At 35.8% G+C, this 121,153-nt stretch overlaps 6 protein-coding genes across 16 annotated transcripts; 4 read left to right on the top strand and 2 right to left on the bottom strand.

Moving 5' to 3' along the window:
* Positions 1-18,845: 18,845 nt before the first annotated feature.
* Positions 18,846-23,193, bottom strand: LOC129751862 (secernin-2). The gene is made up of 4 exons (XM_055747611.1): positions 23,037-23,193; positions 22,731-22,974; positions 20,576-20,748; positions 18,846-20,510 (listed from the first exon to the last, which is right to left on the bottom strand). The coding sequence occupies exons 2-4, from the start codon at positions 22,890-22,892 to the stop codon at positions 19,736-19,738; spliced, it is 1,110 nt and encodes a 369-aa protein (XP_055603586.1). The 5' UTR covers positions 22,893-22,974; positions 23,037-23,193; the 3' UTR covers positions 18,846-19,735.
* A 1,743-nt stretch (positions 23,194-24,936) lies between these two features.
* LOC129758646 (protein AF-10) lies at positions 24,937-80,063 on the top strand. 10 transcript variants are annotated; one of them, XM_055756198.1, is made up of 14 exons: positions 24,937-25,751; positions 26,834-27,335; positions 27,405-27,601; positions 27,697-28,943; positions 29,009-29,114; positions 47,024-47,152; positions 48,377-48,709; positions 48,775-49,172; positions 49,575-50,976; positions 51,460-51,637; positions 51,705-51,980; positions 52,028-52,295; positions 77,312-77,570; positions 77,821-80,063. In XM_055756198.1, the coding sequence occupies exons 2-14, from the start codon at positions 26,981-26,983 to the stop codon at positions 78,217-78,219; spliced, it is 5,547 nt and encodes a 1,848-aa protein (XP_055612173.1). In that variant the 5' UTR covers positions 24,937-25,751; positions 26,834-26,980; the 3' UTR covers positions 78,220-80,063. The 10 variants fall into 10 exon arrangements, with proteins under 10 accessions (XP_055612173.1, XP_055612178.1, XP_055612181.1 ...); XM_055756203.1 differs by having other exon boundaries at positions 52,049-52,295; XM_055756206.1 differs by having other exon boundaries at positions 50,508-50,976.
* Positions 80,064-80,237: 174 nt separating this feature from the next.
* Positions 80,238-81,980, bottom strand: LOC129755195 (ELMO domain-containing protein 2). The gene is made up of 3 exons (XM_055751566.1): positions 81,826-81,980; positions 80,898-81,763; positions 80,238-80,826 (listed from the first exon to the last, which is right to left on the bottom strand). The coding sequence occupies exons 2-3, from the start codon at positions 81,432-81,434 to the stop codon at positions 80,410-80,412; spliced, it is 954 nt and encodes a 317-aa protein (XP_055607541.1). The 5' UTR covers positions 81,435-81,763; positions 81,826-81,980; the 3' UTR covers positions 80,238-80,409.
* A 6,981-nt stretch (positions 81,981-88,961) lies between these two features.
* Positions 88,962-90,032, top strand: LOC129758436 (uncharacterized). The gene is made up of 2 exons (XM_055755938.1): positions 88,962-89,267; positions 89,328-90,032. The coding sequence occupies exons 1-2, from the start codon at positions 88,992-88,994 to the stop codon at positions 89,796-89,798; spliced, it is 747 nt and encodes a 248-aa protein (XP_055611913.1). The 5' UTR covers positions 88,962-88,991; the 3' UTR covers positions 89,799-90,032.
* Positions 90,033-102,671: 12,639 nt separating this feature from the next.
* LOC129758774 (uncharacterized) lies at positions 102,672-103,924 on the top strand. 2 transcript variants are annotated; one of them, XM_055756390.1, is made up of 3 exons: positions 102,672-102,740; positions 102,842-103,134; positions 103,192-103,924. In XM_055756390.1, exons 2-3 carry the CDS (start codon positions 102,859-102,861, stop codon positions 103,660-103,662), a joined length of 747 nt encoding a protein of 248 aa, XP_055612365.1. In that variant the 5' UTR covers positions 102,672-102,740; positions 102,842-102,858; the 3' UTR covers positions 103,663-103,924. The 2 variants fall into 2 exon arrangements, with proteins under 2 accessions (XP_055612365.1, XP_055612366.1); XM_055756391.1 differs by lacking the exon at positions 102,672-102,740 and having other exon boundaries at positions 102,741-103,134.
* Positions 103,925-110,413: 6,489 nt separating this feature from the next.
* Positions 110,414-111,919, top strand: LOC129755669 (uncharacterized). The gene is made up of 2 exons (XM_055752286.1): positions 110,414-110,846; positions 110,911-111,919. Exons 1-2 carry the CDS (start codon positions 110,571-110,573, stop codon positions 111,379-111,381), a joined length of 747 nt encoding a protein of 248 aa, XP_055608261.1. The 5' UTR covers positions 110,414-110,570; the 3' UTR covers positions 111,382-111,919.
* The last annotated feature ends 9,234 nt before the right edge of the window (positions 111,920-121,153 follow it).

The following is a 121,153-nucleotide window of genomic DNA, read 5'->3' on the forward strand; positions in this document are numbered from 1 at the left end:
ACTGTGCCCTCATTCACAATTTCGAACCTGAAAATCATCAAAGCGCAAAAACCAAACGATCATCATCATCTTTCGATATTGGTTTCACGCTATCATCGCTATTGTTTATCTGATGACATCGGTGACTGAGACGCCCCTGAGCTGAGGTAACAAAGACGTCTTTCCCCATCTATTGTTTGCCGCACTATCATCGACGCTTATCTAATGACATCACTGAGACGGCTGAGGCGCTCCCGAGAGAACGAAGACTGCTTTGGAAGACGCTTCTTACTAGGTACCCGACGCTGCCCCAAAGACGAACGAAATGCCGAACCAAAGCAACGACCCGATGGTTCCCGATGTATTGGTTTTTTCCTATCTACCCGACGCTGCCATGATGACGAATTAAATGCTGCACGCTAGAAACTATTAAACCATTTACGATTCAAAAATAACCATTTTTGACCTTTTCCCGGGAAATGTCATTTTATGAGTTCTTCATGAGAAGTCATAAAATGACTTCTTAGGGAGAAGTTCGAATATGGTTATTTTTCAACCGTATGGGATTCTGGAGGAGAAGTTGAAAAATGGTTATTTTTCAACCGAAATTCAAATGAGTTGCTTTTTTAGATTCATGAGGATTTGTCATAAAATTTTCGATAAATATCGTCATTTTTCGATAAATCGCAAAATCACAGAAACCGAAGAAATAGTAGTGATAATATTGAGTATATTTTTGTTCTAAATAGTTTTTTTTGGCGACAGAAATCAAAGTCCTTCTGGGACGGTACATTGTTTTCGTGCCAGCTGTTGTAGAATAAGCTGACTACAAACTATTCCCTGAAGCTTGCTGTTGGGCCTAGACAAGTGGAAGCCTTCAAACGGATTGGCTGACTGAAGGACGTTCTTTTTAGGTGCTTTCAAATTAATTGGGGCCGGATGATTGTTGGTAATGTTGGCACCGGTAGCTGGTACAGGAGGTGAAGCCATCATCGGTGAACGTGGCGCAGGAGGAAGTAGCTGATGATTCGGCTCCTGGAAGTAGCGTATGGGGTACCAAAAAAAGATGAGGACTGTGTCGCTGATCGGCAGCGAAGCCAAAACAGGAAACGCTAACAACTGCGCGCTGGAAGTGGTGGTCTGTTATGCTTTTGATGACAATTGTGCTAACACTAGAATTTCGACGTCCTAAAATTAAATAAAACATTTTAAAAGAAAATTATAAATACATATGTCAGAAAATATTTTACCAATTTTTGTTCTAAACGGGAGTACTTGTTTGATTGCCCTCGGAGTCTTCTTGGCAGGGACACATGATTTTGTTGCGGTCTTTAAAGCATGCAGTAAAAGGTGGTTAAAGCCCCAGGAGATATTTTACTTCCGATTCGATGGAATTGTCGGAATGAGAATTCATCTTTTTCCGCAAGGCATCGAAACCTTGAAAGTATCCGGAGTGGTAGACATTCAGTTGAATTTTAGAAGGGTGACGGCAAACAAACCTATCACGTCGAATTTTCGCATTTCGGTATCCAGCTGCTCGTCCGGAAGTTATCCTGATTTGTCATCCTGAAATGACATAAGCAATACCGGAACTGCTGACGATCCACATATTGAGAAGAATACAAACCTCATGGCTTCTCTGGCCTGCCAGCGGTAGCCCGCTGTAGGATGTAGGGCATTTTTATGATCCTAAACAGGATGGCCATAGTACCTGATAGCTGACTATGAGAGGAAGAATGGTATTGAAGATTGGCCATAAGTTTCCTACAAATAAATTTGGTTACCTGTCGAACTCAAGGATAATATTAGCAATGAATTACCTTCCAGCAGCGGGTGTGCTATGTTATTTGATCCTAAAATTGAAATACTTCCGTTGAAATCCATCCTATATCGGATAAAAAACTTCCGAACAACGCGTACAACTTTGCCATTATACAATGTTTTTTTCGATTGAGGTTAAATTTTCATTCTTTTTTTGGTTAATAACCGAAAAGTTGGAATATGGTTAAAATTGTAACATGAAATATTTATGAAAAATAACCATATTGGCAGTTCTGCAGAAAAAACTAAAAAATGGTTACTTTTCATTCGAAAATGGTTAAATAAAAATGAGCGTGTGAGCCGAAGCATCGACCCGGTGGTTTCTCGATGACCCTCCTGCCTGAAGAAGAAACTGGATTTGCCCAAGCTAGAGAACGACGCCACATTTCTCACGCGACGCTTTGATGATGGAGTTGGAACGGTCAGCCAGCGGGTCGGACTGTTGCAGCACGCCCCAGCACTATTCCCAAAAGATTCACGCAGCGATGCCACATTTTAATCTGTATTTTCGTGGCAAAAAATCTTTTTTATCTGTATCAAATCTAAAAAATCTGTATTGAAATCTGTATCTGAAATATCGTTTCCCGATACTAATGCTGCAATATGATGACGTATGTATAACGCATAGGGTAAATGTACCCGACCTTGGCACCTAAGGCATGGTTTACCCTTTTTTTCAACATTCCAACCTTCCTGTTGAGCGCACCATATAACATCCTTTGAAGAATTTACTTGCTAACTTGCTTAGAGTTCAACAAAAATATGTTTTCTCCATGGAACTTTCATAAATGTGAGTAAAATGCATGCAAAGTACTCACTGCGGTGCTCCAATTACTTGGCCGCCGTACCAATTGTTTGCCGTTTCGATGATCCGATTCTTGGCCTCCAGCAAAGTGCAATAGATCTTTACCAACAATGCTCAATTGACAGTTAACAGAATCGTTGGCTATTCTGAATATAAGGCCACTGACAGAATGACGTCAGCTGAGCGTAAAGTTCTATGCGACGTTGGAACACCAGGCGCCACTCATACAACAAAAAGGCTTTTGAAAACTTTGATGAAATTTGGTTGAAAGGGAAGCACAAAATAAGCTTTCATTTCAAAAAGTCGGAAGTCCAGAAATTCCGCAACTTGATTGCGAAACATAGGGTTATTTTTACTACCAAACAACTGTCTTCATATTGTGGAGTTTGGCTTCATAAAGTAAGAAATTGAAAAATTCCTTGAATGGTATTTTAAAAATTTGCCCTTTTGAATTTGTTAGCTGAGATTATGAGCTTCTAGCAAGAGCCATCTCGAATGCCGGGGCGTTGCGCAGTGGTTTGACACGCCAAATAGATGTTAGAATGTAAACCTTGCTAAAACATTTTTTTTAATTCGACTCACATCAAATATTTTAAGGAATAATTGGAAACCAAACGAAATTTTCCTGAACTTCCAACTTCTGTTTCCATGAACAAAATTAGAACAAAAATCCAAAAAATTAAATCTGAGTAGGTATATGGTTCCCAAGCAATAGAAAACGATTCCAAAACTCAATTAATTATGAATTTTATATACTAAAGTCATAAATTGCCATCGATCTAACAATTTTTAGATAAGAAAAACATCTTAAGTCTTGTGAGATGCTTAATTTAATTCAGTTTTTTTTTTTAATATTTCGAACCACTGTGTTCTGTAGGAGACCACGTGGCTTTTGCTCGGCAAACTGCAATGCAAATGCTGTTCGCACGCATACCAATGTACCTTCGATTCATGGTTCCCAAATAGCGATTTTTGCATTTTCAATGCTTGGATATGACTTTAAGTTAGTCGAATCACTTATGTTCTCCAACTTATTTCGAAACTAAAGTTGATAGAAACGATCTTATCATACAACCCAATTAGTATGAAAACATTTGTGCGAAGTTTTAAATGAAGTTTTAGGGAAAACATCAGCCCAAAAATACCTCTTTAATGAACATGTATTTTTTCCAACTTCCAACACTGGTGGTGTATTTCGATTGAAGTTGCATGCCAAGAAAAGGAACAAAATTAGTTTTAAATTTTTATTCAAAACCTAAATTAATATTCTTTCTTTAGTCTTTCTAGTATTTTTTTTATTTTTGCCGAGTTTAACTGTAAGCATGAGTATTTATTGCAAATTTTTCAAATGAATGTCCGCGTTTGAAATCGCATGTGAATTTAACAGTTGCACTAGAAAGGTTAGTTCATTTGATTTTCATACGGTGATTTCCAACATAATTTCCTCGGATGCAGATCGAAAAAAATTAAATTCTTTATTAAAGTACAAACAATCAAAAAATTCGGTATGCAGAGATTTGAAACAAATTAGTCTCTTCGCAATGAAAATATATTCAAAATTTTTTAAGCTCAATTTGGACCTGAAAAACATGAAAAGACATATTGGCATGCCAAGAAAAGGACCATGCCAAAATAGGGCTCACTTACCCTAATGCACAAAATTGGATTGCGCTTAGGGGTGTCCCAACGGTAGATGCAAAACACGGTTTTCGACCACGCTAAAACATTTCGGCTGGCACCGGTGGCGTAAATTGCTGTTTTAGCACAGTTTTCGATTTCAAAATTCCCAACAGTTATACGCCTTTGTTTCAAATTCATGCAAATTTGGAACAGGATTTCAAAATATACGACAGACCGATGTAGACGTTTGGGGTTCACGGTGAGAAAATTTTAGCCAATGGTGATTATTTTCACACATGTTTGGGTAGCATTGGGTGTAATAATTGTTTCTTTTTGAGAAATTATTTGAATGTTTTTTCCCTCCAAAACCGGTCAATACGTAACAAAAATTGAGAAAACATGTTAACAAAAAACCGTTTTAAGTATAAAAAATTTATTTCACACTATTCTTGACTTTATATTTTAATAAATAGCTTTTGGCCTCAACGAATTAGTGAGCCCAGTCAGCGTTTCTCGAGTTCAAACGTTATATGAATAAGAAAAGGAAAATAACAGAAGCATCCTAATGAAATTAACGCAAAACGACAATAAACATTAAAAAAAATTAAAAAATTTGAATATCAGTGTAATGACCGATTTTTGTCAAAAGTTGTTAACAATATTTATAATCTACACGAAAAATATCATATTTCACGGTTTTAATATAAAAACCGTGAAATATGATATATTGTTCGATAACATTGACTAAACTGACATGATTCTTAGAAAAAATTCCTTTCAATTTCTGGCCAAAAAAGCCGTCTGCTTGCTACATTACAACCCCAAAATGAGTCAATTTTTATAAGAAAAATGTTTTTTTTTGTTTCAGTTAAGCTTTTTTTCTCGCTGCGTATCGTATTTTTGGCTTTTTAAGCTTCGTTCAATCATAGATAAAAATTGGTTTCAACTGGTTTCTGCCAACTGGTAGTTGTTCAATGAGCCAATGTTTTGGTCGAAACTAGTCAGGTCGTTGTCAATGAAGCAAATTGAAACTAATAAAAATAGTCAAAACCGATCCAGCTCGACAGGGGGTTTCGTTACGGCCTGGAAGAAATCGGTCGAAGTCAATTGGAAAAAGAAATGGTATTCAATCGTCAATCCATTTCTACTTGTTTCGAACGAACTTCATTAAAAAGACTTTAAGTTAATGAAATCCTGGTAGAAAAATGACGGTGTAAAACTCAAAACTTAGCAATTTTTCAATTAAAATGAGTTTTTTCTTCTCAATTATTGAGTGTCTGCAATAAAAGTGTACTCGTTTTAAATTTGATATCACACCGATGGGGAGCGCGTGTTTTAGCCGATTCCAAAATTTAAAATTTTGCTAAAACTGGTATACCTAAAACCAATATTTAGACCTGAACCGTTGCAGGTGCTCTTATGATTTTTACGGACTGCGGACTGTTAAATCATTGTTAATTCTGTCATTTTTCTACACGAAAATTGCTATTTGTACGAATAACTGCGAAATGTGTCCTTGGGTTTAACAATCAGTTGGGATAAAAAAAAATAATGTCAGTCTCTGTAATAAGCCAATTTCTTTACATAGTTTTGTATGTATATTCACAATATACTGCTACAAAAATGTCCAGGGCTGTAAGCCAAAAACATTTAACATAGCATTGTAAGTTACTATTCGTGTAATGTAATGTCTAATTTTAGTGAAAGATTCTCAAACATAGGATTTAATCTGTTTTCAAACTCTAGTTTGTCGTTATACACTCTGTATTTTTATAGTCCCGATCCCTGATCTGGAAGATTTTTGAAATTTGTGGCTGTGACAATTTAAGATGGCTTGAACGCTGGATCATTAAGGAGATTATTGTCGATTTCTATAAATTTGAATCAAAATATCGTTAAATAAAATTATTTCTGAAAATCTGTATAAAATCTGTATAAATTTCCAATTATCTGTAATCTGTATATACAGATTCTTGGTTTGAAAATTTCGAAAAAATCTGTATGTTTACAGAAAAATCTGTATATGTGGTAACGCTGGATTCACGACGCCCGTATGTTTTTTTTTAATGATCATTTCCTGAACGATGGATTGATCTTCCCATTCTACACTTTTGAACGCATTAATTACCTACATATAGATCTTGCGTTGTTATCCAGAGAATACTTTATAGCGGAGGCCCACATTAGGGGAGATGAGGGCATAACGAGCACCCGAGGCATAATGAGAACTACGCTTTTCTACGAAAGTGCGTATTTTCTTAAATAAATTTTCATGAGGATTTGTTTCGTACTTCCTATAGTATTAATTTTTCACAAAAAAAGGAATCTCCTTATCATCTTTACAGAGATATTTAAAAAAAACCCGATTTAATACACTTAACAGTGGATTTGAGCCTTTCTTTCAGATTCAAAACATATTTGTTTTACGTGTTTTAATCCATAACGGTAGAATGTTTACAAAAATCACTTTTGTAAATGATTTTCGTTAAATGAAGCTATCAAACGGAATAAACTATAGGGGATAAAAAAGTATTTTTGAAAAATTACACGATTTTTTGTTACAATCGATAAAAACGATTTTTTGTTTTTTGTTGACACAAAAAAAATCCTAAAATAAACCGGAAATAATATCAAAGAATACATTTTAAAAAAAGATGGCCAGCCATGTGTTCATCGTTTATTTCTGGGAAACCTCTGAAGTGCAGGAAACGGGGATATGGAAAAATAGTTGAGTGGAATCATATGTGCTTCTCATATACTCTCAATCATTATATACCTTTTAGTCATTTTTGTGTCAGTTTTTTTAATAGAAGCATATTGTCAAGTTGGTCAATTTTGTAAATTGTGGCAGTTATCATTCTTTGAGAGTTTGTATAGTTTTTGTCATATTTTTTATTGTTATCCAATTTGTCAGATTTATCAATATCGCCAATTTATGTAATATTGAAAATTTGGTCAGTTTCGTAAGTTCTGTTATTTTTGTCAATTATTTTCATTTTTTCATTCTTGCGATTTTGTTCAGTTTTGTCAAATTAAGAAAATTTAACAGATTTTGTCATTTTTATGAGCTTTGCCAGTTTCATCATGTTTATCATTATTTTCACTTTCGTCATTTGTTATTCTGATATTTTTTAACATTTTGACATTGCTGTCATGTAAATAGCCCTATTTACCGCTGGTAGTGTTCATGATATTATGCAGGTTGTTTCACCAACACTTTTCAGTTTTGGGTCAATTAACCTCAAAAACGACCATGTTCGTTGACTGGTTGCCCGTTTTTTGTACCGAGAGTTTTTGAGGTTAATTGTCCCGTCTCATCTGTACACGCTCAGTCAGTGTGCGTACGAAATGTCAAAAACAACTATATATTCGTTTTTGTTATTATAAGACTTTTTCTCATTATAATCATTCTTGTGAATTTGGTTATTTCAGTCATCTCAGCACATTTTCGTGATGTTTTTTAAATTTTTTTTGACCGATTTGTTATTTGTGCCGTTTTAGTTATTACATTTTGGTTTGCTTTTTTATGGTTTTCGATGAAAAATTGTTATGTGCTTATCATATATGTATCTCGAAGAACTGCATTTTATCTGGGGGAGGAAGACTGAATAAAATAAGAAAAAAATCTTTCAAACGTCAAATTTCTCTTATCAATCTACCGTCCAGTGCGAAGGTTCAAAATCTTACTTTCATATTTAGTGAATTTCAGTAAAACTGTTTTGATGCTGAAAAGCACTTGTTTTGCATGAAACAATGATTTAATTAGGTTTTGTTTTGCTCTGGCGAATTCTGCAGATCAGACGTATTGAGTTTCTCAAATTTCGTTGAAGTTTTTGAAGCTGATAAATAAAAATTGTTTGATAACTGGTTTTTCTAAAAATAGCTTAAATAACAGATTTAGATTTAGGGTAGTTCCCATTGATCGAACAAAATTTTTATATAGTTTAAAGTTTACGATAACAAATCTTTTCAACAATTCTTGGCTTTTTGCCGAACAGTAAAAAAAAAAAAAAAAAAAAAAACGATACAGAAAACGATACAGCGAATTTCAGTCTTCCTTCCCCAGCATTTTATAAGCATTTTTATAAGAAGGCCAACCAAAAATTGTTTTACCTTGTCATTTACCTATATTTGCTCAAGTCTGCTGCTGGCGTTGAGCAGGATAAGTGAATGAGAAGGTACTACATTGCTTTAAACCTCAATTGACACAGCCGTGTAAAGCAGCGTCAAAAGTATTCATGAATTTTCGAACGATATGTATGGGATTTCGAAAATAAAAAATGATTTATGGAACATTGAATGCTTTTACTGCCCAAAAAACTAATCAGGCAATTTCATTTAAGTTAATTGCTAGGCAATTAGTCAAATTTATGTTCAAAAGCTTAAAGCATTCGGATTACAGGACAGTTTTTTTCGGAAATCGATAGTATTGCAGCATAATAATGGAATTTCGGAAAACTGTTCTTCAAATAATTGTTCAGAATACTTTTAATCAAAGTTGTTACAATTGGTTATGAATGTTGTTTTATTCAAGATATCACACAAATTGAAAATGGAATTTTTATAACGTTTTTTTGGTTGGCCTACCAATGCATATGCAAAGAACGGAATAGTATACCTAGCATCCAATTATCCTGTATGTTGAGGGAAGCGCAAGAGGAACAACAACAACAACTGAACAATTGTAATGCACGTACACTGAAAAAACTTTTCACATGAACGCTACGTGAAAATGTACAAAGATTTTTGCCATCATTAGAAATCTACGTGAATTTCATGTAGCAAACAGAAAAGGCGCAGTAAGTTGACTTCACGTAATTTTCATATGAATTGCAAGAGAATTCCACTTGAAGCGAACTAGGGATGGATTTGCTCTGCTACATGCGATTCACCTAGATTTTAATAAAAATTAACGTGTTGTGTTTTCTTTTGCATACTTAAAGAAAAGGATTTTTTTTAAACGGAATTTTATTTAGCAGTATAAATAAAAACACATAACTTTTCATTTACACTTGCACTATTTATAAAAATTTCACTTAACTTTGACTCTTTAACTTTAACTTTAATTTAACCTTACGACGCCGTCAAGTGTATTCTGTGCGCCTCCGTTGCAGTTGCTTGATCGACCAACAGCTCAAATTCCACATCCTGTTGAAATGGAAAAAGATATAAATAGCATTCCAACAAAAACATATTTACTACTTACGAAACAAAACAGCTGGTAGATCACCAAAAAAGATTCTATTTGTCAGCTGATAATACTTAAATCCACGCCATATTGAGAACTGTGTTCCTTCACATAGATTTTACGTGAATTAGCCATTCAGAGTTATGTGAACATCACATAGAATCCATCAGATTCGATTTGCGGACCGTTTGATTTCCACGTAAATCGAATGTATCTTTGTTTTGACAGCACTCAACCATGTGAATTTCACGTAAGAATCAAGTGATTTTTTATTAGCTCCTAGGTTCGTTACGTAAATCAAGCAAAAATTCACGTAATTAGTGGCTACGTGAAAATCCAGGTGAATTTAACGTTCCTTTCTCGGCTGAGTGTACAAGTATAACTATGCCAACGAATGGCGCGCAACGTAAGGTAGATTTTTGAAAAGGGTACAATGAAAATTAAGTTTTTTGAGACTAATGTCGTTGAATTCGCCCTTATCAAAAATGTTAATGTTTTGATTAATGATGATGCCCAAATGCTCTGGTTTTTGGAAAATCATCAATATTTGCTAAAGGCAATCAATGTTAATGATTTTTTTCAGACAATCTGTTTCGTTAATATTCAGTTTTTGAAATTTACGATAAATTTCGATTCAAGTGTGAAAGAGTGTTGTTAAGCATTCACAAAACTGTAGATCTTGAGTCGGGTATCATATAATAACCGTACAATTTATCATGGACAATTTTGTCATTATTGTCGTAATTGTATACTTTGGTCAATTTTGGTGAATTTTTCTCAATTTTTGCCATATTTGCGAAATTTGTCAGGTTTGTCATTTTTAGTCAAATTTATCAAGTTTGTAATTTTTAAGAATATCATCAATTGTAATTTTTGACAATTTTACCAATTTTGCCATTTTTCTAATTATGGCTTGTTATGACATTTTTGTCAATTAGGTCAGTTTCGTTAATTTGTTTAATTTTTATATTTTTCACTGTTTTTAATCCAGTCAATTTAGCTTATTTTGATAATTTCTACAATTGTATGAATAATATTGTTTTTATCTATTCAGTTTTGTCAATTTTGTAATGTTATCATTTTGTCAATCCATTTATTTAGTCATTTTTGTCTTTTCTATCATTTTTTGTGGAAATTGTCAATTTTTACAAAAATATCATTTAATTTTCTAAACTTAGAAAATTGAACATTTTGCAATTGGAGAGTCATGCTTGGGTCATGCTTGAACATTATCAAAAAAATCATTTTATTAGTTTTGTCGGTTTCATCAATTCTGTAAATTTTGTTATTGTTGTCATTTTTTTTCAATTTTGTCGTTTATGTTATTTTTCAGCGATATTGAACATTTCCTGTCATATTACACCATGACCAAATTCAATTTTCAGAGTTTTTTAGAACAATTTATGTCCAAACCCAGAAGTCTGGAATTGTCTGGAAGAAATGTCAAAAGTCTGGAAACCTGAAAAAATGTCTGGCAAAAGTCCAAAAATCTGGAAGATTCAGACAAAATCTTTAAGGTTGACATCACTGCCCTCCACCCCGACTGGGACTGAGTGCATGGCCTGAGTTTTGCACAAGCAGCACCGTACACCATGCCACAGATGGTTGCTTGTGCAAAAAATTTCGATCCTGATCGATTTCACTCAAACCATTTGCGTGCTCATTCAAGCAGTGTATTGTATTCACAGCGCCAGAATTTCATCTCATTTTCCAGAAAGTGGTGAAGTCTATGGCCCATCGCGATGGGCGCTTACAATCCCGGTATACGATTTCTCATGTGTTAAAACAGAGAAAGCAGTAGCCTTCACATCAATTTCACTCCGATTAGCTGTCATTCTAATGGAAATTTGTTTAAGAGTTAAGAGCAAGCTTGATGTATGTCAGCAGGCCCAAGCCCAATGACCCGCTTCACGATGCGTGGCATTAAATTGCATGATAAGGTTCATGTTCCAGCTCAGCGTTTTGCCGAACCGAATCAAAAATTTTGGGTATAAGATTTCATTATTGATTAACACGGTTGGCACCGCTGAATCAATCATAGGGATCATTAGATGGAAATATTAATTCCCTTTCAAAAGACCAAATGAAAGTTTGACATCATCGGGTCTATCTTAGCTACTAGGCTCTAATATCGTAGACTACGATAGCGATTGTAAGTCTTATCCGCTATCAACGCTATATTCTTATGCACAGAATGATCTGAGAAAGAGCAAACGACATAGCGTCGCGGCGTCGCAGATGATGCACACCATCTCATCTTCTCTCAAGCCGTTCGGACTCAGGAAGCTTTTGCCTGAGCACGAATCTCGTTCGTGGAAACAAATTTAAACGAACCAAACAAATGCTACTCGTCTACTCGTTCTTCTTGAGCTTTGAGCTTACGGGCTAGTTTTTTCTTTCCTTTTCTCTTCCCCTCTACACACCTCATCATGCTTGAGATTTCGTTCGTGTCGAAAATCCTATGCAGTGCAATGGGCGATGGAAGCGCTGCCGAATTTGGGTGATGGTTTTGCATTAGTGCAAGCGGGATGCAGCTAAAATTTCACCCAACTTTTGACAGATACGGGTTTTTCTTAAGGAGGGAAAGAATAACTTTTCGATTCCATCGCCCAATGGCTGTTGTAACCAAAACAAAAATTGGTAATTTATTTTGAAATGGGCGAATGCGCCAAATATAAACTAATGGAGTTATCAGCTGGCTTAAAAATTTCGTTCGGAAATTTACATTTTGATTATACAAAGTTATCTGGTGGATAAAAAGTTTCCGAGAATTAAAAAAAAACAGATTCATATTTATGATAGAAACAGTAATGTTGGTACATTTGCATTATTCAAAATTCGATACCGAGTTGATTAAATGACAAAATGATTTGACAGAAATGAATACGGTAAAAATTACCAAAAGAACAAAGGCTAAGAAATAACGCAAATCACAAAAATGACAGAATTGACAAAAATTATACAACTGACAAAATTGTCTGAATTGACCAAATTGACACGATTAACCGAAATGACAAAATTGCGTGATTGTCAAAATTAAAAAAAAAAATAAATCAATGACATAATCTGATAAAAACACATTAACAATAACAGATAACAAACATAACAAAACTTGGCAGAAATTATAAAATTGTCAAAAATTACAAAATTGACCAAATTTACGATATTGCAAAAGTTGACAATAATGAAAATTTTTTTTAAAAAATCTAAAAAAATTACATAATAGACAAAAAATATCATAAATGATAAAATCAAACAAATAGACATTAGTATCCAAATTGGCAAAATTGACAGATTTGATAAAACTGATAAAACTAATAAAATTGACGAATTTTCAAATGCCAATTATGACATTTTTGTTTAATTTTTGAATTTTTTCAATTTTAAAAATTTCGTCTTTTTGGTCAATTTTGTTAATTTTATAACTTTGTTGCATTTCGTTAATTTGATCAATTTAGTCAGTTGTCATTTGTGACAATCTTTTCATTTTGTTATTTTTGGCATTTCGTAAATGTTTTTCAGTTTTTTTCTATGGGCCCAATTTTGTCGATTAAGTCATTTTTGCCAATAATGTCATTGTTGTGATTTTTGTCTTTTTCATCAATTTTATCAATTTTGTCGTTTTTGTCATTTGTGTAATTTTTGTCAATATTGTCAATTTTATAAAATTTGTCATACCATTTTATTTTCTAAACTGAGAACGAAAATGGCAATGAATGAAAAAAACTATCTCAATGTCAACTTTTATAACCATTTTATAATTTTTGCATGAGAACTACCATCATGATTGCAGTTTTTTCAAAAAATCATTCAAAAGCAACAATATTAAATTATTAATTAAGTAACCATATAAAATGGTTAATGAAAATGAGCGTGTGAAGAAATTTATATGGTGTGCTTCGTTCTCCCACACGCGCCCCTTCGTCGTTTTGTCCTTCACAGAGCAACCTGAATATTATGTTGGCCGAATCTCGAAGTAACAATCACTTTCGTACCATGCAGTGTGGGCATGACGTACTCATCAACGACTTCATTTATTTCGGGGTCGTACCCCTTGGTGAAGACCATTTTTATGTTAAATAATATTTCGGAACTTCGGTTCCGAAATTTTTGAGATGGTTCGGTTACAAACTGAACCATTAAATTGAAAAAGAATAAACCATTGACCGGGAATATTTGAAATGTCGTCTTCCTCCCACACGGTTTGTGTCACGATGACATCAAACCTGAGTGGGAGTGAAGCCTGACTGTTCTCCCTTCCACATATCGACAGATCCATACTTTTAGATAGCATGCGCGTATCTATGACGTCACGTATAATTTGACGTCATAGATACGATAATCTTGATTTTAGTGATTGCTGGTTGCGGGTTAGTGGCTAGCAAGCCAAATTGACACGTTTTTTGGAGTGATGATTTGATGATAATTACTATGAAAATTTATTTTTCAAACTATTTTGTTTTTTTTTCTTTCTTTTATAGGATGAAGAAGAAAAAAAATCAAATTTTTTAAGCTAAAAATCATTTTTATTATACTGCCCAGTTTCGCAAAAACGTGCAAAAAAAGTTTACGAAAAATCACACCAATACACACAAATACACAGACATCGTCTGAACTCGACGAGCTGATTCGATAGGTACCTATAAAGGTATATCTAAGACCCATAATTAATGATCTCCCAAATCGACCGATAACTATACCTTTCTGAAAGAAAGGCAAAAACTAGCTTGGTTCTCAAGTTACGAAAATATTATAATTTTTGAGCACCACGAAATAAGCTCTTATGATCTTAAAATAACCTTGATCTATAATGTACCCACTGCAACATGATGTACACATTGTTTCTCAATTTTTACCATCAAAAAATTTTTGATTTTTCACTTTTATCAATTTTAAAACACGTTTTTACTTAAATTTGTTGACTAGGGGCATATAGAGCACCATATTATCGAGGCATAATGAGCATTTTCTGCCGTAGAATCTAGCAGCGAATTAAAATTGATTTATAGCGCCACACCTTGACTAGTTTTCATCCGACGATTCAGTCTATTGGTAAGGTGTCGGAGAGGTAATCAAAAGACTAGAGTTAGATTTCTGTTCGAGGTGAATTTTTTCCATTCACAATTCATGATCGATTTTTTTATTGTTACATTATACGGCTAGTAGCATCATCCTCCGAACAAAGCACTTAATGTATGAGCGTGCGTGAATTGTTTGTATACTACAAACAGATCTAGATTATTTTGTTATTGCTTTGTTTGATGAATCTACGACTCACCTGACTTCATCGAATTGAATTCGCTGGTAGATTCCCCGGCAAAAACGCACATCTTGCTCTGATTAATGGTGCTCATACTGCCTCAGGGGGGGTTCTCATTATGCCTCCACAGTGGCTGGTTTTCAGCTTTTGGCAAAATTTTTTAAAATGCATTTTTTAACGTTTTCATCTAGTTTTTCACGTTTCAGCCCGTTAGGGAATAGGCTTTTCAAGTGTCTGCACACGAAACAATAATGTAACCTCCATATTATAGCTATTTTCTATGGTTAAATAACCGTTTTCCTTAAGGTGGCCATTATGCCCCCATCTCCCCTATATTAAAAGTTTATTTGTTTCTGTAAGAAATTCTAGAAATATTAATTTTGTTATCCCATCGCATTCTACAGTTTATTACAACAATTCGTTTCTGGTTAGATGCATCTCGAACTGGAATAATCTTCCTACCCAATTAAAATCCTTAAAAACGAGATCAGAATTCAAAAAAGCTGCACTAGTAAGATTTGCATAAATTAAGTAACAATCGGATAAGAATAGTAGTAGATATGAAAGTCATCAGAAACTTAATGAAGTAAGTTAGTTAGTTGCAATGAAAATCTAAACAAACCCTAATTGTAACACATAAAAAAGATTTTATCTTATGTTACAAGAGTAAATAAATACAAATACAAATACAAATGTGTGTTGCATCAAAAATCTAAAGACAGCAAAAAGTAAGAATTTTAATGAATTTTGTAGTCAAATTTTTCAAAAACTCTACCATCGCTCAAACAGTTTAAACTGGCAATCGAATGAAAAGTAGAGTTTTCAGACCACTTTTTCGAACAATTTGTGACCCTTTCATGAAAAAAAATTTAAAAAATAATTTCTTGGCTTCATGATGTAGACATTAACTTCAGCTTTCGTATGCATCAGGCAAATATTGTTTTGGACGTGTAATATATGAACTACAGCAGTTTTCCTGAGGCATGTTTTTTCGGATTTTTTTCCTTTCATGCTGAATAACGAGAAAACTAGAAGCTTTAGCTATAAATAATGTTCTAAACATATTTTACTGACATTACAAGGTTTCTATTCATATAAATTTTGGCTAGATCGGTTGAACACGCCAAAAGTTATAACGATTTGAGCTTGTAGTGTTAAATTGACACTCCTAGTGCTGATTAGGGTAACGAAATCTAATGCGGATGAGGGTTAATGTAGAATAATAAATTGATTCAAAATCAGCACCAAAAATTCTGTTCCTCTGTGTAGCATTCAGTATGAAAATACTAAATGATAATAGTGTTTAGAGTGAGTAACACAATGAAGTCTCAGTGGACTGTCTTTTTATTAGAAAATATCATGTTTTAAATCGCGATATCAGCGAAGAAGCAATTTTTTTTTAAATATTATTTCAATAAAAATCGTTTTCAAAGTTCGAAAAAAAATCGGTATTAATAGATACTGATTTTAATGTGGCATCGCTGCTCAAATCTAAGAAAAAAAAGCTTAAATCTGTCAAAAAAAGCTTAATTCTGAGAGATGTGCTCCACACGGTTTGTATAACATTTCCGGGTTCTGCCAACAGATCCCGGCAAAGATGCATGATTTGTCTATGTACCGTGTGACCAACATCATTTAACTAAGTCTTGGTGAATGTTGGTGGTTTTTAAGCTTTTTTCCTCAGATTTAAGCTTTTTTGCCTTGAGAGCATAGGAGATGAAACCTCAAATCAGAGAAAAGAAGCTTAAATCTGGGGAAAAAAGCTTAAATCTGAGAGATGCGCTCCACACAGATCCCGGCAATGTTATTCAAACCGTGTGGAGCACATCTTTCAGATTTAAGCTTTTTTGACAGATTTAAGCTTTTTTCCTCAGATTTAAGCTTTCATCTCCTATGCACTCAAGGCAAAAAAAGCTTTGATCTGAGGGAAAAAAGCTTAACAACGAGATTCCTAGCACATATGGAAAAATTGGATATATTTTTAACGAAAATTTATTGTGGGACGATCTGATCATGCAACTATGTGGAAAAGTTTACGGCTGTTTGCGCAATCTTTACAGAAGTACATACTCCGCACCAACCAATACAAAAATCTGTTTGTTTAAAGCCTTGATCCTCCCACATTTTCTGTTTGGTGATGTACTCCATGTTTGCCCTAGTTCTGGTGCACTGAATAGACTGAATGTTGCATTAAATTGTTGCGTGCGATATGTCTATGGCCTAAACCGATACGATCGAGTAAGTCATCTACAAAGCAATCTCATTGGATGTTCTATGAAAAATGTATATGCATTGCAGGTTTATACCTAAGCTTGGTTCGAATCGTTATCCCCCCGCACTATTTGAAAAGCTCATTTGTGCACAAGGAAGCCGTTTGCGCAATTATGTTGTGCCTACTAATAAGACCACTTTGTTTGCAAATTCTCTGTCAACTACAACTCATTACCCCCAAATGTTAAGCGTATACAATCAGAAGCCATTTTTAAAAGAGAATGTCTGAACTACTGGAAACAGCACCAGAATTAGCAGCCGCGTTGGATTCTTACTGTGAAAATAATTAGTTATAGGAAATAAAATAGAAAAGGATTAAAATTAAAATTTAAATAAGTGAACGTGAATGAAAAATTGTGTACATCGGAAGTAGTAATTGAAAAGAATATTATATTCTTACTCTACTGGAACAATAAACAAACAAACAAACAAACATATGGAAAAAAGGAAAAAAAAGCTTAAAACTGTCAAAAAGAGGAGAAATCTGAGAGATGTGCTCCACACGGTTTGAATAACATTGCCGGGATGTGGGCTCCACACGAATTGTATACAGATCCCGGCAGTGATACAGGATTTGTCTATATATCTTGTGACCAACATCTTTTGAATAAGTGCTAGTGAATCTCGTTTTAAAGCTTTTTTCCTCAGATTTAAGCTTTTTTTTTCTTGAGGGCATAGGAGATGAAAGCTTAAATCTGAGAAAAAAGCTTAAATCGGACAAAAAAAACTTAAATCTGAGATATGTGCACCACACGGATTGTATATCGTTGCCGGGATCTGATTGTATATCGTTGCCGGGATCTGCCTGCCAACGAGGCTGCAACGACACAGGATTTGCCTATGTATCGTGTGACCAACATCTATATGAAAAGTGTTAGTGAATCTCGTTTTTCCTCAGATTTAAGTTTTTTTTTTTTGCCTTGAGAGCATAGGAGATAAAAGCTTAAATCTGAAGAAAAAAGCTTAAATCTGAGAGATGTGCTCTACGCGGATTCTAAAGCATTGCAGGGGCCCAGTTCACTACCGGTGCAAAACTGAGCGCATAAACGAACAGAAAACAGCAAAAAGTGCACTACCGGTAGTGCTGGGGTTGGGGAAAGGGGTTGTCTAGAAGAGGCTTGCTCCTGCATGAGGAGTGAGTCCCACCTGTGGTCGTTTTGCCAAGCGCCGCATCTAGAGTCCACTTATGGATGTTCATGGTCCAACATGAGTTATTTGTAGCTTTATAATGAATCATTTGTGAAGAAAAGTGAACAGTTTGAAGGTTCTGTTGCGGAACAAAAGACAATTTTGTTGTGCGCGGCCATTATTGGTACGCTTGAATTTTGAATGTGTCTATAGCCGCGCACGGAAAATCTTCTAGTATTTATCAGCAGTTAAACGTAGAAAAGTTCTTCGAAAAGAAGGTTACATAAGATTAACAGGCAATTTTCCAATCAATATTTTATACATCCGACTGAAAAAAACACCATTATTAGAAAAAAAAATATATAAGAAGAAACGAAAATGTTTAGATCAAAGCACTGTGCTCTGACAATCTTCTGAATATCTACCGACCACATGTGGAATCTTATTCATTTTATGACCAATAATTACGGTTTACATGCTGAGAAACAAATCGGTCAGGTGATAAAAAAATATCTTTTTCGCAAATAGTTCCAATATTGCCAAAAATTTTGCACGCCATGTTAGCAACCGATAAAAATGACAAAGACTGTATTTACAAAAACGATTTGATTGCCTCATTAGTTTGCATTATAGTTGGGCTAAACCGTCTCTGGAAGAACATTAAATTAAGCCAAATTGGTCAATTAAAAAGAAATTCGCTGCATTGTATGTGGGTGATTTAAAATTGAACCAAGTTGTGCCGTGATACAGTGTGTCAAGAAATAAGTCGTAAGTTTTATGCGTTTCCATTTTATTATTCAATTTTTATTGTTTTTCTTCTCGCAGGAAATGTCGGTTTAATATCAACCAAGTGTTCTATACTGGATCATTGGTAGCGTTAATGTTGATACAATTGATATACTAATACTTGTTTCATCGAGATGCGCGTAATGTTTATTGTATTATACTGAAAGTTGGTGTAATGATAGTAAATATCATACTGGCTCACAAAAACTGTAAAACAGATAGGAACGACTTAAAAATCTATCATAGTTAATCATAAACACAGAGAAGCTTTATCGTAACCACTTAATAAACAAAAAATATATAAACCTATGAAATGAGATCTCTCACATGCTAGAAATCTGTCAAATTTTTCAAACATAATATACTAGGTACCTAATTCGTTAGTTTTTCGATTTTCGATAACTTTGTTTGGAATGAAAAACTCACAATGTGGAAAATGTTTAATACACACACATCGAAAAATGCAATACAACACAGCATCGCTATATCAGAAAATAGAAAAATTGATAATTTTTTTGTATTCTATGCCATTGTTGGTGTATCAAAGCGCTAACCGCAGCTGAATGCGTTGTATAATCTGAAGCAGTATTGTTAGTATTAATTTAATTCTAGAGATTACACTGTTTTCTTTCACTTTTTTCCTAAAAATTCAGCGTTGCCAAACAAACAACTCGCTAACCTACTCTTGTCCTCGTGTAAATTTGGTATGATTTATTTCAAGAGAAAAAGAAACTTTAAGCAAGTCTTGTAAGGAATGTCATTTTGTAAAGTACGGTTGACTATTAGATAGCGCCGATTTCGGTGCCGACTGTTGTCAGATCTGTTTGCTTCCCATTGAATGTGGTAACTGGATTTTTGTCCAAAGATGCTCGAAGATTTAACGATAGAATTTTACTTCGGCTTCGACACAATCTTTCATCAGTTCGTCTAACTCTTGGCTAGGATCCCCTGATTGCTTACTAATGAAGCCATCGACTTCGTCAACGCAAGTGCTTTCAAGGGATTTCAACAAATCGCCAACATTTTCCCATTTCCGATTGCTATGTAGTTTGTGCAGAAGCGAACAACTTTCGCCGTCTGGTACTTTGGTCAATGGAGAGATTTTGGCCCCGGTTGTAAAGATAAAGGGTTTAAACACCGATTCCAAAGGATTTGGTGTAGCAGTGAACCAGTGGCAGGATAGACCTTCTTTAGACAATACCGTAACTTGACTGGAGAGAGCACTGCCTTCAGCACCTGCAGCACGAAGTGTTTCGAACATCTGGGTGACTCCGAACAAACCCTCCCCAGATGGTTCACTACCGGGCCAAGAGCGATTCGATTCCGATCCGAAGACTGCAGCAAATTTCAAATCACCTGAACCATCCCACAAACCTGCGGCCTGCAGTTTCGCAGACAAATCCTCCGAACTGAGGTCAGCCGAACCGAAAACGGATAGACCGGGCTTAAGAGCCAAACTACCGCTGTCGGAAACTTTTTGGGCGGCCCACAAGCTTCCAACGATGTTCAACAGCCACAGCTCGTTAGGATCACAAATCACAAATGCAGCTTTGGCGGAATCTTTGCTCTCTCCCTCGGGACCATACTTAGCGCTAAGCGATGTCATGGTGTCTACTGCAGCCGAGGCACTTGTTGAACGCTCTAGACCCAATCTGGAATTTAAAGTGAGGGTGAACATGAAATTAACATGAAAGAGTATTGTTTTTTTTCATCTTACCTTACTAAATCGGTAGGGTTCAGCTTGCCCCCGACGGGGAACCCTTCGCTGAAGGTCAGCCCGATGCAGACGCCCTTTTCGTTGGAACCGCTTTCGGCACCCCACATGCCGGCCGGCTTGTTCAGGATCACAGATAGTGTAGCCACACCATCATCAATTTCCACCGAATCACACTGTAGAGAAAATTGATGCGTTAATAATATTAATGTAAGGAGTACTGGTTTCAATACGTTATTAAGAAGATTTTACATGCATTTATTTTTACACAAAATTTAAGCCCTCTACTACTACAATACAATGAAAATGAAAAAAAAAATGATTTTTTTTAATAATTAATCAGGCCTAAAAATGTTTTAAAAAACATCGGAACGGAATACATATGGGCTGCCAATTGAGGGTTAAAATCAAATTGAAGCGCTGCTGATTGCATAAACTTAGGCGTATTCAGATGCTATACTGCCGTTGGACGCATAATTGTCACATGTGACATTTCGACGTTTTTGACTTTTTGATGCCAATCGTGATAATTTGATACGTTTTATTGAAATTCTTTGTCGAAACATAAAGTTTGTTCTAGAAATTTCGAGAAAAATTCAAAGTCAATTTGTCACACTGGGACAAATGGACGCATAACTGTCACACTGAGACGATTGGACGCATATTTGTCACACTCTATAAATGAATGTATTATAACTTCGGAACGTCTAAATAGATTTTCACCAAATTTGGCATACGTGTCCTTGATAGTTGCGAGAGGATCATGGAAATATAAAGAGGGGGAAGGGTCACTGTTTTCGCGACATCCCAGTATGTGCAAGAAAAACTCTGCAAACTGCTTCGGGTTCGTTGCTGGCGCTTGGAAGAGTGCATGCAAACGAAACCCACTTCACAACATTAGTCACATATTACTGTTCCGGCGCCGTAGAACTGTAATCCAAAATTGTCCAGGATGGCCATAAGTGATTGTCGGTGGTTTTAGCAGACCATTTCTTCTTTGGTTTTGCTGTATGTTTTTTAATGTTTACGAAGTATGCCGCCAGAGTTACTTCATCCGGAACTTGTTCCAGGACCGTATTCACTTCAAACGGATTGATTGTCCTCTTCTGGTATCGCTACTCTCGCGGTTGCGACATTTTCAGCACGGCAGCTGACAGTTTGTTGAAGAAATGTTGCTTCCTGTACAGTGAGTGAGCTGCCGCAAATGGCTCCCCGTGCCGTTTTATTGATCGAACCCGTTAAACACTTCATGTTTGTCACAAAAAATGTACGCTTTCGAATAATCCGATTCAGACCTGATTTTTTCAATTTAAGCTTCCATTTACGAATAAAACACAAGAGCCACGCACGAAATTCCAAACCAAACAACTACTGAGAAAATGCTCGTGGTGTGACAAATATGCGTCCATTTTTCGACTATTCATAGAATTTCGCGGCATAAATGTCACACAAGGAATTTCATTGAAAAAACAGTTCATTTTCGAAAAATTTGATCGAGGCTCATATGGTAGGAGTATACTTTAGAGATCTACGGCATTGAAGTCAACAAAAGTTGCGAAACTATGCGATAACAGCAAAATGTTTTAGTGAAACTTTAATTGCGTTTTTCTCGCTTTGCCTTTTTGTAACATGTGACAATTATGCTTCCAACGGCAGTATATACGTCTATTAGTTTATACAAACGCTTGTTCCAAAATCCTGGGAGGTTTGGATTCTATGTCGAAATATGTTCATCATTCATATTCTCTGTACCGAAAATGTCCATTGGTTGAACTATTTCGATTCTGAAGTTCATATATTTTGATCTGGAATATAATTTGTATTTGGATATCAATTTGTCTGGATTTTTCAATTCTCTTGAATAAAACCTTTCGAATTTCTGGAATTTCAATTTTTTATCAGGAACAGCGTTGAACTTAAAGATAAAAAAACAAGTTAATTTACTTATATTTAACACAATTCCTAAATGGGTCAGTGATTATTGGTAAATTTCAAAATATGATTTAGATTTTTTTTTTCTGAAAAAACTCATGAAATCGATCCAAAAACATAGATATTAATTATAACTAATACCTGCTAAGCCAGAACTTGAATTCATATTTAAATTATTCAATTATTTGATGAAGATTTTAGAGGAACAAAAAAAACTGGGTCTTACTTTCACCGGTCCAGTAGCTTCGGAGGCAGGATGGAAGTGCACCTCGGTCACGGCTGATCCGTCCACCGGTTCTCGAAGCCCGTTCCGTCCAAAGATAACCGACTTGTCAGAACCGACAAATGGTGCGAGGACCACGAAAACTTCTCCGCAGATTCCAGACATTGTTGTTTGGTGTGAAACTTTTACCGAATCGATTTTCAGCCAAGTGAAAGTTGGCCCACAGGGAGACTTTTCTTTCTTTCTTCTGCAAGGGGATTTTTTAATTCATGTTATCTATGGTCAAAACTTCCATTTCCGGGTACTTACCTAATATTAAGGTGTATAAATAAGATTAACAAGGACTTCACCACTTTACAAATGATCAAAAAGCGCTATAAAACTGACTTTCTCCAATTTTCTCGACTCGGAGCTGAACTTTGAATGCGTGTAAAGATGAGCGAATAGGGGATGATTCTGTCTTTTTCTGAACTGACAGATTTGTGGAAAATCATCCCCCCATGACATTTCCTATTTGAAAAAAAAAAATGAGTGCCAAATGCATTGATGAGTTACTTGATTTTGGTTTGGATCGAGAATGACATAAGAAAAAGATTTAAAAGCGTTTGTTTAATAAAAATATAAAGTTTTACAACTGTTATCTTTTTTCAAATAATTTCTTTAGTTCTTATTGGTCGTAATCGATGACCTGGAAGACATTTTCATTTATTTTAACGATGCTATTCACACACAAGGCCAGTGTATTTGTAAAAATAAACTGACCAAATGATTCGTATGAGAAATAAACGATGAAATTGTATAACCCGAAAGCATGCCTATTTTATTTGAGGCCGTGTTTCAAATATTAGAGCTCAGGCCACCTTAGGCTTAATAGGTTTTCATATTTTAAGTTCGTGTTTTCAAATGCGTTTGATAAGATTTCTGTAACAAATGCTCATTTTAAATAAAATCTTAACGTGCTCAACTAATGGTTTCAAATAAACAAAATGAAATTTTGAAATATCAAGTAATACCAATATTCGTATTCTAATAAAAAAATTGCAGAAATTTTTCTGATTTGATGGAAATTATCTATTTTTTGAAGGTTTTATTATAATGACACTTTACCATCCTCATGGCATTGGTCAATCTAACTAAATATGAATTTATGATATAATATTGAAAATCAAAATTTTCCATTTTTTTAAGGCTTATTTACACACCTCGTGAACTCAACTACGTGGCTAATAGGGAATAGTTGATAACACAACTATGACGACATACATATGGGGAATAGTTGAAAAATGAAAAACCAACTGGTCTTGTTGTTTAAACACTCCTAAAACTGTTTTTATTCCGATTCGCCCGCCATAATGAAAATTTCGCGGTGAAAACCGGGAGAACCGGAGCAAAAACAGTTCTAGGATATTGAACAGGAACAGGATAGTTATTGACAGAATAAGATTTTTTTTTCGCGTTCACGGGGAATGTAAACCAGACTTTGCACCCAAAAAAGTGATTCAAAAAATTGAATAGATTTTTTTTATTCACGTTTACGAGAAAACTGGATCAATGAGAAGATAATTATTTCCAAGCCGAGGCGCGCCTGTTAATTAAAATTTTGGAAAATTTATCATTAAAGCTTTGATTTGACAAGTTTTAAACAAGCGGTTTCAAACAAAACTTTCAACTCGTCATATTATTTGATGAACGCAAAATAAACTTGCCGAGACGTCGAGTTTGTAACAAATAAATAAACTTTCTTTAACGATTTTTGAGGCAGAAATAGCAGAGAAAAACAATAATTTGTAACAAACCATTTCCAAAATAAACGAACCGGATAAAATTGACAATTTTTGTCTCTCTGGTAACTTTATTTTCGATTGGAAACGATCCCAAGAAAGAAAAACAACCAGTCTATCAAACATTGATCGCGAGTTCTCATTGAAAATAATAAAAACAAGTGCTGCCGAATTTAGGTTTGTGAACCAAAATTGTTATTATTAAGTCGTTTTTAGAGTAAGATTTTTTACCAAAATGCTGTAAATATGAACATTTTTTTATACTTCTATATTTTATTTGGTTTTGAAATTAAATTTCAATTACGTAAACAGGAAAAAACTAATTTTCCGCTTATAAACAAAATTAAATTAAATTTAATTAATTTTTTTCTTTACAATCCTTTCTTCACAAGCGAAAACCAACTGGCATCATTGGTGTCGTGTCAAGCGGAGAAATAAAATGGAGAATTTTGTGTGATTGTTGTTTTGCACAACATTATTCTCGCGTTCGGGTTGTCAAAAGTTTGTAAACTTGGACCGCCGGAAAAGGGCCAAAAAGTGTCGTAAAGCGAAGTGGAAGACCGAATCGATCGGAAGCAGCAGGAATTTTCGGTACGCGAGTGTTATCCGGTGCGTGTGGCCGCAGCAAAAAAAAAGAACCCCACGAAAAATCATACGGATTTTTCAGGATTCTTCCCATCGCACTTCCCTCTAATCGACGAGCTTTTTTTCTTTCCTATTTGGAGCCATGGAGTAAAGAAGAGCAGGCAGGTAGGCCTCCGAAAAGTAAAATTGTCGGACGACTGGAAGCGGAGAGGCTCTTGCTTGAAGCTAGAGAGAAAGAGAAAAGAAGTAGCCCGTGGCCTCGCCTGTTCCTGCTGACTGGAAGTGTTTTTGGGGATGGAAGGGAGCATCTCAGTTTTTTTCGGACTGACTTCTCAAGAACGGGCTCTTCCCGCTTTTTGGAGCTCTTGAAGATAGCTCGATATAATCGATAGAGGGAAATCTATTACATCACGGCTGGACGAAGTCTGAACGCGGTCGCGGTTAATCGAGAAAACAGTACGGCTGAAGGGGTGTGCCGGATTTTGGACACCGGAATAAGAAAGTGTAGATTGTTTTAATCCCTAGAGAAGTAAACCGGATGGGACACCCATGAAGAAAACTGAAGCCAAGAAGCGCAAGAGGAGAAAATAGTGTGGTGAGACGCATTTTGTGTGTGTTATTTCTTCGCGTTTAGATGGGCACGGGAGTAAATGAGAAGGTAACGGGATAGTTTCGTCGGCCGAGATCGAGAATAGTGTGCACTGACTGGGGGAGGCGGAATCAATCTTTCGATTTCTTCACTTCTTGGGAGGTTGCTCGTGATAGTTGCTAAGCTTGTGGGTGAGGTTCGGGTGTGGAATTCGAGTTGAAGCTACAAATTGATCAACGCAGACTCGCATGTGCTCTCCTCATGTTGTTTCGTGTGTCCGTCAGGCGAGATATTAATACTGGGAGGCTATTTGTAAACATTGCGGATGGGTAAACAAAATTCCTAATATATTATCGGCCGAATCATTACTTCGTGTTTGAATATAAAACAATTTCATTAATCAATAGTGCCCTTTTATTACTTAACATATAATTTCGGCTTTGAATTTATTGCATTCAATGGCCAACATCGATTTTCAACATTGTTGTTACTACTGTATTTCAACTTAACTCCTAATCATTATTTAATATGATATCTTTATTTTAATGCCAACTATGCAATACTTTTTCAAATACGTTTTCAAAATCAAATTCAGATTTTAAATATGGGTTTGAAATTAATATTTTAATTCTATCAGCTGACAAAAGCTTTTAGTTTATGTACTTGCTGTAAATAGTTTTTTTCCCTGTTTTTCTACATCTTTAAATTTTGTTGTTGGCCACAATGATAGAACGATTTTGTTAAAATTTAAGATTATGCGCAGGGTATTCAACCTTTCTACTGTTGATATTTTTGAATTTATTCAAACGTTTACCTATTACCGTGACCCTTGTAGCCAAAAAAGTATAAATACAAAAATCAACTTTGACTAAAGGATTTGTATAAGTACTTGACTATCGCCTGGACGTTTTTGGTGGCATACCACTGCATAAGCTTTTCTACAATTATTTGGATTCAATCCCGCCGACGAAGATAACATAAAGAACAGTTGACGAGAACTTTTCACGGATATTCCAACGTCTTCATCATGTTGCTACTATTTTCACATTGCAAAACGGAATGGTTCGGCCCATAAAATATAAGAATTGATGATTTTACTACTTTTCTTCATGTGGACGACCTTTTGAAAATCCCAACAAAATGGTATAAAGTCATAAAACGATTTAGCATAAGTGAAAAGTGAAAGAGAGTTCTTAGACTATAAGCGTACAATAAAGTGTTATAGAAAAATCAATTCATCATACTAGGTTCGGAAATCTAGTGGATGGGTAGGAGTTTTTGATTGACCACGGGCCAGAATGAAGGAGATGGTCGGTGGTTGTTGCGTTTGCTCCGATGATCGGGGTTGGTCGGAGAACCCGTTGGTCTATTGTGATGGCCAGAGTTGTGCAGTGGCCGTGCACCAGGCGTGCTACGGTATAGTGACGGTGCCAAGTGGGCCTTGGTACTGCCGCAAGTGTGAAAGTCAGGAACGGTCAGCTCGGGTGAGGTGCGAACTTTGCCCCTCGCGAGATGGAGCCCTCAAGCGAACCGACAACCAAGGATGGGCGCACGTTGTTTGTGCGCTTTACATTCCGGAGGTGCGATTCGGCAATGTCACCACCATGGAACCAATTATCTTGCAGCTGATACCCCAGGAACGTTACAGCAAGAGTGAGTTACAACCGAGATATCGAATGTATTCCAGTATTAGTACAATTTCCCTTATTCTCTTCTCAACAGCTTGCTACATTTGTCAAGAAATGGGCAAAGCCTCGCGATCTACCGTCGGTGCGTGTATGCAGTGTAACAAATCTGGCTGCAAACAACAGTTTCACGTTACCTGTGCACAGCAACTTGGGCTGCTTTGCGAAGAAGCTGGAAATTATCTAGACAATGTTAAATATTGTGGATACTGCCAGCATCATTATAGTAAATTGGTAAGTTAAATTTCCTTATTCCTATCGTTCTTATACATGTAACCTTCAATCATCTTAGCAAAAAATTAATATAAATTATCTCTTTCTCCTTCTAGAAAAAAGGTGGCAACGTCAAAACCATTCCACCCTACAAACCAATAAGTCACGAAACAAACTCAAGCGATGGCCCATCTTCGCCGGAGAAAGAACTGGAACCACCGCCTACTCAGCAACATTCCAGTGGGAGCGGTTTGGGAAGCACCAGCGGGATAAAATCGACAAACCGATTACCGAATGAACAGACCGCTGGGCCACCATTGGCATCGTCGTCTTCTTCGTCGAAGCAGAGAAAATCTTCAGGTGCCTCAAAGGGTTCCACCAATACATCTATGGCACCTGGCTCCACAATTATGTCGGGGCCAGGAAACACTAACTCTACTGGCATACCTAGTCAACCGTCCTCTATTGCGCCAGGACTGCCTGGTATGAATTCAATGGCTGCCATGAGTAACGTTACCGGAAGTAGTCTTGGCAAAACTAGCTCTTCTTCAACAAGTAGCAGCAGTAAAGATAAGGACAAATATAACAAAAATATTAGTAAGGTATCCAGTACAAACAAAGGTCATGAAAAGGATCCATCAAATGCTTCGGCATCTTCCTCATCTTCGTCGTCACAACGAGACAAAGGTTCGAAATCCTCAAAATCCAGCACTTCTGGAGGAAACAGCAATATTGGCGTAATAGGAACAACCAGTAGCATAGTTTCCCATACTGGATCAAATGTTTCTAACCCAATGCTGAAGGAATCGGATCCAGCTTTGATGTCATCTTCAACATCTAGCAATGCCCCACCACACTCAACTACGATGAAGCACCAACCGGACAGTGGAACCATTAAGCAAGAGAAAACGTTAGCACAAATTTCATCCGCTGCCGTTTCTTCTGCCCGTGCAGCTTCTTTATCCCCGGCAGCTATCCCGACAACGCTTATCATAAAACCACCTCAGGATCATTCCGGAAACAGCAAAGATATATTATCTAAGGAAACAATCGCCAAGTTCACCACATCAAATTTCACCGAAACAATAGTTGTGAATTCGGATTCAGTGTTCGGTGCCAATGCCCCCGGTAATCCTGGACTAGAACCAATTGGCAGCAATACTGGAAGCCTGGGTGGAAATACAGGAGGACCTCCACTAGGCCCAATCTCTGTTATCGAATCAGGTTCCGCGAGTGCAAATGTTAAGATGAATCTCTCCGGCGAGAATCCGTACTCCGGTGGCAGCGCTGGCGGTGCCAAAAAACGAAAAGCGGATGCGAGATCAACTCCGACATTCACTTCAGGAGATATCGACATTAATCGGTATGTGTTATTTTTATGCATAACTTTGAAAAAGATTTTAATAAAATCAATAATATTTGTTACAGCGATCTTATCAAGGACGTTGCTGTTTCTCTAGTGCCATTACCCCTAAATAAAAATGATAGCATTGATCCGGCGTCTATAAGCGGGATAGAAAAAAGCATCAAAAAGGTAAGTCACCATTCTTGACAATACAAAAAACGAATCAACTCCTCGGAATCAAGGATAGAATTGAGGCGCTTAGGATCAGAAGAATGCAAGTGCCTATATGATAGTTTCGAGACAAGCGCGCTTCAAAGTTGTAAAGGTGCTCGATTTTTCATATATTTCTAGCAGTTTTAATTTAAAAAAAATTGTTTTTTTTTAATTTCTTTATTTGAAACGGCTCATACCTTGAGGCTTTAAGGAGCCAAACTCGTTTTGTATGTTTACAATTGTTTTCCTGTTGCATAGACAAATCAAACTGGACAGAAGAATTATCGTAGTCAGGGCTGCAAACACGAGTTGGAGAGTACGAAGAAGCGTTTACCTGCATTGACATGAGGATGTGGTAAATAGACATAAATCTGATTTGATGATTTCGCTCAAAAGGCCTTTCGAAATTTACAATCACCAATGGGTTCATGACCTCACACCTGATGAGGAACTCAAGTGATAGTGGATTGAATCGATCTTTCAAAGGGAGTATTCCTGCCAAAACTTCAAGAGTCATGTTGTGCCCAGGCTTCATTTTGCTCATCTTGACCAAAAGGAGACAGTGAACTTTTTCGCTCCGAATAATTGTGAGTCTATTTTTAATGAGCATTTCATCCTCTGCTGCTGAGAGAGCGGGGAGAATTTTTTTTCTCTAATGAATTATCACTCTTCTACTGACAGAGCACTGTTGGTGTGTCTCTCTAAAAACACTTAACCAATGCTACGTTCGATCAGTGAAATGAATTGCGATCGTTGATCTCTCAGCCAGTTACTGAGAAGCTGATGAAAATTTCTCCTAGCGAGAATGAGATTGGGTGACTGCCTGATTGAAATGCTCTACAACAAAATGTGGGCTGCTTGATCGTTTTGAGTGTGAGAAAGCATATTTCTCCTAGGCAAAAGGTCTTCTGGATGGGCTCCCCACCAGGTGCCAGTGATTGATCGGAGAAAATTGATTCTTAGTTGACATTTTCCTTTCAGATACTCAATGTGAGCTCTCTTGAAACACCTTGATTGGGTGATCGTTCTGCCTAGAAGTTGAAGCTTACACAGCAAATTTTTTTTTGCTGGAAACCAAAATTTTGCTGGTTTTTGTCCCGCTGACTTTCCAGCAAAATTTCCAGCAATTTTAATTGCTGGAAAAAACAGCAAACGTTAATGCTGGTTTCCAGCAATTCAAATTGCTGGAAAATCAGCAATCCAGATTGCTGGAAATTAGCTTTTTCTTTCAAAACAACCGGCTGTATTTAGTATTAAATTTATATTTCAATTCAAAATTAAATATAGAATATTGGCTTCGCATATAATAAGCAATGAAAATCAATTATTCTCTCCCATTTTTCACTAAGGGATGTATTTATTTTCGGAAACATTTTTTTTTCTACATTCCACCACCGGCTTTGGGCGGCAGCGTTGTGCCAAAGTGTTGATCATCCGCCACCTAAAAAAGAGTTTTGATTAGTATCTTTCATGGAATATCTACCTGTCCAATAAAAACTTACCCTTGACTTGATGTCTGGTTGCTAAAATATAGAAGAGAATAAAAATAGTTGGATAAATCTTACAAAAAATCGTAAAAAAGAGTCTCACCTTGCTTCAGCATGCGAAATGTCCAATTTGACAGCTCGATTACTGATTTTTCAGAAAACTAGACCAATTGCTGGAAAGTCCAGCAATTTGAAACCCGATTGCTGATTTTTCAGCAAAAATGACAAGAACTCGACCGAATGCTGAAAAATCCAGCAATTAGAAAACCGATTGCTGGTTTCCAGCAAAATTTTAGATTGCTGAACGTTTACAGCAATTTTTTTTTTTTCTGGAAATCGCTGCAAAAATTTAAGGTTGAGCAGGTCTATGTTTCTTAGAGAAAACAACCATCTCCGTTTTCTGAGAAGAAAACTCAATCCCAAGCCCCCAAGCCCAGGATGACAATCTGTTTAAAGTATCTTGTAAAGGTCTGTGCATATGAGATTCAGTAGATCCTGTGACAGACACCACGCCGTTATCTGGGAGTTGTCTTTGAGTGCAGCCTTCAGAGAGACAACTGTCGATGTCACTTACGTAGAAGTTGTACAAAATTGGACTCAAACAAGAACCTTGCGGGAGACCCATGTAAGAGGTTCTTCTAACTGCAATATCTCTGTGAGCAAAGTTCAAATGTTTCTCACAAAGCAAGCTATATAAGATGTTGTTCAATAGAGGAGGCAAACCGGAGTGCAAATTGTCTGACAAAACCTCTATTGAGACTGCATCAAAAGCTCCCTTTATGTCTAGAAACACTGAAGCTATTTGCAAGATAATCGTTTGTCCCCTTGCACCTTCGAAACCCAAATTGAGTATCTGAGAGGAGGCCATTTGTTTCTACCCATTTATCCAAACGAAACAAAATCATTTTCTCCATCAATTTGCGTATACAAGACAACATCGCTATTGGACGGTACGAATTGGGATCAGACGCTGGTTTTCCGGGCTTTTGGATAGCAATGACTCTCACTTGTCTCCACTCTTGGGGAACAATGTTGTGCTCCAAGAATTGATTAAACAAATTTAATAAGCGAAATTTTGCGGCATCCGAAAGGTTTTTCAACTAGTTAAATTTTATTTTATCAATTCCCTGAGCTGAATTGTTGCAAGAGAGGAGGGCAAGTGAGAATTAGACCATCGAAAAGCTGGAACCCATAGCACACCTATCTTGAGGCACATTTCGGAATATTTTTTGTACAGGTCCAGAATCTGGACAGAGTTTCCGTGCGAAGTTACATATCCATCTATGTGAATATTCCTCACTTTCATTCATAGATGATCGATTACGCATGCTTCGTGCCACTCTCCACAAGGTACTCGAGGATGTTTTCCGCGATAAACCACCCACAGAATTCCTCCAATACGCCTTTTTCTTCTTGGAACACTGCTTGTCCCACCAAGGATTAGGGGGCCTTCTAGGAACAGATGAATCTGGGATGGGTTTTGTTTGAGCACAAAGTGCACTTTCATGTATCAAACGAGGAAAAAAGTGGTATTTTTCTAAAGGAGGTAAAACATGCATAGAATCGATGTCTGTTGTTATTTCGTCCGAGTACTTTTTCCAGTCGATGTGTCTTGTAAGGTCATATGCCATATTTGTAGAATTTGAATTGCTGACCCCATTGGTGATTGTAATTTGATTGGCAAGTGATCACTACCATTCGGATCATGGACTACCTTCCACTGGCAATCGAATGATAGTGAATTTGAGCAGAGTGATAGGTCAATTGCACTTTGTCTTGCAGGTGGCTTAGGTACTCGTGTTTTTTTCACCGGTGTTCAAAACTGATAGATTGAAACTGTCACAAATATCATAGATAAGAGTAGAACGACTATCGTCAGTTTTTCCCCCAGACAGTTCCATGTGAGTTGAAGTCACCCAGGATCAACCTTGGCTCAGGCAAAACTGAACACAGGTCCTCTAGGTGACTTCGATTCACTGCAACTCTCTGAGGCCAGTACAAACTGACAACGCATAAGTCCCTACCTCTTATAGTTGTATGACACGCAACAGCTTCAATTCCTCCTGATAAAGGGAGGTTGATTCTAAAGAAGGAATAGCGCTTGCTGGCCCCCATAAGCACCCCTCCATAAGAATCGTCGCAGTCTAGACGTATGACATTAAAATCGTGGACTGAGATGTTAGATTGAGAATGAGGCCAAGTTTCGGAAGGAATTTGAACGGATCCAGTTTAGGTATAATACTACGACAATTCCACTGTAAAACAGTGATATCTCCGACCTCTCGGTTTAAATTAGCCATCGAGAAAGATAAACACTGAAATGAGGGGCCAAGTTTTTTTTTTTTTTATTTTTTTTTTTATTACCACAAAACTGTTTATTTCTTATGTTATTTCATTACAAGCAAAAGGATTTTTTTTTTACATTTTCAAAGATAAGTGCCAACTTCACATGTTTGTTGAAAAATTTAAAACTAAAACACTCAGATCAATGTCAGTTCTATCCGTGTATAGTATAAAATGTAAGTATTGTGTCAGTAAATATATTGTTTGATTTTTTTCTAGTCTGGTGAGTGTACGCAATTCAGGAAATTTCAAATCTAAATATCCAAAATTTCTAAACTTTAATCTATTTAACAACTTGATCCTACCAACCGTATACCACCAGCAATTTCTTACTTTAGAACAATCTACTATTCTGTGCTTTATGTCCTCAACCTGTTGAGGGCAAAAATCACAAATAAGTGATGTTCCATTTCCAAAACGAAATCGAGTTTCCGCGCATGAAATTTTCTCATTCACAAGAAGATACCACGAGGACTGGTAGTCTGAATGAATTGATTTTGTGAATATATTTTTCCATATGATATTCCATCTAAACGTAGGATACTTTTTAGATATATGTGCTGCTGGAAGTTTTTGTAAAAGATGTTCATAAATTTTACTAGTTGATGGATGATCAATACAATTAATAGGAAGATAAGGTATTTCTAAGCAAATTGTTTTGAGAAAGTTGGCATTTGATGGAATTTGTTTTATATTCGGTGGATTTTGCATGTTTTCAACTATAGATCTTAAAAACGTATGATTTAATTTGAGAAATTTTGCTATAAGCAATGCTTTGCATTTATATTCAGGAGATATTAAACCAAGTCCTCCTTGTTTCTTATTTAAACATAACTGATCAAATGAAATTCTAAGATTTTGTCTCATCCAAAGAAAATTCCCATATAATGATTTAATTTTCGCGATGTATTTTTTGTTTATTGAAATCGTTGATGCTAAATACCAAATTTTTGATGAAGCGTATGTATTCAGAAAAATAACCTTCTGGATCAAATTTAAATTTCTAAATTTATTATGATACAAAATAAAGTTTAATTTCTTTATCATTTCGTTCCAATTTTTGTCAATCATTATTTTGCTACTGTTACAGTACCATATTCCTAGAATCCTTACATCTTCGTTTAAATTAATCCAATGTGGAAAATTAAACGTAGTTCTCCTTCCTATGAGCATTGAAGATGTTTTAGAGTAATTTACCTTAGATCCTGATTCATTTTCAAACTGATTGAAAATTTGCCTAATTCCGTTTAACTTATTTAAATCAATAATAATCAAACTAATATCATCAGCGTAGCAATTTATTAAATCATCGTTCACATTCAGTACATCTTTTAGTTTAAATAAAAGAGGTTCTAAGAACACACAAAACAGAAACATTGACAAAGGATCCCCTTGCCTTACTGATCTTTCAATTTTTATTTCATTTGATAGCGTACCGTTGATCAAAATTCGCGAATAAGCAAGATTTTGACAATTTTTGATAAAAGTTATAAATGTTCTATTAAAACCTAGTTTGTCTAAAATTTTCAGTAAATAACAATGATTAACGCGATCAAAAGCTTTTTCCATGTCGAAAGATATTAAAATTCCTGTATTTTGTCTGATATTGAGTTCACATACTTTATCTCTCAAAGCACATGTTGCTTCGAAAATATTTTTATCTCTATTTGAACATTTTTGCTCTTCTGATAAAACTAAATGACTAAACTTCGATATTCTGTTTTTAATAATTTTAGCGACTAACTTATAGTCAAAATTCAACAACGTAATAGGTCGGTAATTTGCAAGAGAATTATCATTTCCTTTTTTCTTTATCAAAATAATAATACCTTCCATAAATTTTTTTGAATTGTTTCCATTCATCACTTCATTTATCACAAATATCAGTTCAGTCTTTATAACGTTCCAAAGTTTTACATAAAAACATTTGGGTAATCCATCACATCCGGGTGATTTTCTTGATTGGCTTTGCTTTAATGCTAATTGAACTTCATCCACCGAAACTTCATTCATCAAATTTCTATTTTGATCAAAATTTGTTGGAATTTTATTTCCTGGATCGAATGAAAAACTTCCAGACACGTTTTCTTTTCTAAATGCATTAGTATAATTTTCAAATATAGTATTTGTCACAATATCCTGATCAAATTCTTCATGTCCATTTATTTCTAATGATTTTACCAAAGTTTTACTCCTAGCTTTAATTTGTTCTCCTACTTGAAATATCGATATATCTTCTCCTGAAATGTATGTTTTTGTATTGTTGTAAAAAAGTTTTGTCATAGATTTTTGCAAAGCTAGCATTTTACCTTTTACTTTATTTATTTCACTAATAAGCGCGGGATTATCAACATAATCGTTGTACAAATGTTTTAAAGCTGAATAAAAAAATTCTAAGGAATCTTTGAACTGTTTCCTAATCAAATTTTGCTTCCATTTAAAAAAGGATGAAATTTTTACTTTTGCAAAATCATTCCACCACGTAAGCCAAGAATTAAAATAACGTTTTTGTGATTTCCAATAATTCCATTTTTGAGTGAATTCTGCAATATTTTCATCAGTGAATACACAATCGTTTAATTTCCAATACGTTCTACCAAATGGTTTTCCTAAATTTGGAAATTTCATTTTTAAAATCACAGCCTTGTGATCTGAAAAAGAACACACATTTGATTTTACGTCAACTACATCATTAATCATATTTTTCGATACATATATCCGATCTAATCTCGCTGCGGAACCATTTCGAATGAAAGTATAATCAGTTTTGTTTTTATATTTCTGTTCCCATGAATCAACAAGGCTTATGTTTTCAACTACATATTTAAGAGCAGGGCTGTAGTTTGAATCATGATTTGCATCTTTTTTATTAACTACGGAATTAAAATCTCCTCCAATCACTAATTTTTCCAATCCACCGTTTATGTAATAAGGTAAAACGTCTTTAAAAAATAGTTCTCTGTTTCTTTTATTTGCACTCCCTGATGGTGCATATATGTTGCATATAGTGATATTATCGTTTATTTTTAATGAAATTATACGAGAATCTAAACTTTTTTGTAAATGTGTTGTTTTAATATGCGATTTTATTAATATCGCTGTTCCTCTTTTATTTTGATCTATGTTTGAAAACATTTCAAACCCACCAATTTCAAATGCTTCGTATACTTCCTGTAATAAAATTATATCTAGTTCCATGAGAAAAACGAAGGATTTTAATGCGTTTACTTTATTTTCATTTGAAATTCCGTTCATGTTAATTGATCCAATATTATAAGATAATAAATTCGCCATGATTCAAAGTCTATTTATTTTTCAGAATACTTTCAAAATTTTTGTTACCCAGATCGTTTCTCAACTTGCCACTCATGCTCCGATCACTCATCTCTCTCACGCTCTCAATATCATCGTCTTCGGAAATGAGTCCCCCGTAAGCATTACTTTGCAGCATACTGCGGATGAGAACAGAGTTGTCATCACCACCCACTTCCGCCACCCCTTTCCGTGAATTGCGCACATTCGACCTTGATCGTGATTTATGTTCTCGTGTTGATGTGTTAGTGTACTGTGATGATTTGCGTGTAATTCTTTCGGATGTTGCACTGACACTACTCTGAGGAGCACTATTAATCTTCCGGACTAGATCATTTAGACATGTGAAATTAACACCTACCTCTTCATTCGGCTTTGCTTGCTTCTTCTTGTTTATCAATGCGGTCCTCTCTCCATCTTGTGTGATTCCACCCGCCTCGGTATCTCTGGAAACACCCGTTTTCAGAGCTCCTGCGTAGTTGACTCCTGATGCAATCAAACGTTCGCTTATGTTGCCTCCCTGAACTTGCAACTCCATGAAACTCGCTTCAATGCACTTTCGGCCCCAGTGCACCGGTTTATGGCAATGCCGGCACGTCTGCTGCTGGTGTTTATAGGTTACCAACGTCACTTCTCCACCGATGTTTACGTACGAAGGTACTGCTGTATGCAGTTTAATTCGCACAGCTCGAATCCCGTTCTTGATCCCCTTCAGAACGGTTGGTTCCGTCCAAATCTCCTCCTTGAGCCAAAGAACTTGTCCGTACTTTTCCAACACATTCGTGATGGACTTGTTTTCCGTTTGTGGTGAAATGTCGTGAACTCGAACTGTAGTTGCCCCGTCTTCCATGAACACATTGACCTTGAAATTCTCCTGATCGATCGACAAAACGTGGGCACCTCCATTTTTTTCTGTTGCGGTGATTGCTATTTCTTCACTTGCTACTTCAACGAAAACTAGTGACTTTCCAGTGTTGTGTTGCAGTGTTTTAACGTCGGAATAAGCAATCATTAACTTTTCGTTCACGAATTTAGCTATAATGTCCATGTTGAGCTTTCTTGATGGAATAGTTGACATATCCATTACAAGAGTGTTGACACGTGGGCCGTTTGAGGTTAGGTGATAAGCTGGTGCAGCCATCTTATCACTTGTTGTTGTTGGTGTTTGTGTTCTGTGCTTTTCGAGAGCACAGTCCCGTGAACTGGCGTATAAAAATATAACCGATAAAGAGCGTTTCTTTGCTGATTAAAACACGTCCACACTGCTCTACTGCCAAAACGAGACTGGTATAATACTACGACAATTCCACTGTAAAACAGTGATATCTCCGACCTCTCGGTTTAAATTAGCCATCGAGAAAGATAAACACTGAAATGAGGGGCCAAGTTTGCATCAATTGCTTCAAAAATGTCTTCACTACAGGAAGCATTGTACTAACTGTTAAGTTCGGGGTTTTCGGGGAGCAGTACAAATAGGTGTTGTCGGTTTGCTGGTCCGCAAGTAAAGAGGCCGATCATCTTTTCTTTTATTCATACATCTGTTCTTCGCATAATAAATTCTTCCTCGTATTGGTACCACTGACTAATGCCATAAAAGCCTCGATCTACGAGGGGTTTCTATTATTTAATATATATTCAAAATACGCTACAATACCTTTCCATTTTTAATTAGCACTAACGATATTTAGAAAAAAAAAACTATTAATTTATATTGAATTCAAATTTTTAAATAAGGTTGCCTTTCGACTTCACTTAGGATATACAAAATTACTTTCGACTTTCTTTTTCTTCACTCTTTCTGATCTTCGTAATGTTGCAGCATTCGTTTGTTTCGATGTTCCAATTCCGGTGGAATCCATGGTTCGTAAAGAAGGATAAGCAGTATCTTCGAAACCCGGGAACGTCTCGTCGTCAGATTCCACCCATGTTCGTTTCGTACCTCGAGGGTGACCCGTTTCCAATTTTCCGTGTTGGCCATCATCTTCGTGCATCCGAAGCGCAACATTACGCCGTGTTCCAGTTTTCGGTTGAAGTTTAATCTGCCCCCTGTGGGCCGAGATTGTTTGAGCTGCTAGCGCAATCTGCAACATATTTTTAGAAATATGTTTAATGAAAATTGCTTTTGTCCAACGTTGAAATTCATTTATTTTTGGATTACGGTAATATACTTTATCTCCCATGACTAATTGTCTAAAAGGATCATTATAATTATTTTTGTTTGTATCCTTTTCTAGAACAATACTGTCAAAAGGTTTAGCTAGCTGTTTCTTGAAATGTAATTTTGGATTTACTAAATCCATTTAAAGTTTTTGGTTTATAATTGGAAACTTTTTCACTTGGGAACTTATCCTCAGATGATAAACAAATATTACGAAAGTTGAATAAAAACAGATTCAATCTATCTTCAATATTCATGTTCAAATATTCAGGATCCATAAAAAACTTTTTCATTACTTCTTTGGCCACCCTAACCAACCTCTCTGCCTGTCCATTACTTTGAGGATGGTATGGAGGGCTTTTCATTACTTGAATACCTTGCCTTTCTAGATGACGTATGAAATACTCAGAGTTAAAAGGTGGTCCGTTATCTGAAACAACAACATCTGGGAGCCCAAATCGTGCAAAATATACGTTCAATACCTTAATAACCTTTTCAGCATCTGTGCCATTTTTCATGATTTCAATTTCCAACCACTTCGAAAAACTGTCCACTATTAGAAGAAAAACGTTTTTATTAAAAAAGAAAAAATCTAAATGGAATCTCCTAAAAGGTCGTTTCGTAGGTATCCAATTTCCGGGTTTAATTTGATGTGGGATCGAATTCATTTTCAAACAAATATCACAGTTTTTTACAAAAGATTCAATGTCTTCATTTATACCGAACCAATATACACTTCTACGTGCCATCTGTTTCATCTTAACAATACCACTGTGATTTGAATGAAGCTATTTCAAAATTTTATTGTGTAATGATGAAGGTACAATGACTCTGTCTCTGAACAATAGACATCCATCAATTTCTTCTAAATCGTGAGCATTCGAATAAACATTCAAAAACATTTGTTCATATGTTCTGGCCATCCATGCTGCATATACATTCTAATTTGCTGAAGAAATTTATCCGTTTTGGTTTCTGAAGTGATTTTAGTGAAATCCAATGGAAGTTCTTGTGAAAAATTTAAACTTTTGACATACATTTGATCCAATTTTTTAGGAACCTCTTCTGGTAGTGCGAACCGCGAACAAAAATCAGCGTTTCCCATCTTGTTCGATAGTCGATATAAAATATCGAATTCATAAATTGCCAACTCCATGATCGCGCAACGCTGAAGTCTTGTTACGGTGATTGAATTTCGTCCGGTTTTACCCAGAATTCCCAATAACGGCTTATGGTCTGTGAAAATCGTAAATTTTTGTCCATATAAAAATGTATGAAATTTTTTTACTGATGAAACTACTGCCAAAGCTTCTAAATGAAGAATTGGATAGGATTTTGTGCAGAGTTCAGTGAAAATGATGTGAACCAAATGGGTTGCTCTTTTCCTTCAATAATATGAGATATCACTCCCCCCAAACCATAAGATGAAGCATCAGTTGTTACCACTATTGATTTAGATGGATCATAAATGGTCAATATGTTTGCGTTTAACAAACTTAATTTACATTCATGGAATGCTTTTTCACAAGCACCGTTCCAAATAAATTTTACGTTTTTTTGAAGTAGATTATACAATGGATTTAAAACCGATGATAGATTGGGCAAAAATTTCCCATAATAGTTTATGAGACCTAGGAATGCTTTTAATTCCGTTACTGTTTTAGGAATTTTCGCTTGTTGGATATAGTAAAAACCTTTTCTGGATTTGGTTTAAGTCCTTTGTTTGTTAAAATATGCCCTAAGTAAGGTAACTCGTCAACAAAAAATTTACACTTCTTTAAATTTATTTTGATATTGGCTTCCAGTAAACGGTCCAATACGAGAATCAATTTGTTCCGGCAATCTTCGTAATTTATTCCAGCAATTAAAACATCATCAAGATAAAAGAAAACATGGTCAAGCCCTTTTAAAATTGTTTCCATAATTTGCTGAAACAAAGAAGCAGAAGAAGAAGCACCTTGGGGAAGGCGATTGTATGTATATAAACCTTTCATAGTGTTGATTACCATAAACTTTCTCGATTTTTCAGTAAGTTGTAATTGTGTGTAAGCAGTAGCCAGATCCAATGAACAAAATAATTTGCATCCAGCTAGAGAGGAAAATACGTCTTGAGCAGTTGGTAAAGGATATGTATCCTGAATGAGTGCTCTGTTAATTGATGCTTTACAATCTACACGCTCTTTTTTTTTTAACTCAAAATTAAGTATGACCGAGGTTCAAAACATAGTTCGATTCTATGAACTTAAAGTTAAGTACCCTTTTTCCTCCTTGCGATGGATCAAAACGGAGTTCGAACTGCGAACTCATAATTGATCCCTTTTTTTCCTTCGGCGAGGGATCAAAGCTGAGTTCGACCTTATGAACTAAAAATTTAACTCTCTTTGTTGGACTGAAAACACTTAGCGAGTTCAGTCCGAACCGGAGCAGCAACCAACGAACACGTCGCCAAATTTGGTCGTTCCGGAACAATTACTGGAAGATATGAAGGAACTTCATAATGGAATGCATGTTCACCGTGTCAGCGTAAAATTCTGTCCGTCATTGTCATCATATGGTGAGCGGCTTGGAATGTCCGGAAACTTCCGGATGTTGTTTACTTCCCGTGGGAAGTAACATCCGGAAGTTTTCTTTGACCGGGAATGTCAAAACTTTCCACCGCTCTGTAATTGCACTGCAATGTACCGGAACAGCAACATCCGGGTACAGCAAATTTTAATCATCCTTTAATTCCCTGAAAATCAGCTACCCTCGAAAAAAAAGGACAAATTCGAGTTCGGCTGCCGAACTTAGTATTGAGTATGCCTATCAGAACTTAGTTTTCCTGTTGCCCAGTCAAACTCAAAGTTGAGGGAAGCCACCGAAGTGCTGTTTTGAACCAAAACTACTTAATTATGAGTTTAAAAAAAAGAGCGTGTATGACCATGCGAATGTTATTGGGTGGTATGAAAAAAACCTAGTAATTGCTTTTGCTAAACTAAATCGAGCAGTCGAGCAGTCGCTTAAAGCAATTGCTTCGGTTGTTATGAATAAAGTTTTTTTTGACAGCTGTTTTCTCAGTCAGGAGCTTTTACTTTTAGAACAAGCTAGTTTGGTATGAATAAAGCTCAAATCTGAAGCAATTGCTCGACAAATCTCCCAGCAATTGCTTTATTTTCTAAGCATGCTCGGTAGCAGACTTTTCCAATAAAAAAATTCTTTAATTACGTTATGAATTTATCAAATTAGCAATATTTCACTTCAAAACAATTCAAAAAGGCATTTTCAACATGGATAAAGAAAAAGTCGAAGTGATAACCCAACTTTTTTCATATTCTTGTCGTTCGTCTAAGATGAAATTAAACAAACAAATTAGTAAATATTTCAAATTAAAAAAAACGGCTATAGTGGAAGAAGTCCCAATTGGCTCAAAGTAAGAAATATATTGTAATAATTTAAAACATTATACAGATCTCTCATTTTTATATAATTCTAAGATTTAAGAAAAAAAATCTAAATTAAAATGTGCGCCTATTGCCTATTTTTTTTTATACATCTGGGGGGGAGAGCTTATGATAAATATTAAAGTTAGGCCATTTTTTGTTTGACAGTATTCGAATATGTATTCATTTTTCTTTAAACATCAACATACGAGCACAAATTAACCAAAAAATTCCGGTCGTTCTTACACCCACCACCCGCTTCGTCGACTTCAAGGCTACTTAACCGTACTTTTCAATTTTCTGATCGTCTTCTTTCATTTTACTTTAGAAAACTTCAGATTCTGCTGGTTGGATAGCTCTATTTTTCGAAGCAAAAGCTATGTTCTAAGACTTTAGTACACATCCGCTAAGCAAATGTTTATTCATACCAAACTAAGCAAATGCTTTGGACTTTTGCTTCGATTGATTTCGAGCTAAGTAAAAGCTACCGAAGCAATTGCTAAACCTTATTCATACCACTAATTATCTTTCTTTATTATGATTACCACCGGTGAGGCCCAAAGACTTGTTTTTATCGGGGTTATTATTCCATCTTTTTCAAGTAATTCAAGATGTTCTACCACTTTTTCACGAAGTCTATAAGGAACTTCGTAAGCTTTTCTAAAAATAGGCTTACTTTCTTTCAAAACAAGTTCAGCTTCATGTCCCTTAATGGGAGTGGATAAATCATTATTGAAAATCAAATTATACTTTTTCTTCAAATCATTCAATTCTGTGTCCTCCGGCGATAAATTATTTATCGCAAAAATATCAGTGATTTTGTTTCTCCATCCTTTACAGATAACGTCAAGCCAATCTCTTCCCATCAAAGGATTGAAATGATGTTTAGTATTCAAAATAATCAAATTAAGAATATAGCGTTTTTTGTTAACATAAACTTTCACTAAAGCTTTACCAAAAATTTCTAATTTTGACCCATTTATAACCACCAGTTTTTTATCACACTTGGTTAGAGGAACGTGTTTCATAAACTTACAAAAATCAGATTTACTCATGACTGAAACCACCGAACCACTGTCAATCTCCATTTTGAAATTGACTTCCTCAATTTCAACTTTAAGATGACAGGGTTCACTTACGCTGTTAAACATATTTACCATTAAACATGGATAGTCACCTGAGTCATCGCTGTCATTATCGTAAACCATCTTCAATCGTTTGAAGTAATTGTGGACTTCTTCTGGTTTCTCGACCTCCTCCACGAATTTTACCGAGTTTTTTTTGAGAGTTTTTGAACTCGTAACAATTCCTTTTAATATGACCCATATCACCGCAGAACTTACATTTGTATTTTGAATATCTTCCGCCAGAAGACGACGTTTGTCCGTATTTGTGTCCAGGTGCTGATCTATTGGGAACCGAGTAACTTTCACGCCGAAAAGCATTTCTATCGTAACGCATTGGTGAACCTATAATTTTTCCGGTAGAAGTTCCCTGTAGGAAAAATGTACCTGTTTTGCACAATTTTATCGTCTGAATTACCTGTTTTTTGCGAAAGTCGGGTGGCACTTTCTAACTGGGATAGCATTTCTTCAAATCGATCGATGCGCACTCTGGAATCGATATTGCGTACTATCGATTCCAGAGTGCGTAAATTATCCAAAAAACGAAATCGACTGTCCAGTCAGTATGGTCAGTGGTCAAACATTTACCTGGCATCGCGACAGGGTAACATGACCAACGCATAGGGCTGAGATAAAAGATCTCCACTGCTGGCGATCCGGAGCCACCGTCTTCACTTCCTGCCAGCCATAGTTTTCATCAATTGTGAGGATTTCAGCGGCTAGACTACGTCGCCACGAGCTTCTGGGCCTGCCTCTTCTTCGATGCGCATCTGTATTACAGTCAAACGCAAATCTCGTTTTCATCTCTTCGCAGCGTGTGCCCACTTACGTTCCCGAATTTCGATTTCTAGCGCCTTTTGATGACACCGGCGATGTAGTTCCAGTAGTTCCACCACTGACCATACTGACTGGACACTCGATTTCGTTTTCTGGATAATTTTTCCTGAAAAAAAACAAAAAAAATCATTTTTCCAACAGTACGCAATGTCGATTCCAGAGTGCGCATCGATCGATTTGAAGAAATGCTATCCCAGTTAGGAAATGCCACCCAACTTTAAAAATAAAACACGCAATTTCTACGATAAAATCGGGCTAAACAGGACCATTTTTCCTACAGGGCATTTTTTGTCAAATTTTTCAGGTTCGCCACCTGCCGTCGGTATTGCGAACCTGCAAAAGCTGACAACAAAAAATTAGACAGAAAATGGTTGAATTTTTGTTCTAAGAGTCAAGTCAGTGTGGTCAGTGGTTCCACGTTTGAGATCCAGTTGGCAGGCCACCAAACGCGGATAATAATGAGCGAACACGAAATTATTGCAACACCGAATCTGTTGCCAATGTTCTTATAATGTTAAAAATCAAACCAAAATTTTAGGGTAGTTTTATACACATATTTACTTCAAAAATCAAAAGAAAAGTTAATCGATGAAGCCTTGAGTGTAAAATTGAACGCATATCTACTACAGACCCCGTTTGTTTTCGGCAACATGCCCGAACATTTTGTGTTCCCAAATTCGAACGGGTTTTTTTTCTGAAATTTTTTATCTCCTATTTTTACAAAATAACTCTTTTTATTATCATTAACGTTATTTAAAGTCAATTTCCGACCATTTTTAGAATTTTTAAGGTTTTTATTCCCAAATTTTTGATGAAATTTTCGTTATTTTTAAGTTTATTTTGTAAATTTAAGACTGTTGTTTGTATTTGTTTTTGATTTTTTTTTAATTTTTCATCTTTTTGTAATTTTTGAGTACAGACCCCGTTCGATTTTGGCAACACGCCCGTACATTTTGTGTTGCCAAAATCGAATGTTGCCAAAATCGAACGGTTTTTTTTCTCAACTTTTTTTTCAGTTATTTTTACAAAACTATAATTTTTATTAGCAAACACGTTATTTTTGGTCAATTTCCGACCATTTGTAATTATTTTTTAATTTTTATTATCATGTGTTTGATGCATTTTCTACTTTTCCTATTTTGTTTATAATGTTTGTTTTCATTTGTCATATTTGCAGTTTTGGTCGTTCTTAATTATTTTTTAGTTGTTTTTTGTCATTTTCAGACATTTGTTCGAATTTGTTTTGTAACTTTTTGAATTTTTCATGTTTTTGTCATTTTTGAGTACTTTATAAAATTTTTGAAAAAAAATTGTTTTTATTGTTGCATTTGATCATCATTTCAGAACATAAAAACGTATTTATGGTGTTTGTCTAAATTCAATTGGTGCTGTTATAACGAAAACTTAAAGGTAATGTTTTTTCCAAAAACCGTTTGATTTTGGCACATGTGCCAAAATCGGATGTTGCCAAAATCGAATGTTGCCAAAATCGAATGTTGCCAAAAACGAACGGGCCAAACTTTATAAACTTAAAAAAAGTATTCTATCACCATTTCTGAACGTAAAAACGTATTTTTGGTGTTTGTCCAAATTATATTGGTCCTGTTATAGAGAAAACTAAAAGGTAATGTCGCTTCTAAAAACCGTTCGATTTTGGCACGTGTGCCAAAATCGAATGTTGCCAAAAACGAACGGGGTCTGTACTTCACATTTCTTTGTCTGAAGTCTTTCGTAAATCGGAAGTCCGAACTTCCGAAGTAAAATTTAGTGCTGGCGCGTTAATATGTGCATCAAGTTTCACACCCGAGTTGTACTCTCCGAGTGCCCAAAATCCGGAATGATTTTGAAAAATATTATCATTCGGCATTTTCTATTTAAGAAGGGTGGATTCTTCTATGCAAATTACTGTGTGTATCTGGAAATGTGAAATGGCCTGAACTATCTCATATAATATCGAAGTTTTGTTGATATTGCTTAAACAATAGATTTATCTGTGCTTGAACATTCATGACTTTTTTTTTTGAAAAACAAGCACTCTTAAAAAAGTACAGCATCTACATGGGTATAAGCAGTAAAAGCAGACACAAAAGGAAAACAACTCGCTTTTTTACCGCTCATCGCAGCCCTGTATTGCAGCACCACCAGTATGCCAGTATCCCCTTTTTTTCTAGTGTGGCTACAAATCGTACCTCCCCTTGTCCTTTTCTTCCATTACTTCCATCCCAAGCGCGTAAATTTTTGCCCGGATCGATTAGAACGAACCTTTGCGCCCAAATGGCAGCTATAGAAACCGACCATGGCATGGATGGGTAGCGTTCACAAAAACAGTATGCTAATGTTTTTCGGAATTCCTCCTTCCGGAGAGTGTCCTCCGAGTGCGTGATTTGTTTGAATAATTTTATTAGTTTATGGCTGTCGGATCCTTATAGGTATGTACATAGGAATTCAATTTCCTATGACGTTATTTATGAAAGGTGCACGGCCAGACAATCACCCCAATCGCCAGTTTTACGACAAGGATTACAAGAGAGAATCCCGAGATTGGTAGAGAAGTTGGGACAGAATTTTATGTTATACTCTCACTTTCATTCTCGATTTGTTTTCCTTTATAACCTCCTCGCTGGCATTATCCCTGTGTAGATGTGATTATGTTCGATGCGCCGAAAAGTATGCACACATAGCATAAATACGCAGATAGAGAGAAGCAGCGAACGCGGCTAGTTGCAAAACAGACATGTGCTTGGCTGCAGGCGCGTTTAGTTTCGATTCCTGCCGTCGTCTATACGTGCGGCCATTTCGTTTCTGTAGAGATTGTATTAGTTTGTTGATTCTTGTTAATTGCAGAACAAAGGCAATATAAACAATGTAAATGAATAGTAAGTGTTGTTCAAAAGTGCCATTGAAATTCGTAGTTCGATCACCGTCAAGGCTGAGTGTTGTGACCTCCCAAATTCTAGCGTTGTCTACCTACCTACATCTTCCATTCAGATTTGGCCAGTGTGATTGAACTCCCTCTCCCTCCGAAGGGATGAAACATCACAAGCACAAAAAAGAACGTCGTGAGAAAAAGCGTCGGAAGGAGAACAGAGTGGAGGAAGAAGTGCGTGTCGATTTAAGTTTTTGTTGCCATTGTGAAATTATTTTAAAAGTATATCATCTTCTATGTGGTAGTTTTTCAATCGGTTTGTTTTTCTCTATATCGCAGGCCAAAACAGAACCCAACTCTCCACATACGCCCACCGCGGATCCGAATTTGCAAAATTTGAACCCTAATCTACTACAGTCGTCTCATGCATCCAACGTCATCTCATCTTCTATCAAGCATCAGCAGCAGGTACGTAAATAGTTTGAGTGATAAGAATTTTCCTAAAGCCAAAAAATATTTCCTGATTAATAGGCAATCTTCTCTAATTAACATATTTTTAAAGTGTGGAAAACCTTTTCACATGTGATTTGTGATTTGTAATTGTGATTTTTATTTAAGGGAACCTTCAAGTTACAAAATAACTTAGTGACTAGGTCCAGGAAGACACTTTAATGAAATGAATGTGTAACTAATGATTTAACAATAAAATAAAATTATCTCCTGACTAGTGCCCCCTTGAATTAAAAAAGAGGTTCCACCGCGAAACCAATGCAACTTAAAACTCAATTACCTACCATAAATAAATTATTCATTTTAAAACGGCCTCCTAAAAAGCATGTAGGTAGTTAAATTTTCAATACTTTGTTGTTTTAATTTTGAGAAAAATATTCAATCATTTGATTCTCAAAATTATAAAGAAATTTTTATGAATTCGAAACAAGGGTCATATTAATATTAAACCAAGAATTTGAGAAAAAAAAATTATATTTGTTTATTTGAATTTGGATAAAAATAAATTTTTAATTGAAGATATTAAGAAATATTCCTGCTTTCTTAAAAAAAAAAATCAAAACAACTTTAACTATTTAGTTATTTGGTAAAGTTTTTTCAGGTAATATGTAAGAAAAATTCGTTTTTTCAACAAATAATTTATATTTAACTCACGTTAGATTTTTCCGGCAAACTATAAAAAACGTTGCGAATTCTAAACCAGCTGTTGGAGATGAACCTGTGCAAACTGAAAATCTCTATAATAAAGATATTCGAAATAAGACCAGGTGTTAGAAGCTCTAGTACCTACTAGTGTCAGAATTTTTTTTCCTATTACCTATACCTATTGGAATTTGAAGCAATATCGATACTAGTGAATTTTAAGATACATCTCACAACAACATAACAACATTTCGGAAGTTTGTGGTATTTTGATTAATTCAATATAAGTTTGTTTCATAATATTTTTTTCTAAAATTAGTTCGGGGGCACCCCGGAAATTCAATAAAGGGCGATGAATGAAAAATGTTTAAAAGCACTATTTTTATGCAATCAACATCTAGTTAGGATTTTCTAATAAAATCACGAATCGAGTAAAATTAATATTTCAGATAAACATTTTCTGGTTCACTTAATCGTAAAAGAATCCCCTAAAGAATAATACATCGTATAAACAACTCACGTTACTCTTCTTATTTGCAGCCCAACTCGCCCCAGCTGCCACCACCGACTTCACAGCAACAACAGCAGGGACAACTGCACACCCCAAGTCTTGTAGTTTCTGTTCCCTTGTCGACAGCAACCGTACCTGGCGTTAATCTACCTACCAGTAACAGCGGTAGTAGCACCGGCATAAGCAGCAGCAGCAGCAGCACCAGCAGTAGTGGTCCCACAAACACCACCAGCAATGTACCTAACGTTAGCAGTGGCAGCAACAGCATCATCAACACACCGAACATTGTTTCCCCCGGGCAAATGCCACCGGGAACCAGTTTGTACCAGCAGTTGACTCAACGATCTGGGGAGCAGTTTATGGTAAATTTGGCGTGGTCATTTGATCAGTTGGTCAAATTAAAATAACCGTAAATATTCTTTTTCAGGGCGCATCAGCAAATCGCTCCAGTCCAGTGATTCAACAGCAAACCAGCCACGTGATTCAGAATCCTGCTCACGTGATATTGGAAAGGCAATCCCCATCGATGCGATCTTCTCCCGCCATCATTACGAGTGCGGGTGGACCGCAACAAGCGGCCCATTCATTCGGTACGAGCGGAACGCTACTCGGGATGGACCTGAACCCGCAGCCCGGCAACCCGGTATCCGTACTACAAAGCATTTCACCTGTTCCGATGAATGCTATTCAGAGCACCTCCTCGTCACCGATCACGATGGGAGGCGAGGGCGGAGGTGGTGGCTTGAAGATTTCCTACGAAGCACAGACCCCCAACGCACGGATAGCAGCCCTACAGGAAGAAGAATTCATGGGCCGTAGATCAAGGTAAGAGTGGTTTCGGATTTCATGTTTTTGTATTTTAAGTTCTATATTCTTTACTGTTTTAGTTTGATTTGTTATTTACTTATATGCTTGTTTGCTTCTATATTCAACAAGATCGTTAACTAGCTTTTGTTAGTTGTCTGTCAACGAATTCAAAATTGCACAACCCGAAATCAGTTTGTTATATAACTGAGCAAAAACGTAACTAGTGAAGACAAATTGTGCCATTTTCAGTTATCGGTTTTACATATGACAAATTACTAACAAACGCTAGTTTAATTATTTTATAATAATTATTCCTGTAAATTTCCTTTAGTTCATTTTGGTTTTTGTGGTAAAATATCTGTAAACAACCAGTACTTTCTTTATTTAATAAAACAAAATCCACCCAACTGTTGTACACAGATCAAAGTCAAGAGAACGTGGTAGTGGCGGAACAGGAAACAGCGCTGGTGGTGGTAAAACGCGAACATCTAAGAAGCGCTCTCTGCAGCAACAACAGCAGCAGCAGCAACACCGTTCGTCGCCATCAGTCAATTCTGGCTCGACGTCCACTTCCTCCAGCCCTGCTTCTTCTGCCAATAACGCCAGCAGCAACATAAGCACGATCTATGCTAGAAATGATCCGCTCAAACCGACCACAACCACCACCACCGCCGCCGCCAATAATAGTCGTAGCTCAACGCCTAGCAATAGTCACAGCAGTAGTCACTCGAACACTAGTAACAATAATCAGCTTAACCCGACCCTTAACAGTAGTAGCAATAATTCTAGTCACACTAACCCGACCAGTGGTAACAATAGTAACAGTAACAGCTTGCTGACAACCGCCACCTCAACCGGATCAACCATTATGGGCCCTACAACTCAGCCCCCCAAATTGTCTGACAAATTTTCCCAGTCCGTGTCCTCTGCTTCATCTTCCGCAAGCGGCACTGGAAGTGTGAACACTTCCAACATAACTTCGTCTATCACTACTTCTGCTATCACCTCTGCTCCTGGCACAAATGTTATCGAAATGGCCGGTTCTGTTTCTACCTCCGTCAATATTTTTCAAAGCAACCATGCCAATAACATTGGCCAGCAGCAAAATTTGGTTCCTGGTGGAAGTGCTGGCGTTAGTGCTAATGCAACTGTCATGGGAAACAGCAACAGTAGTAATAGTAGTAACTTCGCTGCCGGATCCCACACCGATCATGGCCATGGCACTCCCAGTAGCAATAACACCAGTAGTATCAATAACTCAAGTAATAACAGCGCTGTGGTGGTCACGCACACCAGCAAAAAGTTGCGATCCTCGCAAACATTGGTTGAAATACCCTCGCCGTCTAATTCCAGAACACCGGACAATAGTTTCGGTTCTAATTCTTCATTTAGCGGAGGTGGAGGCCTCAAGTTCTCGTACGAAGCGCAACCTACCAGCAATTCGATAACGATCGGTGCCACATCGACGATTATCACACCACAGGCGACGGTCAAAGAATCGCCACCTAGCTCACCGGGTTCAGATTCGGGTATGGGAACGCGCAACAGTTCCGGGGCGGGCAACAAGCGAAACCGAAAACTATCGACTCACTCCAATGTGGGGGGACCTCTCGGGTTGGCCGGTCCACCCGAAGCGAAGGAAAGCAAACTTTTCCAGAACGGTGTGGTTCATGCGAGCCACATGCTTGGAAACCAGCTGAATCCAAACAGTACCATGGCCCAGAAGATGTCCGATCAGCTCAGCATGGAAATCGAAACCCACACGACGTTTGTCGAGGCAGCGCCGCAGCTGGTTGGGCCTCCGTTTCCGGGAAAACAAGCGGTAAGTATTTTTTTTTCCTTTTTTTTTAAGCTGAGTTAAATTCAAGCCCAATCGAATACCTATTCCTCGAAAAAATCAGTTTCCGTGTTACGTTAGACAAAATATTCTAAGATTAAGGTATACGTTCCTCGAATGTGAAATAATTATTATTGTGGTGTTCGATTTTGTTCAATTGACACATTAAAGTTAATAAATTACAAATTACCTATTATATTCGAAAAACAAGACACATATCTGATATTTAGTCCTCCATGTGTTAGTTTCCGCGTGCAGCTCAAATTATATGATCTTAGTAGGTACATTTGGAATTTCTCATCAGCAATCGACATCTTCCTTTCAATAAGCCATGGGTTCGCTCGAGAATTTGGTAAAATTGGTAAAATTAAACTCGAACCATAGCGAAACTAAACACCTACCTACCTATTTATAGTCATGTTCGATATGTCACATTAACATTGATAACAATTGAAATATTCCCAACAGGTGCGCCCAAGCAATCCGGCACCAACTGGCGGGGGAGGAAATTCTCTTAGCTCGATGCTAACGGGAAGTGCAACGGCAACGGCCAACGGGAACACACCGCAAAGCCTAGAACAGCTTCTAGAACGCCAGTGGGAACAAGGATCTCAGTTTTTGATGGAACAAGCACAACATTTCGATAGTAAGTGTCATCAGATGACGAACTTAATTGGAGTTGAATTTTCTAACGCTTTGAATTTTTCTTCCAGTTGCATCTCTTTTGTCCTGCCTGCATCAGCTGCGGAGTGAAAATGTTCGCCTGGAAGAACACGTGAACAATCTCATCGCCCGGCGGGACCATCTCCTGGCAGTAAACGCTCGCTTAGCGATTCCCTTGAACCCGGCTGCAATGGGTGGAGTTGGCTTGGGAGGTGGCGGTGGCGGTGCAGGCAACACTGGGTCTGGAGGTGGTGGTTCCGGTAACACTGGAGGCAGCTCAGGAGGTAGCACCGGAGGGGGCGGGTCTAGTGCAGCAGGATCTCAAGGTTTTTATAGTGCCAATTTCAAGCAAATGAAAACTATTTAAAATAAGCCTCCCCGTTGTTGTGGTTAGGTCAATTCAATAACATGCACGGGAACGGACCTCATGAAGGTGGAGGTGGAAGTTCAACTTCAACTACGACCATTTCTAGTCGGAATAGTCGAATACAACAGCATCAATCGCAAAATCAGCAGCAACAGCAATCACAATCCCACTTTGGCAGTAATACTAGTAGTAGTAATCCGGTACCCCTGGAAAATGGTATCGATTTCCGACATTCGAACTCGAATCATCCCAACACTAACAACTCCTCGATCAGGTAGGAGGCAGCTATGTGGCTATTTTTCTTGACCGAGCTTGGTTCTGTTGTTTTTATGTGCATTGGTTTTCTTATCTATTATTTCTTTATATTTCTATGTTTCCCACACTTATGTGAAGTTAAGGCCAAGGCCGAAACATTTCAAGCTTGTTGAAATATTTCCTTTGAAACTAAAAAGTGATGCCAGATTAGCAAATAGCATGTCAGAAATTCATACACAATATATAATATGAAGAATAATTGTAACAGAATCAAGAATTCAGCACGCAAATATTGTGAGACAAACTTGACAATGGTCAGTTGTGAGGGGTAAGGTTTTGAAAAATAATTTATTTATGTTATTTTATTGAAAATATTCGATCAAAACTTGAGAGATAAAAAACTATATCAGCATCGTTTTACAGACTGCATTGTTGTGCAAATTATGTCAAACAATTTGGTTCAGGTTAGACATCTTGAATTATGCTGAGTTTCGAGAAATCAGGAGTTCAAATATTATTTAGAGGATTTCTTTGAAAAAATCTATCGAAAATTTTTTTTTTCGTCTAACAAACTTATTCAAAAATCCAGAGATAAAACCGTAGCCACTATATCAGCATTGTTGTATGAATTATGACGAACAATTTGGTATAGGTGAGACAGCTTGAATTATGCTGAGTTTCGAGAAATCAGCAGTTCAAATATTATATAGAGGATTTCTTTGAAAAAATCTATCGAAATTTTTTTTTTTCATCGAACACATTTGTTCAAAAATCTAGAGATAAACTCGTAGCCACTATATCAGCATTGTTGTATGAATTATGACGAACAATTTTGTATAGGTGAGACATCTTGAATTATGCTGAGTTTCGAGAAATCAGGAGTTCAAATATTATATAGAGGATTTCTTTGAAAAAATGTATCGAAATTTTTTTTTTTCATCGAACACATTTGTTCAAAAATCCAGAGATAAACTCGTGGCCACTATATCAGCATTGTTGTATGAATTATGACGAACAATTTGGTATAGGTGAGACATCTTGAATTATGCTGAGTTTCGAGAAATCAGGAGTTCAAATATTATATAGAGGATTTCTTTGAAAAAATCTACCGAAATTTTTTTTTTCATCGAACACATTTGTTCAAAAATCCAGAGATAAACTCGTGGCCACTTTATCAGCATTGTTGTATGAGTTATGCCGAACAATTTGGTATAGGTGAGACATCTTGAATTATGCTGAGTTTCGAGAAATCAGGAGTTCAAATATTATATAGAGGATTTCTTTGAAAAAATCTATCGAAATTTTTTTTTTCATCGAACACATTTATTCAAAAATCCAGAGATAAACTCGTAGCCACTATATCAGCATTGTTGTATGAGTTATGACGAACAATTTGGTATAGGTGAGACATCTTGAATTATGCTGAGTTTCGAGAAATCAGGAGTTCAAATATTATATAGAGGATTTCTTTGAAAAAATCTATCAAAATTTTTTTTTTCATCGAACAAATTTCTTCAAAAATCCAGAGATAAACTCGTGGCCACTATATCAGCATTATTGTATGAATTATGACGAACAATTTGGTATAGGTGAGACATCTTGAATTATGCTGAGTTTCGAGAAATCAGGAGTTCAAATATTATTTAGAGGATTTCTTTGAAAAAATTGATCGAAAATTTTTTTTTCGTCTAACAAATTTATTCAAAAATCCAGAGATAAACCCGTAGCCACTATATCAGCATTGTTGTATGAATTATGACGAACAATTTGGTATAGGTGAGACATCTTGAATTATGCTGAGTTTCGAGAAATCAGGAGTTCAAATATTATATAGAGGATTTCTTTGAAAAAATCTATCAAAATTTTTTTTTTCATCGAACAAATTTCTTCAAAAATCCAGAGATAAACTCGTGGCCACTATATCAGCATTATTGTATGAATTATGACGAACAATTTTGTATAGGTGAGACAGCTTGAATTATGCTGAGTTTCGAGAAATCAGGAGTTCAAATATTATATAGAGGATTTCTTTGAAAAAATCTATCGACATTTTTTTTTCATCGAACACATTTGTTCAAAAATCCAGAGATAAACTCGTAGCCACTATATCAGCATTGTTGTATGAATTATGACGAACAATTTGGTATAGGTGAGACAGCTTGAATTATGCTGAGTTTCGAGAAATCAGGAGTTCAAATATTATATAGAGGATTTCTTTGAAAAAATCTATCGAAATTTTTTTTTTCATCGAACACATTTGTTCAAAAATCTAGAGATAAACTCGTAGCCACTATATCAGCATTGTTGTATGAGTTATGCCGAACAATTTGGTATAGGTGAGACATCTTGAATTATGCTGAGTTTCGAGAAATCAGGAGTTCAAATATTATTTAGAGGATTTCTTTGAAAAAATCGATCGAAAATTTTTTTTTCGTCTAACAAATTTATTCAAAAATCCAGAGATAAACCCGTAGCCACTATATCAGCATTGTTGTATGAATTATGACGAACAATTTGGTATAGGTGAGACATCTTGAATTATGCTGAGTTTCGAGAAATCAGGAGTTCAAATATTATATAGAGGATTTCTTTGAAAAAATCTATCGAAATTTTTTTTTTCATCGAACTTATTTGTTCAAAAATCTAGAGATAAACTCGTAGCCACTATATCAGCATTGTTGTATGAATTATGACGAACAATTTTGTATAGGTGAGACAGCTTGAATTATGCTGAGTTTCGAGAAATCAGGAGTTCAAATATTATATAGAGGATTTCTTTGAAAAAATCTATCGAAATTTTTTTTTCATCGAACAAATTTATCCAAAAATCCAGAGATAAACTCGTAGCCACTATATCAGCATTGTTGTATGAGTTATGCCGAACAATTTGGTATAGGTGAGACATCTTGAATTATGCTGAGTTTCGAGAAATCAGCAGTTTAAATATTATATAGAGGATTTCTTTGAAAAAATGTATCGAAATTTTTTTTTTCATCGAACACATTTGTTCAAAAATCCAGAGATAAACTCGTAGCCACTATATCAGCATTGTTGTATGAATTATGACGAACAATTTGGTATAGGTGAGATGTCTTGAATTATGCTGAGTTTCGAGAAATCAGGAGTTCAAATATTATATAGAGGATTTCTTTGAAAAAATCTACCGAAATTTTTTTTTTCATCGAACACATTTGTTCAAAAATCCAGAGATAAACTCGTGGCCACTATATCAGCATTGTTGTATGAGTTATGCCGAACAATTTGGTATAGGTGAGACATCTTGAATTATGCTGAGTTTCGAGAAATCAGGAGTTCAAATATTATATAGAGGATTTCTTTGAAAAAATCTATCGAAATTTTTTTTTTTCATCGAACACATTTGTTCAAAAATCCAGAGATAAACTCGTAGCCACTATATCAGCATTGTTGTATGAGTTATGCCGAACAATTTGGTATAGGTGAGACATCTTGAATTATGCTGAGTTTCGAGAAATCATGAGTTCAAATATTATATAGAGGATTTCTTTGAAAAAATCTATCGAAATTTTTTTTTTTTCATCGAACACATTTGTTCAAAAATCTAGAGATAAACTCGTAGCCACTATATCAGCATTGTTGTATGAATTATGACGAACAATTTGGTAAAGGTGAGACATCTTGAATTATGCTGAGTTTCGAGAAATCAGGAGCTTAGGTTTCTTTGAAAAAAGTCTTTAAAAGTTTTTTTAAACTGTTGAAATAAATTTCTGGCATCACTTTATACTGTTATATCTATACTAGCTGCCTCTGCCGGCTACTAGTACAAGTATTGGAATATGAAATATTTCATACTATAATTCTGCTATACTGAAATCTGTAGTATACACAGAGGCGTTTAATTTAGTCTGCTTTTTTATGTTTTGCTTTTCTTTCAGAAAGGTATAGTTATCGGTCGATTTGGGAGATAATTAATTATGGGTCTTAGATATACTTTTATAGGTACCTATCGAATCAGCTCGACGAGTTCAGACGATGTCAGTGTATTTGCGTGTGTTGGTGTGATTTTTTGTAAACTTTGTCCACTCGTTTCAGCGAACGACCAATTTAGATTATGAAAACTGTAGAGAAAAAGTCATGAGAAGAACAGTTTGGAATTTTGTCCCGCCTAATGGCAGTTGGGGAAGTGATTTAAAATAGGTATTACTACTGAAAGAATGAAAATAAAAAAGAAAATGAAAAAAAAAACAACATAACTTAAACTAATTTTTGAACTTACCGATTCAATACAATAAACTTCAATCAAGTTTGAATATCATTTTCTATGAAACCGTAATTTTTACAAAGTTTTTTTTTATATCATAAAAAAAATCAATTGGGATTTAAATATTTTAAGGCAACTGAAGTTTTAAAAAAATCGTCCGGTCACTACAGTCAATTGTTTCTAATTTTGTAAATTTTGACGAAATGGTCGATTTGGACTTTTTTCAATTTAGTTATTTTGATCAACTTGGTAATTTTTGTCAGCTTTTTTCAATATTATTAAATTTTGAATTTTTTTTTCAGTTTGGACGTTTATCTCAGTTTTATAGATAAAGTCAGTTTTGTAAATTTTGCCATTTTTATCGATTTTGTCAGTATTAAACTTTATAAGAAATACTATCAAATGAAAGTTAAAAAATTATAGACAAATACTTAGATTAATAAGAATAATGATGATGAAATCACACAATTGAATTGAAAAACGATTATATGTCAGTTAATTCATAAGAAAAGAACATTTGGATCGGCAAGTAGAATTGAATGATGCAAAAACTTAAACTCAGCAATATTTAAAATATTTATTTTAGATTTTAGTCTTTAACTTGTCAGGATACATGCTACTGCTAGATGAGTTGATCCCAGTATCACATTATTTTTTCCAATAAGATTCTATTTGTCCTACCCAGCATGAGAGCAGCAGTGGTATCAATTTTTGCAAAAGGGCGTGCGGCCAAGTGTTAAAAAATCGAATTGTAAGCTGGGTGAAAAAGTACCGTTTGAAGACCTACATTTTAAACCTTATTACTTTCAACGTGATTTTCTCGAAACAGCTTTCGCCCTTTACTAAAATGAATCGACATAGAAATCAAAGTTTTTAGCAAACCTTTCAGGGGCAGTCTTACTTAATGTATTCTAGTATACTACTTTAAGATAAAAATAATTTATATTGTACTGCCCAGTTTCGCAAAAACGTGGAAAAAAAGTTTACAAAAAATCACACCAATACACGCAAATACACTGACATCGTCTGAACTCGACGAGCTGATTCGATAGGTACCTACATAAGACCCATAATTAATGATCTCCCAAATCGACCGATAACTATACCTTTCTGAAAAAAAGAGCAAAAAGATGCCTGACCATGTATTTCAAATAATTCAAATACTTCAACCTCTGAAGTAATGGAAAAAACCCGATTTAATACACTTGACAGTGGATTGTAGCCTTTCTTACAGCCTGTAAATTATATTTGGATACACATGACACAAAACAATAAATAAATTAAGGATCTATAAATTCTGAGTTATGATTAAAAAATTTCGAACGGAGTAAATCTTAAATGAGTTTAAGAAATTTATGTATATTCAAAATTGTTTATAGAATAAAAGTATTTTGAAATAATTATCATTAACACATTAATAACATAATTGTAAACTAATTGAATATTTTTGAATGATTGAATTCTGGGATATCTTATATGATCCCGTTTTTCATGATATTATGATCTTATATCTATAAAATGGAAGAGGTCTATGATTGAAGAGTATAATTTTCATTTTTGTCGATTATGTCACTTTGGTCATTTTTTCTTTTTCAATTTTGTAAATTCAGTCTATTTCGTCTATTTCGCCAATTATGTCAATTGAATTAATTTTGATAATTTTGTTCATTTTGCCAATGATTTTAAAAATTCACAATTTCGATAATTTTGTCATTTTTCGTATTTTTCATTTTGTCAATTTTTCATTTTTTTTTGTCGATATTATGAATTTCGTCAAATTTGTCATTTTTGAATATTTTGTCATTTGATTCGTTTATCAAAACTTTGTAAATTTTGTCTGTTGATAATTTGCAGGTTTTGTTTGGAATCAACGGAGTAGAGAGAAAGTATTCAAACTATAGACACATAGATTGATAAAAGAAATGATTATGAAATGAGAAATTGAACTTGGTGAACTTCGGGAATGCTGAAAAACGCTCATATTTGAATTAATTCATAGGAAAACAACATTTGCAACGGCAAGTGGAACTGAATGTGCATAAACTTATACTCGTAAATATTTAATATATTTTTCTTCAAAAAATTTTCAGGATACTACTAGATGAGTTGATCCTAGTATTACATTACTTTTTTCTCTTACCCAGCATGAGAACAGATCGGTATCAATTTCAGGAAAGGGCGAATGCTGTTTCACGAAAAATGCGTCTTAAGTTTGACAGCTCAATAAGCTAGGACTAAGAATGTACTTTTCACCCAGCTAATAACTATATTTGTTTGCATTTAGCGCATACGCCCTTTTGAAAAATCGACCCAAGATGTTAAAAATCACGTTGCATATTCAAAGGCGGTTTTCGCTTCACACCACTCACCATGAGCTTTTAGCGACGCTTGTGTGTATATTTATTTCGCCTTTAGTTATGCATGTAATAAGATTCTTAAAGACCGTTCTAAAACAGGTAATCGCCCAAGTTTATTCAACTATGACAAGATTGACAACTTTTTCCTTTTCAAAAATAAATAAATTTCCATTTATTTATTTTTGAAAAAGAAAAAAATGACCAAAGCGACAAAATCGACAAAAATTAAAACTATACTCTTCATTTTTAGACCTCTTCTATTTTATAGATAAGATCATAATGTCACAGAAACGGAAACATACAAGATATTCCAGAATTCAATCATTCAAATTCAGTACCGTTCATAATTGTATAGAAAAGAAGCACGCGCACCGTCACTTCGACTTCGAAAATCCAGAAATTTTTACCCTGATGGTGTTTTTTGATCAAATTTTCTGCGTGAGATAGATTAACTATTACACTATAATAACACAAAATTTGAGCTTTCTAAAGTTTGTTTGGCCTAAGATATAGTCATTCTACGAAAATCTGACTTATTGGACTTTTATCATTGAAACTGCAATATCTCAGAAACTACGCTACGCTTTCTATTGAAATTTTGCAGAGTGATTGATGAAGTATAAAGTTAGCATGTCTGAAATTTATGAAAAGTTCTCGCGATGGGGTAAAAAGTTACGCGAGGTACATTATTTCAGGTATGAAACTTTTTTTTTATATATATTTATTATAGACATTTTACCACGGTTGTGGCTTTCGTGTCTCTAGGCATGAAACTAAAAATGCGATTTCTATAGAATTTTGGACGATTCCTGAGAACAATATTATTTCAATCTACAAATCTGTCAAAAAAGACTGAAAAACGCAAAAAAGAAAAGAAAAAAAAGTTGAAGAGGTTGTAATCATGCTACAACCGTGTAGTGAGCGTAGAATTACGATAACTCTCTATGGTTAACTTATTCCTGTATTAATTACATAAACAAAAAAATTGCAGTATAAAGAAATGCTTAGCACTAATGTCAAAATGACATCATCATTGCATGTCATTTCAAACCGTGATGGCAGCAAGCTTGAATGTCATTTCAAAATGTCACGAAAACATGTCCTTTCAAAATTTCATGACATGTTCTGTCAAAATTTCAAGACAAAATGTTATGTCAAATTGTCTTGCCAAAATGTCATGTCTACATTCAATGTCATGTCGACATGCAATGCCATGTCAAAATTGTATGTCATAATATCATGTCAACATGTCATTTAAACTTGGCATGTCTAGTGAACCTGTATATAAGAGAAGTGACATCTGAAACACAAAATTCCAATCGAGCAAAAGAACTGTCAAAATCGATTCCAATCGATCCGAGCATTTTGTCGCAGAGCTTTTACCTTTCTTATTGAAAACTCAACCAAGGAAGGTATTGTGATTGTTGTTATAGTTCAAACAGATAATTTTTTAGCTAGTCATATGAATTTATGATACGGTGCAATTTGTTTCAATGCTTTGGTGAATCGTGTTTCTAGTTAGAAAACTAACTGATTATTAACGAAATTCAAGTCATTCATACCGTTTATCGCGATCCTTCGGGCATCGATTTCAATGTTGTTTGTTGGATTGAAGGAGCGTTCACTTTAGAGCTTGAACATTGAGCCAGAAAACAGTGCTGGGGATTTTTTTGTCCAAGATTTCGGCGATGTTGCCACATATTTTATTTTAAGAGGGATCAGATGTCGCTTCTCTTATATGGAGGTTCACTAGGCATGTCATGTGAAGATCTCATGAAGATGTCATGCCAACATCTCATATCAAAATGTTATATCAAAATGTCATGTCAAAATGTCATGTCAAAATGTCATGCCAACATGTCATGCCAAAATGTCATGTCAAAATGTCATATCAAAATGTCATATCAAAATGTCATATCAAAATGTCATGTCAAAATGTCATGTCAAAATGTCATGTCAAAATGTCATGTCAAAATGTCATGTCAAAATGTCATGTCAAAATGTCATGTCAAAATGTCATGCCAACATGTCGTGCCAACATGTCATGTCAAAATGTCATGTCAAAATGTCATATCAAAATGTCATGTCAAAATGTCATATCAAAATGTCATGTCAAAATGTCATATCAAAATGTCATGTCAAAATGTCATGTCAAAATGTCATGCCAACATGTCATGTCAAAATGTCATGTCAAAATGTCATGTCAAAATGTCATATCAAAATGTCATGTCAAAATATCATGTCAAAATGTCAAATATCATATCAAAATGTCATGTCAAAATGTCATGTCAAAATGTCATGCCAACATGTCATGCCAAAATGTCATGTCAAAATGTCATATCAAAATGTCATATCAAAATGTCATGTCAAAATGTCATGTCGAAATGTCATGTCAAAATGTCATGTCAAAATGTCATGTCAAAATATCATGTCAAAATGTCATGTCAAAATGTCATGTCAACATGTCATGTCAAAATGTCATGCCAACATGTCATGCCAAAATGTCATATCAAAATGTCATATCAAAATGTCATGTCAAAATGTCATGTCAAAATGTCATGTCAAAATGTCATGTCAAAATGTCATGCCAACATGTCATGTCAAAATGTCATGTCAAAATATCATGTCAAAATATCATGTCAAAATGTCATGTCAAAATGTCATGCCAACATGTCATGTCAAAATGTCATGCCAACATGTCATGTCAAAATGTCATGTCCAAATGTCATGTCAAAATGTCATATCAAAATATCATGTCAAAATGTCATGTCAAAATGTCATGTCAAAATGTCATATCAAAATGTCATGTCAAAATGTCATGCCAACATGTCATGTCAAAATGTCATATCAAAATGTCATATCAAAATGTCATGTCAAAATGTCATGTCAAAATGTCATGTCAAAATGTCATGTCAAAATGTCATGTCAACATGTCATGCCAACATGTCATGCCAAAATGTCATGCCAACATGTCATGTCAAAATGTCATGTCAAAATGTCAGGTCAAAATGTCATGTCAAAATGTCATGTCAAAATGTCATGTCAAAATGTCATGCCAACATGTCATGCCAACATGTCATGCCAACATGTCATGTCAAAATGTCATGTCAAAATGTCATGTCAAAATATCATGTCAAAATATCATGTCAAAATGTCATGTCAAAATGTCATGTCAAAATATCATGTCAAAATATCATGTCAAAATGTCATGTCAAAATGTCATGTCAAAATGTCATATCAAAATGTCATGTCAAAATGTCATATCAAAATGTCATATCAAAATGTCATGTCAAAATGTCATGTCAAAATGTCATGTCAAAATGTCATGTCAAAATATCATGTCAAAATGTCATGTCAAAATATCATGTCAAAATGTCATGTCAAAATGTCATGTCAAAATGTCATGTCGAAATGTCATGTCAAAATGTCATGTCAAAATGTCATGTCAAAATGTCATGTCAAAATATCATGTCAAAATGTCATGTCAAAATGTCATGTCAAAATGTCATGCCAACACGTCATGCCAACATGTCATGCCAACATGTCATGTCAAAATGTCATTAACTCCGCTGATTATCCTCCGCTGCTAGTCGCCACCACCGCTGCTAGTCGCCAGCACCGCTAAATCGCCATGTCTGCTGCTGAACCATCCTTCTGCTTCGCTGGCTTCCACTAAACTAACTGCAAAACGATATCTGCGTTGGATTACCACTGGTGGGGTCCAAACGCAGATCGAATTGCAGGAGAACTGTACACGACGACGAGCAAAAAGAAACTGAAACCGAGCCGCTGGCGCCCCGTTGTTTTTATACTTTTCGTATACATGGAAAATCAAAACTCATCAAGAGGCGGGGCATCCGTGTTTTCTTTCTTTTTCTCTTTTTTTGTTTTGGCTTGGTGATGACGTCATAATCCTTTAGATAGGATGTCTTTGAAAGAGGAGTTTTTCGTGACGCGAGATTCGATCGCAAATTTCAATTTGCCCCCCTATAGTGTTGCCGTAAGACGTAATTCTACGTCAAAATGGAATCGATGATCCATTTGTGTTTTTTAAAATCAGTCTCACGATATTGAATTGAGTTTTTGATTGAAATAGATTTACTGGTAGTTGAACATAAAATATGATTTTCCTATGGAAACATTCGTCCATAATTCTATAGAAATCGCATTTTTAGGTTCGTGCCAGAAATATTGTCCCTCGCGTAACTTTTGACCCCATCGCTAGAACTTTTTGAAAATTTTAGACATGCTAACTCTATACTTCATCAATCACTCTGCAAAATTTCAAAAGAAAGCGTATCGTAGTTTTTGAGATATTGCAGTTTGAATGGTAAAAGTCCAAAAAATCCGATTTTCGTACAACGACTGTATCTTAGGCCACACAACTTTAAAAATTTCAAATTTTGTGATATAACAGTGTGATAATTGATATATCTTACGCAGAAAATTTGATCAAAAAATATCATCAGAGTAAAGGGTTATGGATGTTCAAAGTCGAAGTGACATTGCGCGTGCTTCCAATTTCTATACAATTATGAACGGTACTGTATATTCAATTAGTTTACAATTATGTTATTATGTATGTGAAAATTATAACTATTTCAGAATACTTTTATCCTATAAAAAATTTTGAATCTTAATTTCTTAAATTCTTTTAGGATTTACTACGTTCGAAATACTTTAATCATTACTCAGAATTTATAAATTTATCATTTATTTATTGTTTTGTGTCATGTGTATCCAAATATAATATAAGAAATTATCCAAAGGTCTAAAAATGAAGAGTTAAATTTTAATTTTTGTCGATTTTGTCGCTTTGGTCATTTTTTCTTTTTCAAAAATAAATAAATGGAAATTTATTTATTTTTGAAAAAGAAAAAGTTGTCAATCTTGTCATAGTTGAATAAACTTAGGCGATTAATTTAATCTTCAAATTCAATTACCTGTTTTAGAACGGTCTTTAAGAATCTTATTACATGCATAACTAAATAAACGAAATAAATACACACACAAGCGTTGCTTAAAACTCGTGGTGAGTGGTGTGAAGAGAAAACCGCCTTTGAATATGCAACGTGATTTTTAACATCTCGGATCGATTTTTCAAAAGGGCGTATGCGCTAAATGCAAACAAATATAGTTATTAGCTGGGTGAAAAGTACATTCTTAGACCTAGCTTATTGAGCTGTCAAACTTAAGACGCAATTTTCGCGAAACAGCATTCGCCCTTTCCTAAAATTGATACGGATCTGTTCTCATGCTGGGTAAGGGAAAAAAGTAATGTGATACTAGGATCAACTCATCTAGTAGTATCCTGACATTTTTTTTGAAGAAAAATATATTAAATATTTACGAGTATAAGTTTATGCACATTCAGTTCCACTTGCCGTTGCAAATGTTGTTTTCCTATGAATTAATTCAAATATCATAATGTCATAGAAACGGGATCATACAAGATATTCCAGAATTCAATCATTCAAAAATATTCAATTAGTTTACAATTATGTTACACAGCAAGAAAAAATCGTGTAATTTTAGATTGAAAACGATGCACGAAAACGGAACATCGTTTTTGATATAAAATTACATCATAGTTACATGAAGGCGTGTAAATTTAGATAAAAAACGATGCACGAAGCGAGAATAGCTTTTTGTCGTGTAAAAATACACAGCGATGTAAAATTTTAGATTTTAATTCAGGATATTTCCAGTTTTCATGAAATATTCAGATATTATGAGTATCTAGGAAAGAAAAAAAAATACATTGTTTACAATTATGAAACATTTATTTAGGCAAGTTGAACCTTTCTGGTCTTGGAAACCACAATTAAAAAAAAATTATTAAAAAAAAATCTGTTCAACCGCAAAGAAAATTCAGTTTCGGACAGCCACATGTCACTGTCACTGTGTTTTTCTCACAAATGCCTCAGATGGTCCAGGCAAATTCTTCTTAAGGCAATCATAATCCGGATCCCTGCCACTGCCAGATCTGCCGTGCCTAAAATCGAGCAAGTACTGATTAATTTTAATAACATCATTCGTTTTTTAATTTTCTTTATTAATCTACCACTTTCAGAAAATTATAGATGCTCCATGGAGCTGGGTCTTGGAATGAAGATACTCGGCTTCCGACTAATGACTTGACTGGCAAATGGCACAGACAAACAATAACATTCAGTATTAAACCCAACAGATATAACTTTACACTGTTGGTGATATAAATTTCATTGGACGCTTGATTTTTACATCACGGAATGTAAAATTATAGCAAAACAATTTATTTCTATTCGCTTTTTAAAAAAGATTAAAATTACATCAAAAGAAGTTGAAAATTACATCTTTTTTCAATTACACTTGTGAAAAAATAGATCGACCGTGTTTTAGATTCCGTATACTTTTAGAAATTTTTTACTGTGTATTATTTATATGTAAATTATGATTATTTCAAAATACTGTTATCCTATGAAAATTTTTGAATCTTAATTTCTTAAATTCATTTAGGATTTACTACGTTCGAAATTCTTTGATCATAACTCAGAATTTATAAATCTATTATTTATTTATTTATTATTTTGTGCCATGTGTATCCAAATATACATAATTTATAGACTATAAGAAAGGCTACAATCCACTGTTAAGTGTATCAAATCGGGTTTTTAAAAATTATAATCTTAATTTTTAAACCTCTTCTATTTTTTTGATATAAATCATAATATCATTGAAACGGGATCATACAAGATATTCCAGGACTCAATCATTAAAAAATTTTCAATAAGTTTACAATAATGTTATTTATGTGAAAATTATAATTATTTAAAAAAAAACCTGTTTGAATCTTAAATTCTTTTATTCATTAGGGATTTACTACGTTCAAAGTACTTTAATCTTAACTCTGAATTTATAAAACTATCATTAATTTATTAGTTTGTGCCATGTGTATCCAAATATAATTTATAGACTGTAAGAAAGGCTACAATCCACTGTTAAGTGTTTTAAATCGGGTTTTATAAATGAAATTTATGAACCTTCAGTATTCATAAAAAAAAGATTTCATATATTGATATTAATTTAATGTCAACCAACAATAAAGAACAGATTAACTTAATCTTAAGTTTCTTCTCAACTAGCATTTTTGTCCATTCTTAGATTCTTTTTTTTTCAGTTTAATTTACAATCAAATGATGAATTAATACACAAATTAAAGATTGTTTTATTTCCAATACTGTTTCTTAAAGCTCCAGTAGTAAGCGTTTGAAAGAAAGTATTATCCTCCACAGAGCTATATACACAGCAAATTTTTTTTTGCCGGAAACCAGCAAAATTTTGCTGGTTTTTGTCCCGCTGACTTTCCAGCAAAATTTCCAGCAATTTCAATTGCTGGAAAAAACAGCAAACGTTAATGCTGGTTTCCAGCAATTCAAATTGCTGGAAAATCAGCAATCCAGATTGCTGGAAACCAGCTATTTCTTTCAACACAACCGGCAGTATTTAGTATGAAATTTATATTTCAATTCAAAATTACAGTTTAATATTGGTTGTGCATATAATAAGCAATAAAAACAATTATTTTCTCCCATTTTCAATAAGGGATTTATTTATTAAAAAAAAAAACAACTTTCTAAAACCGGCTCTGGGGTGGCCTCTTTGTGCCGCAGTGTTGATCATCCGTCACCTGTAAAAATAGTTTTTATTAGTATCTTATATGGAATATCTACCTGTACAATAAAAACTTACCCTTGACTTGATGCCTGGTTGCTAGAATATAGAGGACAATAAAATAATTATATTAATTTAACCTAAATTCGTAAAATAGAATCTCACCTTACTTCAGCGTACGAAACAAAAACAAACTCCAAATTGACAACTCAATTGCTGATTTTCCAGCAAACTAGATCAATTGCTGGAAATTCCAGCAATTTGAAAACCGATTGCTGATTTTTCAGCAAAAATGACAAGCACATAACCGAATGCTGAAAAATCCAGCAATTCGAAAATCGATTGCTGGTTTCCAGCAAAAATTTGGATTGCTGAACGTTTCCAGCAATTTTTTTTTGCTGGAAATCGAGGCAAAAATTTACAGTGTAGATTATAGCCTTGGGCGAAGCATCGATGCAACCATCGCTTACGTTCCATGCGATGTGAGAGTCTAGTCGCACTCCTTGATGCAGATGTACATGTAATGAATCTTAAGCGGGCCACAGACTACACAACAGTTGTACAAATGCGATGAAATTCGATGAAATTTGGTCGCTGTGAGCACGATTTGTATCGTGTATGGCACTTCTCGAATGAGCGCCCAAACGGTTGGAGTAAAATCGGTCGGGATCGAAATATTTTGTACAACACATTCTCCCAGCCGGGGTGGAGATGGTTTTTTTTGTTGCTGTTGCTGTTTTCGCCAGCAATCGTTTGTGTTCGCGTGAAATATGCTGTATCGTGTGTGGGCAAGCATAGAATCAAACAATCGTCGTGGAATCATCGAATTGGCACAAGCCGTTTGTGTAGTATATGGCCCGCTTTAAATCCATATGTTTGGAAAACTGGTTCTGAACAGAACGATTTATGTTTTGGAGCCGCGACTCCAAATTTTTGCTACCGGTTCGGTTAATGCTGAACCGGTTACAAAATTTAATATTTTCAAATTAATCTCCTACCACCTTCCTCCTGCTCGTTTTTGTCGTTAGATGACATCATGAGTGGGAGTGGAGGTAGTAAATTTTACCACACCATTTTAACACAGCGAGCGTGCCCATCGTGTAAATGACGTCATGTATAATTTGACGTCATATATACACTGTAAATTTTTGCCTCGATTTCCAGCAAAAAAAAAATGCTGGAAACGTTCAGCAATCCAAATTTTTGCTGGAAACCAGCACTCGGTTTTCGAATTGCTGGATTTTTCAGCATTCGGTTATGTGCTTATCATTTTTGCTGAAAAATCAGCAATCGGTTTTCAAATTGCTGGACTTTCCAGCAATTGATCTAGTTTGCTGGAAAATCAGCAATCGAGTTGTCAATTTGGAGTTTGTTTTTGTTTCGTACGCTGAAGTAAGGTGAGATTCTATTTTACGAATTAAGGTTAAATTAATATAATTATTTTATTTTCCTCTATATTCTAGCAACCAGGCATCAAGTCAAGGGTAAGTTTTTATTGTACAGGTATATATTCCATAGAAGATACTCATCAAAACTATTTTTACAGGTGGCGGATGATCAACATTTTTGCACAAAGCGGCCACCCCAGAGCCGGTGTGAAAGTTGTGAAAAAAAAGTTTTTTTTTGGAAAATAAATTAATCCCTTATTGAAAATGGGAGAAAATAATTGTTTTTATTGCTTATTATATGCACAGCCAATATTAAACTTTAATTTTGAATTGAATATAAATTTCATACTAAATACTGCCGGTTGTGTTGAAAGAAATAGCTGGTTTCCACACCCAAAATTCAGCCTCTGTGCCAATGGCGTGTAGTCAATTACATAGCATCATTGGTACAAGAAGATAACGCGATCGGTGCTGATTCGATTTGCTCCCACCGGCATTAATCTCCCAAGTTAACCGAATTGCGTATGTCTGAAAGAAACAAAATAAAAACAGTTTCACGTCCCTCCCTATCGCATCACAACTTGATGATTCACAAGACGAAGAAGGATGGAAATAAATACCGGCCAACACCAGGCAGCCAGCGAACCGAGCACTGTGCGTGTGAATGTAGCAAAAGCAACAACAAAAACATCCTTCTAATTCAATCCACAGGCAAACAACCACGGCCGAGCTGTGCGTGTGTATGCAGTAAAAGCAACAACAAAAAAAAACATTCCTTCAATTCAATTCGCCGGCAAACAACCACGGCTGAGCTGTGCGTGTGTATGTAGCAAAAGCAACAAGAATATATTCCTTCAATTAAATTGCTGGAAATTTTGCTGGAAAGTCAGCGGGACAAAAACCAGCAAAATTTTGCTGGTTTCCAGCAAAAAAAAATTTGCTGTGTATCATCTTGATTTTAGTGATTTTAGTGATTGCTGGTTGTGGCTAGCAAGCCCAATTGACACGTTTTTTGGAGTGATGATTTGATGTCATTTACTATGAAAATGTATTTTTCAAACGATCGTCAAAACAAGCTTTCCTCGCGACACGAAGCGATTTGCTTCCCGAGTTAAACATTGGCAACAACGACTCTTATAAATAGTCCCACGTTTAGACAGCAAAATTTTAACTCTATATGGCCTGGCTTCGACCAGACCGAACTGAACGCCATGAGAAAATTTTTAAACTGCAGATTTTGAAACTCATGTCATTCGTTTGCGAGACCAGAACAAGTAAATTTATTCACTGGGATGTGTTTCTTAGGTTATAAACTATTTGTTCTGGTTGATAAGTTTCACAGATTTTGTCCAAGGATGAAAATATAAGTACATAAAACTTAAGTGTCTCGGAAAACTGCTGATGGCGTTCAGTTCGATCTGGTCGAATCCCGACCATATGTGGCTTAGTCCTTTCCCGCGAACAATTTCTTCCGCGCACGACCACTGTTTCAAAACCAGAATCTCGTTTAAACATCAAATCCCTCTGACAGATTCTTGGCCATCTATCAAGAATCCTCACTGTTGCATTAATTTCGCTATCCTTCGAGATGAACTTCACCGTTCAGCTTGAAGACGGAAATTGCCCGTTAACACCTCAATCCACTTACTACCTCATTGATAACCTTAATTCATTATCAGAAGAAAACTACAGTTTGCACTCATCTGGGCTTTGACCTCTTTGCTTCTTGTAGAAGATTTGTTTTGTCTTCGCAAATTTCCGTTTCTCTTGATCACCTTGTTAAAAAATGGTTCAATTTGAACACGAAAACAAACCTCAAATTATTAAATTCGTCCAAATTCCCAATTGACTAAGCAAGTTTAGGCCGTACGTCTAATGTGCCGAGCAATGCATCGCCTTAGCAGGTGCAATATTGCAACAACTACAAATGTTCGTCACTGTTACCGATCTAGATCATCGCATCAAGCCGCTTCAGCCATTTACTCCCATCAACACTGTGGTGTATGGTGGTTTGAGAGAATCGCTCGCTCGCTGAACGACACTTTACTCCGTTGGCAGCCTAACGATGAAAGAGGACGATGCCGCGTGCCTGGCTGTCTGGTTGGCTGTTGGAGGGAGTACTGCTGTCACCGTTGGTAGCAAAGAAGTTCAGTCAGATCCGACTGATTTGACTATTCGCATTGCAGTCATTTTTTTTCCTCTCTAGCAACCCAACACTTGTTTCGGTCATCCGCATTAAAGCCATTTCTCCCGCATTTAAGCGATTCTACTGTTTTCCTGCTTCCACGCAGAATAGAACAGAACTTTCATCCGCATCGAAGCGACTGTTCTATTTATAACTTTTCCTGCAATTACGCAGATCAGACTGAATTTTCCGCATTTAAGCGACTGATCCATTTCTCAAACATTTTCCTGCTCTACCGCAGAATGGTGTCCGACTTCTCGTTTTGTTTTTTTTTTTTACATATGAAGCGGATGACGGCCATTTCTTAGTTCACGATCCGTTCTTTTTCTTTATTTGTTCACCTTTTCCTTTATACTCACCCGCGGAATTCGCCATCCTCGTCGCCAATGTAGTGTCCGCTGATAGACGTCAAGGAGAAGGCACGTCGTTCTCCGTTGCTCTCTGAAATACGAGTGCTGTTATATTCATTCTTCTGCTGTAGAGAGCAGATCCAGAGGCCTGAGCCGTTAAGCATCATATGTTTGAAAAGGCACAATACTACAATGTCATTTTTTTTAATCTTGCCAATTTAGTCAAATAAGTCAATTGTGTCAATTTAGTCAATTTGTAAATTTTGTCAATTCTGTCAAGTTTTTAAATTTTTTCAAATTTGTAAATTTTGTGAATTAGGCCAAATGGCATCATTGTGCTCTCAGAACGCTTCCTGAAACGTTGGCTAAATGAGAGATTGCAAAATTAGGTATAATTTTGTCATAAAAGTCTGTTCTGGTTGTTCTTACAAGCTGTAAAAAAATCATTCATCTGTTAAAAATTATTTAGTTGCAGTTTTTCTCAGAGCTCATATTTTCAATTCGAATGGTTTCCTGGTGATCTGATAATAATCTTTTTTTATTGATCACTGAGATTTCAAAAACTCATAAAATATACAAAACAGTAAAGGAATCAATTTCAATTGTATTTATGTTACTAAAAAACCTTAGGTATCCGAACGAAAAGCACTTTATCCTATATGTAACATTATAGTAAAACATATTGTTGCATATCTGTAGGCGATTTTTGCATTGTATTGGCATGTATGGTATTGTAGATTACCATACATGCCAATTCCATCATACCATAAGTAAAGATTGTTCATAAAACAAAGTTAACTCCTGATTTTAAAGTGAAGTTGACGGTTTTGAAAATTTAATGAAATACTCAAATAATCAGGTTGAAAGCCGTAAAATAGTTTATATAGCTTAACTTTTTTATGGATAAAGTCTATGTTGCAAAACAAAGTATTGCTAACGTTTTGCTTTCAAGACACGAATGCCACAAAGATAATATAGTGTCAATAATAAAACCTTAAAAAAAAGTTTTGCGTTCACTTCATAACAGAAAAGCTTAATCAGTTTCAGGAAAGAAGATAAGGAATTTATTAAATTAGACTTTCTCTACAATTTAATATTTGTTTTTCTTTAAATGAGTGTATTGCAATGCACACAGCGGCTGGACAAGTAAAATAGATTGATTTTTTCTTAAGAAAATAATGTTCATAATTGTAACTTTTGTTTATAATTTTATAATCTGCGATGTTGGTTGTTGCAACGTTATCCGTCTTCGAATATCAGACGAAAACATCAGATATATTATAGCAATTTAAAATCGAAAATAATTATAGTAAAGCTTTTGCTATTGCCCCACAGAGAGCGCTTGCCTATCTAGGTTCGTGTCACAGATGCTTAAGAAGTGTCGACCCTGTCACAGAAATTTTTATAAAGGGACCCCCTAATATATAAATTTAAACTTCTGATTTCTCGAAACTCAGTATAATTCAAGATGTCTCACCTATACCAAATTGTTCGTCATAACTCATACAACAATGCTGATATAGTGGCTACGTGTTTTTTTTTAGATTTTTGAACAAATATTTTCGAATAAATGAAAAGAAATTTTTTGGTTTTTCCATAAAAATTCATCTGTTCAACATTTGAACACCCTGTATCTCGAAACTGCCCACAATTCAGAATGTCTCACCTATACCAGATTGTTCAGCAGAGTCTATAGAACGATGCTGATATAGTGGCTACGTGTTTTTTTTTAGATTTTTGAACAAATATTTTCGAATAAATGAAAAAAAAATTTTGGTTTTTCCATAAAAATTCTTCTGTTCAACATTTGAACACCCTGTATCTCGAAACTGCCCACAATTCAGAATGTCTCACCTATACCAGATTGTTCAGCAGAGTCTATAGAACGATGCTGATATAGTGGCTACGTGTTTTTTTTTAGATTTTTGAACAAATATTTTCGAATAAATGAAAAGAAATTTTTTGGTTTTTCCATAAAAATTCTTCTGTTCAACATTTGAACACCCTGTATCTCGAAACTGCCTACAATTCAGAATGTCTCACCTATACCAGATTGTTCAGCAGAGTCTATAGAACGATGCTGATATAGTGGCTACGTGTTTTTTTTTAGATTTTTGAACAAATATTTTCGAATAAATGAAAAGAAATTTTTTGGTTATTCCATAAAAATTCATCTGTTCAACATTTGAACACCCTGTATCTCGAAACTGCCTACAATTCAGAATGTCTCACCTATACCAGATTGTTCAGCAGAGTCTATAGAACGATGCTGATATAGTGGCTACGTGTTTTTTTTTAGATTTTTGAACAAATATTTTCGAATAAATGAAAAGAAATTTTTTGGTTTTTCCATAAAAATTCTTCTGTTCAACATTTGAACACCCTGTATCTCGAAACTGCCTACAATTCAGAATGTCTCACCTATACCAGATTGTTCAGCAGAGTCTATAGAACGATGCTGATATAGTGGCTACGTGTTTTTTTTTTAGATTTTTGAACAAATAAATTCGAATAATATAAAGAAAATTTTGGGTTTTTCCATAAAAATTCTTCTGGTCAACATTTGAACACCCTGTATCTCGAAACTGCCTACAATTCAGAATGTCTCACCTATACCAGATTGTTCAGCAGAGTCTATAGAACGATGCTGATATAGTGGCTACGTGTTTTTTTTTAGATTTTTGAACAAATATTTTCGAATAAATGAAAAGAAATTTTTTGGTTTTTCCATAAAAATTCATCTGTTCAACATTTGAACACCCTGTATCTCGAAACTGCCTACAATTCAGAATGTCTCACCTATACCAGATTGTTCAGCAGAGTCTATAGAACGATGCTGATATAGTGGCTACGTGTTTTTTTTTAGATTTTTGAACAAATATTTTCGAATAAATGAAAAGAAATTTTTTGGTTTTTCCATAAAAATTCTTCTGTTCAACATTTGAACACCCTGTATCTCGAAACTGCCTACAATTCAGAATGTCTCACCTATACCAGATTGTTCAGCAGAGTCTATAGAACGATGCTGATATAGTGGCTACGTGTTTTTTTTTAGATTTTTGAACAAATATTTTCGAATAAATGAAAAGAAATTTTTTGGTTTTTCCATAAAAATTCATCTGTTCAACATTTGAACACCCTGTATCTCGAAACTGCCTACAATTCAGAATGTCTCACCTATACCAGATTGTTCAGCAGAGTCTATAGAACGATGCTGATATAGTGGCTACGTGTTTTTTTTTAGATTTTTGAACAAATATTTTCGAATAAATGAAAAGAAATTTTTTGGTTTTTCCATAAAAATTCTTCTGTTCAACATTTGAACACCCTGTATCTCGAAACTGCCTACAATTCAGAATATCTCACCTATACCAGATTGTTCAGCAGAGTCTATAGAACGATGCTGATATAGTGGCTACGTGTTTTTTTTTAGATTTTTGAACAAATATTTTCGAATAAATGAAAAGAAATTTTTTGGTTTTTCCATAAAAATTCATCTGTTCAACATTTGAACACCCTGTATCTCGAAACTGCCTACAATTCAGAATGTCTCACCTATACCAGATTGTTCAGCAGAGTCTATAGAACGATGCTGATATAGTGGCTACGTGTTTTTTTTAGATTTTTGAACAAATATTTTCGAATAAATGAAAAGAAAATTTTTTGTTTTTCCATAAAAAATCTTCTGTTCAACATTTGAACACTCTGTATCTCGAAACTGCCCACAATTCAGAATGTCTCACCTATACCAGATTGTTCAGCAGAGTCTATAGAACGATGCTGATATAGTGGCTACTTGTTTTTTTTTAGATTTTTGAACAAATATTTTCGAATAAATGAAAAGAAATTTTTTGGTTTTTCCATAAAAATTCTTCTGTTCAACATTTGAACACCCTGTATCTCGAAACTGCCCACAATTCAGAATGTCTCACCTATACCAGATTGTTCAGCAGAGTCTATAGAACGATGCTGATATAGTGGCTACGTGTTTTTTTTTAGATTTTTGAACAAATAAATTCGAATAATATAAAGAAAATTTTGGGTTTTTCCATAAAAATTCTTCTGTTCAACATTTGAACACCCTGTATCTCGAAACTGCCTACAATTCAGAATGTCTCACCTATACCAGATTGTTCAGCAGAGTCTATAGAACGATGCTGATATAGTGGCTACGTGTTTTTTTTTAGATTTTTGAACAAATATTTTCGAATAAATGAAAAGAAAATTTTTTGTTTTTCCATAAAAAATCTTCTGTTCAACATTTGAACACTCTGTATCTCGAAACTGCCCACAATTCAGAATGTCTCACCTATACCAGATTGTTCAGCAGAGTCTATAGAACGATGCTGATATAGTGGCTACGTGTTTTTTTTTAGATTTTTGAACAAATATTTTCGAATAAATGAAAAGAAATTTTTGGTTTTTCCATAAAAATTCATCTGTTCAACATTTGAACACCCTGTATCTCGAAACTGCCTACAATTCAGAATGTCTCACCTATACCAGATTGTTCAGCAGAGTCTATAGAACGATGCTGATATAGTGGCTACGTGTTTTTTTTTAGATTTTTGAACAAATATTTTCGAATAAATGAAAAGAAAATTTTTGGTGTTTCCATAAAAATTCTTCTGTTCAACATTTGAACACCCTGTATCTCGAAACTGCCCACAATTCAGAATGTCTCACCTATACCAGATTGTTCAGCAGAGTCTATAGAACGATGCTGATATAGTGGCTACGTGTTTTTTTTTAGATTTTTGAACAAATATTTTCGAATAAATGAAAAGAAATTTTTGGTTTTTCCATAAAAATTCTTCTGTTCAACATTTGAACACCCTGTATCTCGAAACTGCCCACAATTCAGAATGTCTCACCTATACCAGATTGTTCAGCAGAGTCTATAGAACGATGCTGATATAGTGGCTACGTGTTTTTTTTTAGATTTTTGAACAAATATTTTCGAATAAATGAAAAGAAATTTTTTGGTTTTTCCATAAAAATTCTTCTGTTCAACATTTGAACATCCTGTATCTCGAAACTGCCCACAATTCAGAATGTCTCACCTATACCAGATTGTTCAGCAGAGTCTATAGAACGATGCTGATATAGTGGCTACGTGTTTTTTTTTAGATTTTTGAACAAATATTTTCGAATAAATGAAAAGAAATTTTTGGTTTTTCCATAAAAATTCTTCTGTTCAACATTTGAACACCCTTTTTCTCGAAACTGCCCACAATTCAGAATGTCTCACCTATACCAGATTGTTCAGCAGAGTCTATAGAACGATGCTGATATAGTGGCTACGTGTTTTTTTTTAGATTTTTTAACAAATATTTTCGAATAAATAAAAAGAAAATTTTTGGTTTTTCCATAAAAATTCTTCTGTGCAACATTTGAACACCCTGTATCTCGAAACTGCCCACAATTCAGAATGTCTCACTTATACCAGATTGTTCAGCAGAGTCTATAGAACGATGCTGATATAGTGGCTACGTGTTTTTTTTTTAGATTTTTGAACAAATATTTTCGAATAAATGAAAAGAAAATTTTTGGTTTTTCCATAAAAATTCTTCTGTTCAACATTTGAACACCCTTTATCTCGAAACTGCCTACAATTCAGAATGTCTCTTCTATACCAGATTGTTCAGCAGAGTCTATAGAACGATGCTGATATAGTGGCTACGTGTTTTTTTTTATATTTTTGAACAAATATTTCCGAATAAATTAAAAAGAAATTTAAATTTCACTTGCGACGAACCTAGAAAATTATCGTTGAAAATTGTTATAGCAAAGCTTTTTCTATTGCCCCACAGATAGCGCTAGCGTGTCTTGGCGAGTTGAAATGTTTCGGCCCTGACGCTGAAATGTTTCGGCCTTAACTTGATACAAGCGTTTCCCACCACTGACACCTACTACTACTCTACACATCGCAAAACAAAAGTGATAAACCAACTACAATCTACGTCAACTTCTGATATCGTGCTGTTTCGAGACTGATTAACCTTATGTAGCTGTGAGCTTTCGACTTTTGTTTTCCCGTTCGGCTAAGCCGTTTCACTCGAGCTCTACACACCACTTATTGCCAACTATACAAACACGCGTTCTCAAACGATTGAAGTTAAATTTAACTTTTTTTCATTGTCCTTAGAAACTTTCTTATAGGAAAGATAGTAAAATGTTGACTAGTATGTCCAACAAATTTAAAGCGAACAAATGTTTGTAATAGCAAATTGATGTGAAATGTGTTCTTAGTTTCTTAATAAAACTATATTTTATTACTGGGTTCATTTAGCAGTGCAAAAACGCGTAACATGTTCAATGGGCCGAAAAAATGCGCCGGCTGTCGTGTCGGAATTTTGACCGAAATTATATTTGTGTAAATTTAGTTATCCTGCCTATTTTTTCCCTTGTAATTTAAGTTGTCCTATTTTGGTTATCTAGTAATTTATACTTGGTTTACAAGGAAATGTCAGACTACTATACATAGTTAGTTATCGAGCAGAAATATTTAATTTAACTATTTTTAGTGAATAAATATGGATTCAATCTAAATGGTGTTTTTTGTTTTTTTTTCTTCGCGAACTGTCCTTATTTTTATTAAGTTCTTTTTCAAAGAGAAAATACCATCAATTGATAAATGAAAGTTTTTTTTTCAATAGCATCTGTTAAAACTATTTTTTAACTTTTTTTGTTGTCACAATCGAAACTCTCTAGGAAACTTTAAGACAACGTGAATTTTCAATATTTTTGTTTCTTTTCATATTATCATTTCGTCTTTTTCTAGAACCTGCTATGTATTCCAATCGATTTCAGTTTTCAGCTATGATTATGTTAAGGTATAATGGTATTTTGTACATTCTAGACATCATTCACCTTCGAATCAGTCTTGCGCTCCATCTTCGAACGCCACTTCCAACAGACAGTCTTCATCGTCATCGGGCACCGGAGGTGGATCAATCTCGGAACCACCATCTCAATCTTCGCATCACCCACGTGCATCAGGACGTGGGGGCACGCATAACAGTAACAGTTCGGGTTCCGGATCAAGCAGCGCAACAAACACGACATCATCCAACGTATTTCAGGTTCAACAGCAAACCATTTACAACACCGCCCATCAGGTAGAGTAGCGCTAATCCAGCAATGTGACTAGAGCTGTTACCATACATTCATTGGCGGATGTTCTATCATTAAATCACATATTGATGTAAGGGTTCATCATCTCATCGCATGAAATCCATTACTTGAAATACCTTATTTATTCGAAGCTCTCATATGTTGACATAGTGTATTACGGTTCAAGTGTTATCATCAGGATTAGCGTCTTACAATAATGTGCCGAAATTTATTTTTTCGATCGATTACCACCAGATTCCGCTTTTGTTGGAGCACCACCAACAGGAGCACCATTCTCAGCAACACCATCCGCCTCTGCCGTCTGTTCAAGCAGCACCTCACGGGGCACACCATCTGCGGCAAACGTCGCCGACAGTTCCCTCCTCGCGAGCACATCAGTCACGCGACCACAATACGAGTCGTGTGGCGGTCCCAGATGGTGCCAATCTGCCGCCATCTCTAGGACCGCCGTCTTCACATTCCCATCATCCTGTGTCGTCGATTCACTCCTCCTCACAACAGCCGCCTCCACCCGCACCTTCCACGCTTCCACCGCACCACCACATTACTCCCCCGCACCATCAAGTGCAATCCTCCGGCCATCCACCACCTCCACCACCGCCACACGTTCAACAGCAGAGGCAAAGACATTAAGAAATGTGTGACTTGAGTCTCCTTGCAATAATGGGATCAGATACACCATTGTGTGCTGCATAATCACTGCAATTTACCTGAACACCGAAGTCTCCGAATGCACCTACAAAACGTGCTTTTAAATCAGATTAATATAATTTTGAAGTAGTCAATTCAGTGAAAAATGTTGTATCAAACAGCTAGTTAACGAAGTTTAACGTTGAGAAGTACAAGACAAATTTCTGCTGAAATCACATTATTCCTTTTCGTAATTAACCCAAACCAATGGACACTTTCAACAATGTAGAAACTGCACCTATTTTAGAGAGGGCGTACCCATTGCGTACGCATGCCAAATTTCAAGACTTTTACTGCTTTCATCCTCGTCCATTCATTGCAATTCTATGTCAATTTCACTTTGTAAACCTCAACACTTTTTGATCATCGACATTTTGTGTTTCAGAGTTATCAAAACTCTAAACTGCTTTCGACGCACATACTTTTCCAAGATATACTTTAACTTTGATCTGAAACATAGAATACTGATGTTAAACCACATTAGAGATGGTGGAACTCGAAATCTTAACTTCAAATCGAAATACCCATTTCATAAACAATTTTCTTTAGTGGTCGGATTTGGAAATTTTCTATATTTGGGGATTATTCAATTCAGATCATTTAGAGTAAAATTGGCAATCTCACTTCTTAATCGGAGATGTTTGCCTAGAAATTTGGATTGATTCAACTTTGGCGTATTGTCAAATTAGATTTACTTCTTTCTTTGAATTTTTCTATGTCAACGACAGTTGGAAAACAGAAGCTTTAAATTGTTTTTTTTTTTTGGTTAATTTTCGTAAAAATAAACCGCTTTGGGCATCTGATTATGCTGCACTTTCGAATTAAATATTCCGATAGTTTAAAGATTATCAAACACCCACTTAATTCAAGGCTTTTTAAGAGAAATGTCAATATAATATAGTGGAAAATGTGTTAGATTTAAAGCCGTTGTTCAATATTTTCTGTTTACGTAAACGTTTTTTCAACAGTTCTAGAATGATTGGTGGCTTAAATTAGTAAAAAGTTATTTATGTAAGAGAACTTTATTGTGTGACAACCAACTTGTCTTGTGACTATTATAAACAATTTTCAGTTTAAACTCGGATGGGTTGCATTGTAACAGACGAGACTGCTTTAAAACAAATATTTTGGGTCGAATTTGTTCTCCGTGTTATGCTTTAACTACCTAGATGACTCATCAAATAATAGTGAAAGGTAAAACAGTTTAATCATTGTATAATGATTCGAACATTGCTACATGTTTTCTTTTGCAAATAAACCAGAATTGAGAAGATTCATATCCGAAATATTACGCAAAATGCCTGATTTCGCTGTAACTAATTGGGAGTTCACTTTCTTTAGTTACACAATGGCTTTAGCAAGGGACATTCTTTTTTATTTATAAATAGCAAATATTATCCCATTCCATCAGTTTTTTTTTAAACTTTGTTGCACGAACTCGCATAATTTTCCCTTTTTATGAGGATTCTACAATAAACCGTAAATGTTACAAACACACATCACTCAGGTTGAATCTTAAATTGTAAATACATTTCAGAGAACATCATACTGATCGTTTTCCCGCATTTTATTGAACAAATTGAAATAAACAGCTAGGCATGTGTGCTTAGAAAAGAATGATATTATAAAAAAGCATACTTACATACTTTGGAAACACAAAAAATACAAACCTTAAGACAAAATACGAATCAAACCATAAAGATAACCACTTTGGCCCACATCAAAATACCCTGTAATCAATGAATCTTGTGCAATGGTATAAATAAATATGAAGTTAAACTATTGAATTTTGTTTGCAGTCAGTTTCGTGGAACTTTTATCACAGCCTTGGTAAATAAAAGATTTCAACTCCCAAATTTGATGTTTAGTAATGATAATCGTACCGTTGACGATTGCAACCGAGTTTGCATAAAAGTGCTTTGCTTTGTTCGAAGAATTTAGTAAGTTAACGACAAAAAATATTTAATTGTGATACTCTATTCTCTATTTTTTAACAAGCTGGCAAAATATACATAATCCATACCCTAGATCACACTTGAAATAAAACGACGCGGTGCTATGAAAATTTTAAAGACTTGACGAGAACAAGCAGAATTTACGAATAATTTCAACATTAGATCTACAAAGAAGCCTTCAAACATTTTCAACGGACAAATTCATTTTGAAGCAGCACGTATCGCTGGCTAGTAGCTTCCGGATGTTCTCTTCGAATCGCTTCTGAATCCAGCTGAAGTCCATGATGCTCTTCGGTTTGCATTCGATCCAATAACGGTCGAATTCGTAGAAAAGATAGCAATAAAATTGGTGAAACGATTCGATCGACAGTCGCTGTTGATTGTAGAAATGGGTTTTGGCTTCACCCGACTTCAGCAAATGGTATGCCATCGAGGTAAGGTTTATGCCGACAATGGCGAAGAAATATCCGTGCAGTGGATGGTGCGAGTGAGACAGCAGGTGACGTGCCGTTCCGTTGTACTGTTGAGCGAAGTAGACTAGATTATCCAACCCCAGCATACCCATTCCACGAAAGTCCGTCTTTGGATCGTCGCCCTGGGTTAGAATTTTTTAATATTAAAATTTATTGATGACCGATTAAAATGTATTGACAACATTCACATTACCTGAAATCCAATATCCTGCCACTGGTTCGTAATTCTTCCCTCGAGTTGAACGTCCCCTTTTAACATGCCCCAAAGTTTCAAAAGTTTCTCTTCGTGATCGGCATTCTCGCAATCATACTGTGTGCTTCGTAGTTCTTCGACCAAATGGAACAAACGTTTGTAGCCCCAAATTTTCTCTGCACACGTGCCAAAAGTTCGCGGGAAGTCCACATGTACCTTGGGATTGATTTTCTTAACATGTAGCACTGTCCCCACGGCACGTGTTGTGATTTCCTCTTGAAGGAAGTGCTCCTCCACCTGGCATGTGACTAGTTCATTAAGGATCAACAGCATTTGTTTGATGCGTGGCCTACGCGATAGTTCCAGGGACATCTGAACCTTTCTGGTTCGCAGCGCCCCCGGAGCACATCCGTAGCATATTCGCTGCAATTCACAGAGGTTGGTAAATCGATGCAAGAGCCATTTCAGGAGTGGCCTCGCGAGGAAATAGAAGAAGTTGAACACCTTGAAGAGCATTCGCGAGTTGGCAGGTAGCATGATGGCTTATCTGGCAAACGTTATCACAAGAACTAATCCGTTCAAAATTGCTCGTTTAAAAGAACAACTCATTCGCTTCCAATCTATCGATTCAACTGTGTACGTCCTCATTTGCCATGGTGATAGAGAACAACAACCTCCAGCTGACGAGTTTTTTGGCGTTGTATGTACTCTTCCTCATTCACAACATCCTCCATTCATTGGATGCGATTTTCGAGAAGCAAAAAGACATTATCATTTTTCTACGCGATGCGCATGACGCAGAACCTGCCAGAATCCTAATTTTATCCTCGCAATTCTTTACGCTTCTTTTAAATACTTCAATATGCCTGAAATATACAAAAATGATAATGAATTTTAAAGTAACGGTACATTGCGTTTTTTCTACTACCTTATTTAGAAACAGACTAGGAAAGTAAACATGAAAATGTATCAATGAAATCAAATAAAGAACACGCAGAAAGGCACACATCAAGAAACACGAGATTGACGGTCGAATGATTCGAACAATTTGAATTTTGCACTGGCATAAATCAAAGTATCATATTTACCGAATTCAGGAATGAATATGAATAAGTAAACAACTACACTGAAAATCGAAAATACCCAAACTTGAGAACTGCCACCCGCCAAACCTAAGTTCGATATTGACAACTCAAGTTTGTGAAAAAATCACAGCTTGAAAATAAGCCAAACTTGTCCTTCAAGCGGAGAACTGTTTTTTTGGGGGGTTTTTGTTGTAAGCGAATCTTATTCTGTTACCTCCATCGTGGCAGATTTTGGTTTGGGGGGTAAGTTCAAAGCGAAGAACTGTTTTTTTTTGGGGATAACTTTTATTCCCGCTTCATTCGCAGAAAATCTCACATATACGATGACGTAGCTACCTCTCTCAACAACTCTCCGGTGGTCGAGCGGTTAGCATCCTGAGATGGTAATCGCAAAGCCATTGCAGGTATGGGTATGATTCCTGTACCTGGCGATATTTTTTTTTTATTTTGATTTCCATTTTATTGTGGTATCAGATTTTGGGGGATGAGTTCTCCTTTAAGAGCTTAACTTTGTGCTATGCCACCAATAGCCAAACCTGTAGGGAGGGAGTTTCATTCGGGTTGGCGGGGAAAGTTCTCAAGTTTGGGTATTTTCGAGGTTCAGTGTAATGAATGAATGGGCTATAAGATTCAAACATCTTTACATTGATTTATTTTTTATTTTTATTTAGGTATCTATAACAGCTAAATAGTCGTTAAACTTATCAACAAGTATTTTCGTTTCAATATTTTAAGAAAACAAAATTATAAAATATCCAGTAAATTAAATAAAAAATTGAAGTTTTCATTCAGTGTGAACTTTTTGTTGTCGATTCCCCGTTTTATTCCCGCAACACTGGCTTGTGTAGAGATTTTGCTTGGTTGTATTTCCCAGCATCAGGTGGCTCTCACTGATAAATCATTTCACACATTTTGCAATTTATTCCACACATTATCGGCAAATATATGGAGCTGTCAAAACGCTTTGTGGCTTTTACACACCATACAGATTCGAAATTTACACATTATCCGGATCAGTCTTTATAAGATGAAAGTGTGTGAAATCACACTTGTTGTTTTCTCAATCAATTTGGTGTCAACCACAATACGTCGAAGAATTTATACGGTTGGATCGTCGTAACAAGTGAAATGTAAGTTGCCGCTATTATTCAAATCTATAAAAATCATACTATTGAATTATTTTGTTCCTTATTCTAGATTTCGGACTCAGCCAACTGCTTGCTGTCGGTACCATTTGGCGAGGAATTGTTCGGCAGAAACTTAAGAGGAGTTTTCAAAAACACAAAAAAAAAAATATTTAGAATCCTCATTTAAATAAATAAAAGCACTTTAAAAATCACCAGCATTTCATTCGGTTCTAATCATTCATAAAAATAGCGGCCTTTTTCCATATTTCTTGATTTTACACATTTTCCTTTCTAAGCCTTCATTATTTCACACATTTTCCCGTTTTAAACGCTTTTTGCATAATGTGTGAAACGCTCACATTTCGTTTCTTAAGCGGTGTTTCACAAAAATGTGCAGCAGTACCTTCACACATTTAATGTGTTGGTCTACTTATTTCCAAAATGTGTGAAATTGCACACACTAATGTGTGAAGTATTTTGTCAGTGCTAATGATCTTTTTTTTGGTTAACCGACTTTTGGGAGTTTGTAAAGCTTGCAGTGGATACATGGTTACCGTTACTGCAACATTGTGACTTATTTCGTAGGATGTAGGAGACCTAAGACAGATTATTTATGATCATAGGAAATTAGCAGCTTACATCGCACCAATCGCTTTCAGCATTGATTATTAATACCGCTGATACTATTTACTGATTTTTTTCTGCTATTGCCGCGTATCTGAATTTCTACTATAAATAAGATGTCGCTCTACTAAACGCCTAAATATCGGCAATCACATGTAAACTTAAAGACGCCTTTTTATGGGAGATATAAATAAAGTTAACTTAAAAATAATTGTGTTCATTGATGTTTTGTTTGTTAAACTCCTATTTATCAAAAAGAAAAAAAATGTTTTGTTTGAAAAAAAAAATCGTTTGTTGCATGGAAATCCCTAAACTATTACAAATATACAAACACATCAAATAATGATAAGCTAAGTCAACTGCTTGATTTAGTGTGAAGAACCAATAGGCTTAAAAAATGAGCTAATTTTTTATTGGTGGTACCTATTAATCATTGTTAATGAGTCGGGGCGGTCGAACATATTGACAGGTCATTAACAGTGATCTTAAATCTTATCGAAATGAAGTCATGGGATGAAAGATTTGTAATTGCTTTAAGAAAAACTATAAATAAATAAATAAATAAGTTTTTATCAATAACTTATTATTTAAGTTATTGGTTTTTCATGTTTCTTCCGAACAAAATGTCTCAAAATCCCATACAAACTTTTGGTTCGTTGAGCGACCCTTTCCCATGATCCGATCTGACCCAAATTTGGCATGAGATCTTGTACTAGGCCTTTAAGTCTGCAGCGCATAACTTTTTCAAAAGACGGGTCATCTGGAGCACACTAGTGGTTATCCAAAAGGTTTTATGGCAATGGCGGTTTAAAATTAAAAGTGAAAAATTCTTTCATTTTTATTTTTTTTCTATGCATTGATGTTGTTCAAATTCACAAAATAGCAATATCCTAACCGAATTGTGGGCTGAATGAATCAAGTATGAGTAGATCCATTAAACAAAGTGTTGAGGGAGAATTGTGATACGTCTTTTGAGCGTAGAACACCGTCAACTTGTAGTGTATCTTTAGCTAAAAGCTGTTAATATTTCATTAGCAACATAGAAATTCAGTTATTTTATCCGACTTACAAATTTCGTAACTTCAATTTTCCTAATTCTCCTTCCAACAACTATATCCAACACACTCGCTCGTGCTACAATCAGGTAAGTACAATTTAGGTAAATATCATTGTTTTAATTTAATTTTACTTACAATAATATTATTTCTTTTCTATTTCAGATTCCAATGAACTCTATCGCGTGGACAATTCAATGCTATCGTACTTCCTGTTGACTTTGTGAATTCTACTCAACTGATTTTAATATTGTTTACTGTCATCATCATTCGTTCTCAATCATCATCATAAACTAAACACTCTGAGAAAAGCTCCTATCAGTTATCCGATAGTTGAGATACAATTTCAAACTACTTATTCTTAACTACTTTTGTTTAATTATTGATCGGCTAACACAAAGTAATACCACTGACCACACTGACATGACACTTAGAACAAAAATTCAACCATTTTCTGTCTATTTTTTGTTGTCAGATTTTGCAGGTTCGCAATACCGACGGCAGGTGGCGAACCTGAAAAATTTGACAAAAAATACCCAGTAGGAAAAATGGTCCTGTTTAGCTCGATTTTATCGTAGAAATTGCGTGTTTTATTTTTAAAGTTGGGTGGCATATCTTAACCGGGATAGAATTTCTTCGAATCGATCGATGCGCACTCTGGAATCGACATTGCGTACTTTTGGAAAAATTATCCAGAAAACGAAATCGAGTGTCCAGTCAGTATGGTCAGTGGTAATACTAAAATAATGTAACAATCGAAATAATCGAATCTCAGGCAAATTCTTATTATAATTTTCATAAGATGCATCTTATGAACCGCTTTTTAGAGTGCGAAATAATGTTTCATAAGAGTCTTATGAAATTCTTTCAATTTTCATACGGTGTTCTTAAGAAAAATAGAAGAAACGGCTTTGTGAAAAAATAATGAACACATTCATTCATGGAATCAGTTTTTTTTTCATCATCTAACAGTACGAAGCAATCGCCAGTTCATAGTTTTGTAGTTTCCCTTCAATTTTAAATGTTATTGTTATCTCCGGAATGGTAAGTTCGATTTGATGTGTTTGGTGTGATCGTTAAATATATTAGTAAACTAATATACATTATTTGTTTACTTTTCAGCAAGCTGATCGGCAAAAAACGAAAGGTCGAAGATTAAGATGCGGCAAAAATAAATTTGATGGAGCCGTCTGTTGATGCGCTGCTGATGGTGACCATGAATGATTCAATTTTAAACAAATTTGGCAAACAATAAAGTGAATGTTTTCAGCATGAAAAATCTAGAATTTTTCTTATTAGAAAGTGATTTACTGTTTCCATAAGAATCTCTTATGAAAAGCAACAACCTCTCATTGAAGTAGGCGTTCATCTTCAGAATTCATTCGCGTCATAAGACCATCTTATGAATTTCATTAATTTTTCTTATGGCGCCACTTCATAAGAGAATCTTATGGCATACATAATAGTATTTTTCTGAGTGAATATGAATGGTAAATGAGAAAAAATCTCCTCGAACAGGAATCGAGCTCGAGCCTACTGATTAACTATCCGACATCTAACCAATAGGCCAAATCGTCAGATGTAAACTAGGCATGCTGTAGCTCCATCATTCGGTTGACTACATCGAGTTGAATTCGCTGCTACGGCTGAAAACGCTCATCGCCCCCCTAATAATTGTGCTCTGTTCGCCCCGAGTCAAGAACTGAAATTAAAAACGTGTTTAAAAATTGATTATAGTGAAAATCCAAAAATTTTATGATGGTGAAAATTGAGGAACAATGTGTTCATCATGTTGCAGTGCGTACATTACAGATTAAGATGATTTTACGATCATAAAAGCTTATTTTCCAGTCCTCAAAAATTATAATATTTTCGTCACTTAAACACCGAGTTGGTTTTTTTTTTAATATTTCTATAAAAAATGATAAGGAGATTTCTTTTTTCCTGAAAAATTAACACTAGGTATAGGAAGTACGGAACTTATCTTCATGAAAATTTATTTAAGAAATTACGTGCTCTTAACGTCCTTATCTCCCCTATGTTGCTTAATAAAAAGTACCGTAATCCGGGGTAAGATTGATCACTTTTTTCAATATTTTTCGATTATTTCTTCTGTTAAGAGGAATGTGGCATGTATCATATTTTTAAAACCAGTACTGCACTCTTATGCACGTAAAACATGGTGGCAGAAATTTATTAACCTGTTTGAAATTTGATTTTAAAATCGATTTTGTCTCTGTTCAGAATTTGACGCTTTGGGGTGACATTGACCAGTCTCTATTTTGAAGGTTTTAACGAGTTTTCTTGATCATAAAGGATACAAAACACTTTATAATACTAACAAATACTAGTTTATCAATTTTACCTTGCTTTTCAACGTTTTCTTTTTAAAACATTTATAATCGAAAAAAGAACAATGATGCTGCATACATTTAGGGGCAAAAATTATAACAATTGCTAAATAGTTTTAGATTCAAAATACAAATGCAATTTTACCTTCTCACATTCCCCTAAGCCCTCCCATTATTTTTATTTAAATTTTTTCTTCAAAGTTAACCATCTAATAGGGTTCCTATTCATTTGTCTAATACGATTTTACTCTTGGAAAATGTCCTTATTTTTTTTTAATATCCAAAATTTATCTTTAAATGACCATAAAAATAGCTTTATTTATAACTATACCTATACTAGTGAACCTTCATATAAGAGAAGCGACATCTGATCCCTCTTAAAATAAAATATGTGGCAACATCGCCGAAATCTTGGACAAAAAAATCCCCAGCACTGTTTTCTGGCTCAATGTTCAAGCTCTAAAGTGAACGCTCCTTCAATCCAACAAAACAACATTGAACTCGATGCCCAAAGGATCGTGATAAACGGTATGAATGACTTGGATTTCCTTAATAATCAGTTAGTTTTCTCACTAGAACCCGATTCACCAAAGCATTGAAAAAAATTGCACCTAATCATAAATGCATATGACCAGCTAAAAAATTATCTGTATGAACTATAACAAAAATCACAATACCTTCTTTGGTTGAGTTTTCAATAAGAAAGGTAAAAGATCTGCGTCAAAATGCTCGGATCGATTGGAATCGATTTTACAACTCTTTTGCTCGATTGGAATTTTGTGTTTCAGATGTCACTTCTCTTATATACAGGTTCACTAACCTATACAAAGAAGTAGTAGTAGAGAGTAGAAGTAGTTACAAAGAAAAAAGTAGTTTCACATTCAACAACCCGTTTGCTTCTAAATGCTTTTTGGTACCATCAGGAGAGCTGTTTGTTTGCGAGCCTTGGAAAAAAAGATATTATAAGATTTTGAAATTACATTTTTACTAACAGAAAATAATTTCGAATACAAACCAAATTTTGCCTTTTTGATACTCAATTAATAGGCTTTCAAACGTAGAAAACAGTTTTCAAAAATTCAAACTATAGACTGAGTTATTGATGATAATGTGGAAAAAATTATTATTGGTGGAAAAAATTATTATTATTATTATTACGTCGGAATGAAGGCATTGTATTTTTAGGGCGAAACAGTTATTATCTACATCATACTAGTATTACGAAAAATTTGAAAAATTAGATTCTGGTTAGAAATTTTAAAATGTTTTGAATAAGGAAATAAGGAATTTAAATCTTTAAAGATTTCAATTTTCTAAACAGCACTTTGTTACGATGGTCTCAATTTACGCCATATCATTTTTGAGTGCTAAACCTCTCAACTTCTTGTGCCTGTATGTATGCAACGCACGCCTGGTTTTAGCATTTGAAAACACGTGGTTAATACACACCACATTTGTTAATAATTGAATTCCAAAAGTAAATTCAACGCAAAAATGTTCTTAATAAAACCATTTTTAAATTTGATTTAAATTGATGGCTAATCACTTCTTGAGAATCACTGACCAGTTTCCAAAAATAATGCAAAACCGTCAGTTCTTATCTATCAGAGTCACACCATACCATGCTTTGAGATTTTCGGTTAAATGGTTTTGCTGTTCATGATAGTATTTCGACAATCATTGAGATGCTACGGTGTTTCTATATACTTTCCTGCTGATCTCTGTGAATTTGGACCAATTTGCGATATCTTCTTTCCCTATAAGTATATTAAATATCTGAGATTGGACGTTTAATATTTGTTGGCTGTTAAGATAAGCTAAACATTGGCAAATTGCCATTTAAGATACAAAGATGGCTAATCGTGGCGTATGGGGAACCTGCATGAATGGCGAAGTAGAAATAATATGCTACAACGATGATAAATTTCGGGACCAGTCGATGGATGTGCTAAGAAAGTCGTGTTTCCTAAATGAAATGGTTTGCATCGGTTCAGAGGTGAATTTGGACTTACAGGCACAGAAGGACTTGGAACAGCTGTGCTTGGATGTGGCTCGTAGTGGGGTGTCTTTGATCGCTAGACACATTTCGACCGATCGGATTGTCAGTGTGGCGTTCAATGTACTTCAGGTATAAATTGAAGTGAGGGCTTTCCTCAAATAAATCATTTGATCATATCATCAATTCCAGACACCGAGTGCTAGAGGGGACCTGAACTACTTTGAATCGTTCCGAGATGATCATTGTGTCTCCGAAAGTTCCAAAAACTTGATGGATTATATGATTATTATGGATTCAAAGGTGAATCTGTTTGAGAAGTTCAACGTCGATTGCTTGATGGAGGTCACCTTTCTGGCAACACTGCCAGAATACGAAGGAAAAGGGATTGCAACGAAGTTGGTCTCGTGTTCGGTTGAATTTGCAAGGCTTTTGAAAGCAGGACAGGCTTTCGAAAACCTACCGGAAGATGCAAAGCTTAAGCGACCGAAATTGGTGACGGCTTTGTTTACTTCCAAAATCTCTCAACGAGTGGGTACCAAGAATGGATTCACACAAATCATGGAAGTGCCTCACCATGAGTTTAGTTTTCGTGATAAAACTTACGCTGAACGAATTGGTTCCGAACATCCAACTTCGATATTGGTTGTGAAGGAAATTTAGACTACATGTAAATGTAAGAATTAACAAACGACCGGTTTCTGCTACGCCGAGAAATATTTTTATCAATTCGTGAAATCCATATGGAAGGCCTTCAAATGCCCCTCAAGCCTCAAGAGTTGTTGAGCGAGGCATTAAGAATAGATTCTGCAATACCAAAAGATGAGTTTTTTCAAATTAAGTTTAGGCGGCATCCATAAATTACGTAACGCAAAAAATGCACTTTTTTGACCCCCTCTCCCCGTATGTCACAAATCGTAACCCTTCGACGTACACCCCTATGAAAATTACGTAACGCTGATAATAACCCCCCCCCCCCCCCTCCATCTTCTCATGTTTTAAAATACTGATATTCGAAGATATAAAAAGAACTAGCATAATTTTGTTTAACGTTCTTCAAAACGGAATATCTATCTATTCAATCCAAATTGCTCCTTAGTACTCATTGGTGATAACTCTGATAAAACAAATTAATTGTCTTATTACAAGTTGTTCTGTGTTTTTCACTGATGACTACCTTGTTTACTTCATTTTGTTTTAGGAGCATAACTTTTTATGCAAAATATACTCCACTTAGTAATATTTATCGTAATAATCAAAATTGTACTTTAAATCAATTGTAAAAAATAGTAAAATTTCCGGTTTAAGGTTGAATTGAGTTCTTGGGAGTAATTGTACTTAATATCCGGTTTTCCAACGGTTATTTCACGGATATTCAATAAGCATTTTAAGGAATTTATCTCAGAATCTTTAAACAGGAAAATTTAAAAACTAGTTTCAATCATGTTGAAGCTTACAAATTTTAAGCTGATTTTGGTTTGTTTATCATTCTGATAAAAATAGCTGCGATTAAGTATACTGAAATTTTTAAGAAAAAAATCGTTACGTAACGATGCGCATATTCCCCCCCCCCCTCCCCTATATCACAAATCGTAACGCTCGAGCTTACTCCCTCCCCCCCCCTAGGAGTGTTACGTAATTTATGAATGCCCCTCTTAAGCGCTTCATAAAACCAAGTCGTCGGCTGACAGAACAGAGTTTAAATCATTATGAAAACCTTCATTTGTTGGTTTATACTAGGGTTACCAGATCCCGCAACATTAAAAAGAGTACATTGAGATCATTTACCCAAAAAGTCAGAAGAAACGATATAACTCCGGTTTTCTGAGCTCCCAGCCATCAGGTTAATATAAGATTCATATTTAATTATCGAGCATGCAGTGCGCCTGGAAGGTATGCAAAACAAAAGAAAAAGGATGTAAATATAATTAACTTAGTTTTTAGGATATAGTTTAGGCTTAAGTTTATATATAAATATTTTTTTCTATACAGGATATTCTCCTATAAATCAAATAATTTATTGCTCTAGCAAATTTAAATCAAATAAACAATGTTTAATATTCACTTAATTAAAGAGTTGAACTGATCATAATTGATCTGAACACTTAATATACTGTAATAATATAACTTGAATATAATGATTAAAAGGCTAAAGACTTATTTAAAAAAAGGATGTAAATTTTTCGTGTTAACTGATGATTCTCCTACTAACTTGAATAAGCGGGATTCTACTGTAATTTGAAACCTTGATATTTATACTTCAATACTGTCAATTGGTTGAGGTTATTTAAAAATTGGATTATTCGTTGAGATAGCAGTATTTAGATGTTGATGGTGCTTAAAAACTTCAAAAAAAAAAAAAAAACTATATAAAACAATCCATTTCCATTTTTCTTTTTTTATTGACTCGTACATTTCCTTCACAATGATCATTTGAGATTTACGCGCATTTAAGCAGGTTATCTAAATTGTGTACATATTGATTTCTGTATACATACTTATAGGCGCTTATCGCGTTCACTTTATTACGACAAAATACGCATGTTAATGAAAACAAGATGTTAAAGTAATTTGTTGTAGGCTGTATTCCTTTTGTAGTTTTTGCATCAAATGTGAAACAACCTCATAAAATGGAAGGTATACATAGGATTTTCTGATCAAATGTCTTTCAATAAAAAAAAGAGTACTTTTGGTAAAATTTCACAATAAGAAGAGTACGCCTATTTCTCGATCGAAAAAGAGTACATGTACTCTTAAAAGAGTACGTATGGTATCCCTAGTTTATACTAGCTTTTTGAAAAATCGCGAACATTAGTGACCGACCTATATCATTAATATAAAATCGGGTGCTGAATCCGAAAATGATATTTTAAAAAAAGTAGAATTTTTTTTTTGTTTCGATTATAGTCGTTTTACCATCTTTATGGCATTCGCGACTTTATCAACGTTACAGTTGGCGGATCGTTATTGAAAAACTATCCGGTACAACTGTTTACTCTTGGGCTCGAACTCGCGGGCATCGGCTCAGGAGACAACAGACTTGCCAACTGAGCTATATCGCAAGCCCAAAAAAAAAAAAGAAAAAAAAAGTAGAATAATTTTTGAGTTATGCTCCAAATATGAAATTTTGGAGAAAAAAAAATAAAAAAAGTTCTTGTTTTTAGATTTATACATCTTGGACTACATAACAGAAATTTGAGACTCTTTTTTGCATTATGAAGGTGAATAAATTTGCTATTGATTATCTGAACTTCATTTTTGTGTATGATCAACAGTACTGTTGATATTAATAAATTTTCTTTTATCAACAGTTTTAGATTCGATGGTAACATTTAAAAATTTTGATTATCTATGGGCCTTAAACGTCAATTCAAAACAAAGGTTTTACGTGGTTATTTTTTTTAAATCGGTTGAAAATTGAATAAGTAATGGTTACCTTACTATAACAGTAGGTAATTTTTGCATTTTTTGAATAATTTAACGAACCGCAGTATACTAATCTTTGTATAGGAAGCATTAAACATGGTAAATCTCTCTCGCTTCAAGCTTAATCAGCAAGATGTGACTATGAGGGAGGGGGGGGGGGGGGAAGGGGGGGTTGTTGCATGAATCTCGAACGTGAATGGGATTTTGAGGTATTTTGCTCAGGAGAAGCAAAAATGCTGATATAAGTTTCGGAAACGAGTCGCTGCAGCACCTCCAGAATCTTTCCAAAGGTGGTACCGTAAAACGGGGTAACATTAATAACTGGGGTAGCTTTGATCAACCTGAAATTGTTCCACATAATCATCAATAGCTGAGTCTAAAGTTAAAAGATCTTTAAAAAAAATTCTACGTTAAAAATCTACACGTTGAGTTTCAAATTGAAAAAAAAATGTTTTTTTAAGTAAAAATGTTATTTTAAAAATCTTGAAATATATATATTTTGTCGAAGGCTCGCAAACAAACACCCTTTCTGATAAAAAAAAAAAGCGTTTAGAAGCAGCAGGTTGATTTATGTGACAGTTAAACTTTTTTCCTAAGTAAATTTATAGTGTTGGTGTAGTTTTTGTTGTATTTTGATTGAGATTTTTGATATTTAAAAAAAATGGGATGTTTTTCAAGAGTAAGCCATTCTTTGACAAAAGGCTAGAAACCCTATAAAATGGAAAAGTTTGAAAGAAAAAATTAAAGGGGAATAGTGCGTTGGCCTTGAAAATTTAATAAGTCAAATTTTCATTTTTTTAGTTAGAATTTTACGAGTAATGTTTATAAATTGAGTGTCAATATGACACTATTGAAAGTTTGGCGGCTTGTAACTTTATTCGGGAGCATCCGAATAAAAAAAATTTCTTCGGGGGCCCTCAATGAATTCTTAAAATTTTTAATTTTGCATGATTATTATTTTTATGGACGCACACTGAAAGCCCAGAAAAAAAACTCCCTAATCAGACTTTGAGCCTTGAGCATCAATTTGACACTTCTCGCTTAAAACCGCAATATCTCTCTTGTTCCTCAACCAATTTTCATAAAATTTATAGTTTTGGAAACCTCGTAATGTAACTCATACAATATACAGCTACACCACTTTAGTTTTCCGTTATTCAAAATCTAAGAAAAAAATCAGAAAAAACTATCTTCGGAAAAAATACTACAGATGCGGAATTCTTAAAAAAAAATCACTAAGTGTCCAAAAAAAGCTGATGTCGAAGCTATAAGTTGCAAGATATATTTTTTTGAATTTCTTTAAGATCATGACCACAAATAATTTAAAAAAAAGTGGCGTAAAAAACGTAGTTTTCAGTCAATGAATCGTCAAAATTGTTTAAGTGCAATTTGAGTATATTCACGCAATATTTTCGCAATAAATTTATATTCATCAGTAAGCTAATTTCATACCGATTCTAGTGCTGTAGACTTTGATTAACGGAGAACTGAAGTGTTTTAGCTGAATATTGTCTGAAAAACATATTTGAGCTACGTTACGGGGTTTCCAAAACTATAAATTTTGTCAAAATCGGTTAGGAAACAAGAGAGATTTGTTTATTTATTAATTTGTTTATTCAGTCAACGGACCAAGTATAGGTAAAATGACGACTTAAAGTTAAAGTTACATAAAATTTACATAAAATTAGCGATTTCTTGATATTCTTAATACATTTCTTCGGAAAACATCCCGCGAATCGTCGAAGTCGAAGAGCTCGGAAAAGCGGTTGAACGTTTTCATTACACCGATAAGTGCACTACAGTATTGTTCCGATTTTGTCAGCTCCCGATTTTGTCTACCCCCGATTTTGTCTATCCCCGATTTTGTCAGCATTTTATCCCGATTTTGTCAGCCTTTAAATTTAGTTGAAATTTTCTGCTTTTGAACTAAAATTCCCTGTCATTTAACACTGTATGTTTTTTTGGGGGTTGTCCTCACCCACGTAGAGGACCAGTCATTAACCACTTGGTATTTTAAGGGTTGGGGGTGATAGAAGATTCATAAGATTTTTCATTGCACACTGGTACAGACCATCAATCTAGCGGAACTAAATTAATAGCACCCAGGGATGAAAAGATAGACTTTTAAGGGGGGGGGGGGGGGGGGGGTATTCAAATTTGTTGCATTATACAAAGCATTGTTAAAAGAACATTTAGTAATTTTTTCGTAGAAAAATATTGAAAAATGAGCCGGTGACGGATCATTTTCGAGGATGCCTTTTAGAAAACAGGATTTGCGGTGGACACTGTATCTCAGCACAGAATCATCTGAATTCAAAAAATCAGAGCAAAATATTTTTAATAGATGTTTTTCTGGACCCCAACGTTTTTATTTAACTTAAAAATATTTTTATGAAATTTTTGTGGCTGTTTGAAGTAAAAACTACGATTTTTCATTTAAAAATCTGCCATTTTTCACCTATAAAATCGCCCCAAAGTAAAAAAATCAAAAAAGAAAAGCGTTGGGGTCTGGTATTTTATATGTAGAAACTATGTTCCAAATTTGTAAAGAATCGGATAAGTAGTTTTCAAATGACGATGTCCACGGACTTTAAAAATGTGCTTTCGAGAAAAACGCGTTTGAAGTTTCTGCTCTTGCTTTCTTGCAGTATTAGATAGGAGGAGATAAAGGCCTATAACTTCTACAGTTTTGCTTCAAATGACTTGAAAATTTGACACAACATTCTTGAAATGTTTTACAATAAGAAAATAAAAAAATAAAAAAATCGATATTTTTAAAGTGTTAGACCCTACCCCCCCCCCCCCCCCTTAATGTCTTGGACAACATTGCATAGTTTTACAAGGCGCATACTTTGAAATAAAGTATAGAGCCGAGGGGTCCACCAATAGCAAGATAAAAAAGCTAACTTTTTTGTTAAGCATTTTAGAGCTTTAGTTTCTTCTACAAAGTTGTTTATCCTAACAAAATACATAACTTAGCTAAACAAGCCAAAGTTCTACAGTTAGTTTCATTCTAAGGAGTTATAATGAAATTAAAAAAAAAAACTTGAAAAAACAGTTTTTTAAATCTGAAACCGGTTTTCCGTTTTCCGGTAAATCATCTAATTATTTCTAATTCTCAAATTCTGCAAATTAATTGCATCAAAGAAAATAAGAAACTAATAAAGTGTCTAAAAAAAGTAATATTAGTGAACAAAATACTAGATTTTCAATCTGAAAATTGCTTCGAGTTCCACCAAGTTCCACGCTAGTTTTATATGGTAATGATTCCTCTTAACACCAAAAGTAAAATCCACATTGGCTGATGGTGCGGAAATTTGCGCAATTTGATAAACTTTTCTTTGAAAATCGTTAATATATTACACTAAATGCTTTCTACAGCGCTTCAGCAATTTCAAAACACATCATAATGTACTAAACAATTGTAGATCTTATCTTTTTTCAACTTTGTTTCGAAGACTGAAAATTGTTTTGTCTTACCTACTACGTTTCAGATTCAAAAAACTTTTTCTTCAAGGTTTTTTTTTTAATTTCATTGTAACTCCTTAGAATGAAACTGAAGAACTTTGGCTTGTTCAGCTAAGTTATGTATTTTGTTAAGATAAACAACTTTGTAGAAGAAACTAAAGCTCTAAAATGCTTAACAAAAAAGTTAGCTTTTTTATCTTGCTATTGGTGGACCCCTCGGCTCTATATTTTATTTCAAAGTATGCGCCTTGTAAAACTATGCAATGTTGTCCAAGACATTAAAAGTCTATCTTTTCATCCCTGGGTGCTATTAATTTAGTTCCGCTAGATTGATGTTCTGTACCAGTGTGCATTGATGTCGAATGGAAGGAGGTTGAAACTTGACCACATTTTGATCACATGGTTTATGGATAGCCCTTTAGGGAACACACATACATACACACATACATACTTACATACAGACACACATACAGACATGTTCCGATCTCGACAAACTGAGTCGAATGGTATATGACACTTGGCCCCCTGGGCCTCGGATCGAAAGTTGGTTTTTCAAGCGAAATAAAAAGTGGGGTCTATGTCACCCCTTATCCCGGTATTGACATAAAATATCGAAATAACAAGTAAACGGACAGTTATCAAATCAAAATTGAAATTACATTCAAGAATTTTTTTTCCCGATTTTGTCAGGTACCCTGTTTTGTCAGCCCTAAATTCAAGATGGGGCTGACAAAATCGGAACAATACTGTATTGGCTCCATAGTTATTCAATCGAATTGGTACATACAGTTGAAGGTCCTGGTTTCTCAGTCCATGTGGTCTCACACTAAGAGGAATAGCTTCCAGTAGCGTAGGACAATCGATACGCGATGTCTGTAGATCGGCGAAAAAAGAAGCTTGTGTTGCATTTCCTTGGCTACTCGAAATAAAAATCCGAGGCTTCTAGAAGCTTTATCGACGACGTAGTTCGTATGTGTTTTGTATTCCAGCTTACGGTCGAGTATTACGCCCAAATCATTGATGTGGTCCACCCGCGCAATGGACTCATATCCTAAGAAGTACTCCGCGCAAAAAGGCTGCCGTCTTCGAGAGAAACTGATGACTGCACATTTACTGCGATTCAAAGGCAGGCAGTTGATGTCGCACCACTGTGCGAAAAGATTAAACCGGTTTTGCAGAAAATCAATGTCGTCCTGACCGTTTATGGCGTAGAACAGTTTAAGATCATCAGCATAACAAAGTTTCGGGCCGTCAAGGAGTGTGAGCATATCGTTGAAATAGATTAAGAAGATAATCGGTCCTAAGTGACTACCTTGGGGCACACCAGAAGAGGCAGAGAACTGGCTGGAGAGAGTGTCTCCAGTGCGAACTGTCAATTTACGTCCAGTTAAGTAACTGCGGAACCAGCCAAGTAAAGGTCCGCAGAATCCTAAGCGCCCAAGCTTACCAATGGTGATATCGTGGTTCACCTTATCAAACGCTGCTGACAAATCAGTATAAATGGCGTCAGTTTGTGACTTAGCAGCAAAACTTTCGTGTACATAGGAGGTGAATGTCAACAGGTTAGTTGTCGTAGAGCGTTTGGGCATAAAACCGTGCTGATCGATTGAAAAATTTTGCTTACAGTACGAGAAAATCGGATCCATGACGACTAATTCGAATAGTTTGGAGATTGCACATAAAGCAGAAATTCCTCTATAGTTGTTGATATCTCACCGGTCCCCCTTTTTATGGACTGGAAACATGTAGGCTTCTTTCCACAGTGAAGGGTAGGTGGCTTGGAAGATGAGTTTTACAGGTGTCAGTAAAACAGGCATAAATCGTTTTAAAAAGGTTGATGGAATACCGTCCGGGCCAGTAGAGAGGGAGTTTTTGAGCTTTGCCGCTGCTTTAGATATAACCGCATCCTCTACTAAATTCGTGCTCATGCTGAAGCCGAGTGGCGAAACATTCCTAACAGCACTCTCCACGTGTTCTGGGGATGTTGAAGCAGTAGCAAAGGTACTCGAGAATTTTTGAGCAAAGAGAGCAAGGATTCCGCCATCAGAGTTCGCAGTGTTGCCGTCCAGAAACATTTGAGTTGGAATACCAGGTTCATTCCGCTGACTTTCCACATGCTTCCAGAACGATTTTGGGTTGGACTTGAGGTTACGTTGTACTCGAAAGAGATAATTTTGGTAACAACGTTTACTGGCTTTTTTATAAGCGGAGTTCAGTCTTCGATATACATCCTTAGTTTGGGAGGATTTGAGCTTATGGTGATTTCTAAGAGCACATCTCTTCGCCGTCTTCAGTCGACGCAGTTCTTTCGTAAACCAGTCGATGGTGCCCAGGATATGGGAGATAGCATCGAAATCCGCTTTCTTGAAGTCTAGATAGAAAGGTGCTGATTTATCGACAGAAGCGTGCAATCCAGTGACCTCGAGCGAAACCATTAGAGCTGGATGATGCTGAACTGCCTTAACGAACGGAGCCGAATCAATGGTCGGAACGCGAGACCCATCGCTAGCAAAGCAGAGATCTGTAACCAGTGCGTTGTGTGAGAAGCCCAAGATCAGTGAGAATCAACGTAGTAGTTATAAATGTGCACAGGAAGCACTGTGTGGAGTGGAGGCGGACCGTACCTTACACCACCGACGCCATAAACAAATAATGGCCAAGGTAATGGACGGGCAATAAGCTGACTAACAGAGGGCGCTGATTAAAACGCACAAATGGGCAGCCATAGGCGGGATTTTAGACATTTTTAAGCGAAAACTATTGCAGGTTTAAACAAATTGGTAAAATTAAATAACATCTTTTCTTTTTTAAATTTGTTCACTAGAGTCGGATTCGCTTGTAATGATTTATTTGAAGTTTATAAAAACTGTAGAGTTTAACTTGTTTAAATTATGCAGCATCATCATTATTATTCCTAAACAAATTAAAGTATAATATACAAATAAGGAATCATTTTTTATCAATTTCATGAAGATTTGTTAGACTCTAATAGTTAGAGCATCAAATATCAATGATTGATTTCACTTAAAACTGATTCATTTTCAAACTTTTAAACTCCATATCATCAACATTAGAAACGTATAATTTTTAATGTCTTATTTTGTTTTAATATTCAAATAAAGTAACCGAATTTTAAAGCCTTTTTTATTTTGAATTTTCACATGAATTTACCTATTTTATACTCAAACATTTTTAATTTCTTTTGAAAATTTTTTAATAAGTTTGTCATTGTTTTACAATTATTAAATTTTGTGTTCTGCAAATATTATAAGCTTAATAATCTAAATTTTTAAAAAGAAAAACATAGTTTCTACCTTTTGTTCTTTCTAGGACCCAGTATTTCAATTAACGGCTACAAAACATTCAGAGCTTGATATTTCAAACTATAAAACTTGCGCTTGAAAATTTATAAAGGTTTTTCTTATTTTTATCACTTTGAATATTTTTTTTTAATCGTTAATGATTTTTAAATTTATAAAAAGAATCAAATTTATTCGAATGAGCATCTTTAAAGCTAAATTTTAATACACAACATTTATTTGATAAGTACCGTCAAACGGGGCAACATGCAACAGCGGGGTTCGATGCAACATTTATATAACACTACATTGAATCAATTTTTAATTTATTGTATTGTAATAAAGTTATCTTTTAATGATAACAAAATGATGATTTCATAATTTATCGCATCTTAAGCTCGTTGTCTTAAGTTTTTTGTTTTTATGTAAAATTTGAAAAATCGAGTAATAAATGTACAAATTTTAACATTTTTTGATGCCGAAAAAAACTTTGCCCAGTATGAAAGATCGGCTTGATAAAATTACCTACAAACTTTTTACAGGTTTCCTCATGTTATACCAACATTGTTGGTGTAAACATATTTTTCGAACAATCACCAAATTTTTTTACATGAATATTTTTAAAATTCAGTTAGGTGTCTGGGGTTAAATGCAACAAAATGCAAATCAAAGAAATACCTTGTAAATCTCGTTTCCATGTGCTGGAATATGAATGTTTTGCATCACGCGTTTGTAAACATCTAAATTTCATTCATCCAAACATTTATTTTCATGATTTCAGCTTGTAGAATTTTTCGTAGTATTATTTAACCCCTAAATGTATGCAGCATCCTTATTTTCAGAAAAAAAAAATGTGAAAATTTGTTTTTACAGACCCGAAAACTACTGCAATTGGTGTTGTCATGCGTAAAAGTCTTTAAGGCATCGCAAATATATTAAAAACTATGAAATTTCGTACGTGTTCATAAGATTTTTCATTAAAAACAAAGTTTGTGGCAAGTTACCCCATTTTCTAAGGAGTGTGAAAATCGCATGTTTTTAGAATATTAATAATAACTGAAGAAACCAATAATTTTTTAAACTACACCAATTTGATGCCCCAGCATCCTTAAAACTTTTGATGCACAAAGGATACGATTAACTGTAAACATGAGTTTTTTAGAAGCCATTGAAGTTGAAAATTGTTGCATGTTGCCCCAGTTGACGGTAATAGCTTTGAGCTTTCAATATTTACGACAAAACTTCAAATTTATTATTTTTATTTTAAAAAGTTTCTTATTGATCATTCAAGAAATCACTCATTTCCTAAACTACATATACTGTGGCAATAGAAGCTTCCAATGATGAGCTGAACATCATGTTTTATAAATCTATGAAGTAATAATTATGAACTTCAGAAATGAACTATTTCAGTCTTTTAGGTTGATAACTAGACAACACAAAAAATGATGTTATCTCTGATTTCTTGAAGTAAATTTGATATTCTTCTTCTTATCAAAATTAATTTAATCATCAAGTACACTCAGAGGAAATCTTATTATAAATTTCATAAGATACATCTTATGAACCACTTTTTTGCGTCCAAACTAATTTTTCATAAGAGTCTTATGAAATTCTTTCAATTTTCATACGATGTTCTTATGAAAAATAGAAGAAACGGCATTGTGAAAAAATGATGAACACATTCATTCATAGCATCAGTTTTTTTTCATCATCTAACAGTACGAAGCTATCACCGGTTCATAGTTATTATAGTTTTCCTTCAAAGTTAAATGTTATTGTTATCTCCGGAATGGTAAGTTCGATTTGATGTTTTTGGTGTGAACGTTGAATTTATTAGTAAACTAAAATACATTATTTGTTTACTTTTCAGCAAGCTGATCGGCAAAAAACGAAAGGTCGAAGATTGAGATGCGGCAAAAAAAACTTTGATGGAGCCGTCTGTTGATGCGCTGCTGATGGTGACCATGAAGGATTTAATTTTAAACAAATTTGGCAAACAATAAAGTGAATGTTTTCAGAATGAAATATCGAGAATTTTTCTTATTAGAAAGTGATTTACTGTTTCCATAAGAATCTCTTATGAAAAGCAACAACCTCTCATTGAAGTAAGCGTTCATCTTCAGAATTCATTCGCGTCATAAGACAATCTTATGAATTTCATTAATTTTTCTTATGGCGCCACTTCATAAGAGAATCTTATGGCATACATAATAGTATTTTTCTGAGTGTAGGTATGTGTTTCGAATAAATTTTCTCAAGTTCAAAATTGATTTTTTTCCTAATCAAAATTTTAAAATTCAAATAGTGATTAATTATTTCTTCAAATTTAAAATATTACAGCGGAATTTTTCAATAAGCCTTCAATTGAAAATGCAAAAAAAAGAATGCTAATTTCGCGATTAATAAACAACAATTATTTTAGTTTTGCTTAACAATTTCAAATTATGATTATTCTCTTATCTGGTCTGAAATTTATTTTAGAATTCTGATTGAGTTTCTTTTTAAATCTGGATTAAAATTGATGAATTTTATTTCTATTATTCTTATGTCTGAAGCTTTAAACTCTGGTTTAATTCAAAGTTTTCAATCGCATTCGTTTTCTGTATTTTCTGAAATATTGATGTTAGATTTGAAAACTGGACTGCTTAGTATTTATTTTTAAACAAATGTCTAACTCAAAATAAGGAACATCATTTTAAATAATTTATTGGTAACTAGCCGGAAAAAGTAATGATTCATAATTTTGAAAATTTTGATTTTGAATTTTGAATATTGAACCCCCCACCCCCCTCCCCCCCATGAGCGGGTCCTTCGCACGGGCCTGTTGAATCACCAACCATTTACAATATATCTTAAAAAAACGAGAAACTTTTGATATGGATTCAAACCTCGGCAAGGGCGGGTAAGTGGCCAGCTTTAAATTTAAAAAAAAAATTCACAAATTTCACAAGTTTTTGCAAGGTGCAGTAAAACACATCGGGTCAGCTAGTTAACGGGCCTAGCTGCATCTGATTTTCTTGTTTTTGGGGAAAAAAATATAAACTCAAAGGACATGGTTCCGATTCTATCAAGCCAGCTTGATAGACGAACCGAGTTGTATCGAACTTTTGATAATTTTCAACTTTACCATAAATTTGTCATAAACTGACAAATAGTAAATGTAGCAATCGATAGCAACTTATGTACAACGAACTTATGTACATGTCAGGTTTTGCGATTGAGCTGTGTAAAAACATTTGAGAGCGTTTAACGCGTAATTATAATTGAACACCACTGTTCAATCCCCGAAAAAATGATGTCGGGAAGAAAAGCATGAAGTGCTTATCTATTTTGGGTTTCATTGCCATCTGCTTGTAGAACGTAGGAGTATTCTATGTTAGTATATTGACGAAAGTTCTAGCGGTATAACGTAAGTGGTAACATTGTTCAAAGTAATTTGGGCAAGTTGGATTCTTAGCTTATTTTATTTTAACTGTGAGTCAACATATAAACTTAAAAATTTCATAGCAGTTTTCAAAAAGATAAAAATGGCAGAGCATTTCGTTTGGGGAACATGTATGGACGGCGAGGTAGAGATCATATCCTACGATGATGAAAAACATCGAGAACAATCAATGGAAGTACTGAGGAGGTCATTTTTCAAGAATGAGGCCGTTGCCATCGGATCTGGAATCAAAGATGACTTACAAGCGCAAAAAGACTTAGAACACCTTTGCTCAGAGGCGGGACAAGGAGGAGTGTCCCTGATTGCCAAACACATTCCAAGTGGTGAAATAGTTGGCGTTTCATTCAATGGACTTCAGGTAGAAGTTTAAGAATTTTTGGTGAATATCCGTTTGAAATAGCTTTTTCTTCTTTAGACTCGTCCTATTCCTGGTGAAATTAATTACATCGCACAGTTTCGCGACAATCATTGCTTTTCCGAAAGTTCGAAGAGTGGCTTAAATTATATGTTAACCATGGACACGAAAGTGAATCTGTTTGAGAGGTTCAATATCGACTGCCTCCTTGAGATCATGTTTCTCTCAACACTGATAGAATACGAAGGAAAAGGAATCGCAACGAAGCTTGTTTCCTATTCCGTAGATTTGGCGACGGCCCTGAGCAAAGGCCAGGCACCGGAATGTCTACCGGAAGATGCAAGACAGATGAGGCCAAAGTTGGTGTCGGCCCTGTTCACCTCACGAATCTCGCAGCGAGTTGGTGCCAAGAATGGCTTCAGCGTAGTCCACGAAGTACCATACGATGAGTTCAGTTTTCAGGGCAAAACTTACGCCGAACGGATTGGTCCAGATCATCCGACGTCAATTCTGGTTGTGAAAGAAATTTGAAAACGGATAAATTATGTTACACAAATTTTTATAATCATGACCTTGGTTCAAAAATTCGAACGGTTGATATTATGTTCATTCAGGTTTATGATTTGGGAAAAGTATAAAAAAATAAACCATAAACTACTACTTCAATCTTATGAAAAAACATTAACTGAACTTTTGAACTTAATTTTTATGATCCTAACGAATTGATAAACTAGTTTATTTGTTCAGATGTTTTTTTTTCTGTCATTTTAATTAAACTATACAATGCAATGAACTGGGAATAGCTTGAATAAACTTATTTGTTATAAATAAAGATATTCATCAAATCAAGAATCGAATCGTTTTGACACAATAAAACTTCTTCACATTCGCACAAGACTTCCGCACATTCAAAACTGTAGTCAGAACGAAATCCTGCGACCACATTTTAAAATGGGAACCACTGAATTAACGTCTTAGGTCGCTTTAAAAATTGTTTGTTGAATCAGGTGTGCATAAGTGCGATACAGTTTGTGTTTTCACAGAAGGAGATTTTGTCGCTGGTTTGTCTCAGAAATCATTTAGAGCTTGAAAAACAACTTGAATTCAAACGAACAAATTTCAATAATGTTGTTTACCCACCTGAAAGTTCTATGAAATGATTTTTTTTACAAAAATTTAAAATTTCCTTTTCGAGATGATTTGTCAGATGGAGAATTCTGTTAAAAATGTCGCCTTAAAGTACACTAGACTAGGGTTACCATACCCTGCAACGCCAAAAAGAGTACATTGAGAAATATCTCCAAAATTGGAAAGACAAACGCCATTCATTAAAATCCATGATGATTTAGGTCTCTAAAATTCCGCCAATTTTTGCAAGATATGTAACCTACATGACAAATGCTCAGTATTTTAAGTAGGTTTATTCAAAGTTTTCGATTTTATGCTGAGAAAGCACACCAAAGTTGATGAAAAACTGCATTTAAAAAAAAGTTTTTATAGAGGCGTATTTTTTTCATTCATCAAAACCATAATATTTCTAGTTCGTGCGCTTCGGATTTGTGCAATATGCTTATAGGCAAGTTGTTGTTATGCATATTGCTTACTATCCGGGAATTCATTGCATATTCAAAGGCGCTAATTTTGAATGAAAAATCTAGGTTGAAATCGTGAATTTACTCGTTATTCCTTCCATAGGAAGCCATCCTTTGAAACATTTAACAAAAGAAGTCCAACAAAAAAGTGCAAAATTGTGTTCCGAGTAACTTCATTTTTTTAACCGATCTACATTTTAGTCATTTTTTGTCAATTTTGTCAAAAATAGACCACCCCAAGAATAGGGTAAATGATCTTGAGCGGAACTAAATGGCACAATTTGACGCAACTCGGAACAGTTGACCAAGCGGTATGGATAGGGGTTATATCCGAACGATTTTTTTTAGCTCAGCGGATAGATCTCGATTTCTGCTTTCTAATGACGGTTTTGTTGAATATTTTAGAGAAGATCCCAATAACTCTAGAGTTGTTTTACTGAAGAAAGAATTCTTATCTTGAGCGGAACCATTTTGTACTGTTAACATCTTTAATAGCTTTCATTCCAAATCTTAGTCTAACTGTGAAAACTTCAATTGAATTTAATCTTTAATGATTTTAAAGTTAAAAAATTAACGTTTTTACGTAAATAACAGAAATTTAGCTTTTCAAAGCTGTTCTCAAATATCCGTTAAAATTTATTTCCTAATTATATCCAATTTTCACTTTGATTCGCTGTATCTTATTTTGAAAGAATCGATTCTCTAAACTTAAATTTCAGTTTTTTATATCTCAAAAATTAAATTCGTTCGAATATTTGATTGCCCCGAACAACTTTTGAAAGTAACGACAAAGTATAAGAGAAGATGCCTTAAATTACAGATTTTGCAAATAAAATTGTACATTGCTCTAAATCAATACAATTATACAATTACAATTTTCCCGTTTTTTTCCCGTTTGTTTGAATAACGTGCCGCTTATGAGCCACACCCATTCTGATACCTGATTCTGGACCTTTTGTGTGCCTGGTTTGATACGCTGTGACACCAATTAAAGTAATTTTTGGTTCTATTCGAACTTAATTTTACATCTTTTCAGTCCCTTAAGCTGATATAATAAGAAAAATACAAAGGTGCTGCATACATTCAGGGGTAAAAACCGCGTGTGAGACATAAGGTATAAGCACTGACCACACTGACTTGACTCTTAGAACAAAAATTCAACCATTTTCTGTCTAATTTTTTGTTGTCAGCTTTTGCAGGTTCGCAATACCGACGGCAGGTGGCGAACCTGAAAAATTTGACAAAAAATGCCCTGTAGGAAAAATGGTCCTGTTTAGCCCGATTTTATCGTAGAAATTGCGTGTTTTATTTTTAAAGTTTGGCGGCATTTCCTAACTGGGATAGCATTTCTTCAAATCGATCGATGCGCACTCTGGAATCGACATTGCGTACTGTTGGAAAAATGATTTTTTTTGTTTTTTTTTCTGGAAAAATTATCCAGAAAACGAAATCGAGTGTCCAGTCAGTATGGTCAGTGGTATAAGCACTGATCACACTGACATGACACTTAGAACAAAAATTCAACAATTTTCTGTCTAATTTATTTTATCAGATTTTGTAGGTTCGCAATACCGACGGCAGACGGTGAACCTGAAAAATGTGACAAAAAATGCCCTGTAGGAAAAATGTACCTTTTTAGCCCGATTAAGTTGGGTGGCATTTCCTAACTGGTATAGCATTTTTTTCAAATCGATCGATGCACACTCTGGAATCGATATTGCGTACTGTTGGAAAAATTATCCAGGAATCGAAATCGAGTGTCCAGTCAGTATGGTAATTGGTATAAGGCAGCGCACTTAGCGGTTTATTTTGGAAGCTAGTAGTTCCGCTCAAGATCAAAGATCTTTAGGTTCCGCTTGACAATAGCCCAGTATTTCTCAATTGGGCGGAGCTCTGGCGTGTTGGGAGGGTTCTTGTCCTTGGGAACCACCTGTACGTTGTTGGCGGCGTACCACTCCAAGGCCTTTTTACCGTAATGGCAAGATGCCAAATCCGGCCAAAACAGTACGGAACAACCGTGTTTCTTCAGGAAAGGCAGCAGACGTTTATTCAAACACTCTTTCACGTAAATTTCTTGGTTGACAGTCTCGGAAGCTATGAAAATGCTGCTTTTCAACCCACAGGTACAGATGGCTTGCCAAACCAGATATTTCTTCGCAAACTTTGACAGTTTCATGTGCTTGAAAATATCTGATACCTTCCCCCTTCCTTTTGCCATAAAAAACTCCTGTCCCGGAAGCTGCTTGTAGTCGGCTTTGACGTAGGTTTCGTCGTCCATTACCACGCAGTCAAACTTCGTCAGCATCGTCGTGTACAGCCTCCGGGATCGCGCTTTGGCCGTCGTGTTTTGTTTATCGTCGCGATTTGGAGTCACTACCTTCTTGTAAGTCGATAGTCCGGCTCGTTTTTTTTTGGCTCGATGCACGGTTGTAGACGATACACCCAGCTTATTTGCGGCATCTCGGAGAGAGAGGTTAGGGTTTCGCTTGAAACTACCGGCAACTCTCTTTGTCGTCTCAGCGGCTTCTGGTTTTCGATTTCCCCCCGATCCAGACTTCCTGGCTGCGTGAATGGATAAAACCGACACTTCGTCATTCGACACGAGCGTGTACGCGAGTCAGTCAGTCGGCGAGCAAGCGAGCCAGTCGAGTAGTGCGTGCGATTCCCGCGGCTGTAAGTGATTCGGTGGGCCACCAGTGCTAATTCCGGGCTTCAGAGCTCCGGACAGGTCTGCACATTTGGCGACCGTGGCAGGTAATTTTTCAGAAACGAAACAGAAAAAGACGAGAAATTAGAAAAAAAGCGAACCGAAAAAGAACAACAAATGCGATTCACGTTAAATTAATTTTCATCAAACGAGGTTGAAAACCAAACAGTTTATTATTTACCCATTGCAAAAAACGGGAAAAATGAGTAGTTAGATTACCTAACATTTCAAAACTTGTTTGAGAAAAGCATCACTGTTGGAAGATTTTCGAAAGCTATTTCGGTCAAAGTGGAAGAAAGGCAACGTGCCATTCGGGAATTATGCCAAAAAGAAGAAAATCACAATTCAGATTAATTTTCAAGTCCGTTGAGAAGAGAGCTTGAAATAAATAAATAAATATGTTATGTTAAGCGAGTCAGAAGGGCAGCTTTATTATGTTCACAACTTCAAGCGAGTTGAGAGGACAGCTTGAAATTGGAAGGCGTGTTGAGAGGACAGCCTGAACATATTGACGTTAGTTTCAAGCGAGTTGAGAGGACAGCTTAAACTGAAAGGCGAGTTGAGAGGACAGCCTGAGCGTTTTGGTAACAATTTCAAGCGAGTTAAAAGGACAGCTTGAAATTGGATAGCGAGTTGAGAGGACCGCCAGTGCATATTGACGAGAATTTCAAGCGAGTTTAGAGGACAGCTTGAAACAGAAAGGCGAGTTGAGAGGACAGCCTGAATAAATCGATTAAAATTTCAAGCGAGTCGAGAGGACAGCTTGAAATTGGAAGGCGTGTTGAGAGGACAGCCTGAACATATTGACGTTAGTTTCAAGCGAGTTGAGAGGACAGCTTAAACTGAAAGGCGAGTTGAGAGGACAGCCTGAGCGTTTTGGTAACAATTTCAAGCGAGTTGAGAGGATAGCTTGAAATTGGATGGCGAGTTGAGAGGACCGCCAGTGCATATTGACGAGAATTTCAAGCGAGTTGAGAGGACAGCTTGAAACAGAAAGGCGAGTTGAGAGGACAGCCTGAATAAATCGATTAAAATTTCAAGCGAGTCGAGAGGACAGCTTGAAATTGGAAGGCGTGTTGAGAGGACAGCCTGAACAAATCGATAAAAATTTTAAGCGAGTTGAAATGACAGCTTAAAATTGAAAGCTGAGTTGAGAGAACAGCCTGAAGAAATCGATTGAAATGGAGAGAACATCTTGGGATTTGAAACGCGAATTGAGAGGACAATCTTTAAGTATTGTCAGAAATTTTGAGCGTGTTACAAGTATAGGTAGAAATTAAAAGGAGAGGGCAGCCTAAACGTATTGATAAAAACCAATTCAAGCGTGTTGAGAGGACAGCTTGAAATTGAAAGGCATGTTGAAAAGACAATTTAAGTATTGCATCTCATTGGAAACTAAGCGAGTTGGAAGGAAAGCTTGAGATAAGAACGAATTTTAAAACGTATCGATATTATAAAGGGCTTTATACTAAAATATTTCATTTAATTTCAATGAACAAATTAGTGATACAGCAGATAGGAGTATACAATACTTAGCGAGTCGAGATAACGGATCGAGTAAATACGTTAAGCATTCTTGAATTGAAATAACAGCAAGGTCACGGCTTAAAGCTTGAGATATGAATACAAAAAAAAGTGAGAACATATTTAGCTTGAAATTGAAAGACGAAATTAGAAGGTTCCTTGAAAAAAGGAGTCAAGCTAACTGTTTGGTTGAACACAGTAGAGGGGATACACTGGGCAGCTTGCAGGAAATGTATGAAACAGTTCCTTCACTGATATTTGAATTGATCGATGAACACGTCTTGAGAACGGACCAATTGATGTTAGAAATTGCACCTTGCATCGAAAGTAAGATTTTCCGATGATTATCTGCAAAGTGAGTAAGAAATTACTGTCAATATAGTAACAAATGATGTCAAATCTTTCGTTGGTTTTTTTACCTCTCATTAAGATTTTTGAATGTGAATCTGTTTAATGTTTGAGAGAGTTCTCTAAAGAAATTGCGAGAGTGTTGAGATAATTTTTTTTTTCAATATTTTCAATCATATTTTGTTTGGGATAGGAGGGGGATGTGTGAATGGATAAAACCGACACTTCGTCATTCGACACGACCGTGTACGCGAGTCAGTCAGTCGGCGAGCAAGCGAGCCAGCCGAGTAGTGCGTGCGATTCCCGCGGCTGTAAGTGATTCGGTGGGCCACCAGTGCTAATTCCGGGCTTCAGAGCTCCGGACAGGTCTGCACACTGGCTGTCGACAAACGTTCCCCAAACACTTTAATTACATTTGTAACGTTTGATTCGGCAACTTTAGCGATTTTGCCAGCTTTGCGTGCGAGTAGCTCGGATTTTCACGATGCGCGAGCAAAATTTTGATACGCTGCTCTTCTTCCTTGGCCGTTTGACAACTGAAGAGTGAATTCCAAAATCAAAATAGGAGCAACATTCTACACACACACACACACCTTCAAAATGAGGGATGTTTAGGTTTTTTAAATGCAAAAGTGAAAGAAATGCGTCAAGTTGATGTTGACCAAATTTTGACCGTATCACCCTTTATTTGTATTTAACGATGCCGATAGAACAAGTTGTAATTAGAAACAGTCAAACTCGAATGTTTTTTTTTAAATTGATTTATTTTCTGGAATCACGACTTTAAAAAAAAGTAGAACGATACCATCGATTTTATGCATGATTATTTATGTAGGATTGGAAAAACAAAGAATGTAAAAAGCCATGAAAGAAATTCATGCTGATTATACCTACCTATTTATACCTAATGTTAGCTTGAAAATTGCATCGTAATGTAATTACTTTTACAATGCATGTGACAAATGACGAAATGCAACCAGTAGGTATACTCTAATAGCGTGCAATTATTCATGAAGGTAGTTTTTCCGTGCATTATGTCCGCCTTGCGATGCCTCTTTCAAGTCACCAGTACTATTATAAGATTCAAACAAACGTAAATTATCGAATAATTTGTACAGGTCGTCTCGTACTCTGTCCACTGGTTGTACGTTTCCATCGCTTGTTCAGTTCTTTACGCACCGTCGACGGGTTGAGAGTTTGGTTGAATTTTGTGCTTCGTTTTGTTTGAAATAGAAACAGATAACAGTCGCAGCTAGTGGTCGTAGATTATGGATCGAAATCACGTTTGGGGAACCTGTATGAACGGAGAAGTTGAAATCATACTTTATGATGATGAGAAATATCGCGAGCAGTCGATGGGTGTGCTGAGAAAGTCTTTTTTCCTGAATGAAATGGTTTGCATCGGGGCCGAAGTTAATCTGGATCTGCAGGCTCAGAAGGACTTGGAGCAACTTTGCTTGGATGTGGGACGCAGTGGGGTATCGCTGATTGCGAGACATGTTTCTAGTGGCGAGATTGTGGGTGTATCGTTTAATGTTCTACAGGTATGAGATATGAGATATTTGAATATCAATAGGTTATGCTATCTTCATCTTTTTTTCCCGACAGACCCCAAGCGCCCCGGGTGATTTGAACTACTTTGAAACGTTTCGCGATGAGCATTGCATCTCGGAGAGCTCGAAATGTCTCATGAATTACATGATAACGATGGATTCGAAGGTGAACCTGTTCGAAAAATTCAACATCGATTGCCTTCTTGAGATCATGTTTCTTGCTACACTACCCGAATATGAGGGTAAAGGCATCGCCTCGAAGCTGGTTAACTGTTCCGTGGACTTCGCGAAGCTCTTGAAAGCCGGACAGGCCACCGAATATTTGCCGGAAGATGAAAGGCACAAGCGTCCAATGTTGGTGTCGGCGTTGTTCACATCGAGAATATCGCAACGCGTTGGCGCTAAAACTGGCTTCACTCAAATCAATGAAGTTCCTTACGACGAATTCGTTTTCCGTGGCAAATCATTCACGGAACGAATCGGTCCAGCGCATCCTACATCGATTCTAGTGGCTAAAGATATTTAAGCGATTACGATGATTGCGGCAAACAACTACACTCCCATGTGATGATAATTTAAAAGACGTTATTCAAATTATGTTGTGTTCAAAAACCCCATTTTCAACGAAAGCTTTCACTGTGCATATTGATTTATAAGATGTGAGCTACCTATAGCAATTGTAATCCTATCGTAGGAGGCTGGAATTGGGGTCAACAAACAAAATTCGTGAATTAGCATATCGTCGTTAGGCAAGCAGCACGGTTGATTAAAAAAACTCGTAACGCAGGCCTCTGTACGCAAATGATAGCAGCGCTGTTGTTAAATAAGTGATAGTGATAACAATTGAAATTCAAAATCACTCGCATACGACGTAACACATAGCGAATTGTCAATTATGTTTATCAGTTTTAAGTTACACCTGCAAAATAAAGATGATGATTCTGTTTCATCTGCATACAGTCGAACCTGGAGAAGCAAGAAACCTCTATACGTGAAAAATGCCTCTTAAAGTGCGAATGTGAAACTACCGATAACCGAGAGTCATTTTCTTGACAAGAATAAAGAAATCAAAGAAAATTCATTTTTCGTACTGTTTAGTGTTGGTCCGAAAATAACATTGTGTTACCAAAAAAAAATGAATAGTTAGTCTTTTCGAGTAAAGGCAGAAACACAATACAGCGTCGGTTTAGATGTCTCTTGACGCTGAATTGTGATGCAAAAATCGTCGGGTGCGTCGCGTCCGCGTTTTAGTACTTATCGACAGCGTTGACCGCTGACGTGACGCGACGACCGACGCTGTATTGTGTTTCTGCCTTAAGCTTCAACATACAGTACTGGACAAAATAAAGTATGCAATAACGAATCAAATTTAGACTTGCTTGTATCCTCTATAGTATTGGCATTATCAACACAGATTTTTTATTCACGAAGGTAGTTAATCTCAGAGCATTATGTCTTTTTTTTTGCAAGGATTTTCATCCGTTTGGATGATTCATCCCGACTCCGTCCGTGTCTAGTGTGTGTGTGTTTTTTTTTGTTTTTTTTCATGTTTTTGTTTTTTTTTGTTTTTTTGTTTGTTTTTTTTTGTTTGTTTTTTTTTTTTTGAAGAAACAAAGTAGGGAAATAATATCGGTCGTTTTCGTATTTTTGATAGGAAAGATGAGGATAGATTGACACATAAGATTTAAATTTGGTAGATTAGGCCGGTTTTCTGAAGGAACTTTATCAGTTTGTCTTCTCATCGGGGCAGTTGGAAAGAACTTCCCGAAGGCTTATGTCTATATCGAAGAATTGTCTTAGGCTTTCATGAATGGGGCAATTGATAAGAACATGTTTGACTGTGAGTTGGCAGTGACATGAAAAGCAGATGGGAGGATCCTTTCGATCCATTAGGTAACTATGGGTAAGGAGAGTGTGCCCAATGCGTAGCCGTGTTAGAGCGCGGCGTTCCCTGGGGTTGGGACGATCTACTTATCTAAGGGTGCTGTTTTTAATCTCCCGGAGTTTATTGTTCTCTATCGAACTCCATTTGGCTTCCCAAGCGTAGAACAGTGTGTTTTTGATTGATCGGTAGGCGTCTTGTTGAGGAATAGGCAGGGAGGGAGGAGATAATTTAGTTCCTTCGGCCGCAAGTCGGTCTGCAGCTTCGTTCCCCGTTATACCTGCTTGTCCACGAATCCATACAAGGCTAACCTTCTTCGAAAGAGCCTCGTCTGAAATGCTCGATATCCAGGGATGTTTTAAGTTGCCGGCGAGGGCCGCATTAAGAACGCTGGCGGAATCGGTGAGGATAACGTGGGAACCAACTTCTGGATTCAAGTTACTTAGAGCGTTGAGTAGGGCGTAGGCCTCTGCACTAAACACCGAACAGTCGGCAGGCAGAGCAAGACTTCTGTTGTTGGAGCCATCATGGATCCCACATCCCACTCGATGATCATCGGTTTTGGATCCATCTGTGAAAATATGAACATGAGAGCAGTATTTTTGTTCAACCAGAGATCGAAAGTGAGGTAGCACAACTTGGGGAGGTTGGCCAGCTTTTACTTTATTCAGTAGACTTAAGTCGATTGAAGGATTTTTATCGGACCAGTAACGGAATCTTGTAGCTTTTCTTGGGCATATAGGAGGGATACGCGAATCAGTTAGCTCTTGTAGTAAGGAATTGGTACGGATTACAATGCAGGCATTTTCAGAGCCACCCAAGGCTAACCATCGCAAAGACTTCGAAGAAAGGTGTTGGGCAATAAGGAATTTGAAGGGCATTTGGCCACTTTCAGCCATTAGCGATAGGATAGGACTGGTTTTGAAGGTGTTTCCAATTGTTCGTATGCACTCATTACACAGGGGTTCAAGTTTTTTAAAAAGAGTTTCTCCAGCTCTACTGATAAAACTCAAACCGTACAGGGAGGCTGGTAGCAGCCAACCATGAACAAAACGGAAGAGAGGTTCACGATGGGCTAGGCTGGTTTTATTGCTAAGGATGCGGAGGATGTTAATGTTGTTGAGAGTAGCTTTACGAACTAGGTTCAAATGACATTTAAAATTGAGTTTATCATCTATCCAGACACCTAGTAATCTAAATGAGTGAACTAGTGGAATCGGTTGACTATTTAAGGTTAACGAAGGTAATTTGTGAAGTTTTTTTCGGTTTGGGCCAAGGTGAATCAATTTAGATTTTGCTGGGGAGAAATTAAAACCAGCTGAAGGCGCCCAGGCGGCAATACCATTGAGGGCTGTTTGGAGTCTTTTACGAGCCAGACGGGCAAACGGGGAGATGGAAATAAGGAGGATGTCATCAGCATAGATAAGGGTGTTGATGTTACTTGGGATGAGTTGAAAAATGGAGTTGATAGCTATCAGGAATAGGGTTGGGTTGGGGCAATTACGGATCCCTGAGGAACGCCGGTTTGAATGGGTCTGGGGCTAGATCGATATCCATTGATTTGTACTTGTATTGATCGGTTGGAATGGAAGCTTCGTATGTATTGGATCATGTTCCCTTTCACGTCCCAGCTGATAAGGTTATTGATGATAGTGGTTCGGTCGACTTTATCGAACGCTTTAGCTAGATCGAGGGAGAGAACTTCGATATGCCGGTTTTCAAGGGTGCCAAAGTAATCATCGGTTGATCGACCAGGGAGGAAGGCATATTGCCTTGGGTCGAGACGGTTATCTTGATCCAGAAGAGCTTGTAGCCGGCGATTTACTAGTCTCTCCATTAATTTGCCGGAACAGTTAAGAAGGGTTATGGGGCGATAATTATCCACGTGATGGGTGTTAACTTTGGGTTTCGGGATAGGGATTACTAGGCCCAGTTTCCATTCGTCGGGTATAAAACCTTCTTTCCAAATTTTGTTAATAAGTTGGAGCAAAATTAATTTGGCAGAGAGAGGAAGGTTTTTATAAAAGGGGTACCCCAGGTCTTCTGGACCGGCTGAATTTCCCTTTACTTTGTGTAGAACAAACTCCAGTTCATCCAACTTAAAGTCGGTATTGTAGGGCAGTAAATTGTTGAAGGAACTATCTTGGTTAGTAGGAGAGTCAGGTAAAGAGGAAGATTCAGGATTAGTAGAGGAGATAGATGAGAAGTGATAGCAAAAGGTTTCGGCTATTTGAGATGGATCACTTATATATTGTTGGTTGATCAATACGTGAAAGGAATTTTTACGGGTTTGTCCATTTAGAACACGAATTTTGTCCCAGACTACTTTAGTGGGAGTATCCGGATGTATTTCTTCGGTATTTTTTTCCCAGCTTTCACGTTTGGCTTTTCGAACGGCAGATCTACAAGCAGATCTAGCTACTTTATACAATTCGAGGGCGGAAGACTTTCTGGGATCATCATTTGGAATTCTTCTCAGAGCACTCAATCTCTTTCTTCTAAGTTTTACAGCGTCGCGGATATCGGAGTTCCACCATGGAACTGCTGTTTTCCCCGGGACCCCTTTGGTTTGAGGGATACTGTTTTAAGCGGCTGAATGCAATATTTTCGTAAAGACGGAAAGAGTTGAGGGATTTTCAAGTAGGATAAGGTCATCAACCTCGTTTTGATAGTTGTACCAATCAGCTTCATTAAATTTCTATCGAGGACGAGCAGAAACCTCAGGGGTGGAATGTTCTACCTTGATAAGTAACGGAAAATGATCGCTACCATGTGAGTCATCTAAAACTTGCCAAGCAAATTTGGAACTTAGTTCCCATGAAACAAAGGATACATCTAAGGCAAACATATTTCCCGTAGCTGGGTCCATTCGGGTGGGTAAGCTGTTGTTGAGGATAGTTAGGTTATGGGAGAGAATAAGTTCTTCCAAATATAAACCCTTATTTGTAGTGTGATTGCTTCCCCAACTGGTACAGTGAGCATTAAGATCGCCCATAATTAGAAAAGGGGAAGGGATTTGAGGGAGTAGATCGTCTAGTTTGTTTTTAAAATCCATGAAAGGCATTTGCGGCGGAATATATAAAGAGACAACAGTTATGTTGAAAGGATGGTATAGTTTGGCACAAATAACGTAGAGAGTTGAATCGACTCTCACAAGATCGTATGGTATGTTCGCTTTAATAGCAATTCCTGCGCCTTGTTTGATGTTCGAAGTCGAATCGGAAACGGTGTGGAGATGGTAATTTTTAATAAAATTTTGGGGAGGAGATGAATTGGTGAGAATATCTTGGATGGCAAAAACAGATGGAGAGTATTTGGATAGAATGTGCTGAATTTCGGGGAGTCTCACTAGTAGACCCCTTGTATTCCACTGAATTGCGAAGTTCAATGGTTGTTTTCGTGTTAGGGAAGGGTACGGGGGATTATTTGGGAAATTGAAGGGGTTGATTTGGTTTTTAAAGGGTGGTTTGACTTACCGAACGGGTTTGGTGGAGTTGTCTGGGAGTAGGTTACTGTGGAAACCACATAATGCCAAAGTGATCCATCCATTACTACATCGATGGGTAGGTACAGGAAAGGTCTGTTGCATCAGCGATGCACAACAACGACGGTGAGCTTAGGTGACAGACAGCATTAATATGAGCTACAGTGCATTGATATATCATGCTGTATTCGCATGACGTTCCTCTTGTTGAGCCTGGCCCACACATTCACCCTTCTTCCAGAAGAAAAAAATTAGGAAAAAAAGTCATCAGCTGTTGTCTTTTCCAACTTCATCCTACTATGAATGAGTTTGTTTTTCTTGCTCAAAGTAAAATCTCATCCATAGACATTTATATTGAAACACTGCATCATGATTCTTCATTCGATTAATCTGTACTGACTGCTACTTTCTGGAACTCTCTTACTAAACCAATGGAAACACACGATTTCCATTTCCAACTATGGCTCTTCAACAGCTATCCGCCACTGGTCCCAGGTCCCAGACTCAGATTTTTTTTTTGCGCTGCGTACATCCATTCCGCATTTCAGAATTCCGGATTCGCTCTTTGAACATACATTTAGACATTAAAATAAATCAATTCCGCATCGAATTTATTTTCAGTTTGCAGACTTGCAGGTAGTGCTTCGCACGTAACGGTGCCCAGTCTGCTCGCATTCGGTTGCAACACTGTAACGAAGTATAGTTGATTTTTGCTTGGAAACACCAACCAGTTTAGCTCGTATTAATGAGCAATTTTTCTTGCTACTAGTCGCAAAACATTAATCTCAAATTAAAACGCAGTATCGTTTGCTCGAAAGTGCAGCATTTTCAGCTCCCAATACGGTACAGCACAATCAGCGCGCATCTAGACGTAGCTTTCTAGTTCGTAATATGGTGCAGAGCATTCAGTTCGCAAAAGGCGTAGCCCTGTTAGCTTGCATATAAACGCAGACTCACAGCTCGCAATATTGACTAGTTTTTTTTTTTTTGCAGGCGCAGCACATGTAGCTTTGAATGAAGTGCTGCGAAGTTCGAAGGCGCAGCATATTCAGCTCGCATTTCAGCACAGCTCCTCCTCATCATATCCATCTTAGCGCATCTTTTCAGCTCGCAATTGAGCGCACGCAGCACAGATGGCGCGCAGGCGCAGCACTCTCGGCTCGCAATTCGGCGCAGCTTTCCAACTCGCATATCAGCGCATCAAAGCAGACTCGCAGGCGCAGCACATTTGGCTCGCAGTTCAGCGCAGCACATTGGCTCGCAGTTCAGCGCAGCTTTCCAGCTCGCAAATCAGCACAGCAAAGTAGGCTCGCAGGCGCAGCACCCTTGGCTCGCAGTAAAGCGCAGCACACTTGGCTCGCAATTCGGCGCAGCTTTCAAGCAGTGATGTCAACCTTCCAGATTTTGTCTGGATCTTCCAGACTTTTTGGACTTTTGCCAGACATTTTTTCAGGTTTCCAGACTTCCAGACTTTTGACATTTCTTCCAGACAATTCCAGACTTTTGGGTTTAAACAAAAATTGTTCTAAGAAACTATGAAAATTCAATTTTGTAACGGTGTAATATGGCAGGAAATTATTAGACTTTGTGAATTATGAATTCATAAGGGTTCGAAACCTATTGATATTGGCAAATGCTTCGAAGATGTAAATATGTTAAATTGAGACAGGGCACGTGACTGATACAGTGACAGAAAAACACTATTGACACATTCCACGCGCTTGTACCGCTCAAAAGTGATTTTTATCTGTTCGCGTATCAAAAAATCTCAAAATTGTCTATAATTTTAATAATTCAAATCACACAAAACCAACGGAAAAAAGAGAAAAAAGTTTTTTTACACATGTGTTAGATGATTTTGAAAATGAGTTTTTTTGTTGAAAAAAGTGGTGTTTTTGACAACTTTTACAAAATCATTAATTTCAATATATGGATGATTATTTTTCGGAAATATTTTTAGTATGTTCAGAAGCCAAAAAACACGGCTTCATTTTATAGAAAAAAGAATTTGTTTATATCCAATATAGTTGTTTTGAAAAGCGAACAAAAACAGTCGCAAATGAGTGAATTCACGTCACAAAAAAGGGAAGTTTTTAATTTTACGAGAAAACTCTGACTTTTTTTTAAATAAAAAAATGAGATTTTCTTTAAAAATGATAAGACGATTCTGAAACACTAAAATTTATAGAAATCGGTTGGAATCTAGCTGAGTTACAACAGCGCGAATGAGTGAATTCACGTCACAAAATTTGTTTCCTCGTTAAATTTTATATGAAAATGTGCTCTGAAAGCTGTGTTGACCCTCCAGATGGTCGAATTTTGACAAATTGAGCATAATTTAGTTGAGTTCATTATTTTCAAATAAAAATACAAAAAGATTGAAAAAAAAAAAATAAAAAAAAATTTTTTTTTGTGAATCTTTAAATAAAGACAGTAGTTATTTTAACATATGATCCCTCAATATGTCGCTATTCAAGTGCCAATCAAAATAAGGAAAAAGTTAGGTGCAGATACTAAAAATTTATGATTGTAAAAGTCGGAACAACAAAATATCGTTTTTGAAAGTCTACATAAAATTTGAAGACTCCAAAGAATGGTTCAGTATAACCACAGTATAACTTTATATTTCGTGACGTGAATTCAGTCAACTACCCTGTTCTGTTTGAACTGAGTGAATTCACGTCACAACTTCAAATCAGCATAACTTCGTTCGTTGTTGTTCAATCTAGAAGCTCCGTACATCAAATTGTTGGTAATTGTTTTCTTTACAACTCATTTGAAGACACCGATATTCTATTTCCACAGAGAGAACAGGAATTCAAAGATGTATGTACTAAAGTCCGAAATGATTAATTCTAGCGTGAATTCACGTCACAAAAGTAATCAATTAAAACAAAAAAAACTTAAATTTTAAAATGACCAAATTATATTCATTTTGAAGGAAATTCAATTTGCGACCGTTTGCTACAATTTTTTTCATTTTCAAGTAAATTGGTTGACTTCTAGAACGATAACAGTGCAGAAAAGTCCGGAAAAGCGATTTCACGTCACGGTGAAATGTGTCTATTGCAATATTAAGATATGGGGACCAAAAAAATAAAAAAAAAATTTCGTCACCTTTAAAACTTGGGTGTCCAGACATTTGCAGCCATTTCCAGACATTTTTATAAATTCTTCCAGACTTTTCTGAAAAATAGTTGACAACCCTGCTTTCAAGCTCGCAATTTAGCACAGCACAGATGGATTGCTGGCGCAGCACACTTAACTCGCAGTAAAGCGCAGCACACTTGGCTCGCAGTTAAGCGCAGCACACTTGGCTGGCAATTCGGCGCAGCTTTCCAGCTCGCAAATCAGCGCAGCACAGATGGCTCGCAGGCGCAGCACACTCGGCTCGCCTTTAAGAGCTGCAAATTGAGCTCGCCACTCAGCACGGCATGTGTGCTAGAATAATCGTTTAACAAAGTCCACTTTCTGGTGTGTTTCATTTACCAGCTTATTGCTGAAATGCTTCGCACTCATAAATGCTAGGCAAAGCAAATTTATAAAATTTTTGTACCTCAATTTGGCCCAAAAAATCGGCTCCTGGAAGGATCGCCAATGTGGAAACCACATAATGCCAAAGTGATCCATCCATTACTACATCGATGGGTAGGTACAGGAAAGGTCTGTTGCATCAGCGATGCACAACAACGACGGTGAGCTTAGGTGACAGACAGCATTAATATGAGCTACAGTGCATTGATATATCATGCTGTATTCGCATGACGTTCCTCTTGTTGAGCCTGGCCCACACAGTTACCTGGTGTTGCGTTGTTCTGGTCGTTTGGAGGGGACACTCTTTTCTTTTTAGGGCCTATTGTCTTGTTGTTGGTTGGTGATTGTTCCCCGGATGATCCGCCGTTGCGATTTCGTTTTGGTGTTGATTGGGATGAGGATTGGCTCGAAACACTGACCATTGTGCTGTTCGACTCGTCACCGGAACTTGACTCGTTTTTTCTTTCCAACTCCTGAATCTTGGTTGTTAGTTTGATGATTTGGGCTTGCAATTGACGGATAATGGAATCCTTATCGTCCAACGGCAGCTGGGAACGATTGGCTTCGAGTCTCTGTTGAACCTTGCTGGGGACTCCTACGATGGCGCTTTGGGAAGATGCAGTTCGAGAACGGTACTCCTTCACGGCGGCGGATTGGGAGATTCCCAAATCCACACGGATGCGAACAATCTCTTGTTCCTCTTTTTGTATTGGACAGGATCGGTTGTTTGCAGCATGGGGTCCGTTACAGTTAATGCAGTGTGGTACTTTGTCACATTTTGAGTGGGCATTGGGTTTTCCCGCAAGTAAGACAAACTTCACTTTGTTGGCAGCGCAGCTTAGTATGCCCATACTTGCCGCACTTCAGACACATGAGCGGATGGGGATAATAGGGGCGGGTTGAAACACGGATGTATCCGAAAAAGATGTGTGGTGGGGGAGCTGATCCTTTGATAGTCAGCACTACGGTGTCTGTTGGTTCCTCCTTGCCGTTAACTTTTCGGATAAACCGGTAGACTTTCGTCACGCCTTGGTCAGCCAAATATTGGTGTAACTCCTCGTCGCCAGCAACATCCCGGCAGGTGGCGACGCATTGGGAAACGTTGAGCGAGGGGTGGTCGGTGATAGTAACAGGGGTATTATCAAGAAGCAGGGAAAGTTTTTTCAGCTTGTTGGCTTGATCCTGGCTCCTAACCTTAAGAAGGTAGGAGTTACCGCCATCGGTTGGGTGGGCACCATCTATTTTACCAACGTCTTGGTCGATTGTTTTGGCAATAATGAATGGGTTTCGGCTTGATTACCAAAAACTGGATTTCTCCAAATAATCCTTTTGGGTCCATCCATACAAGCACCGTTCTTCTGTTGGATGAACCCGGTGGTCCGGTTTGACCTCCCTTGG

This window comes from Uranotaenia lowii, chromosome 3, assembly GCF_029784155.1.
Source record: "Uranotaenia lowii strain MFRU-FL chromosome 3, ASM2978415v1, whole genome shotgun sequence".
Taxonomy (NCBI): Eukaryota; Metazoa; Arthropoda; class Insecta; order Diptera; family Culicidae; genus Uranotaenia; species Uranotaenia lowii.

Excerpts from the sequence above, each read along its gene's own strand:
- LOC129751862 (XM_055747611.1), bottom strand. The coding sequence starts at position 22,892 with ATGTCTGGAATCTGCGGAGAAGTTTTCGTGGTCCTCGCACCATTTGTC. Across the intron at positions 20,749-22,730 it reads AAGCTACTGGACCGGTGAAA|TGTGATTCGGTGGAAATTGA; the intron begins GTAAGACCCAGT and ends TTTTCTCTACAG. Across the intron at positions 20,511-20,575 it reads AACCCTACCGATTTAGTAAG|ATTGGGTCTAGAGCGTTCAA; the intron begins GTAAGATGAAAA and ends TTTAAATTCCAG.
- LOC129758646 (XM_055756198.1), top strand. The coding sequence starts at position 26,981 with ATGAAGGAGATGGTCGGTGGTTGTTGCGTTTGCTCCGATGATCGGGGT. Across the intron at positions 27,336-27,404 it reads CCAGGAACGTTACAGCAAGA|CTTGCTACATTTGTCAAGAA; the intron begins GTGAGTTACAAC and ends TCTTCTCAACAG. Across the intron at positions 49,173-49,574 it reads TTCATGGGCCGTAGATCAAG|ATCAAAGTCAAGAGAACGTG; the intron begins GTAAGAGTGGTT and ends TGTTGTACACAG.
- LOC129755195 (XM_055751566.1), bottom strand. The coding sequence starts at position 81,434 with ATGCTACCTGCCAACTCGCGAATGCTCTTCAAGGTGTTCAACTTCTTC. Across the intron at positions 80,827-80,897 it reads GGCAGGATATTGGATTTCAG|GGCGACGATCCAAAGACGGA; the intron begins GTAATGTGAATG and ends ATTCTAACCCAG.
- LOC129758436 (XM_055755938.1), top strand. The coding sequence starts at position 88,992 with ATGGCTAATCGTGGCGTATGGGGAACCTGCATGAATGGCGAAGTAGAA. Across the intron at positions 89,268-89,327 it reads TGGCGTTCAATGTACTTCAG|ACACCGAGTGCTAGAGGGGA; the intron begins GTATAAATTGAA and ends CATCAATTCCAG.
- LOC129758774 (XM_055756390.1), top strand. The coding sequence starts at position 102,859 with ATGGCAGAGCATTTCGTTTGGGGAACATGTATGGACGGCGAGGTAGAG. Across the intron at positions 103,135-103,191 it reads TTTCATTCAATGGACTTCAG|ACTCGTCCTATTCCTGGTGA; the intron begins GTAGAAGTTTAA and ends TTTCTTCTTTAG.
- LOC129755669 (XM_055752286.1), top strand. The coding sequence starts at position 110,571 with ATGGATCGAAATCACGTTTGGGGAACCTGTATGAACGGAGAAGTTGAA. Across the intron at positions 110,847-110,910 it reads TATCGTTTAATGTTCTACAG|ACCCCAAGCGCCCCGGGTGA; the intron begins GTATGAGATATG and ends TTTTCCCGACAG.